This window comes from Rattus norvegicus, chromosome 1 (genome assembly GCF_036323735.1).
Source record: "Rattus norvegicus strain BN/NHsdMcwi chromosome 1, GRCr8, whole genome shotgun sequence".
Lineage (NCBI taxonomy): Eukaryota > Metazoa > Chordata > Mammalia > Rodentia > Muridae > Rattus > Rattus norvegicus.
In genome coordinates this window covers 145,199,318-145,343,496 of record NC_086019.1, presented here as the reverse complement: position 1 = coordinate 145,343,496, position 144,179 = coordinate 145,199,318, and the positions used below count along the sequence as shown (strand labels likewise).

Below are 144,179 nucleotides of genomic sequence, written 5' to 3'. Positions count from 1 at the left end.
GGAACTTTCTGCAGTATGGTATCATCACCGTCCAGTGCTGTAGCTACTAGCCACAAGTGGAGTGCCAAGTCTGATTGGTGTGACCAACGAACTGAATTTAAATGCTATTCTATGTAATTGGATCTCAGTAGCTACATGCAGCTACTGTTCTACACAGTGAAGACTAAATTCCTTGAGCTGTTGAAGTTGCACAGCCAGATGATGGGACCCTGCAAAAATTCAGTGCAACAAACATGGGGATCCCAAAGTTTTCATATTTACCTCTTTAAAACTATGAAAAATATATGATATTAAAATTTATACATATTATGGAGGTGACAATAGCTTTGAATGGTTTTTATTATTGGGGTCAATTCAAATCACAAAACAAGCCTCTATTGTTCAGTACTGGACATCTACATCTACCCCACCAGGGTACACACATTCCCGGCCTCTCCCAAGACAGTGAACGACCAAATGTGTCACATACAAGTTGTCAATGAGCAAACGATGGGTTTGTATCTCATCAGAGTGGCTAATAACAACTCTGGAGATCACGTGATTAGGACAAGAGCACACAATAATCACGTCTTGTTGAGTTTGGATTGCTGGGAACATCTGCCTTCCTTCTGAGGAATGGATGGAAACATGTAAACTCCAGGTTTTCCATTTTGACACACATGAAAACTTCCGCCTTGTAATTAGATTTTTTTTTAGTTGATTTCATTTGAGAAGTTTTAATTTATCTTCAGCTAAAGATGCTATAATTTGACATTGTGGAATTCTAAGCTATGTGGAAAAATCCAATGGTCTTTGCATCAGAACTTTTCTTTGATATTTTAAGTAGGCTCTTCTAGTTCACAAATAATTCTTCTGACATATATTTCTATAGATGCTTAATAAATTTTATTAAACCTTACTCAAATAGCTTCATGTGCGGCCATGTGAATTTTTCTCATAAATGAACACTTGTAAATGGGAATTGTGGATACCATTGTTTTAGGTATGCTCCTCAGATAGAAGCTGCTATACAGGAGTGACCAAATAGGGTCAGTGGTCTCAACGACAGATGACATAGGTCTTAAGGGCATTTACAGATGTCTATAGGAGTTTAATTGACATGTGGGTTAGAGGCCAGGGCCACTGTCACTAATATACAGGACAGCCACAGAGACCTATGCACCTGAAATGTTAGCTGTCCGAGGTTGGGACATACCTGAGAAATGGCAGAAGATGGAGAAGATAGACTTCAGTCCTCAGCTATGGAGTGTGCTTGGGATTGTTCCTGGGGTTTCATTCTGCTGAATGGGAGACAGATTCATAGTAATTCCAGGGACTTTTTCAGGCATGAGTCTCAGTCTTTTGAGCAAAATCTTTAGGGATTAGACCAAGTATGTACTTAAGAACACCTCTTTCTCTTAAGACAGGCTTAGTTTTCCAAATAAACGAAATATAAGTTTACTTGTATATTTCCATAACCGTGTTTGGTTTTGGTTTGGTTTTTGAGACAGGGTCTCCTTATATAAACCTGGCTAGTCTGAACTCACTATGTACACCAGGCTGGCCTGGAACTCACAGCCCTGCCTGCCCTCGCCTACTGTGTTCTGGATTAAAGGCATGTGTCACCATGCCTAGCTATCCATACCTTCTTCTAAAAGAGCAAATGATATCTCAAAAAGCGGAGGTGAAGAATGTTCTTCCCTTCAAAACATTTTCTTTTTCAGCAATGTTTGTTAAATCTGGATTGTGAATTACATCAGTGTTATGTAACGCAGTGTTCTGTTAGCATTTAGCCATCAAAATTCGATTGTTTTGTTTGTATGGCTGTCATTGTCTAATTTCAGGACGATTCATCACCTTAAAACCTGCTCAAAATCTGAAACTTCTATGTTTCAAACAATACTTTTAAGAAAGAGAAAAGGTGGGAGAACATATTTGAAATAATGTATCTGATAACAGACTTGAACCTGGAAAATAAAAGAATGCATATAGCACAGTACCAAAAACACAACCTTATTTTAAAAAAATAGTCAAAGGATCTAACAGATGTGTCTCCAAAGAATACACACAAACATTCCGGTAAACACAGAAAAGATGCTAACCCATCGGTCATCAGGAAAGTACAAACCAAACCACAGTGAGATTTCACTTACATGCACAGGGACCACAAAGGATGCCTATTAAAAACAAAACAAAACACAAGCAGAAACATGTGGGGTGACAGGAATCTGCAGTCCCAGCTCTTAGCAGATGGAGGCAGGAGAGTCAGGAGTTCAAGGTCATCCTGGGCTACATAGTGAATTTGAGACCTGTCTGGGCTGTGTAAAACCCTGTCTTAAAACACTAGCAAGTGTCGATGAATCCCTCACAGGTTACTATGGGGATCTAGAACAACCCAACTGCTCCCCCAAACAACCTGACAGTTTCTCCACAAGTTAATCAAGGTTACCACAGCCATATCTTGATGAGACTGTGCTTAATTCTACAACACACAGCAAATCATACATTTTTTGTAGTTTTCTGTGTATATAAAAGTTTATGCTATAGTCTGTTAAGTGTGAAATACCAGTTAGTGTGCACACCTTTATTGAAATACCAGTTAGTGTGCACACCTTTATTGAAACATAGGGTATTGCTTTAAAAAATATGGATAACACTGTGATGTTGGAAAAACACTGCTAACAGACAATTGCCACAGATTTTTAGCTCGTAAAAAGTATAATATTTACAAGCTCAGGAAAGGATCATAGCACAAAGCAAGATATCCCTTTATGTAACCCAAAGAATACTCTTCTGCTTCCCCCATTCAGTCTCTTCTCACTCCTGCCCTGTCCCCCAGTCACTCCTCTGCTCTCTGTGTCTCTGAATTGGCTCCTCCTGACGTGTATTCATGGCAAAATAGGACCATAGGGCCGAGTGACTTCTTATGCCTGTCTTCTTGATGTATCTGTAGCATATTCCATTCTCTATCCCATGTCGAGAACAACACCAACACTCCATTGTTGGGTGGACTGCATCTTGCTTATTCATCTCTTGGTGGATACTGGAGTTGTTTCCACTCACTGCTGTGGATAGTGCTACGAACAGTCATGTGGAGGATTTGGGGATGGACAGGTGGTTTTTGTTCTTGTGGCTGTATACTGAGGAGCAGAAATTTCCAGGTCATACAGTAACTCTATGCTTGACTTTTGAAGAAGTCACCAGACTGTCCCAGAGTAGCTGTACAGTTCACAGCACCACAGCAGATGACTTTTTATTTGAGGGGAGACAGGTCGCACTAACCCTCAAAGTGAATTTCCCAATTCCTTGACCAGATTCTCCTTCCTTGTCCTCCACACTGTGCCTCACAGTCCCTTCATTGGCAGACTAGAGGTTTAAACCCCAAATCAGAAGCCTTATTGTCCCTTCTCTGAACACACATTCTCCTCAGTTTCAAAGCTCTCTTGAGCCATACAAATTTCACCCAGAAGCATACTTTATAGCTTTAAAAATATATAAACAGTACAGACAACTGAGTGAGTTGGAGCCTCGCTGAGCCCCTGTAGGGGGTCTTGTTTGTCGGTTGGTTTGTTATAATAATAGACTACATCCTTTCGGCCTCTCTCTTGTGAGACACTCTTGACAGGATGGTGAAGTGCATGGCATGCAAGCACGAGGACCTGAGTGCAGAGCCGCAGCACCCATGCAAAATCCCAGCACAGATCTGTAAGCCCAGGAGTGGGGCAGGGTCAGCTAGGGTTGGAAACAGAAGAGTCTGTGGGCTCACTGGTCAGCCAGTCTGTATGACTTGGTGAGCTTTGGCCTTGCTGGGAGTCCCTGACTCAAATAACAAGGTGGAGGTTCACTGAGAAAGACACCTGGGCCTCACATCACCTTCTGGTCCACACGCACTCATATTCAGACCTATACATGAATGCTTACATAAAGGCACAACACCACACACACACACACACACACACACACACACACACACACACACACACACACAGGGAGAGAGAGCACTTTATATATGTGTCTCCTCGATCTTAACACTAGGATTTGTTGGACACATGCATCTTTGTTTTCTATTTCCACTGTACTTTTGGACATTGCATACACCATACACACATACACACATACAAGACATGGCCCATAACATACAACTGAGACATCAGTGCAGGGTTTTCCCAACCTATATCTGTCTTTAACAGATATAGATCATGTAATATGATCAGCCATTATATATTCTCAAGTCCATTTAATATTTTTGGCTTCTACCATATCTTAAGCATCTGAGGGTGACAGATCCATACATGGATCACTCTTGCTCCAAATTTTTCTTTTACTGGTTCCAAACTAGTCTCATTACTGGTTCCAAACTAGTTCAAACAATTCTTTCAGAGTTGCCGCTCTGATCAGCTTGGAAACTTGGTAAAAAAAAAAAATACAATTTTTAGTTTTTCTTCATAAGAGCAAGGTTTCAAACTATAATAATTGCTGAGAAATCCGTATCGTGTCTGCTTATTACCATATGCAAAGTATCTGTGTTGAAGTTCATGGTCTCCCAAGTGTTGGCCTCCCTGCTGCTCTTTCCTAAGGTATAATAGGCACCTTTGGCCTGGCACAAGGCAACCACTGCTGAGGGAATGCCTATGGGAAATTACTTTGTCTAATGAATGCAACATGTCCTGCACGTAGCTCTGACATGGTATACATACATGTGTTCTCTCTTGCAGGCTATCGGCTGTACTCTGAACTGCAGTTGCCAAAGCTTCAAACCTGGGAAGATAAACCACCGCCAGTGTGAACAGTGCAGGCATGGATGGGTGGCTCATGGTAATTTTAGTCCCTCCTTCTCATCCTTTAGTGGCCCTTTTAAATGGCTTACATTTCATAGCAAAGAGTGACAGCTGACTCCTAGTCAGTGGTGATTTCTAGTATGTTCCAAGGAACAGGCTGCATAAATTATCTCTTCACATTTTAACTTACATAATATCTTATTAACTACATTCTAAATATGTCAAAACTAATCCTTCAGGTGCTTCTGTATGACCGTTATAGACATGTCCCATGGTCATAATTAGCCTCTAATGATTTTTTTGGCTGAGATGTGTCCTGATACAAGTGTGCCCCTTATTCATGGTTTAGCTGGAATTTATAACTGGACATCCGGCTTTTGCATTTGCCAGCTCTGACAGTCGTGAGCCACTCGTAACTGCTGAGTGCTGGAACCGTGGCATGGGCTGCTGGAAAGTGGCATTACTACCTTTCTTTAACTTGGATTGATTTAGTGTAAAGAGCCCCCGGGGGCTGGTAACTCCTGGGTTAAACTGACTGGAGTCAGGGGGCTTAATTTCTAAAGCCCCAGCCCCAAGCCACAGATCAGATAGGCCCTGACCTCAGACCTTGGAAGTTCCCAGGCCCATCCTCACATCCAGACTCTGACCCTCAACTCTCAGGTCTGGTTCTGTTCTTGCTGCTTCTGTGCTCCCCTTTTCTTCCCCCTTCCAAGTTTGTGAGGAATTTCCTTCTTGGGCATGTCACGAGAATGGGAGACAAATCTTTAGTCTGCCATTTTTATTTGATTTTTATTTTAGAAGTTTCTGTGAAGAACATGAAGCCCTCTGACTCTTGCAGATACTAGTCCTTCATGGATTTTGGGTTTTCTCCCCCTGTTGGTCCAGATAACTAAGAATAGCCTCAACTATTCTTGTGGTTCTTTCTTATTCTTACATTCTTTCTATAAAGTGGTTCTCCTAAAATTAGAACTTTCCTGAATGTCTCCCACTTGTTTTTTTCAGCTCTAAGTAAGCTGAGGATTCCCCCCGTGTATCCGACAAGCCAAGTGGAAATTGTCCAGTCCAATGTAGTGTTTGATATTAGCAGCCTTATGCTCTATGGAACCCAAGCTATCCCTGTTCGCCTGAAAATCCTACTGGACCGGCTCTTCAGTGTGCTGAAGCAAGATGAGGTTCTACAGATCCTCCATGCCCTGGACTGGACACTTCAGGATTACATCCGTGGATATGTGTTACAGGTACAGTGGCCTTGGCCCTGTTCTCTTCTCCCTGAGTGCCCTGCCAGTCATTGTGGCCTCCCTCCTTCCCTTTGAACTTCTTCCTAATGACTTAAGGCCCTAATTCATGTTCTAGGAGGAATCATCTACTTTCCTAGGGTCTCTGCGAAAGTTTAGGCTAGGGGGGCTACATGACCTTATCATGAGCGTATTTCCACAGAAAACCACTTGCTTTGTGTTGGTACTGCCTCCACCATGTGTGTCACATCTAAACTGTGCACTGACCTGAGATGTTCTGTGTCAGAACCGGGGGATGAGCAAAGGCGCTTGTGTGCCAGAACTACACAGCAAACAGCTCTCAAGCTGACGCTCCTTTGCTGTTCTAGAAAGCCTCTGCCACTTGGCCGCTAAGTTTCTTTCCTCGGCTCCACATGTCATGTGGTTGTGTTCATATGCTAACCCTTCCTCTCTGTCTCCATCCCCTCCTCTCCCTCCTTCCTGCTGGCGGCTCTTCTTCGCCCACTTTCTCCTCGTCTCGCCACCACACCAAATTCTCTTTCAGCTTCCTCACATGTGCTTCAGCTTCTCTCTCTTGTCTCTTTCCAGAGTAACTGAACTTATTTTCCTGTGTCACACCATAGGTGCAATGACTCATGTTTCTTAGTCAGAGACTGTCAAAGTCTTTTCTGAGAAAACAGCACATTTTCTGAGGTGGCAGAGCACCGATTGTTTCTTGCTACTACACTACAAATATCAGCACACTGCGGTTAAAATGTTTTTTCAGTGAAATGGGAGCTGTATGTATTTTCAAGTAATATTAACCTTAGCTTAGGTAGATTATATATAGATTAAAAACTAATATTGACAACACCTATTTATTAGTGCACGTGCTCATCCAGTACTTGGAAGATGATATAATATCCCTGGTTTCTCTCTCTCTCTTTCTCTCTCTCCCCTTCTCCCTCTCCCTCTCTCTCGGTTTTGAACTTCCAGAAATCCACCTATCCCTCCCTCCTGAGTGCTGGGATTAAAAGTATGCAGCACCAAACCCATTTACTCTTGTTTCTAATTGAAAATCCAGAAGGCTGTGAGCTATCCCACCGGTATGGAGCAGACGCGGAAATGAGCACATTTCTTCCTAATCCTAAAGCCTGGAATCTATGTGCACGCCTCTGGTGTACCCCAGCTGACAAGAAACGGCCATAGATAGAGTAGCATTATGGTCTTGCATTATAATATGAATCAATATTTAATGATCCTAATAATCTTGCTTTCTAGTGTTAGGATTAAAAATGTGGAATCAATTACCTTGATCCTCTGGTGCTTGAAATATTTATGTGTTACATTCCTCCTCATCTTCAAAACTCTCACACGCACTGTGAAAAACCTCAGTAGGCCATCGAATGCAAGTTCTGTGATAAAATATTTATTGTAGTTTTGGGGAAAGTTGGGCCTTGCTAGAGTTTGACAGATCTCCAGCACTCCAGCATAAGTATGGCTCTGCTTTATGAACATGGGTAGAAGATCAATGTGTGCTCATCTGTTGTTGATGGTAGGTGCTTATGAGATTATTAAGTCTGCAGCAAATGAATACTCGAGCTGTGTCCAGACTTCACTGCCCCATTTGTACTCTTTAGGTGAAGGTACTACTGTCGTTCAAATGAACGACATTAAACATTTCTATTTAACGAAGAGACCATTGTGCCTCATACGTGAGAGAAATCGATATGACAACAACTAGTTAGACTTGGGTTTGAGTTCGCTCAGCTCTTCTAGAGTAATGGTCTGGCCACTATTTACATTTGTGTAGTTTATGGTCTGCACAGAGTATCTGGCCGAGGGGAGTGGGAGGGCAGGGATTAAACTCTGCAAGCCCTGGGTTGAGCCGCAGTAGCATTCTTCTGATGCGCACAGAAGTGCTCCTTGTGTCTGGTGGAGGCTCCCTGCACGGGGAGCAGAGTAGCAGTCTCGGGGACTGGATTCTCTTACATTCTGGTTTGTATTTAGGATGCCTCAGGGAAGGTGTTGGATCACTGGAGCATCATGACCAGTGAGGAGGAAGTGGCCACCTTGCAGCAGTTCCTTCGTTTTGGAGAGACCAAGTCTATAGTTGAGCTCATGGCAATCCAAGAGAAAGAAGAGCAGTCTATCGTCATTCCACCTGCCACAGCAAACGTAGACATCAGGGCTTTCATCGAGAGCTGCGGCCACAGGAGTGCCAACCTCCCCACTCCGGTGGACAAAGGAAACCCCAGCAGCATGCATCCTTTTGAGAACCTTATAAGCAACATGACGTTCATGTTGCCTTTCCAGTTCTTCAACCCTCTGCCTCCTGCTCTGATAGGGTCGCTGCCTGAACAGTACGTGCTGGAGCAGGGTCAGGACCAAAGCCGGGACCCCAAGCAGGACCTTCATGGGCCCTTTTCTGACAGTGGCTTCTTAACTTCCACCCCGTTTCAGGTTGAAAAGGAACAGTGTCTAAGCTGTCCAGACGCTGTCACCCAGAAGGAAGACAGTGCCCACTTAAGTGACTCCAGCTCCTACAGCATTGCCAGTAAGCTCGAAAGGACACAGCTGTCCCCTGAGGCCAAAATGAAGCCTGAGAGGAACAGCCTGAGTGCTAAGAAGGGCCGGGTGTTCTGCACCGCATGCGAGAAGACATTCTATGACAAAGGCACTCTCAAGATCCACTACAACGCCGTCCACCTGAAGATCAAGCATAAGTGCACTATCGAAGGGTGTAACATGGTGTTCAGCTCCCTGAGGAGCCGGAACCGACACAGCGCCAACCCCAACCCTCGCCTGCACATGCCAATGAACAGAAACAACCGAGACAAAGATCTCAGGAACAGCCTGAACCTGGCAAGCTCCGAGACCTACAAGCGCCCAGGTTTCACAGTGATGTCTCCAGACTGTGGGCCCCTCCCTGGCTACACTGGTTCAGTGGAGGACTCCAAAGGCCAACCAGCTTTCTCAAGCATTGGGCAAAATGGTGTGCTTTTCCCCAACCTAAAGACTGTCCAGCCAGTCCTTCCTTTCTACCGCAGTCCAGCTACTCCCGCGGAACTGGCAAACACACCCGGCATGCTGCCTTCTCTCCCTCTGATCTCCTCCTCAATCCCAGAACAGCTGGTTTCCACAGACGTGCCATTTGATGCTCTTCCCAAGAAGAAGTCCCGGAAGTCCAGTATGCCCATCAAGATAGAGAAAGAAGCTGTGGAAATAGCTGATGAGAAGAGACACAGTCTCAGCTCAGATGATGACGTGCCCCTGCAGGTAGTCAGTGAAGATGAGCCAGAGGACAGCAGTCCTCAGTCAGACAGAGTGCCTGAGGAGCAGCGTACACAGCTAGGCTTAGAGGAGCCTCTTCCACAGGGAGAAAGAGCCTGCCATCTTGAATCTGTGATTGAGCCGCATGGAGCTATCAGCAGAACCCTTGAGCAGACCACGCTCACTGAGAGGGAGTCTGAACAGAAGGTCGCACTGAGTTCAGTGATGCCAAGAGAGGTGGAGCATGATGGTCACGAGCGACATTTCACCCCTGGCCTGGGGCCCCAAATCCCTTTTCCTGACTATATGGAATTGCAGCAGCGCCTGCTGGCTGGGGGACTCTTTGGTGCTTTGTCCAACAGGGGGATGGCTTTTCCTTTTCTGGAAGAGTCTAAAGAACTGGGACACCTGAGTGAACATGCACTAGTGAGGCAGAAGGAAGAAACTCGCTTTCAGTGTGACATTTGCAAGAAGACCTTTAAAAACGCTTGCAGCATGAAGACACACGAGAAGAGTACACATGCCAGAGAGACACATGCGTGCACGGTGGACGGCTGCGGGGCTGCTTTCCTTTCCAGGAGGAGCAGAGACAGGTAAGGTGTCTGTCAGCAACTGTCTCTCCTGAGGCAGCAGCTATGGGTTGATTGCTTGCTTGGTTTTGGTTTTTTGAGACAGTTTCTCTGTGTAGCCCACTCAGCTCTGTAGATGTGGCTGACGTCAAATTCACAGAAATCTGCCTGACTCTACCTCCCAAGTGCTGGGATTAAAGGCATGCACCACCACAGCCCAAAACCAGCAGTTTTTAAACCTTAGCATGTATTGGCCTGAAAGGTCAGGGAAACAGCTTCTGGGCCATAACCCTAAAGTTTACTGTTGTAGGTCAGGGATGAAACATGAGAGTTTGCATTTCTAGCAAGTTTCCAGGTGATGTGGTAGTTATTCAGAGGAAACTCGTGAATTTTCAGCTCCAAAACTCTAAAAGCATTTAGCCACAAAACATTACCTGGAAGGACATGATGCTTTTTGTGGTAAATTCCAGGATTTCCTTTCTAAAGGGTTTATGCAGCGTTGGCATTATTGAATTACTAATGAATGTATTGATATCAATTTATTAATAGATGCTATGATATATTTCATCACATACCATTCTGCCTTTCTTTTTTTTTTTTTTTTTTTTTTTTTGGTTCTTTTTTTCGGAGCTGGGGACCGAACCCAGGGCCTTGCGCTTCCTAGGTAAGCGCTCTACCACTGAGCTAAATCCCCAGCCCCCCATTCTGCCTTTCTAAAGTCTGAGAGATTCCAAACTGAGAAACACATCTGACCCCAGGTGTATGTGCTAATGGCACACTGGTTCTCATGTTAGCGGCTGGTGGGAAGGCGACTGTGGGGAGGACAAAGGAAGGGCTTTTTTAAAGTGTCACACCATTTCTCAAAACTAGCCTGATGTTCATTTCACAAAATGAAGAGTCCATCACATGAAACCTTTTCTCTGGTGTATAGTCTCCCAGCGACATTTGCAGAAAAAAATAGTAGTTTGATTAGAGACTTTTAAAAATGTTAACCTATCAAGGAATGAAGATGATCAGCAGCTCGTTTCAGCAGCCGTGATGTATGTTAGAGACATGCTTTCTTTTTATAAAGCATACAGACTAGTCTCAGAGTGCACACTCACTCACAGGGCCCATCATCCTGGAGCACAGTACTGTGCTTTTCTTTGTGCACTTGGGCTACCAGTCACACTTTAGGTGACCCTCCTCCCAGCCTCTGAAAGGGGGAGAGGCTAGCAAAGGTGACCTAAGAGGTTTAATGAAAGGGTCAGCTGTCTGGTACAACACAGTGTGATAAATGGCTCTGAGGATTTGAAAACTACATTTGTTCAAACAAGCTTGGCTTGAAGCAGCTTCTTAGCATCACCACGAACAGTCCAATTGTAACGCCTAATTTGTTAAGAGGGTGAAAATGTAAAGACTCCCACACACATTCCTTGCTAGGGCTCATAAGAACACTCTCATTGTCTTTACTGAAGACACCGGAGATATTAGTTATAATTCCTGCTTCTGTTGCTAGGATGTTTAAGGCAAACCATTAGGGTACCCTAATTAGTGAACCAGCCCTTCTCCTTCGTCCTCCAAGAAGAGGAGGGTTTGCTCATGAATAAGCTGTTGTTATGAGGAAGAGGTAGTCGTTATCAGTTCGGTTATCTTTGCTGCTTATGAGACTGTTGTAGTCCACAGGGTCTACTAGGATATAACACATACTAGATCAACCGTTCTTTTCCTATGATGCTTCATTTCCATACAGTCAGTGTTTCCTGATGTTCTGAAGTCTTGCCTATAACGGAGTCTCATCCTATATTCTAAATGTTTCAACACTACTTATTCCAAAAGTCAAGATATCCGAACACTTATCTAAAAATCTATAGTTTCAAAAACACCATTTTAAGTAGGACTGTATGGGTAAGCCCAGGTCTATCACCTCAGCTAAGTCAAAGGTTGGGAACTATGATACACTGTGTTAAGGAAACCAACATCCCCTCTTTGAGCCACCTTTCTAGCTAGCAGCACTTCCTAGGGAAAGAGGGAGGGAGAGACAGACAGACAGGGTTGACCAGCCACTCTTCTGTGTTACATGCTTGGGAACAGTCCATGCTCACACAAGCCTTCAGTCTCGTGGAGGAGACAGACAGCACACAGTAATTGCAGGTGGCCACGAGGATTGCTGCCATGAAGTGTAGGCTGTGATGACACATTTGGGTGCTCACCCAGACTCCTCCATGCCTATCAAAGCCCCTGGATGAAGGGGAAGGTCCAAGTCAGCAGGTGTTAAATGTCTTAGTCCGGTAACCTTTTCTTGTTTATGTATCTCAGCTGAGTACCTTCAAGTGCTGTTCTCTGTATAGGTTGTAGCAATCATTATTTACTGTATTAGGAAGTTAACACTGGAAAAAATAAGACGTGTCTCTTTAAAACAAGAATACACATATTATATGTTAATGTAACATTTTAATGGGAAAAGACTCTTTTTTTCCTAAACAAATATAGTGAGGTAAGTAGCTCTATTTTAATTTTTTTTCAGATCTCTAGTATCTGGTTTAGTAGAAAACAGCTTGGTTCTCACATCTGCTTCTGAATTCAGTCTGTTGCAACAGCACATGCTATGCCATTCCGGAAAACTCCCCGGAATTAATAATTATTTATGAACTTTTGTCTTGAGAGCTACTGTGAGGCTGTGGGGGACTAGGCTTGCTCAGACCAGGCTTGAAGAGTCACTGATCTCAACTAAAGAGAACTGAGAGGGGAAACCCGTAGTGCAGTGTGCAGGTGGAAAGGGAGGATGAGGCAGGGGCACAGACTCACAGAGACAACAGCCGGGCACATGGTCCAGACAGTCTTCGCATTCCTAGGATTTCCTGGCCATTCCACCTGAGGAATGGCTAACCCACTAAGGCCTGAGAAGAAGGCGAGAGTTAGCTGTTAGTCGTCACTGGGTACCCAGGAGCTGGACATGAGACCCAAGAGATTTACATTGAAGTAGAACTTTCATGTTCCAGGTTCCTGCGGATGTCTGACTTTTTTTTTTTAAATGCTTGAATGCAGTGGAATTAATATGTCCATCTGCTGTCTGGTTTTCTGCCAGACAAGTACCAGCCCTTCAGTGCGGAACATTTACATAATCACAGGGCAGAGCTACAGCCGAGGAGAGCTGCTTGCAAAGTGGGTGATCTGGAGGTATAATTCTCATTTGTCCACAGAAGTTTATAAAGGGCTGGAGAAACTGAATAATGAAATATATATGTTTTATGAGGCATGATTAAGGCTCCTTCACAATATACCTTGAGAGATTTGGAAGGGAAATCTAATTCTTTATTTATAGAGAGGCTGTTTTCTTGACTCTGGCATAATTCTTATCTGTATTAGAAGAGACACTTGTCTTCTTTGGGATCATTCTCCTGTCACCTGTAAGATTGTCACCTCCTGATGTAGGGATTTTTTCCTTGTCAGAGGTTATCAGGGGATCCCAAGAGGGAGCAGCAGATTTTACAAGTTCCGTCCATGATAACATGGGGTAAACAGCATGTGTCATAATGGATGCTCATCAGCCGCCCGTTAGGAGTAAATCACTGGGTGCAAGATTGCCAGTGTTTACACTGCTGCATTGGCAAAACTCCTGTCTGGTTCCTTTCGAGACAGTGCAAACAGGACCTACACTAGACACACACACACACACACACACACACACACACACACACACACACACTGTAGCTACAGGGCTTCTAGAGTGAAACATGCAGATCTGCTCGGGACCAGTGCTATCCAATAGAAAGACCATAGGAAATTACACTAGGACTCTTTAATGTTTTACCCACCACATCAAAGGGGCAAAAGGAAGCAGGAAACATAAGGTTTAATAACATGTTTAATTCAATATAGCCCAAATACTGTCATTTCTTTCTGTATATGACAGTGGCTGTGTGTCATGTTCGATGGCCGTATGAAATGGTATGTTTTAAAGATGGTAACTTATGTTCATTTCGTTGAAATAAAGCCTTCTGCTTAATTTCTTGTTATTTGTAACTGAGGCTCTCCTTAGCCTCCCCCACCCCGTTCTAGGATCCCCATTAAATTAGCTTAATTGACGTAGTCTCGACACCTACAGTTGAGATAGAGGCAGTTACTTGTAATCTGGTGGTAAAAATTGAAATTTCCAGACTGTTGGCTTTCCTGAGGGAATGCTGGCTTCTGATAGGTAGCCACACAGCAGTCTAGTACCTGCTGACCACATAGCCTGGCTCACAGGATGCTAACCCTGGCTGGTACTCCCACCACACCACAGGATTTCCTACTGTCTGTTGAGTCTCTCTACTCAGAATAATGGCTGTGAAACAACAACCAAAGCAACTCATGTCTGACTGTCTGTTCCCTCTTGTAGACACAGCTCGAACCTAAGCCTCCACCAGAAAGTATTGAATGAAGAAGCGTTGGAGACCAGTGAGGACCATTTTCGTGCAGCTTACCTTCTTCAAGATGTGGCCAAGGAGGCCTATCAGGATGTGGCTTTCACACCACAAGCCTCACAGACATCTGTCATCTTCAAGGGAACAAGCGGCATGGGCAGTCTGGTTTACCCAATATCCCAAGTTCACAGTGCCAGCCTGGAGAGCTACAACTCTGGGCCCCCTAGCGAGGGCACCATCCTGGATTTGAGCACTACCTCAAGTATGAAGTCAGAGAGCAGCAGTCATTCCTCCTGGGACTCTGACGGGGTGAGCGAGGAAGGTACCGCCCTTATGGAGGACAGTGATGGCAACTGTGAAGGACAGAGCCTTGTCTCTGCAGAAGATGAGTACCCCATCTGTGTCCTGATGGAGAAGGCCGACCAGAGCCTTGCTAGTCTGCCCTCTGGTTTGCCAATAACCTGTCATCTCTGCCAAAAGATATACAGTAACAAAGGGACCTTCAGAGCCCATTACAAAACCGTGCACCTCCGCCAGCTCCATAAGTGCAAAGTACCAGGCTGCAACACGATGTTTTCATCTGTCCGCAGTAGAAACAGACACAGTCAGAATCCCAACCTGCACAAGAGCCTGGCTTCATCTCCAGGCCACCTCCAGTAACAAGCCAAAGACTCTTAGAAGTGTTTGACGTATTTCAGGAATAAAGTAATCCAAAGAATAAGGTAGCAGGACTGTTTAGTACCATCCCTCAAAAGCCAAGCAAAAGTGATTCCACTGTACGGCCTTCTACAGCAGGATGAGCGTAAGATACACCTGTGAGAAGCCGGCCCTGGGGTAGCCTTTCCTATTATTTCTCTTTTCTTAGCCCACAAGGTTTTCCACAGACACAAGGAAAACACAGAAAGCCAGTTTCCCCAGATTTGTTTACATTTTTCCTAGGAAACCTCCAGGTCTACAGATTAACAGGAGGGAGTAGGGGGTCAGGAACCAGACCCAGTGAGGCCTGCAGTATCAAGGGTATCAGGGAAGAAGTTCCCTGGAATACAGCACAGTCACCATGGGCATGACACCAGTCCCAAAAATGGCATTTTCAGGTCCTCCCCCGCCCTTTTGGCAGGGTTAATCCAAAACCGAGACTTGCGTCTAGGGAATTGACATTCAGAGAGCATCCCTCCAATGGGAGTTGTTAACCACTCCTCAGTCTCATGGAACTCCAGGGAGTTCTCCAGGAAGCTAGGTCACCTCAAATCCGTTTATTGTCAAATCTTGATCTGTAACGTGCAGTTAAAAAGCCAGAGGGAGAATATTTCCTGTACTTCAGAATAGTGGTCTTCAGTTTAATTTAAAGTTATTTTGATAATATTTAACTTGAGTTTATATTATGTAACTATTTGGTGCGAGTGCAAACGTGTCCCTGTCACCTCTGAATCTCTGTTCGGAATTAGAACAAGTGACAGCTTATGCTTCAGAACCACAGCCTGTCTTCAGGTGGTGAACTGCAGAGTCTGTTGACCCATTGGGGTGAGTGTGAATGTGATTCTGACGAAGTCATTTGTATATATCCGCCAAGCTCTTTAGAGAACATGGTTCTTATAGCTGTTGTGTATTTTCAATATCACTGGATCCCTCAGGCTTCACCTGTTGGCAAACATAAAAGGTTTGGATGAACTTTGAAGTTTATTTGGTAGAAAGTAGAGACCTTACTGCCTTGTTCTATGTCTTAATATTTAACTTATTCCAAGATCTGTTCTCCACCATTAAACATGTTTGCCATGGTAGAAAGGATTTGTAATCAGCCCTGGGAAGTGAGAATGTCTCTTGGAATTGAGCATTTACAGTAGTCAAAGGGCTATCTATGCAGCTTTAAAAGAAGTTGATTTCATATTCAGAGTTCAAGTTAACTGTTTGACTCATGTTGACTTAATTTAAAAATCCTTAAAGGAAATTGACGGTTATAAGAGATATTATCCCCCTGGCTTAAAGATAGAGAGAGCCAACAACCTGTTAGCAATTATTTCAATTTAAAAAATTACTTAAAAGTCATCTCTGCTTAAGGAGAGATGTATCTTTCAAGCTTTTTTGTTACTGAGATGTTTAACATTCTAGTTTCCCCAAAATGGAAAATTTTGTATGCAAATGTTTTCTATGATTTAATAAAAATATATGGCATACCTTTTGTTTAAAAGGCAAATGTTTATAAGAGTGGTTTTGTTTATATGTCTGTATTTTCTCGAGTGGATTTTCTCGAACTTGTGATCCTCCTGCCTCTGCCTCCTTCAGCAAGTCCTACTGCCATGCACCACCACAATCAGTGGATTTTCTGATACATACAAACACAGACACACTGTGGACTTGAGAGAGCTGAAAGTCCACAGATGACAAGACTTCCTATACCAATATAGATTGCAATAAAAAGGTCAAAGAGATGAAGTGATTGATTCATTGGGAGAATGAGCTGGGTATTGGTCTTTAAAGAAAAAACCACATACTATGATGTCTCATATACCCTGTGCTGTCCAAGCTAAGCCTTACCTAATACATAGAACAGGTGTAATGAAACAATAAGCCTCTCTTTCCTTGAATGCAACTTAACTTCTTCACGTTTTGTCCACCTTCATGAATCTAGTGTCCCACTTAAACTGGCATAAAGTATCTGGCAAAGTTGCAAACGACATATTCCCAGTTTGCAGACATTGAGTTTCCTGGTGAACGCCAACTTCTGAAAAGCAGTGAGTGACAGTGAACCCATAGAGAAAGAACTTGAACACATCTGTCCATCCAGCCTCCCTTCCCTATTTGATGCCTTTCATATTTTCTACATAAATGACATCATTAGAGGGAAGCTTTATCTACTAGCATTGATACTAGTCCCACCCTACGCCTAAACTTTTTCATCCCTCCTGGATCCTAAACGGTCTTTTGTTTCTAGTCTTGCATCCAATAGCAGTTATGACGGTCTTGACTAGTTGTAAATTAGATCATGAGCTCAAGTTTAAACCCCCTTCAATGGGTTTCCCAACAGCTAATAGAAAACCCAGAAGCATCCCCAAGGTTCACAAAGACCTGGAGTATCTTTCTTCCTCTATTAACTTATCCATCCTCTTGCCCACTACACCCCCTTCTTTGCATACACCGTTTCTCTTCCTCCTCCTGCAGCAGCTTCATCCACAAGTCACATTGCAGCCACACTTCTTTCTTCAGATAACGAGGTAGGAATCCATTTGTGCACTGCCCTTGTCACAGTGTCTATATTCACATTCATGTGTGATCACAGCTGTCTACACCTCCAGTTTGTGTCTGGCATCAGAGTGACCTGCAAATCTCTGAGAAGTGAGTGGGTTTCCCCGACCACCCATTTTTCTGTCACAACCCAGTCCCATCTCAGTCTTCTAGAATCGCCTGTCACCAAAAGATCCAGTTTTCTGTTGCTCCACCGATCTGGCTTTTTGGTTTTCCCCATTTGGAGCTATGCATATAGGTCTGGAACCTCCATGAACCAGATTTAAAATACAGGGGGACTTTATTGTGAGGAACTTCTTTAAGTCAGAAAGAGAGTAAGGGGAAGCAGGATGGACAGACAGTATTCATGGTACAGTTCTATCCTGAAGGGAAAGATCTACTGAGAGCACCCAAGATCACCACAGTCTAGGCATCTGTGGGCGATTCGTGTAAATGTAGTGGTGAACTTCAGAACACAGTCACCTTAGCCAGATGACCCTATGTCCTGGTCAAAGCGAGTTCACACCTATCCTTTTTCTAGACTCCACAGAAGTGTCCTGTCTGAAGGATGCTACTCTCAACGCACCCTACAGGCTTCTTCCCCGTGTCTGCCATCTCCCCACCCTTTGCGGGACAGAAACCATCAATTCTTCCTGTCTCACTCGGTGTCTAACCCATACCTCCACTACTTCTTTATCTTTTAAAGACAAGAGCACCCCACATGCCCAGGCTGCCTTGAACTAGAGATGCTCCTGCATCAGCCTCCCAACTGCTGGGATTGCAGGTGTGCACCGTCGTGCCCAGCTCACTCAAGCCCTTCCATGTCCAAGCCAGGCCTTCTGGACTCTTGTCCTTTCTTGTGGTATTCTCCTGCAACCAAGTCAGTCATGGTTCTTCCGTGACACTATTAAAGAGCCAACACACACGAAGGTTCCCGGTGCCTTTCTCATGGTCACATTCAAAGAATATGTTTGGTTATTTGGTGTGTCTTGGTCGTGACTTGAACTTTGTCTCCTCTTCCCAGGTTGTTACATCTCCACAGCTGACTCACGCATAGCTAGCGCCTTCTCAGGTAGTAAATAACCCACTAAATGTCACAGAATAGCCAGTTCTCAGCTCTTCTGGTTCACCTCCTTCACTCAGTTCAGTGGCACTTGAGTTTCTCCTCTACCTGACCACTGTCCCCCAGTGTTTCCTCATGTTAGAGAAAGATGTATCGTTACCAATGAACATCTCCAACCTGGAAGAACATCAACTCTAGTCAAGGACATTGATCTTTAACTGTCCAAGGTCAAGTGGCTACTCCACATTCTAGCAGGTGACTTCAAGGAAGGAAGGACTTCTCTGACTCATAGTTCCTCATCAATACCATGAACATAAAAAATGGCCTCTACTTCAGGGATCTTTTTTTTGGGGGGGGTTCTTTTTTTTGGAGCTGGGGACCAAACCCAGGGCCTTGTGCTTGCTAGGCAAGCGCTCTACCACTGAGCTAAATCCCCAACCCCTTACTTCAGGGATCTTAAGAAGACCCTAATGACAGTGGACATGTAGCTCTTCGCTCACAGCCAGGTACATAAGCGCTCAGTACATGTGGTCTGTGGTGCTGCAGACCATCTAGCACTTCTTTTTCCTCAGTCCTAGTAGGCAGCAGTCACAACATCCTGTCGCGCGCCCAATGTCCCGCCAGCAAGAACGACGCGCGGCAACAGGATTCTTCTGCGAGCAAGCCTTTACTGTGTTACAGCTCTTCTTAGTGTTACAGCTCTCTTAGTGTTACAGCTCTCTTAGTGTTACAGCTCTCTTGAACAGGGACTCCGAGCAGCAAAATCACTCGGCTTATATAGACAACAGTATGCTAATTATCTCTCAGGGATTGGTGGGGCTTGGATCACCCCACTACTTGTCCTCCAGGGATTGGCGGAGAATGAATCACCTCATTAGCATATTAACGGTCAACTAACACCTGGTGAATAAACCGCACATGTGCAGTACCGCTGTTCACCACTAGAGGGAGCCCTAGCAAGGGGACAAGCCTGCACATGCGCAGTAAGTCGTTTATATCCAGACAAGGCTGGATGTCGGCGCCATCTTTGTTTCGCCGCGCCGCTCTCTACAACATCCCAACACAACTACCTTCCCCACACACTTCATACCCATAATGAAATTTTGTTTATCAAGATCAGTGGTTCTCAACCCCATGGGTTGTGACCCTTCAGGGATCAAATGAGCCCTTCACAGGGGCCTAAGACCATTGAAAAACACAGATATTTGCATTACGATTCACAGCAGTAGCAAAATTACAGTTATGAAGTAGCAATGAAAACAGTTGTATGGTTGGGGGAGGTGATCACAGGAATGTGAGGAACTGTATTAAAGGGTTGCAGCATTAGGAAGATTGAGAAACACGGATAAAGATAATGCTTTCCTTTTTTGTGTAAGACTATTCCAGTAAACTACTTCTGTTTGCTCTCAGACGCTCAAGTTCAGCCTTCACCGAGCAATCTCAGGAAGTTCCACCACTGCACACATTTGACTGTGTCCCAACCTCTAGCTGCATCCACCACCCTCAAGTAGAATCCAGCAAGACCAAGCCTGTCATTTATGACTACAACCATGCTCCAAAGCCTGACCTCTACAGTTGTCCCTCTGTCTGGGCTCAGCCTCTTATGGCCATGCATATGACACCTGCTCTGCACAGGGTGCCTTTCCAGCTCTGGCCCACTGTCTAGGATTTTTTTGTTTGTTTTTGTTTTGTTTTGTTTTTGAGACTCAACTCAGCAATCATAGTTTGTAGGAAACCTCTTTTGACACCTACTGTTTCCATGGCAGGGTTGAGAACCACATTCTCAGGGTTGGCTCACAGATTTCTTTACCCCATGGCCCTGGGTGATGGTCCTCTATTCACAAATCTCGATGGTAGCCTTTCAGGTTGGTGTTCCTCAACAGAGAGAGAGACTGAAAACTCAAGAACTGCTAATATATAGTATTAAGTCACTAAGCACTTAGTCCCTACCTTTAGGAGATTTGGAGTCCATCAAGAAAGGCATATTCTTGGGGAAGGGACTGGGAGGAGTGGAAGGAGGGGAAACTACAGTCAGTTTGTAAAGTATGAGAGAGGAAGAAAAGAAAGATTCTAAGCCAAAAATTAAAACAAGAAAGTAATAGAAGCTAAATTGTTAGAAGACAATTCTACTGTGTGTTTTATTTGCTATAGTCCCTCTCATAGATACCCATTTGTAAATAACTGGGCTACCGTCAGGACACCTCCCATGGCTTCTCTTCTTTAAGAAAGGTTAAAAGCTCATACTGTTTGTGGTGGTTTGAATGAGAATGACCTTCATAGGCTCATATGTCTGAGTACTTGGTCCCCAAATGCTGAAATGCTTGGGAAGGATCAGGAGGTATGGCCTTGCTGGAGGAGGCAATGGGGGAAGGCTTTGAGGTTGCAAAAGATAACATTTCAAGTTAACTCTGTCCACTTCCTATTTGTGGATCAAGACATGAGAGCTCAGCTGTCCCTGTGGTCCTGTCTTTATTCCACCATCATGGACTCTAAGCCTCTGAAACCGTAAGTCAAATTGAATGCTTTCTTTTGTGTTACCTTGGTCATGGTATTTTGTCACAGCAATAAGAAAGTAACTGAGACACTGTTCTTGCAGAGGACCGAAGTTTCATTCCCAGCACTGGTGTCTGGCAGCTCACAAGTGTGTGCAATTCTAATTCTGGCGGATCTGAGGTCCTGGCTTCCAAGAGCATGTGCACACGCACTTACCTAGAAACAGAGATATTTTTTAAGGCTAGCTACATAAATGGCTGCACACACGCATGTAACTTAAGTGTCAATTGCCTATAGTGGCCTTGACCTTGAATCTTCTAAGGCCATCCTTCCACTTATATTCATATTAAATAACTGAGTCCCCACCACACACGGGAAGAAAAATTTGTCTCAGCAATGATTCTCTCCATTAGCTTCTAAATGTCAGAAAAGCACAAACCTCATTCTTAAGACAAACTTTCAAATATTAAATCACAGCTTCCGGGAGGAAACTTGAATCTTTGCTCTTAAATCACAGGGTCCGATTGTATACACTTCAGTCAAACTCCAAAAGCATCTTACTCCCTATCCTGGTCAAGTGTTCAAAATCACAGGAGTACAGCTTTGTCATGTTGTCTAGGTTAGGGCATTTCCCCAGACTAAGCTAATAAATCTACATTGTCCCTGGTTTCTTAAAACCTCTTTTAGGAAAGCTTACAGAACACTGAGGTTGACTTTCTTGTGTGTTTTGTCCCTTGAGATAAAATGTGTGTAACATAAAACTTACCATTTTAAAGTGTCCTCTCCGATGGCTTTCATAGTGTTGTACCACTCCGTCTAGTTCCAAAACATCTCATCCTCCTCAAATAAAACTATGTGTCCACTAAATACTCAATCTACGGAAATTCCCAGCGCACACCAACCCTAGCAACCACTGATCTACTTTCTGTTTCTATGGATTCACTCATTCTTAATACCTCATGGAAATGGACTCATGCAATTTGAGACCTTTTGAAACTCGTTTCCTTTATGTGTTCAAGGTTCATCCATGTCATGGCATGTCATTTCTTCATATCATTAGACAACATCCCATTGTGTCCATAGAACACATCTATTTTAATGCATTGATCCGTTCATCAGCTGATAGGTATCTCTTGTCCCACTTTACCGCTGCGAACACCTGGGAACAAATTTTTGTGTAGGTTCGTGTTTTCAATTCTCTTGGGTGGTTATCTAGGAGAATTACTGATCATATGGTAAGTATATGTTTAAGAAAATGCTAGTCTGTTTGAAGGTCCCTGATTCCTAAGTGGCTTTATACTGGAATTTCTGTGCAGCTTTTTAAAGGACTGGTGGTTAGGTCCGATCTTCAGAAGTTCTGATGTAGCCTACATCATTCTGTGACCTTGGTAAAAAACTTAGAAACTCCCAGATGATTCTCCCCATCCTGACTCAAAAATGTCGGCTGTAGGCCTGAGAGACCCAGAGATTGTGTCCTTAGTCAATAAGTCCTGCATTTAACCTCCCAACACAGGATTTTCAACCCAGTTTGATCATATGTTCTGATACACTCAGTTTTTAAAAAACGAGTATAAAATAAAATAAAATAAAATGAAAAGAATCAAACCTAGCCATAGGTCCTTCCTTTGGAGATGCCCTCCTTCTTGGGAGTGAGGGAAGCCTGGGACCTAAACACTTTGTGTTTCACACAGGCAAATCTGAGGCAATGTCTTGGGTTTTTCTCAAAATGTGGTCCTAGACAAACACTAACAGCATTGCCTGAAACCTGTAAGAGATGTAAATTCCACTAAATAACTCAGACCCTGTATCTTAGTAGTTCTGTAGTGACACAGATTTGTAGTCTAAAAGCATCAGTTTCTGAAGCTGCTACTTTTAAAGGATTCCTGGAAACTGGCCTGAGTGGATAGCTCTCAGGAGACACTGTGGGTGAGGGGTAGAAGGTGACAGAGATCAAGCAGCTCACTCAGGATGGCATGACTGCTGACCAGAAACTTAGCAACACACTTTCCTCCTCTAAGCAAACTAGCTTAGAAGTACACCATTAAACTGCCAGCCTCGGGTGTTATACTCCCTAGACAGGTCTCTCAGGTTTGAACTTGCTACAGATCATCTGAAAGACACATTGCTACTGCGTGGCCATTGCTCCCAGCTCTGACGTAGCAGGTCTGAGAGGGCACCCAAGACTCCACGGGTGTACCAGCCCTCGGATGATGCCTCCATGCTAAGTCTTGTGACCACACTTTAAGAATCTCAAGTCCCAGGCCTAAACTAGATGTCCCAGTAGTTCCCTACATTATGACTACGAAGCATTCCCTGATGCGGATGGAGACAAAGAGCTCCAAGTTGAGAGCTAATGGTCTACCAGAAGCATCCAACCTTTTGATATCGTGACATGATGTCATTATCTGTAAATATCAGCCCTGTTCATGGCCATCCTGGGTCGTGTGAAGGGGCATCAGGTTAGACAGGCCTGACATGCATGGGTTCTGCTGATCATTCCCTTCACAGGAACAGTATAGTGGGTACCGGGCTCAGGCAGACTCTCTCTGCCTGTCCCCACGACACAGATGATCAAATGGCTACAGAGGAACAGGAAACCCAAGACAGCAACCCTGTAGACACAGGTCTCTCCATGCAGGAAATGAGATCTGGCCCAGCTGCCTGACCATGGCGAGAGCAGGAGGAAAGTGTGTTCCTAAGTTTCTGGTCACCAGCCGTGCCATCCTGAGTGGCTGTTTGATCTCTGTCACCTTCTACCTTTCATCCACAATGTCTTCTGAGAGCTATTCACTCAGGCCAGTTTTTTCAGGACTCTTTTAAAAGAGCTGCTTCAGAAACCTCAGAGGAAGGATTCCTTCTGGCCACCTGATGCTTTTACACTATAAATCTGTTTCATTGATAAGTTTTGATCTTATACTGGTAGATACTGATACCAATTGTACATGGTGGTACATTTCATAAAGACGTTTTTAAATGTATGCCATATACTTTGGCTGAATGTCCTCTCTGTACCTCCCCCTCTCTTCCTTCTTGCTATGGCCATTCCTTCCCCCCAATCTCACTTGTAATTTTTTACATGTATGTATAACATCATTTGATATACCTACTGTCATGTTTATGTGTGTATGTGTGTGTATGCGTGTGTGTGTGTGTGAAGTGTGTATGAATGTGTGTGTGAAGTGTGTATGAGTGTGTGTGAAGTGTTTGTGTGTGTGAGTGTGAGTGTGTGTGAGTGTGTGTGTGTGTGTGTGTGTGTGAAGTGTGTGTGTGTGTGTACCCATGTGTAGGTCTCTGGATGTCTGCATGTATGTGTATGTCTCTATATAAAATCTAGGATTCACAAGTGAGAGAAAACATGCAAAGTCCGCCTTTATGAGTTTAAATGATGTGTTTTCTCTAATTATAATTATGGTACTTAATCTTTAGAGAAATGCAGGAATACTAGGGGTTCAAAGAAAAAAATTATAAAGGAATACTGTGGCTTCCAAAGAAAGCTGCTAGCTGTTCGGATCATTAGGGAAGAGTGCCCTCTGCCGGAATTTGTGGGTTATTGCAATAAGCGCTGTGTGCTACTCTGGAATCCTTCCAGATCTAGGAATGTAATTGGAAAGTTCCCCTGCGGCTACCGTACTTGCCCTCCAGTTTAAGGGCAGCTGAGAAGAGACCTGTTCCCTGCACACTCCCTGTTCCAGGAGGTAAGTGTCTTAGATAGAACTTCAATCCAGGGCTCTAGCCTCCACACCTATGGCATTTCCTTGGTGAAACAAAAGCATGGGGAAGTCAGGAAGCAGTTCCTGACTATAGGAACCTATCCTGCTTCCTGCCCTGGCCCTGGCACCATCTTCCACCAGAGCACACCTGGCTATGAGACCTTAAACATCAACTCTGGAGTCCTCGTCTTCTTATCCGCGACATGGTGGCCCCAGATTGCATGTCGAGGTGTTCTGGGGGACCTTAGAGTGCCTCGTGTGACACTGTTGAAAGACAGAGAAGAGGATGTAGAGAGAAGCTACCGTGAAGGAGCTCCCTCTGCTTCCACGATGGAGATGGAATTCAGTTTCCATCCATTGAGGTTTTACTAGGGGTCAGGTCTTTCCTTGGGGTGGGGCGGGGGTTGTCGAGCTTATTTTGCTGAGGTTTTGGTTTTCAGTTACAGTCCCTGAGGTTGAAACAGGTAGCTCAGATTGTCCTTCAACTCTTGGTGCACTTGCCTCCACCTCCAAGTGCTGGACTTGGAGTGTGTGAGATTATATTCTCCAAGGTTGGTTATTTTAGGGGTCGTTGTTCTTTGCTTGTATCTGTGGTGAGAATTCTTTCTATGGGGAAATATGAACAACGTCTACCCTCCTCGTCAGGTCCCAGCAACAAACAAACTATGAATCCATCAAAGTTCCTGGGGAACTGACGGGCTTACCACAGAGTGTGAGTAAGGAGTGTGGGTTACCCCAAAACAGAGGTACTGGAAATTCTTCAGCAGCATTGGTGATGGCTTCCCAAAGAAAGGGAACCCTCTCACTTCCCCTCCCAGTATTCTCTAGCACCTCCTAAGGCTTGAAGTCTCTGAGGCTGCAGGCGATTAAGGCAAATTGGAATACAAATGGCTGGAATCACTGGTGGGGCACCAGAGGACCTGGCAGGACCTCTGTGCCTTGCCAACAGTCATCCGACTAGATCTTCAGGGCCTCTTGCAAGCAGGAACGACTGGTTTGGTGAAAATGGCAGCTGTCTTGCTCAAAGGAGCACATTCTAGGACACATAACTGCACAAGTATGGTCTATTGTAAACCCAGTCAGTACAGATGTATACCATGCAATGACCCAATCAAGCATTTCCCCTCCTCAGGCATCAATTATGCTTGTTCCGGTGACCTTTGAGCCTCTAGTTATCTTGTAATGCAACATAGATTATTCTAGACAGTAGTTACTGTACTCCTACCTAATCTCCTACCTTCCCATCTCCCTGCCTACCAGGTTTTATTCATAGATGCTTTTCAATGTATGATTCAGCCAGCTTCTAAACCCGCCAGCCTCCTGAACTGCACAGGAGACCTGTCCCAGCTTAGCTCAACACCTGCGTTAGCCTAGCGGTACACAATCGTCTGACACGCCTTCCGGATAGAAAGTGTTGACTGTCTCATTGTATGGGCACACTTCCGCACCATCATAAAAGCCACAGATCACTTAATATTGTGTGGATTGATTCTAAAAAAAGAAAGACTTTTTTCTCCAAAACCATTCAGAAAATGATATCTAAAGTCCATCTTTCTCTGATTCCTGCCCTACACTCCCCCCTTCCCTGGTTTTCAAGCTGTGCTATAGAGAACACAGTGAGAGCAAGGATGACCTAGTTTTCCCAGTGAGCTGCAGCCAGTTTCTCAGTCTGTTGACAACACTGGTTCCCTCCAAAATCCGTTTCCTAACAAGCTCAATAATTGTCTCATACCCAGGGTTGTTCTGCATCTTCTGTGAAGCAACTGGTTCGACCAAATACAACCTCTCTGAGCTTGTCAGGAAGACTTGTGACTATAGCGTGTGCAGGGGAAGCTGACACAATCCTTTGAAAAACCTTTCTAAAGTTTCACATGGAAGATGTGAAACCCCCAGGAATGGGGAGGAAGCTTAATGGATATTCACATTTAAACACCTAAACCCCAGGAATAGCGAGATGATTGAGAGGCTACAGTGCTTGCCCTACAAGCATGAAAGCTAGAGTTCAAATCCCAGTGCCCATGTAAATGCCAGGCAGGTGTGAGGGCACATCTCAATTCCCACAAGACGTCAAGAGAGAACAACTCCCGAGAGTTGTACACGCACATGTACACACGAGCAAACGTGCACATGCACACATATTTAAGCCCTTTTTTGGGTGCTACTCAGTGGTAGAGTATCTGCCCAGCATACACAAGCCACTGAGCTGTTTCCAGCACCAGAAGAAAGTAAGAGGTCCGACTAATGGCCACCCGAATTCTAGACACTGTGAAGCTGGGTTCTACCGGTTTCGTAAAATGGATGAGATTTTTAAATTCTTACTAGGCCCAGTAGAATTCTTTGAATCAACAGTAGCTTCTGGGAAAGCCCCACTTTTTATATACTTGAGAGGTCCCAGGCTCAGAGCTCAGGAATGAACTAAGCTAACATCACTGTTTCATGATTAATTGTAAACTACAGAATAATTCCTTGGGTTTTTGGAAAGCACCAAATAATTTTCAGAGCACTTCACATGAGCCCCTCCAGGCAAGTACCTCAAGAAACCACAAATCCAGGACTGTAAACCCAGTCAAAGGCCCATGGCTAGGGAGGTAGGTCATAGGCCCTAGTTGGGAACTCATTATTGTTGTTTAGATAAGTCGGCATGGTAAAAAGCTGCAGTCTAAATATCAGTGTTTATATCCACAGACACTCCTTGCATTCTTAATCAGAGAAGCTTGTCTTTGCAGTGAATGCAGAGACTCACAGCTGCTCAAGATGCTTAAAATATATGATGGTTGAGTGCTCGGCCCTAAGCAGGACCTTTGTAAACCCCCTCTAATGTTCAGGAAACGCTGCAAGAGAAAGCAGAGAGGGTAAGCGCCAGAAGATAGGGGCCGGGGAGCGTTGCTATTTTCAGGGCACAGCCTAGCCATGGCAGGCAGGAGCTCACAGCAGCTGTGACTGCTTGCACTGGGTCAGCAACAAGACTGGGGTGCCAGCGTCCCTTTGCCCTCAGTTAGCTGTGAACCAAACAGTGACCTGCCCGCTCAGCTCCAAAGGGTAGTTGTAAACCCATGGCCAAAACAGAGGGTGCTGGTTAAAAACAATGTGCTGTAAATCAAATGGTCACGAAGGTGAGGAGACCTGTGGGGTGGAGAGAGTGGAACAGCGTGGGGGAGAGAGTAATGGCGGGGGAAAAAGGGTAAGCAGGATTCGCCAAAGTCATGTATGAAACTGTCAAAGAACAAATTTACTTTTTTAAGGTGACTTTCTCCTAGAAGCTCATCTTGGTTTACTCACTTGTTATGCAAGGCCAAGAGTGTTTCCTGCCTGTACCCCAGTGTAATCTCCAAGCAGCCTCTTTGGCTGTGATCAGTGAGTTTGGGCACAGTGCATACTGTACCAGAGTTGGAAAAACCCTACTGTGGAAACGTCTCCTGGGGGAATGTGAACAAACGTCTACTCACCCAAACAGAATAGGGGCACCAACTACAGGGCACATAAGACTCCACCCAAGTCTAGGTGGATGAGCCAATGAGTTTATCCGGCCTACTTACAAGTGACACTCCCTGCCCCGCACAAACAGCGATATCACTAAAACGTCTTTCCCAGCATGGATGATCACTTCCTCAGAGCTGCAGAAATGCTATCTCTCAGCCCACTCCACTCAACCCTCCACATGCTATATATAATCCAGCCGCTCCGGAAACAGCATCCAGAAGGGGGCAGAATTACATAGAGCTGGCACAGGCATTCACGGCAGTGTGGCCAGGGTGTTGGTGAGAGTTTAATGACCCTCCTCACCTCCTTCTAAGTAGGGACAGCAACAGCCAAACTTGGAGGCCACTTGTGAGTAGTCACAGCTGCCGTGATGATGATGGTGATCGCCGCCATCCTTGGAGGAGAGCATCCTACAATGGGCCTTACACAATGGCAACATAGGCTGGCTCTTTAGGCCGGAGTAGGAAGAGCTGGGGGGAGGGAGGACTATGTGTCTACTCCCTATCGAGGGAGTGATAGAAGTTTCCTTAGGCATGGTCATTATTGGCTCTGTTATAAAAGGGTCACCAGGACTGGTTTATCCAGTAGTAGTAAGGCACCTGAAGCTCTTGCCTTCTGGATACATGCTGGTGGCGGATCCAGGTGCCTCATGCAGAGCTGAGAGCATCCCCTCTGGGACACTCATACTCAGTATTGTCAGTGGTGCCTGGTCAGACAAGGCATGAGGACACCCACTGTAGGGACCCACGTAGATTCACAGATGGTTAAAATAAAAATGATGTTACTCTGCTGCTACCACAAGCGACCTCAGGCCTCCCTGGCACATATGCTTGAAAACAAAGTATTGGCCAGGACCTTTTCTCCCACTTCTTTCCTTGTAGCATCCTCCAGAGATCAGTAGTGAATAGGCTGCAGCTGGCTCCAGGCAAAATTCCTGTCAGCCAAGGAGCTCTCAGAAGAGAGCTCCACCAACACCAGGGCTACTGGACTTTCTTAGGCTGTGCGTTTGGAGCAAGGCTACATCATCTAGGCGGGATGTATTAGTCAGGGATCTCTAGCGGAACAGAGCTGGAGGAGTGGCTCTATAAAATATACAGGAGGGATTCATTAGAATGGCTTACAGGCTGTGGGCTAGCTAAAGATAGCTGTCTACCAACTGAAGGATCAAGAATCTAGTAGTTGGGCTGGGGATTTAGCTCAGTGGTAGAGCGCTTACCTAGGAAGCACAAGGCCCTGGGTTCGGCCCCCAGCTCCGAAAAAAAAGAACCAAAAAAAAAAAAAAAGAATCTAGTAGTTGTTCCAGACATAAAGCTGACGTCTTAGCTGGTCTTCAGTAGGTGCTGGAATCCAGTGTGCTTTAATGTCAGTGAAGGAATGGACTTGCCAGTGAGAATGAGCACAAGCAAGGTCTTGAACATCCAGCAAGCTTCTTTCTTCCACAGCCTTAATAGAGGCTGTCCGCAGAAGGTGTGTCCATGATTAAAAATGGACCTTCCCACCTCACATGATTTAGTCAGTACCTCACAGGTAGGTATATGTAGCTACTTGAGTTTTAGCTAATTCTAGATGTAGTCAAGGTGACAACCAGACAGCCATCATCCTGGACAGCCCCAGCACTCCACTGGGAGTTGGAATTAGTAGAAACTAATAATTCCTCCTGCATCTTGTAATTGATATAAACACCTATACTTGACAGTAGGACAACTGCCAATGCCACCACTCTGGTCCTGACTCCCACAGGAAACTGTCAGTAGACTCAGTGAGTAGGCGCTCATCTCCTACCCCTTGCTTCCTCTAGATGGCAGCCTTCCTTCCTTCTGCTTTGCACAGTCTCCCTCCCTATAGTAGCACTCTCTGGAAGTCTGTGTTAGCATTGAGCCACAAGCCAGGTCTGGTTTCTGAGGATGCCACCTGTAAAGCTGATACAGAGGTATCTGGTGTCCCCAGGATGGGGGCGTGCAGGGCTCCTAAAGTAGCCCAAATTCAGCCATGTAGGGTCCCTCTCAAAAGAGCTCTGAATGAAGTCAATTCCTTTTCAGAAACAAGCAGCTCTGCGGATCTCAGGGGGCGTCATCTGTTCAAGCCTCAAAGCCACAAAACTCCAGAGCTAGGAGTGGCGCTGAGCTTTCGCCTTGCTCATTTAGAAAGGAGACTCTCCCTTCCTGGCTTTGGAGCTGGAAAGGGGATGCTGGGTTATTTTGTTTCTCTTTCTATGCTATTTTCCACCCCAGGCTGTTTGTTTGTTTGTTGTTTTAATTTTACAAAATATCCATATTCTATTTTCGAATGCTAGGGCTGCTCTTAAGATCACTAGGAATTTCTGGTCCCCCATTGCCTCCCAACTATGCTCCTAATCTCCAGAAACAGCCATGCACAACTATTGTTTAAACAAACATTTTCACAGGGGCTGGAGAGATGGCTCAATGGTTAGAGCACTGCACCCTCTTTCAGAGTTCTCAGGCCTGATACCCAGGAACTATGGCTGTCTGTAACTCCAGGCCCAGGGGATCCAGCACCCTCTTCTGGCTTCTGCAGATACCAGGTATACACACACACACATGGTACACATACATACATATGTGCAGGCAAAACACTCATACACAAGAAAAATAAAGTAAATATTTTTCAAAAATTAATAATTTCTTTTCTAAAAAACAACTTTATTTGTTTGAGTTTGTGTGTATGTGTGCTATGTGTGTGCAGGGGCCTGAAAAGACCTGAAGAGACCAAAAGAGGCTTGGGATTCTCCTGGAGCTCGAGTCACAGGTGGCTATGAGTGACCTCTAGGATTCTGGGAACCGAACGCAGGTCCTCTCTAACTAAGGCAAATCCTCTTAATCACTGAGGTATCTCTCCAGCCCTCAATGTTTTCATAATGTTATTGATAAGTCATGCGTATATTCTTAGACACATTCACACATTAAAAAGCAACTTCATATGTAAGGTAAATAGAACATGCCTGTAATTAGAGCATTCAGGAGACTGAGGCAGAAGGATTTCACATTCAAGGCCAACCTGGACTACTCAGTAAGACCCAGGAGAGGCCTAAGCTGGAGACTTAGAGAGATCAAGCTAATTCATATATTCATAACCTCAGATAGCAATTATTTATAGGGACAGCTTTTGAAATGTCCTTCAGCAGTTCTGAAATACACAGTAGATTTTTTTCCTCCCTTCCTTCCTTCCTTCCTTCCTTCCTTCCTTTCTTTCTTTCTTTCTTCTTCCCCTCTTCCTCTTCCTCTTCCTCTTCTTCCTCTTCTTCTTCCTCTTCCTCTTCTTCTTCTTTCTTTCTTTCTTTCTTTCTTTCTTTCTTTCTTTCTTTCTTTCTTTCTTTCTTCCTAAACATGGTTTCTCTGTGTAGCCCTGGCTGTCCTGGAACTTGATCTGTCACCTGCCTCTGCCTCCTGGGCGCTGGGATCAAAGGTGTGCTCAACCACTTCCTGGCTCACAGTGCCATACCCACCAAACTGAAAAATGGTTTGAGAACTTGCCTCAAATCCTGTCTGAGATTCAGTAGCTTTTGGTTAGCACCTCCCCTTTCCCACTCCCTGGGCCCTGCAACTACCCTTCAGTTTCTAGGAGCTTCATTGTTTTAGATCCAACAGGAGAATGAGGTCACTCGATATCTGTCTTAGTTAATTAACTAAGGAGGATATTTTCTATCTCTCTCTGCTGTCGTAAACTGCAAGGTTTCTTTCGTTTGAGAAGCTGAGTAGTATCCCATTGTGTATGTACACCACACTTTTTTTTAAAGAATTATTTATTAATTGATTTATTTTATGTATGTGAGTACACTGTAGCTGTCTTCATGACACCAGAAGAGGGCATCGGATCTCATTACAGATGGTTGGGAGCCACTATGTGGTTGCTGGGATTTGAACTCAGGACCTCTGGAAGAGCAGTCAGTGCTCCTAACCACTGAGCCATCTCTCCAGCCCCCTACACCACACTTTTTATCCACCTATCTGTAATGGATACTCAGACTGGTGCCATAGCTTGGTGATTGCATGTAATGTTGCAGTCACAGGAGGTGTCCATTTCTTTTTCATACCAACTTTAACTCTGAAGTAGAATTGCTGGTTTACATGGTAATTCTTTTTTTAGTGTTTATGAACCTCCACACCTTTTCCATGCCTACTTTATATTCCCACCAACAATGGACAAATGTTTTCTTTTCTCCACATTCTCATCAAAACCTGTTGCCTCTCACCTTAAGATAATATTTGTTCTGGAAGGCGTAAGGTATCTCACCGTGTCCTCTTTGCCGCCAAAACTCCAATGTCACGCATGTGCACACCCCAGGGAAGGGCCTGTCTCAATTGGGCGCTGCACACTGCCCTGTAGCATCCCCACCTGGATGAGGTTGACATCTGATGACGTGAAGGATTAACATACTGGCCAAGAAAGACCTGACTCCCCCTAAATCAGTGTGATCCCGACGGACTCATGGTGTGCCCCGAGTCTGTTGAGGGACTCAAATGGTGTGCCCCGAGTCTGTTGAGGGACTCATATGGTGTGCCCCTAGTCTGTTTTGTGACTGGTAATAAAATCTTGAGAATCCTTAAGGCCGTGCCTCCCCGAGGATGATCTCTACCATTTGCCTAAGAAAGAAGTGGCTGTCTGCAAGCATCTTGAGAGCAACAGAAAGGATAAGGGTGCTAAATCCCATCTGACTCTGATGGAGAGCAGAGCCCACCCATTGGCTCGTTTTAAGACCAAGCGGGTCCTCCCAACAAACTTGATACCTGGGTGGTCCACAGCTTCTGCTCTGTGGCATAAAATCTCTTGGGTACTTGATATATATATATACAGGCATGTGTGGTTGGTAGCAGATGCCTGTAATCCCAGCTTTCGGGAAGCTAAAGCAGGATGAGTATTGTAATTTGAGGACAGCCTAGACTACAAAGAAATACTAAAAAAAAAATTATTACTTAAATTAGATAAAATAAAATTAGGAAGTTATTTGCAAAACATAATATAATTTGCAAGTGGTTTTAAAATGTTAAGGGAGACAACACGCAATAAAGGTATGTCCACCAGGAATCATTGAGCAACAAATGAAGTCGCAAAAAAGACTGCAGAAGTTATTAGCATCCCACAAATACACAGAAGCAGGAGGAGGCGGTGCTTCATTTCTCTCTGCACGTGACAAGCCATCAATCAGAACTTGAGTAGTATGAACAGGTCTGTGCTGGTTCATAATCAGTAATGTTGAATTCAACCTAACCTCCTCAGTGAGCGCTGCCCTTTCCAGTACTGACATATTTATAAAAATCAGCCTTCTGTAAGGCCCAAAACAAAACCTGTATCCATTCCAAAGAAGTATGAGAAAAGCATACCCAGCATGCTGCTGAGACACAGTGAAGGTGGGAATTGGGACCCAGACATGCTCACACACTGCTGATGGGACGCGGAATGGTACCATACTTTGCAGTATCTACTTTGGTAGTTTCTTAATCAGTCACACGACTACTGTGTGTCCAGATCTCTCACTCCCAGGCACCTACTATGGAGAGAAGAAAGCTCTTGTCCATATTACCCAAGTGCACATATATGCAGGTTCGTCTGGAATTGCTAAACACTAGATCTCACCTGCTGTGGCTTAACTAGGGCCTAGCTCCTTGACCTTGTATAGAAATCTCCAGAGCTCATGTTAATAGCATTAAGAGTGTAGAAATTAGTGTTAGAGGATGTGGAAACTGATCAGGTTTGGATAAAGTCATTAGGGTGGAACCCCAAGACTGGTGGCTTTAAAAGAAGAGAACTCAACTTTGCACCAGAGAAGCAGAGACAGGAGGATCAAGCAGGTTCAAGGCCAACCTAGACTAAAGTGTAAGTTCCAGCCTAATCTTGACAACAGGGTGAAACCCCAACAACAGAGAGAGAGAGAGAGAGACAGAGAGAGAGAGAGAGACAGAGAGAGAGACTGAGAGAGAGACAGAGAGAGAGATAGAGAGAGACAGAGAGACAGACAGAGACAGAGAGACAGACAGAGACAGAGAGACAGACAGAGACAGAGAGACAGAGACCAGATGCAGACATGGACATGTACTTTCTCTATGACACATCCTGTCTCAAGGCTCTGCTAACAAGAAGGCCACCATCAAAACTGAGCCAATGCCAGCACTATGACCTTAAGCCTCCAAAACTGCAAACTAAATAAACCTATTTACTTTATAAAGTCAGCCTGTTTTGAGTATTTCATTATAGTAATGAAAGACTGACAAGCAGATGAGTGGATAAGCAAGTGGTTGTGGCTTTGGAGACTGCAGATGGGTCCATATGTCCTCTTGGTTTGTTGATACTCCATGATCATGTCATTTGTCAAAATCTAGTAAACTACACATTTAAACCCACATACTTTATTGAACATCTTTTATGCCTCAGTTGTTTCAACCCAACCCTAGGAATAAAGTTAATGAAAACTACATGAGACCTATACGAAGAAACTCTCAAACACTTATTTTTCTCCTTTTAAAACACATAAAATAAATAGAGTCTAATAGAAAGACAGTTTACCCATTGGTAGGGACACTCTATTTCAAAAATTGGGTGCAATAAAAGTACCACAAAATGGCCAGGCGGCAGTGGTGACACATGCCTTTACTCCTAGAACTTGGGAAGCAGAGGTAGGCAGATCTTTGAGTTTGAAGTCAAACTGGTCTATATCATCTCATCTATATCATATCTATATCTATAATCTATATCTATATATATCATCTATATCTATCATCTATATTATCTATATCATCTCATCTATATCATCTGTATCATCTATATCATATCATCTATATCATATCTATATTTATATCATCTATATCATCTATATCTATATCATCTATATCATCTTATCTATATCATCTATATCATATCATCTATATCATATCTATATCTATAATCTATATCTATATCTATCATCTATATCTATATCTATATCATCTATATCATCTATATCATCTCATCTATATCATCTATATCATATCATCTATATCCTATTTATATTTATATCATCTATATCTATATCATCTATATCATATCATCTATATCCTATTTATATTTATATCATCTATATCATCTATATCTATATCATCTATATCAATCATCTATATCTATATCATATCTATATCTATATATCTATGTCTATATCTATCTTAGTTAGGGTTTTAGTGCTGTGAACAGACATCATGACCAAGGCAACTCTTATAAGAACAACATTTAGTTGCCGCTGACTTACAGGTTCAGAGGTTCAATCCATTAGCGTCAAGGCAGGAACATGGCAGCATCCAGGCAGGCATGGTGCAGGAGGAGCTGAGAGTTCTACATCTTCTTCTGAAGGCTGCTAGCTGAATACTTATTTCCAGGCAGCTAGGATGAGGGTCTTAAGCCCATGTCCACGGTGCCACACCTACTCCAACAGGACCACACCTCCTAATAGCAGCACTCACTGGGCCAAGCATATACAAACCATCACACACACACACACACACACACACACACACACACACACACACAATTAATTTACTTTTTCATTTGAGGTTCAAATTGATTTCAAAATTACTGTAGAACAATTATCAAGTGAAAACACCAAGGATGTCCAGAAACAGAAGAGCAGCATGTGTACAGGAACGGAGCAGCAGCGGAAGGGAGCCAAGCACACAGGCCAACCCAGAAGTAGACAGAGCCTGACATATGAAAAAGATGGTAGACCAGAAGGAAGGGCAAGGGGACCACTAAGACTGTCCACCAGGACGACTATGGCTTACTCAACTTCACCAATAGAATTAGTGAGTTGGACTCACAGGGTCAAGGGCCATTCCAAGTACCAAGTTGGTGCTGCTGGCAAAAGGCTTCAGTCCCTCCCTAACTATTGATAAGTTAGGTTGTTGTCCCTCCCTCCATCATGACAATCCTAGAGTAGTAAAATGCCATTGAAGGAATCAGAGAAAGAACTGGAAGAGCTTGAAGGGGCTCAAGACCCCTTATGAACAACAATGCCAAGCAACCAGAGCTTCCAGGGACTAAGCCACTACCCAAAGACTATACATGGACTGACCCTGGACTCTGACCTCATAGGTAGCAATGAATATCCTAGTAAGAGCACCAGTGGAAGGGGAAGCCCTGGGTCCTGCTAAGACTGAACCCCCAGTGAACTAGACTGTTGGGGGGAGGGCGGCAATGGGGGGAGGGTGGGGAGGGGAACACCCATAAGGAAGGGAAGGGAGAGGGGTTAGGGGGATGTTGGCCTGTAAACCGGGAAAGGGAACAACACTCGAAATGTAAATAAGAAATACTCAAGTTAATAAAAAAAAATAAACCATCAAAGTTCTATGGCAAAGCATGGATGAATACTTTCATATTTATGGAATGAAAAAACAAGTAAATTAAGAATGAAAAATTTAAATGTATAATGGGAAAGACTGGTTGACTTTTAGTTTTAAAACTTTGGCGGAGGCCAGCAAGACAGCTCAGCAAGTATGGGAGCTTTCTGACAAGACTGACGACCTGTGTTCAAACCCTGAAACCCACGTGGTGGAGGAAGAAAAACGACTCCTGAACTGTCCTCCGACCCAACACACACACACACACACACACACACTCTCTCTCTCTCTCTCTCTCTCTCTCTCTCTCTCTCTCTCTCTCTCTCTCTCCCCCCCTCACACACACACACACACACACACTCTCTCTCTCTCTCTCTCTCTCTCTCTCTCCCCCCCCCCACACACACACACACACTCTGCATAAATGAATGTAAAAATGTCAAATATATATAAATTAAAAATATATGTAAAATGTATATAAGCAGCAACAGACTAGTTTCCTCAGTTAAAAGACCATCCCCTGCATATCAGTACAACAAATCTAAATAAATGATCGAATCAAAGAGCAATGCTCGTCAAGCCTGTGAAAAAGCAACCAAATCTTATTAGAATCAGTATGAACTGAAGAATGATTTTAAATGACTGACAACTGTAAGTATTCATTGTCTCTAATAATTTTTACAGATTGAAAATTCATACATGCCTCTACTGGACATTTCTGGGCTGGGGTCCATTGAGAAGCTGCCATCATCAAAAAGCCAAGCGTCTTATACTGTAGGTTAGTTCCCTATATCGGTTGTTCAATTGTATAGGGGGTGGTGTCATAAAATTTTTGCCATCAATAAAATATTACCGAAAGTGCAACAACCAAAACTACCATTCAAACTCAAGTGTGTCCCATGGTATGAGTGGCAGCTCTTCCCATGTGCTACACAGGGCAGGGCTCTGCACTTCACATGTGTGACAGGACACAAAACGCTAATTCATTTAACAACCATGTATAAGCATTCCCTATGTGCCCAGCGGTACAATAGTAACTCATAATGACCCCATGGAATTGGTAACCTCCATTCTGTACAAGTAATTGAGACACAGAGAAGTTAATGAACATTAAAAAAATCACTCAGTAATAAAAAGGAAAAACCCAACCTTTCAATCTGCCTCCAAATTTCATGTTTTTTAAATCATTAAAGTGAAATAGTTTTGTTTATTTATTGTCTCAAGAGATCCTTTTACTACTGGATAGTTTCTCTTCTCAATCAAATTCCCTAAACTTAAGGTCCAGTCCAGTATATTCAATGTGTCTTTTGAAAATGTGATTGAAACCTCCCTCTCTGTTTCACTCCATGGCCAGGGCATAGAGTCACCACAGAAAGCAGCAGAAAGGATCTGCATTATTACTTCCTGGTAATGCCCCTCTCCTGGGCAGGAGGAGAGCTAGGAGAACCCTGCCTTCCATGTTACAAGCCTGCCTTACATCATTGTCTGTTAACATGATGTGGACAGTGGTAACTCCAACCAGTCCTGTTGGTGATGGGCACTGTGCTATTAGGAGAACTAGCCTCATCTTCAGGGTGATTGACAGCTAGTGATGTCATGTTACATTCCTGAGATGTCTTATGTCTTGTCGTTGCTCACTGTGGTGGTCCTAGCAAGACTCACCCTCCCTATGTCATCTGTTCTCATGGCAATCCATGAGCCTTTGGGTATACACAGGTTCTCTCTCCCATTTTTAAGCTGCTGTCAAGTAGGGCAAATTGCCCTCGTCCTTCTGCCCTGGCACATGTTTCTCTCACAGCAGAGGGGTCAACTAACTGAGCAAGCTCATAATCAACAGCCAGAAACGCCAGGGGCCTCTCCCTATAGTCGCTCCCAAATGCTAGAGGAGGTTCTTTTCTTGGGTCTCCTGACTTGCCTTTGATAGATGAGTAGTGGAAAGACCAAGACTACATGGCCCAGACAGTGCCTTCCTTCTTCCCAGACCTCTGTGGGTGAGAAACCCTGTGCCCCAGACTGTCCATGGTTTTCTAACTCTGCTCCCTGGAATGCAAGTTCTTGAGCTGTCTCAACAGTAAAGGATACTGTGAGTGAATCCATTTTGAATGAATGCCATACTCTGTTTCTCTTGACTCCCTTTTCTTGAAGTTTTCCCCCTTTTATTAGATTCTGTAAGCATATTAAAGGCTCCGAGGATTCCCTAAGATGTCTCTGTCTGTGCTTTAATTTGGCATTTCTCAAACTAATTTGACTATGCACTTCATTTTGCTTCACATTTATATGCTGTCCTGGTCACAAGCCCTAGCAGCAGAAGCCTTTGTCCTGGACCCCACATGTAAGGAACATTCCTAGGAACTAGAGAAAGGTGGTCATCTATTGCTTTTCCAGCCTCTGCACCCTCAAACTCCAAGGTGACTGTGGGAAAACATAATGAAAGTGTGTGGGTGACTCTGCTGGAGTGTGGATGCTCCGAGCTGGCTAGGAGTCTGGAGAAGAGCCAAGTGGGCGAAGCACTTAGGTAAGAGAAAAGAAAAATGAATGTGCAAAACCCTTCTCAGATAGCTGGAAACAATCCATCTTTATATAACCAAGCATCTTTCCCTGGTGTAGAGAGACTTCTTTTTCTCTTCTTTCTTTGTATATGAGTCAGGGTGGTTGCAAAACATTCTGTGGACTCAGCCATGAAAACTGTTTTAAAAACCATGTGACAGGTGACAGCAATACCTTGTATTTGTCACTACATGGATATTTTATGCTAGAAAGGCAAATAACTTTTCATAAACATTTTTGTTTAATCCTATAGGTACAGTAGTGGCACACATACCTTGGCAGTAACCAATGGCTCTCTAATTGGACTGAAGACTCTCATAACAAGAGGGATACTATGTGTGATAACAGAAAGCTAGCTAAGAGACAATAAAAGTCATGATACCGAAAATAATACGTAGTGAAATTGAAGTATTTTATAACGTTCTATGATAATGATCATTTATATAAGCTAACCCATTATAATGATATGCATGGCATGTAAACTTGCTGACTTGTTTCTAAATCTTATTTGAAAATATTATTCACAATTAAAGTTGTTACAGCTCAGGCAAAGCAGTGCTTTTTTTTTTACTTTAATTTTTTAAAAAAATTTCATGTCTACGAGTGCTTTATTGTTGTTGTTTGGTTGTTTGGTTGGATTTTTGAGGCAGGGGTTTCTCTCTGTAACAGCCCTAACTGAGTGCTGGGATTAAATGCATGTGCCACCATTCCCAGCTTTCTTTTTTACTGAGTGTTTTGCCTACATGTATTTCTGTGCACTGCAAGCAAACCTGGTGGCCGAAGTGGCCAAAAGAGGGCATTGGATCCCCTGGAACTTGAGTTTCAGTTGGTACACATCATGTGGGTACTGGGAACCAAATCCAGGTACTCTGCAAGAGTAGATTGTACTCTTAATCACTGAGCTCTCTCTCCAGTCTGCCTTTTATTTTTAGGTATGTGTTTGTTTGCTTGTTTGCTTGTTTGTTTTTAAGAACAGGCATTTACCTTGTTGCACATTCTGGCCCTGACCTCCTAGACTTAAGTGATCCTCCTGCCTCAGCCTGCCAAATAGCTGAGAACTCTGGTGTGTGCCACTGTGTTGTACTCTGTTTAAAAACATCTCTTAGGGTCTGTGTTCCCTGACAGCCCATTGTGACTAAAGACCTGGTTCCCAGGAGAAGTGGCCAGGTGATAGGACTTTTTAAAGTGGGGCCTCATGGGAGGTCTTTATGTCACTGAGAAATATACTCGGCAAGGCTGATAGGTACCAGCTCCTTCCCACTCCTCTTCTCTCTCTGTCTCATCCTGGATCAGCTCTGTTGTTTGCTCATGCATACTTCAACCACTGCTCTCTGCCATGATGGGTTGGAGCCAAGAACTGCGCTAATGTCAGCACCATGTACTTGAACTTCCAAAATGTGAGCTAAATGAACTTCTCCTTCTTCAGAAGTAGCTTGTGTCCAGTATTTCATCCCAGTGATAAATAGCTAGTCAACATACTATTGAAGAACTGCAATAAGGTATTATAGACATTAGTCATATCTGTTTTTACATTATTGTCAATAAAATGCATCTTTTAAATCTCGATTTTGCTAAGATAAAGGATAGGAAGTAAATATTGAGGGGAAATAAAAACAGAGTCTCCTGTAGTCCAGACTGACCTCCAACTTGATATGTAGCCAAGACTGACCTTGAGCTCCTGATCCTCCTGCCTCTGTTTTCCAAGGCCTGGAGTTACAGCTGTGTACCACACCTGGTCACATGTGCTTGATAATTCATCATCATTGATTTCTACCATCTTTTGGATGCATAAAGAAGTTTGTCCTTTTGAAGATGTTTGTCAAAGTAGGTAAATAGTACCCATTTTATCTAACGTGTGTTGTCATGATTCACAAGCGGTGCCACTGCAGCCTACACCCTTGACCTGGGTCTTGGAAATGTTCAGAGCAGGCCTATGTTTACTTATGAAGAGCCTACAAGAGTCTTCCTTGGAACAGTTGTTTGGGAGAAGTTGATGTACAGTGTGGTTTCCTATTCTGTTTTCACCTCACCATGATGTACTGTCAACATCTTTCACTATTCTTTCCCCTCAAACGTTATTATCTTCACAGTAATTGTATAGATTGGTTCACTGACGTTTCTGTCATAATATGCAGGATTAGCCCGACGTCTTTTGCTCCAACTGTGAGATTCTTCTCTTTTTTTTTTTTTTCCGGAGCTGGGGACCGAACCCAGGGCCTTGCGCTTCCTAGGCAAGCGCTCTACCACTGAGCTAAATCCCCAACCCCCAACTGTGAGATTCTTGACCAATGAGGTTTATAATTCAGTGTTTCACATCATCTGTCAGCATCTGATGGTTGTGGGATTTAGGGATCAGATGGCTAAAATGGGCCCGTGAATCACTGTTTAGTATTTACATGCATTGCTCAGGGGAGGCAGAGCATGTCCTACTGATCCTATGGCAGATTCAAGATGCATTCTATACTGCTCCAGGGAGCCATTACCAATGGTTTGGAATTGACACAGTGGGTGAAACCTATTTGCCTTTCTCTAGTGCGCCTAACTGAATAAAAGAGCCTCCCCTTTGGGGAAGTTTAAATGTCACTGACAAGTGACCTTTAATGACCTGAGCAAGATTCTGAGTTTCATCTAAGAATTCTCTCTCCCATTCCTGAAGTCATTTCTAAAGTGACAACTCCCTTTCATCCTTCAGGGACTTGTTTAAAGAAGGAAACATTAGGCATACAAGCACATGTGTGGCATTCAGGTCACAATTTTTAAGTCACGGCTCCAAAACTCAATAAATGTTTTTATTTTGAAGTAAACTTTATTCAAGCGTAATAGTTATAGTGAAGAAAATCTTGCATGCAGCTTGATGAATTAGCATAAATGAACATAGCTGTGCAGCCAATCCCCTGTGAGAAATAAACACTTAGCACCCCAAAGTCCCCATGCCTTTTCAAATTCCATCTTTCTTCATAAAAGCAACCACTGTTGCTTCAATGCCATTGACAAGTTCTGGACTTGGTGTCAGGAATGGCGTGGGATTCGCTCTTCCCCATGCCTGGCTTCCCTGTTTGACATTCTCATGTAATCCGTGCTACTGCATGTAGTGTCCATTTGCTCTCTCCATTCTCATGAGCTATAATGTGATTGCCTCACGGTACGTTTACCCACTCCAGTGCTGGCTTATTTCCAGCTCTTGACTACACGAATACTGCTTCTCATCAACCTGCTGTGCCTGACTTGGTCGTTCACATTTACACACATGGAAGACTAAGCCACCTCAACTGTGGTGACAGCTCCAACTTTAGTGAACATGAGCACACGATTTCAAATTGTTCTGGTGGAGTCCTTTCTTAGTCTGTGGTCATCTGTGGTTGGAAAAATTAAATGACAATTTTCAGAAGTAAATAATTCTTGTTGAAACAACCTTGATCACATCACAGTGTTAGAATTATTCTGCTCTTTGATTGTTATTATTAATTGCTCACTATGCCTAATTGATAAATTAAACTTTGTCATAGTGTGTATGGGGACTATGTTCCTTTAGATCCGTCAGGCCCCTCAAATAATTCATATTACATCCTTATTTTTTGCATAATTGAGAAATTATATATTTTCTAACTCCTGTATGTACAGCTCCTTCCCATAGCTTTAAGGGCTGTCCTGAGGTCCTGGCGTTTACCATTTTGCTGAGAAGTAGCAGTACCTCAAACTCATGCTGTTTCTAATTCTCATGGAGTCATTAGCGTTAGCAGGGAGGACATTCCTCAGAGGGATGAGAAATATGTACATTAGTATACAAACAAGCCATCTACCCATGGCAGCCATCAACATCGGGGCCCTGTCCCAGGGTCAGGAACCCTGTCACTCTGTCCTTTCAGGGCCACACCAGGCTTGGCAATACACATGTGGATTAGTAACTGATCTTGCAGTTTTAACTCACAGTCTGTTAGTCTACTTTCATTCTAAAACCTACTGTCTTGATCACTGCATATTGAATTAATATTGGAAAATATTAATACCTAGTAGCATCAGTCCTTCCAGTTTGTTCTTTAATATTTTCAAGTTTCTACTCTGGTTTACTACATTTTATATATGTTTTGGTTCTTTTTTTTTTTTTTTTTTTTCAGAGCTGGGGACAGAACTCAGGGCCTTGCGCTTCCTAGGCAAGCGCTCTACCACTGAGCTAAATCCCCAACCCCTTATATATGTTTTAGAAGCAAGATCCACATTGTTAGGGTCCAGGAATCACTGAAGAATTATAGCCAAGACTCAAATAGTATGCAAAAGCGAAGAGCATTCCCTGCTGAATGAATGCAGGGAATTTCCTCTATTCCGGAATGGAGACCCCTAGTGGGCTGGCAGGCCCAGCTTTGTCAGTTAGAGGAATTTGGGAGGGATCTGTGCCCTTTTACCTTGATTGGTTAGCTCTATCTCTAAGGCCTGACTAATTCTATAATTGGTTGGGGCTCTGGAGACCTCCCTGGGGTGGCTGGGGGAGGGGAGGTTGTCACTTATTCATTCTAGCTACCCATTCTTACCTGAGGCCAGATGACAATTTGCCCTTGGATTGGCTGCCCAAGACTGTGGTTGGCTGACCCACAGGTTTCTGGATCCGGATTCTCATTTCTAGGAAACAGAAACTTAGGCCTGGTCTCCCGAACTGTCAGTTTGCAGTCTGTCATGGAGTCAGACTGGCCCTGAGCTTAGTCCTCTAAACATACCTCAAAAAGCACTGGGATTTTAATTTGGCTTAATTAGAACCCATAGATTAGTTTAAGGTGGAATAATATATTTATAATATTAAGTTCCAGGATATGTGCACAAATCCATTGATATGTTGGTATTATCTTTAATTTGCCTATATAATGCTCTATGTAATGCTCTAAACTCTGTCTATGGTTCTTATAATCTTTCACTGATTTATTCATAAGTAGTTGGTTTCTGGTACTATTACAAATGATGACATAGTTAAAATTTCACTTTATAACTGTTGCTATTATAAAGAAATACATTTATTTTTCTTTTGAATTACGTTAATGTGTATGAGTGTTTGTGTGCATGTGTGTCTGTGCACCATGTGAATGCACTGCCCACAGAAGCCTGAACAGAACAGCAGATCCCCATGCGGGTGCTGGGAACCGAAACTGCTCCTCTAAAAGAGTGGCCGATGCTCTCAGCCTCCACAGTTAATTTTTCTGAAGCAATATTGTCACCAATAACCTTGCTGAATTGACTTCTTGATTCTAATAGCTACCAGTTTTTTAAATTATTACATGCATAATTAAAATTTAAGTTTAAAAAGTGGATTTAATATTTTCCAACCCTGTGTGTTTTGCTTACCATATTTCAGAGGCCAAGAACTCTAGAGTGGTCTTAAATACAAGAAATAGTTTCAGATGCCTTTTTGCTCATAATTCTAGAGAAAGTTTTCAATATTCTACCACTAAATGGAATGTTTTTTCAGGTATTTTATGGATATCTTGTATTTGAGTTAGAAAATCCCTATTTCTAGTTTTCTAGGATATTTTATACCTTTTTTTTTAAACTTAAACACTTTCCCGAAATCCCTTTAAAGAGTCACTTTTTTTCTCCTATAATATATTAATGTGATGACAACAGTTGGTGTTAGAATAATGCCTTATGTTCTGTGCAAAGGTTGTCTTTTTATTATTTAAATACTGATTTCTGTACCAGTAGAGAGTTGAGAACAGGCCAGACGTTGGTATTCTTATTTTTAAAGAAGCATCACCTAGCTCAGTGTTTTGTAAACATCTTCTCCATCATCGTCTGATTGGTTTAATAAAGAGCTGAATGGCCTATAGCAGAACAGGAGAGAGTAGGCAGGACATCCAGCAGAGATTGGAACTCTGGGAAAGAATCAGGCACGAAGAATGGCCAGCCAGAAATGGAGAAAGAAACGGGACAGTACTGAGGAGAGGGAACAAGCCTTGTGGCAGAAGGTAGATTAGTATCAATGGGTTAATTTAAGTTATAGGAGATAGTTGGAAACAAGCCTAACCTAAGCCAAGCTTTCAAAATTAATAAAAGATCTCTTCATTACTTGGGCCGCTGGTAGGTTGAGACAGTTCGGTGATAGTTTGGTTTTCTTTTCTTTTCTTTTTTTTTTTTTTATAGTATAGAATAGTTTATTCAGGGCATAGGGAGGGAGTTAAAGAGGGTAGTAGGGCAGAGCGAGAGCGAGAGAGTGAGATCGCGCGCGAGAAGACGAGAAGAGAAGAGAAGGAGAGGAGTAGAGGCCGGCCATGAGCACATGGAGAGAAGGAGGGAGGCACATGGGGAGAGAAGGGACAGAGGGGGAAGAGGGTAAGAGCGAGAGCGAGAGCGAGAGAGAGAAGAGGGAGAGAGAGAGAGAAGAGGGAGAGAGAGGAGAGAGAGACGATAGTTTGGTTTTCAAATGCCAACTTGCATTCTAGATTTATTTTAATTTGCTGTGCTGGATAATCCTTTTTGCAGAATTTAGTTTGATATTTGGTTTGACAATATTCCAGTTATATTATGAGAAACTGGTGTGAAGTTTTCTTTTCTCATTTTATACTTGTCAAATGCTGATATTAATATTGCACTGTTTCCTTAAAAAATTTGGGGTTGGGGATTTAGCTCAGTGGTAGAGCGCTTGCCTAGCAAGCACAAGGCCCTAGGTTCAGTCCTCAGCTCTGAAAAAAAAATTGGTAAATTCACCCTCTTTGTAGGCTCAGGTTTTGTATGGTCTTGGCATTTATTAAGCCTAAAAATACTTAGTATGACTTGCTAGTAAACCTATATAAGCCTGAGTTTCTTTTTTTTTTTTAATTTAGAGAATACTTTATTAGTTTTTGTAATCAAACCCACGTAGATAAGACCTTACATATTTAATACAGTGTGTTACCCCTGTACAAATGGAAAAAACTTAAGTTCAACATTTCTAGACCAATATGGCTGTTAATTTCTGTACAGTGCCAACTCAACACAGTAAACGGGGATACTTTTTTCCAAAGTTGACAGCACAGCTAAAGTTTCAAAAAATTCAAATTATATATCTGTATATATATATATATTTATATTTATATAAAAAGACCAATAATAGCAGTGTGTTATGCATCAACAGCAGCAACAGCTTTTCCAGGTTCTGCAGTCATCTGAACAAAACTGTAGAGACATCCAGCACACTCCATTAAAAAAAAAAAAGTAAAAAAACAAAACCCGAGAAAACAGCACAGTTCTGTTACTCTTGTGGTACCTGGCACCATTTTTTTTTAAATTAGCTTCTCAATCATCATCTGGAAAGAAAACATTCTGAGCAACATCATTAAAAACAGCTCTGATAAAGCACGGTCACTACTACGTATCATAAAGCAGGTACAAGGTATTTTACATCCACAGAGGTATGATACAGTACTGTCCTACATCTATAATACTAGAGGATACAATTTAAAAGGCATTATTTGAGACTTGATTCTACTTTTCCAGCAGAGGGCCCAAAGGATGGTGTGACACAGCTTTGTAAAGAAACATACTCTAGACAGGATTTCCTTTCACTAGTGGCACAGTTCTAAGGATTCATTCTCTCCATGAATGTCAGCTAAAACCGTTATTAAAAAAATGAAATATCCCTAGAACAAAACTGTATAACCACCGGATTCACATGAAGATGACCTAGTGGAGACAAGCTGGACCTCACCTTACCAACAAGCTATCAAATCTGTTATGTTTAAACAGTGAGACCTCCAAGGAAGGAGATGCCAAGTAGTGCTTCAAAGCTTCAGACCACAATCAAACACAGCATCCTTTTCAACAGAAGCAGAAGCTCATCTGAATATTAAGCCTGAGTTTCTTTGACAGATTTTATATTATAGATGAAATTTATTTCTCTGGAAGATATAGGACTACTCTCACTTCTCTTTCTTCTTGTGTCAACTTTGTAAGCTGTATTTTCCCAAGATGTTTTCTTTTTTTTTTTTTTTCGGAGCTGGGGACCGAACCCAGGGCCTTGCGCTTCCTAGGTAAGCGCTCTACCACTGAGCTAAATCCCCAGCCCCCCAAGATGTTTTCTATCTCAACTAATATTCAGATGTATGGGCATTGACTTGTCCATAAGGTCCTTTATGTTGAATATCCATAGGACTTGACGTTATGTACCATTTTTAACGCTCATATTTGTTCATTACACTTTCTATCTTGATCAAATTCTACAGTGGCATGTGCAATTTATTATCCTTGACTTTGTTGAATCACTATATTTTTTATCATATATTTATTCTCCTTTTTTTTTTTGGTTCTTTTTTTCGGAGCTGGGGACCGAACCCAGGGCCTTGCGCTTCCTAGGTAAGCGCTCTACCACTGAGCTAAATCCCCAGCCCCTATTTATTCTCCTTTTTGAGTCATTTTTGGGTTTTTCCCTGGCTTTTTGAGATCACTGCTTTTCAGCCTTCTTCATATGCTATGAATTTAGCATTCTCTAAACAGCTTTAATTTGAGCTTTCACGTACAGATACATTGTGTTTCCAGTATTATTCACTCCAAATATATTTTAATTTCCATTGTTATCTCTTCCTTGAGTCATGTATTATTTAAAATTGGAAGTAAACAAATTTAATTTCCAGGCTCCTAGGAATTTCCTACTATTTTGGTTATTGATGCATAGTTCTATGATCAGAGACTGTATAGCATGTCTAATTTTTTTCTCCATCTTTATTAACTTGGGTATTTCTTATTTACATTTTGATTGTTATTCCCTTTCGCGGTTTCCAGGCCAACATTCCCCTAATCCCTCCCTCTCCCCTTCTATATGGGTGTTCGCCTCCCCATTACTGCCCTCCCCCCAACAATCAAGTTCACTGGGGGTTCAGTCTTGGCAGGACCAAGGGCTTCCCCTTCCACTGGTGCTCTTACTAGGCTATTCATTGCTACCTATGCAGTTGGAGCCCAGGGACAGTCCATGTATAGCCTTTGGGTAGTGACTTAGTCCCTGGAAGCTCTGGTTGGTTGGCATTGTTGTTCATATGGGGTCTCGAGCCCCTTCAAGCTCTTTCATTCCTTTCTCTGATTCCTTCAACAGGGGTCCTGTTCTCAGTTCAGTGATTTACTGCTGGCATTTGCCTATGTATTTGCCATATTCTGGCTGTGTCTCTCAGGAGAGATCTACATCCGGCTCCTGTCGGTCTGCACTTCTTTGCTTCATCCATCTTGTCTAATTGGGTGGCTGTATATGTATGGGCCACATGTGGGGCAGGCTCTGAATGGGTGTTCTGTGTCCGTTTTAATCTTTGCCTCCCTATTCCCTCCCAAGGGTATTCTTGTTCCCCTTTTAAAGAAGGAGTGAGGCATTCGCATTTTGGTCATCCTTCTTGAGTTTCATGTGTTCTGTGCATCTAGGGTAATTCGAGCATTTGGGCTAATATCCACTTATCAATGAGTGCATACCATGTGTTTTTCTGTGATTGGGTTACCTCACTCAGGATGATATTTCCAGTTCCATCCATTTGCCTATGAATTTCATAAAGTCATTGTTTTTGATAGCTGAGTAATATTCCATTGTGTAGATGTACCACATTTTCTGTATCCATTCCTCTGTTGAAGGGCATCTGGGTTCTTTCCAGCTTCTGGCTATTATAAATAAGGCTGCTATGAACATAGTGGAGCATGTGTCTTTGTTTTATGTTGAGGTATCTTTTGGGTATATGCCCAAGAGAGGTATAGCTGGGTCCTCAGGTAGGTCAATGTCCAATTTTCTGAGGAACCTCCAGACTGATTTCCAGAATGGTTGTACCAGTCTGCAATCCCACCAACAATGGAGGAGTGTTCCTCTTTCTCCACATCCTTGCCATCATCTGCTGTCACCTGAGTTTTTGATCTTAGCCATTCTCACTGGTGTGAGGTGAAATCTCAGGGTTGTTTTGATTTGCATTTCCCTTATGACTAAAGATGTTGAACATTTCTTTAGTTGTTTCTCAGCCATTTGACATTCCTCAGCTGTGAATTCCTTGTTTAGCTCTGAAACCCATTTTTTAATAGGGTTATTTGTCTCCCTGTAGTCTAACTTCTTGAGTTCTTTGTATATTTTGGATATAAGCCCTCTATCAGTTGTAGGATTGGTAAAGATCTTTTCCCAGTCTGTTGGTTGCCATTTTGTCCTAACAACAATGTCCTTTGCCTTACAGAAGCTTTGAAGTTTTATGAGATCCAATTTATCGATTCTTAATCTTAGAGCATAAGCCATTGGTGTTTTGTTCAGTAAATTTTCTCCAGTACCCATGTGTAAACACTAAAATTGTAAGATGTTGGAAATTATCTTACTACCTTGCATATGATCAATTGTGGTAAATATTCCAGATGCATATTTGGCATTGTATCTTAAGTATATTAATAAAGTTATATTGTGTGTGTGTGTGTGTGTGTGTGTGTGTGAGAGAGAGAGAGAGAGAGAGAGAGAGAGAGAGAGAGAGAGAGAGAGAGTTCAGGTAAGCATATGCCACTAGTGGAGATCAGTGGACAATCTCAGGTGTAAATCTTCACTTTCTACTTTGTTTAAGAGAGGGTGTCTCAGTGTTCATCTATGTGTAATGTCACACTAACTAGCTGGCCTTCAAGCTTGCAAGGATTCTTAGATGTCAACCTCCCATCTAATTCTGGGATTACAGGTGCAGGCTACTGCATGTGCTTTTGAGTTCTGAACATCTGAACTCACCTGTTTATTCTTGCACCAGGGCTTTGGCCACTGAGCCACCTGTACAGTTCTACTCATGTTATCTGAGTTAGCTATGGCCTTACTGATGTTTTTGTAGTGCTAGTGATGGAATCTGGATAAGCAAGTGCTCTACCATTGAACTATATAACCTCTCTTACAGATTTGATAAAATCTATGTATTCTACCAGTTCCTAAGGGAATTATATGGAAATCTCCAACTATAATTGTAAATTTCTCTATTTTCCTTGAGGTATCATATTTTCTTTATGTATTTTGAGATATGCTATTAATCTATATAAATTAAGTACTTCATTTATTGGTCCCTTTGTTTTTGTGACTATCTCTTTGTAGCAGCATTTCTCAAATATGCATATTGACATAGGGGCAGAATAATTTTTTGTTGGATGGGATGTTCTATACCATGCACTGTAACACCCTTTTCCTCAGTAAACTATATGGTAGTAGCATCCTCCACCGAAACTGTAAAGATCAAAAATATCTTTAGGTATTGTCAGATGTTCATGGTGGTAGACTGGTAGTAATCACTCTTGGTTATGCACTACCAATTTATAGTAATGTTTTGTGCCTTACAGTCTATTTTGTTTGAAACAAATAGAGTCACTTTCTACATGAATTTGCAAGTGCTTTTGCCTATCCATCATCTTACCCTTCAATGTCTTTATTCAAGCCATCTCTCTGGCTGGGTGTGGTGGCTTATAGCTACGATCCCAACACTAGGAAGGCTGAGACAGGGTGACTGCTATGAGTTCAAGGTCAACCTGGGTGTCAAGTAAAACTTTCTCAAAAAAGAGGAGTGGGAGAAACCTCTTGTGGGTGGTATAAAGTTGCCTTGTAATTAGCTTGGCAATCTTTTAAAATGAAAATTTGTCACTTTATCTTTGGTGTGATCATTGATGCACATGAATTTATAGGTTCTGCGTAATTATTTCATGTTCTAGGATTTTTTTTCTCACTTTTCCCCATTTGGGAGTATGAGTTATTTTTATTAGTATGAGCATTTAATTATTATTACACTGATAATTATCCTAAAAGTCACACGTATCTTTGTTAAAATTTAGTATCTTAGTACCTTTGTTAATTCTTCATATCCTAAAAATGTAGAACTCTTTATTCCGTTCACCACAATCCCATTTTTTAAAAGATTTTTAAATTATGTGTGTATGTGTATGTGTGTGCGCGTGAACGCGCACTTACCTGAGAGCAGATAACCATGAAGGCCAGAGTTTAAGGTACAGGCTCATGTCCTCTTCAAGAGCATTACAACTCTTAACAACTGAGTAAACCCTTCAGCCTCATTTAAATTTTTAATCGCTGCATAAAATTACACATTATTATGGGTTATTGTGATTTTTAAAAATGTTAACCTTTATTTGTATTTTATGTGTATCAGTGTTTTGCCTGCATGTACATTCATACAGCATGTGTGTACAGTGACTGCCGAGACCTGAAGTGGGTGTTGGATTCCCTGGGATTGGAGTTGCGTAAGATTGTGAGCTGTCTTGTGGATTCTGGGAAATGAACCTGATCCCTCTGTAAGAGCAACAAGTTCTCTTAACTGCTGACTCACCTCTCCAGCCCTCCCTACTCCATGTTTTGGATTGAATACATACATTTTTATATCCCTCATGAATTATCCTGTGTGTGTGTGTGTGTGTGTGTGTGTGTGTGTGTTCTGTGTGGGTGTACATGGATGTGTATGTGCACGCATGTGGAGGCCCAAGGCTGACGTGAGAGTAGTCCTCGCTTCTGCAACATCTCATCAAGGCAGGGTCTCGCAGATGAACTTAGAGCTCACCTTGATGACTAATACCTAGTGTACCTGCCAGCCTGCTCAGGGTATCCATCTCTACCTTACAAACATAAGCATTGTAACTACAGACAAGACACCAAATGCACCCAGCCTTTACATGGGTCTAGGGACACAAACTCTGGTCTGCATGCTTGGGCAGCAAGCACATCATTCACCAAGGCACCCTCTCAGTTCTCCTTGGGAATTCTTCAAAAATACTTATAGTTAATTTTATTCATGTGCATGGGTGTTTTGTCTATAAATGTCTGTGTCCACATGCTTTCCTAGTACCCAGAGGCCAGAAGAGGAAGTGGGTGTCAGATCCCCTGGTACTGAAGTTACAGATGGTTGTAAGCTGTCCTGTGAGTGCTGGGAATCAAACCCAGATTCTCTGGAAAGGCAGCTAACACGCTTAACCTCTGAATCATCTCCACTGCCACCTTCTTATGAATTCCTAATTCACCATAGATAGCTCAAATAAGCAACCACTGCCCAATCAAAGCACTTGATTTACTGTGATATTTGTTCTCTCAATTGTCTGTTTCTTCTGTATCTTCCTGCTTCAATTTAGGACCACCTTGGTTTTGCCTGACGATCGCTCATTAGTATTTCATTTAGTGTAAATTTGATGTTGATGAGTTCTCTGGATTTCTATATCTACAGTCTTTATTTCTCCTTTATTTGAAAGCTAAATTGATTTAGAATTTTAGGCTGTTACTTCTTTGTGTTGCTAAATCAGCACTTTGTCTTGTGCTGTATCTCTGGAGATAATGAGGTTTTGCACATCTTTTTCGTGTAGACACATCTTGTCTATGTGTCCCAATGATTTTATGATAAGATTAAGCTGTCGTCATGATTGGCATTCAGAATACTTTTTAATCCTTGTCTTTGTTACTAAGTCGACTTAGGCTGCTGTAACAGAGGACTTTCGAAGGCAGCTGGAAAGCCACTGAAGCTCACCCCTGCTTATATAAGCACTTGCTTTACTTATTTTTTAACCCCACGAAGGTCCTTTGTGAATTTTCTTAGAGGATCCATTATGGCTTACCCATGTGGCTGGTGACTCAAATGTGGAAGACAGTAAGAGCTCGGAGCTGTTCAGTCTTCTCTCTCCTCACTCTCTCACTTTGTCTTTTACCCATCGTGGAGAAATGCTGCTTGCTGACTCGATGGGAGGCTCTTGCTTACTTAGCTTGCTTACATGTCCCAGAACCATCTGCCCCAGAAATGCTACCACCAAAAATGCTCTCACTCCCCACTACGACATCAAGTAACAATCAAGACGACCCCCACAGATACAGACATGCCCACCGACCAGTCTGATCTCACAATCCATCGTCTCAGACTCCTTTTCCAGGTGACTGACTAGGCTGTGTCAAGTTGACAGTTAAAGCTGACACCATCTCTCCCTATATGCCCTTTCCACAGCCTCAACATACTCATACTTCTTGACATGGTGTTGGGACTCTACAATGATAAAAGCGAAAGCACTAAGCCTCTGGATGTCTAACCCTGGAACTTCCAACATACCATTTCCTCTACGGCCCTCACTCCACATCCCCTTGAGAGACCCAGAATCTCAGCTGTCACGGGATCCTGTAGCACTGCTTTCATGGCTTGGCCCCTGGCACCATCGGTCTTTGTTCTCTGTGGTCGTAGGTGTCTAGAATATGACTGGGGCGCTCCAGCATTCCAGGAGTGGACACTAGTCCTGAGCTAGCGCTTCCTTCATAACCATACACATTAACACTGGAATGACACTAGCAAACATGGCAGGCAATTTTGCAGATTCTAGAGTGTTTAATGTATTCTACAACCTGGATCTATTCTCCCCAAGAAGCAACTAATTTATTAAACTTATCCACTTTCTTCCTCAGTGTGGAACAGGACGGTGAAGAAGTAAGAGTGGAACTGACCTCGGTGAAATAGCTGTGTCTCAGAATTCCTGAGACCTACAATGATCTCAGGCAGTCCATGCTGCATCTTCAGAGGCTTTTACTATGTGCTAGATCATTGCGAGAGCATTCTCTGCTTATCTGCTTGCTGGCCTCAGTGTGGTTTCTTATGTTACCCATCCACTCTCTAATGCTCAGACGCTAATACTGTCGGGCCCTAGCTTCTCCCACCCTAACCCGTGTAGGCTTTATGGCGCCTTCTGCCCATTTAACACTGCTTCCAATGCACGCCCGATGAGGGGCTTCTCTCCGGCAGTTTGCTATGACTTTCAAGATGTCAGTGTCAACGAGCCAATTTTCTCTCAAGGAGGGTAAGACCTAGGGATGGGTTGCAGGCATTTAAGAGATGCTTCAAGTAGCAAAATCAGTTGAAATGGCTTGATGCAAGGCCACACGAGCTTTCTTCTAACATAGTTACGGTGCATGTTGGATTAGGCCCACCTTTCCCAGACTCCTTTTTCAGTTACTTTCCCCTTGCCATGTTAACAATTAAAGAGCAGTTGCTGTGTGCTCAGCACTGTCTAAATTATATCTCTCTATATGTGTGTGTGTATATATATATATAATTATATTTATATAAAAATATATAGTAATATATAAAATTGATATATTGCATATAATATACATGTTATATGATTATAAATATGCAACATATAATTACATTTATATATAATTTTATATAATTATCTATATATTCCACTTCACACTTCATAGATTTTTGTCAGTTGAAATGGGTGAATTTAAAGGCAAGATGTGAGGAAAGTACTGGAGCTCTATTGGATGCTAACTTTAAACATGAAGGAGATGGTAAAAGCAGGATCAGCTCAAATACATGGATAGATATGAGTGAAATAAGGGTGTGCAAAAATAAATCTCAGAGCCAGAGGCAGAGAAATTGTTAGCCCTGGGTATTTGAGAATACTGAAATTAAAAGTAATCAAAGAACATGGATAACATTACAATTTTTGAATGTATTGCCCTCCAAGTTTTGGAAATAAAACTAATTTTTTTGTTGTTTTTAGATATGGTCTCATACAACCCAGATTGTATGTACACTCATTTTGTATCTAAGGCCGGCTTTAAATTTTTGATTCTCCTGCCTCTGCCTCTCAAATGCTAATGTAACAAACAGACCAACTTCTGGGACCACACAGACTAAATAAATACATCAGGTTCTTTTTGGATGGTCCTAACCGTACCTAACCTTTAAAGGGTTTCATATTATCTGCTAAATATTGAATAGAGCATTGTTCTGGAATTTCCACAGCATCAGTCCTTTGGAGAACACAGTCGGAGCTTGAGTGGATACTGCAAGACAGTGTTTCACCCCAGCAGGTCTGCATCCAACCTGGCTCTGAGCCAGGCATGAGGCAGTCCTGATGAGCATCCAAAGACAACCCAGAGGGGTTCCCTGTTTTTGTGTTATTAAGTCCAGCTTGGTTAGGGCACAAGAGTTGGGCCAATAATATGGCGGGAGCGGTAAGGCCAAGCTCAACTGAAAACGAGACTAAGACTGGGAGAAACATCCATCTTCTCAAAATAACCCAAGTCCTGTCAATTATCCCCGTCAGCCTCCCTGACCGCTTGGCCAGCTGCTTCCCCTTTCTACAGACACTAACACTGAAACAGTCTCTCCCTGCCTCCTTGCTGACTTTTCTCCACTGCTGAGAATGAGCTGTCTGAACTTCCTGCTTCCACAGTTGTGCCTCGGACGCACCTCAAGCCTCCCGCTCTGCTTTCTTTCCACAGCTCTTCAGTTCCCAACAAGCTCGCCAGCAACTTCCCAGTTAGCATAAGAAATGGAACATCTCCTTCAGAAACTCACATATCCTCTCTGTGCCATCTACCAAGACACTTCCTGTCTTCTAGAGATGCTTTAACTCTCTGGCCTCCCAGGACCAACATCTTCCACTTCTTCCTAAACTTCTGGTGACCTGTCTCCAAACGGTCCATCGCTTCTCGAGTTTTACAGACTCTTCGATCACCACTCATAATTGATATCACTCAAATCTCTACAGTCCATCTCAACCAACAGCCTGCTAAATATGACCCACAGAAACCTCAATCCATCAAAAACACTCATGGCCCTATCTTGCAAACCTGCCTGTTCCTCACAGCCTTTCCAGAAGCTGAAAACCAAAGACTCATATTTTAGTCACCATTCTTCCTACTACTTGTCACTCATGAGTTGGCAAGATGCCTGAGACCATGTCTTCTCTCTCCTGGTGAAAGTCCCACTCCAGCCCCCTCCCCTGCCCCCAGAGCCACCTCTATACAGGCCACCCGAGTCCTCTATCTAAACCCAACTATGATCTCGTTATTTCCCAGCTTCCTTCCATGGCTTCCACACTGATTCCTTCTTTCAATTCTCTCCCCTACTCATGACCACTCTGAGGCCACTGGGAGCCTTGGGCATTCCAGCTTTGGACAATTAGGGTTTTGGTGACCTGTCAGGAGATGAGGCTTTGACATAAGGATCTAGGAAACACTACGATGTGTGTGTTATGTCTACAAGTGAAAAGCACATTCTCAGGCTGTCACAGTCAGGGCAAAAAATCTAGACTAACTTTGCCCGAAAGGAGAGAAGGTGAGCCTACAGGAAAGGTGAGGAGGTGGGTGCAGGTGAAATTTGGGATGCAAAAAGAAACCGCCAAGTACCGTGAACAAAGTAAATGCCTCTCAGGAAGAGGACTCTATACCCGGTCACTGGACGGAACGGCTATGTTAAAAAGCAGTTCTCCAGCACGAGTGAGGCAGATACTTGGAAAATCCACTTTCTGTAGAGGGGAGAAATGGCAGAGGGTAATTTACAAAAGAGAGCTGTCTTCTAAACTAGGTGCAGTACCAGCGGACATTTTAAAGGCAAGTTCACAGGGATGGAAGAGGCAGCATTCACTTGTTCACGGGCAGATTCAGAAAAGAGCAAGTTATTTTATTTACCTCTCACAAAGGAGAATGCTATAAAGATTCTCACTCCCAAAATGTCTTTTTCAAAGCAGCCAGTTGAAATCCAAATAAAACAACTGTGAATGCACACGTTGGTTCTAGACCTACTGACCTGTATAAAGAAATCTCCAGAAGCTGCTGTCCAGCATGTTAGCAGAATCGCAAACAACTGACTTGACTTGTCAGGGCAAGTCCTTTGCCCCAAAATTATTGGCCCATGAAGCCCCCACACAGAGAAGCATGACTTAGGCTATGGGCACTGAACCATATAGGTCCATCCATGTTCGAAACCCAACTGTGCCATCCTGTCTGTGAGAACCGGTCTTGACTCCAATGAAGTAGCTCGCCTTAGGTGGGTCACGTTGCATTGTTAAGGCAGACCTGGGGCAAGAACCTAAGGAGGTCGCTTGTTCTTTCCATCTGCCTACTGACCAGGCAGCGAGTCCCCAGTTCAGCTATCCCCCATGCCGGGGGCGCCTTTGTCCCTCCCACTCACCAGAGAGCATCCGCGGAAGTGACCCGCGGGTGGGGGGCAGCCAGAAGGGGGGTGCAGTCCGTGGGGGGTGGGCGCGAGCAGGAGGGGAAAGAGGGGCGGCCGGGTGGTGATTGGCTGGGCTAGCCAGGCAGCTCCCGGCCAAGAACAAAAGAGAGCAGGCGGCGGGCGTCCTCGGAGTAGGCGCTCCCACCCGCCGGGCACCGGCTTCGCTGCTGCGGGAGGACGCGCCCACTAGCAGCCGGCGGAGCAAGGCAGGCGGCGCGCGTGGTTTCTCCGAGAAAGCCGGCCGTGCACCTAGGAATTAACCGGCCGGCGCGCGAGGGGAGGGAAGCGGGGCGGGCGAGGGGTGGAGGGGGGAATGCTGAGCGCGCGCGAGAACAATAATAAGATCGTGTTTGCGGTCGCTGCCCGAGGAGGAATTCGGAGGAGGCGCGAGGCCCGGAGCTCGCACGGAACCCAGAAGCTCGGCGGGGAGGCGGCGGCTGCATGAGGCTGGCGACGCGGCTCCTGTGAGCAGCGCGCGGTGGTAGCGGCGGCGGCGGGACTCGGCGCGGCCGGACACGGGCTCCCCTCCCCCGCAGCCGGGCGGGGATCTGCCAGGCCTGCGGTGCCCCCCGCCCACCGCTTGCCTCGGCCTCTGCCTCGCTGCTCTCCCTCGTCGGAGCGGCCGCTCGAGCGCCCGGCTCGAGGCCCGCGGGAAGCGCGGCGCGGTCCGTCGTCCCGCGGAGGGGCGGCCTCCCGGCATCTTCGCGGCGACCAAGGACCAGCGGGCAGGGGAACCAACGGGATGGCGCGTCCGCGGCCCCGCGAGTACAAAGCGGGAGACCTGGTCTTCGCCAAAATGAAGGGCTACCCGCACTGGCCCGCCCGGGTGAGTACGGCGGCCGCGCGCGCGGGCCCGCCCGCCCACCATTTTCCCTTCATGATGGCGCGCCCGCCCCCTTTCCCCATCACCTCGGCTCGAGCCCGCCTCGCGGCTGGGCTGCGCACCGGGCTCCGAGCCGAGGTGAAGGTCCCGGGCTGCGCCCTCACCGGCTCGGCGGCCATCCTGACGCCCACGTTCGAAGGCGGGTCCGGCCGGACAGGCCCGACGTCGCCGACTTCCAAGAAGGTGACTGGGAAGCGGGCCCGGGGTGGAGGCGCCGGCTCCCAGCACTGTCCTGGGTAGACGCCCTAGTCCGGGGCGAACGTCGAGGCAAGTAGGAAAGCGAAAGGCTGCTCCCCAGCCGGCTAGAGCCGGTGACGGTCAGTCCTAGAAAGGGGTTAGTCGTGCCGAGGCCAGCGGCAGCCTCGTGGCAGCTATCTTCGATCTCAGAGCATCCTTCATCTTCCAGACTTGTTGAGTGTTCCCTGGGATCGATTGCCTGTGCCCCACCTGCCCTCTCATTGTCCATTGCCTCCCTGGTGCCCTGGTTCTTAGAAACTGACAGCAAATAGCCTGTCACCGACTGGTGAGTTCAAGGAGCTCCTTGTGCCTTTTCACCTCCATATTTGTTTTAGGTCGGTTTCCGAACCTTATTCTTGGCCTCCAACCAAACCCACGACAGCTCTCTTCTTCCTAAATAGCGAGGCTGTCCCTAGGTTTTCTCTAGAAAGCATCTGCATTTAATACACAGCATTCAGTATTTTTATTATGCTCCCTGACTGAGGAAGAAGCATTACCATGTGTGCGCACTTTATGTTGGAAAAAAAAATCAATCACTTTTACCTTTAATTTGTTTAAATTTAATAGTTGGCAGTTGACTGACTGAAATAAATATAGTTAAAAGATAGTTAAGGCAGTTTGGAGACAATGTTGGTATTCTTGAGGAACAAAAATGGTCAAGGGAAAAGCTGACAGAAAGCGGGAACTCATGTGTTGTGTGGTAATGAAGTGAAGATAACATGACCAAGGGGAAAATACACCCATTCGCACAAGGAAGTGACATCAAGAGGGGCAGGCTGAAACTCGGTGAAGTTGAGGTAATGGGTAGACATAATCATTTTGAAATCGTTTGTTTTGGCATGATTTAAAAATGGAAAGGACATAGGGCCAGGAATTTAGGGGATCTGGAGAGTGGTTCAGGCACTGTTAGGAACTAATCATTTTAACTGCCTGCACATCCATTTCTGTAACTTTAAAATAATCATCTCTAGGATTCCTTCCAACACTAACAACCTCAGGCATCGGGAGGAAAAAACAGTCTTACTCAGACTCCACTTGGCTGTGATAAGTTCTTCATGTATAAACTTCAAGTTCTTAAATAAGGCAAGGTTTCAGAGTAGAAGTACGGGTTGTTACGGTTTTGTTTGTTCTAATCTTACAAAATTGTATATAATACTTAAAGGGCAAGATTTGCAACTTTAGGGGTCTTTAGGGAGTCCCTGTGTCAAGTAAATAAATGGCTCTGTGAGGTTGTGTGTATATACTCAAAAGTGAAAGGTCACAGTCAGGCCATAGAATCTTGCCATTCTGAGAGTCAGAAGGGAAATACAATCTCATTAACATATTGCTCTCACAGGTTGACCACCTGTGGTCATTAGTGAAACAAAACTGCTACCGAAGTATTGCTAGTTGAACAAAAAAAATTCCTAGAAGGTTTAATTCAAACCAATATAAAAAGGGAAACAAGAAAGCAAAAGCCATTGGCTTCTCAGATTTAAAATGATACACGGAAGAAAAGCCCATGTGCTCACGATTACCTTCTTAAGGAACGTTCTGAGGCTCACAAAGACTACAGCAACATTTTGCATTTTCAAGGAAAGGTAAAGGTTAGAAGAAGAGGGTACTTTGAGGCCTTCTCTTGATTACATGTGCCTGATTGCACAAGTTCTCATTTTCATCTCAATTTAGCAGCAGTACCCCTCCCTTTATACCTGCTTCTAACTTGAAGGTTGATATTTAAAATACTAAGTGGAAAATGAATGGTATTTGCATTTCCAATACTTTCACTATATATAAAAGATATAGTATGACATATGTATATGTCAAACCTAAGGTGGGAAGATAGGTTTTATTTCATACTGCAGGAAGGAGCTTTGAAAAGCCAGAGCTGGTCCATACAACAATGGAAGAATAATTTCCTTGCTTCTGAGGAAGATGTTTGGTTCAGGGAAGCACCTTGTGAGGAATGTGGGTCAAGAGGATGCAAGAGGAAAGCTTGGATTGCACTCCTGGCAGGCCTTGATGCTGAGTGGTCTGGCTATGCTTCTGCAGTCTCCTCTGCATTTCAGACTAGTAAATGCTCACCACGGAGAGCCTGATAGTCTCCTCCATCTGTGCTTTCATTTCCTAGAGTCCAAAAGGCCAGTGCAGTGCCACGCAATATTTTGAGAAATAGGAAAAGACAACATTTAAGTGATTTTTATTGCAGTAAATTGTTTTTAATTATTCTGCTTTATTGTTTCCCTTTACCGAATCTCTAAGTTGAACTTTTTCATAGTTATGTGCATTTCAAGAAAAAAAACCAATTTTATAGAATTTTGTACTGCTTCATTTTACCCACTGTGAATCTAGAAGCATATGAAGATAAGGAACTACCAAAGCAATGTGCTTGAGCAAATGTCCCTACTTTTTCCTTTATAAATTTATAACTTACATTGTACCATCATACAATTTAAATTCATATATGGCAGTGTTCAGCTCTTTCATAGATGTGATGATTTTCTCAGTATTTTATCATGAGAAATGATAAGAGAAGTTCAATTATACAGTGAACATCCATGTATCTTTTACCTAAATTTGTATTAATTACACTGTATTAATTTGTATTAATTACCTTATCACATATCTATTCACATATCAATCCTTTTATACATATAGCAGTCTACCTTAATTTCATACATTTCAATGCAATTTGTAGACATCATTATAATTTACTCTTAGACAGTTAAACATGCTTGTCATTAATTAGAGGTCAATATATTTAATGGATTTTTCCCCTTATGGGTAAAATTTACACAGAGGAAATTTAAATGTGTATTCACTTAAATTTGACCAACATATACACTAGATTATATGTGATACAATAAAAATACCTACCAAGATATAAATTAGTTCCAGTAACTAGGAAATTTTTCTTGTGTCTCTTCCATCATTTTCTGTGTTATTTTTAACAACTATTTCTTTGACCGTTGCATATGGTTTTAAAAACCAGTTCCTTTGTGCATAAGGATTTGCTAGCTTAATACTAAAAAAAAAAAAAAAGTACACTAAACAAGAATCTGAACCCTTGATTGAGTGTCCTGTTGGTAAACTGAAGCACACATCCCTAATATGTGTAACGCTATCTTAAAATATAATATATTCTTTATTTTATACTACTACTGTGTACATTGTAAAATAAACACCCAGGTGATCCAAAGGAGATGAGTTAAGGATATTTTATGGTTTAAATGTGTTAGTGTCAGAATAGTAACAGTAATGTATTAGAGCCATAGTTTTAAACCTTAGAATATTTCTGGCCTGCACTTTGTGGAACCCAATTGATGATGGCCTTGTAGTTTTTAATCTTCTAAAGTGTTTTAGCGTTTTTTTGTTTTGTTGGATTTTGAGGGATTTTTTTGTTTTGTTTTGTTGGATTTTGGGTTTTTTGTTTTGTTTTAGATTACACTTGCCAATTGAGCCATTTTTAAAAGTTGTTTGCTTGTATTCATTAGCATTACCTGTGTAGACCTTTTTTAGTCATCTGTTTGGTGAAAGGTACTTGAATTAAATATTCAATAATTCTCTTAAGCTTTCCCAGCTATAAATTGCAGTGAGCCTGAGGTAAATAAACACAACCGTCCTGAGTAAGGACATGAATGTTTATATATTCAATGACAGTGAAACTTACTTTTTAGATAAAAGAAATGAAAACAAAGTGTTTCCTTCCTCACACCCACCCCATTCGCTCAGAGTGTGAGGTATGAGCACTCTATGTTACCGAGTACAGAGAATAGTCTCAAAGCTTTCGTGCTTCAACTGAGGAGCTTTTTTAGGTTGGAAAATATGATATGATGGACTTCAGTGGTAAATCATGTGCTTTGCATGCATGAGGTCCTGAGTTTAATCTCTGGCTCCTCCCCTCTGCCCCAAGTTATTTTCAGGCATGTTAGCCCATGCCTTTAGTCCTACTACTTAGGAGGCTACCACTAGAGGATGGCTTGAGTCCAGAAAGTTCAAGTTCAAGGACAGTCTGGGTAACAGTGAGACACAGTCCTCCTCCCCATCTCAAAGTTTCAGTGAATATATTTTTATATGAACTCTTTTTTTTTTTTTTTTTTGGTTCTGTTTTTCGGAGCTGGGGACCGAACCCAGGGCCTTGCGCTTCCTAGGCAAGCGCTCTACCACTGAGCTAAATCCCCAACCCCTTATATGAACTCTTAAATGCTGTTTGTAAGTAATTGCTATTTCACTTTTAAAATCTGGCCTTTCTTATCTGCTGAAATTGAACACAAACCTACTTTGTGGCCTAGCAGTTTGTTGTCGCAGAATCAAGAAAAGCTAAATGTTTACGTCCAGCACGAAGTCTAGAAGTGTCTGCATACAGCAGCATATTCATAATAGACTAGTAGAAACAACCAAATGCCCCTCAGAGGAGAGAGACTCTGTTCCGTGTTATGCATTACTGATACTGATACCACAGAAAATATGAAGGTGAGGCAGAGCACGCAGGCATGACAGTATAGTGAGTAAAAACCTGTTTACATAATGTTCAGGAACACACAAAGCTTCATGGTGACCGTGAGCCGCACTGCAGCTGTCCTGTGCCTTCCTCTCCTGGTGCTGGTTGAGCCTGAGCTCACAGAAAGCTTGTCCAATTGTACTGTAATGGAATTCGGTCTTAATTTTTAGAAACACATTTTGGGATAGTATGTGGTATAGCAACCTCTCACATTTTATATGAGGTGAGGAGACAGAAACTAGTTGTATAAACTACATAGATTAGATTTCGCCATTTTTAGTGTTCAGTGTTTTGTTTTCCTTTTACTGCTGGAGATTTGGCTCAATGGTAGTGCTCACTTAGCAATGTGAAGCCTAAGTTCCATCCCAAGGCCCTGGAAGACAGAAAAAGGTTTCATTTGCCACTTTACAACTTTCTCTCAGGTCTCCTTTCAGTTCTGGTTTCAGCTTCGTTTCTTTCCTTGCATTTGTCTTTTTGTTCTTTCTTACTAATCACTTTGGATCATGTTTTGGATCTGTTTCAACCTCTGTCACTTGATAGAACTTTACAGAAAAAGCATTTGCCTTACCCTTCTGTATTGCTTGAACTTTTACGACAATTTTGTTGGGTATTCTGTGTAGGGCATAATACTTGGTGCAGTTTAAAATTTAGATTAAATTTGAGGCAAGATAAAACCATAAATATAAAGTATTTTTATAAACTTTACAAATGTAAACATTTGGAGCATTTTGGTTGCTTATCATAAGCATTGTCCAGGTGGTGGTGGTCATGCATTTGTTTGTTTGCCTTTGGCAGTAAAGCATTGGTATATAAGACTTCATTTCTAGAAAGCAGGCCACACATTTCCAAGAATTTAAGTTTGAGTAAATCTCAGCATAAAGAAAGATGTCTATAATGTTCACTATTTACACATGAGCCCAGAGAAGTTATCTTAAGGTAGAAAACAGCACAGGCCTCTTCCCCAAAGGGCTGCATTGACCTTGCCAAGAAATAGGTGGGCTGTCTCATACTTTTACATAAACTGAGAGCAAATAGGCAACTTAACCTTAATATCAATCTGTGCATTAGTTCTTTGATGTAAAATCTCCAAGATACTGTTTATGATTCTTTTAGAAGGTGACTGATGGTTTAGAACTGTAGACCACTTTATTAGAAGTGCCCATCAGTCTCAAAGCAGTATAGGCTAGTCATCAGGGGATCCTTTTCTAGTGTAAGAGTATCCAAAGGTTAGACCAGACTCTGGTCTGCTTGATGTGGTTACTGGTTTAGGCCTTTCTGATCACTTCAAGCCTGTTATTGGGAGCATGAGCTCCAGATTGTCAGCTGTCATTGATAAAGAAAGTATAATAATGTGAAAATGTAGCGCACATGCCTTAAATTCTAGCACTCAGAAGGCAGAGGCCAGCCTGGTCTACAGAGAAAGTTTCCAGAACAGCCAAGGCTTTGGAAAAGAAACAAAAATATATGCGAAAATCATTTGAGGTAGTTTAGTTTGTGAATATAATTATCTTAAACCAAGGCTTAATTTTGTATGCCTTTTAATTATTACTTTTTAAATTATTCATCTTTATTGTATTTTATAAACAACAGTAGACTTTTTAAAAAATACCACTGTCCTTCACAGTAAGTAGAAATGCTATTTATAAAAGACTATTTTAAAGGCAAATTACTAGTGTCCTTCTCTTCTAAAATATTTGACTTAATACTATAAACTACTTGTACTAGTGTCAACTTTTTAAAAAGAAAATAGATTGAATTTTATATTGTAGGTACTAGCTTCTCCTAGTAAAATGTTGTATTATGCAAATTATATTCATTGTAGAACGATTAATACCACTGTACCTAGTTATAACCAACCTGAATATATATGCGCTGAGAATGGTTATCAATTATAATAGCTCCTGTTATGCAATAAGTTATTTCAATTTATAACTGTATTACACAACTCAGGAACATTCTTTTTACTAACTTGTTATTTTATTTGATGAGCCTCTAGAAATTCTCTTTTTAGGTCAAGGGATGTGTATGCATTTTAGAGCTCTGGATTTACATTTCTAAAATTGCTTTAGCAGAAATTTTGACTCCCACATGTTTATTAGCAAAGAAAATGAATACCTGTTTTCCTTCTAATTAATTAAAAATAAATAAGTTGACTTTTTAAAGTGTCTAGCATACATAGGGCTCTAGATTCTACCTTCAGCACCAATAAATAAATAAATCTGTCAATTTAATAAATGCCCACATGTACCTGAATCAAGTTATTTAATTATGGCTAATTATCTGAGAGTATATATATATATATATATATATATATATATATTATATTACATATTTTTTATAATAGGATAGGGTAAATATGATAATACTTTTTACTCCCAAGACTTATCTTAACTGCACTAACAATTACCCAATTAAAGACGATCTTATTTTTGTTTTTTTTTTTTTTTTTTTTTGGTTCTTTTTTTCGGAGTTGGGGACTGAACCCAGGGCCTTGTGCTTCCTAGGCAAGCGCTCTACCACTGAGCTAAATCCCCAACCCCATTTTTGTTATTGTTTTAAAATAGAGTCTCCTACTTTCCAGGCTGACATCAAATCCATTAATGAAGTAACAAATGACTTTAAACTTCTGCCCTTTCCGTTGTAAACCCTCTGAGTACTAGGACTATGCGTGTGCATTACTATGTTCAATCATAGAGTGCTGGGAGTCAAACTGGAGCTCTAAGCAAGCACTCTGCCATCTGTCTTCATCCCTGACTGGTAAAGAATAACTCAAGAGGCTAACAAGTGTGGATTCAGATTAAATGAAAGGACTGAAGAAACATTTAAAAATATGTAAGAAGATCAGAGAGAGAGAGAGAGAGAGAGAGAGAGAGAGAGAGAGAGAGAGAGAGAAAGAGAGAGAGAGAGAGAGATTGATTCTCAGTATATATGAAGCTGGCAATCTTAAATCATAGACCATTCATTTATGGTGGTTTGTATTATATTTCTCTAGTTCATCTCTTTAAAAAGCCCTTTTATTTAAGAGAATATAAAAACAAATAAGGTAGTAGTTATGTGTTTAGACAAATTAGAGAACTATTAAAATCAATTCTGAGTTAATTGCACAGTATTATTTACCTAGGCGAAGGCTTCAAAACCTGCATGTGTAAGAGAATAGGTACTCTCTGAACATCAGGTAGGCTAATTAAGAATATTTAGTTTGCAGGAGCCTATAAGTTAAGTTGAAAGACTATTAGCCAATGTAATTTCTACCAATTTACTGCAAACCTGATCCTGAGAACATTTTCCTGAATTTCTCTGCCATCTATATGGTAACCTTTCAGCCTAAGTAAAATATAGTGAGTTAAATGATTTTCTTTTCTATCTCTTCCCTGCCCAAATACAAATTGATTACAGTTAGACTGGTAAATATGTGATTACAGAGAACCACATAGAAGGAAAGGAAGGAAGGAGAAAGGAAAAGGAAGATAAATTTAAACCTGCAGGAACATCTTCCAGACACTGAGGAAGCCAAGCATCTGTTCCACCACTGTTTAGGTGCCTTTTACAACAAGAAGGATGATAACGTCTCAAACCTTGCTCCTAGGGATTCACTATTAAACTACTAAGTGACTATTCAGTTACCTCCTAAAAGCACCCAACTCTCTACTTAGTAATGCAATAAGAGGGGCTAGTGAAAATCTCAGTAAATATTTTGTATGGCTTGGTGGGTATGTTTTTCAACAATTTCCTTGTGATTTTATAACAATAATTTTGACACTAGGTTCTGGGAATTATGGGACCTTCCTATTGTAAGATTTTCAAGTGCAATGAACCATTTCTAGAGATTCCACATAGCTTCAGAATTTGGGGGGCAAGACATATGGCCATTTTGGTGCAAAATGGGTCAGTGAATGAACAAATCAGCCTTTCTGTTTGGTCACTGGCACTCAAGCTTCATAAAAATGCTGACAGTAGTTTAAGGCTACCCAGAGGTGATGTCCACTTTCCACAGAATGGTATAGTCAGTGATAGCAATAATGTTTCTTGTGTGGGCACTAGAAAAATTTTGATATTACAGTAGTCATTTCTAATGCAAAATATGCTTAAGATTAAAGGTATTAAAAATTTGGTTCAGTAGTGCTTAGCACATATGAAAATAAGCTTCACAGAAGATTGAGAAAATTATGTAGGCAGGAATGTCAGAAACTAACTCGGCTTTAGACTCTCCTTTTAGATTCTGAGGTAGAAACTTTGTACTAATGACATCTCTAATTTTAAAGGAAATATATATCTAGAGGGAAACAGTATTAGAAATTCTCAGTGAATTTTCGAATTCACATGTTGAATTGATTGAAAATGAATTTTTCTCTACCTGTCTTTGATTTTCAATGAGACCAACTGTTGTCAAACAAAGTAAAACGTTCTACCTCACTGGACTGCTATGTAACTGACTCACTGCTTTTGAAGATGCAGACTCTAAAAAATGAGTAATTGCTGCTTCACTTAGCATGGTTTCTTGTTTTGTTTTGCTTTGTTGTTTTTGCTATATTCCATAGGAAGAATAAATGCTAGTTCCCAGCACACACACACTAGAATTTTTTTCTGATCCATACTTTCTACATGTGATGCAGCCTGATAGTTTTATATTTGATTTGATTTAAAGTTAGGTTAAATACCAGTGAATCAGTTTTTACTAATTTAAAAGTACATTTTTGTTTTTTTGTTTTTTTGTTTTTTCTGTTGGGCCAAGTTGGAGTTGTGTGTTATATGTGTTATATGGAATAATTGTTAGGTTTTAAGAATAATAATGGCTTACTAACATTCCTGAATTGTATATTTTAATGCAACTACAGCCTTATATTAAAGTCATAAATAGAAGAAATGAAAATGATACTGTGTTAGATATTTTAATCATCCAGGCCTATAATATTCTGTGTTCTCAAAAGACTTTAAAATACAAGCTCAAACTTTCCTACTTTCCTCTTCTTTCTAATTTTTTAACTGTAATTTATCTATAACTTCCTCAAAGCTGTTATAATTTTATGTATATCACTTATTAAGGGTAAAAAGTACTATGTGTTTACTAATTGCTATTTATGCAGAGTCTGACTATATAATGTTCCCTGGCTAATATTGAGGCTCTGGAATTTGCTTGAGTTTACAGTGCTAAACTATTAAAGTGTGAGACCATCTGTGACTAAGGATGAAGACTTCTGTTTTGTTCACAAAAGGCGAGTTTGTGGAATACAGATGGTGGGAGGAGAGAACCAGTTCCCAGCAGTTACTCTCTTACCTCAGTAAGCACAAGAGCACTCACACACCAAAGAAGTAAATGTGTGGAGAGAAAATGTTTAAAGGAGAAAATTTGAAGCATTTATATAGTATTTGTGCACCACTAGTCAGCACAGAAGACCAATATAAAAAGTATTATTACCCCTTCTTTTACAATGGGAGAAAACTAAAGTCTAGGGAGATTCTAAGTGTCTCCCCTAAGTTGCCTAATTATAATAATTGATATACCGAAAGCTGTCTCTAGTACTTACTAGTAAAACTAGTCAGTGAATTCTGTGTTTACGTCTAGCAATCCCAGTTTATTCATCTTTTCATTCAAAAGCTATTGAATGCCTGTACACCAAGCACTGGCCTAGAGGCAGGGTTTATATGTTTGGACTCTGACAAAGACCCTGTCTTCAGGCATTGCTTAAATAGCTGAGGAGATGGTGTGTGCTACCAAGTATGCAGAGTACAGAGTAGATGTTTCTGTGTTACATAGAATATCTGAGAAAGTCCTTTAATACAATGGCATTTAAATAGAGACCCTTAGAGAAAGATCACTAAATCCTGAACAAACCTACTTTTACGTTTTGTTCTATTGCTTCTTCCCTGCATGCAGGCAGTTTTGAAACCTTTACTAAAAAGTTAAATGGTGGTACTTTCTGAAATATAAGGTTTAAGCTTTGTTGTTTTAGAGAAGATGAGAAAATTTAAATGTATTAATCTAGGCAATTAACTAAGTTGCTTAGATTACACTCAATTAATAGAAAGTGTTTTGCTAAAATTGATTTCTCTTATTTACCTGTGCAACATAAGGGAGGAAGTGCAGGTAAATGAAGTCACTCTGGCTTTGACAATTAGAAATCATGGCATAATACACTACTATAAACCATCGTAACCATATCTTATTTGTTCCAGGATTTTGCTATTATTAGAGCAGTGTGGAAATTTGCAAAGAAAACGACCACCATTCCAATTGAGTCTCAACAAGGCAAAGCTTTACTCTTAATCAGGAGGGTATGCCACTCACAAAAGCGGAAGAGCAAGGGGGTCAGGAAGTACAGGTGGTGGCTGTGTCGTTCCCCTGTTGGCTGGAGTCCAATCTCACAGTCTTCTCACAGTTGGCTAGGTTTAAAAGAATCCACGCAAGAGATGGAGGAAAGGTGGTTGAGCTGTGCTACTTATACTTAGTCCAGTAAGTTCTGAGAATACAGTGTGACCTTTGTGTAAACAAAGGTTTTGCCCAGTGGGAGTGTTTTTAAAATTTGCACTAAAGTCTTACCAGGTAGAGGAGATAAAAAAAAGACTAGAATTCCTTGTTGGAAACACAAATTTTACAGTGTTTGATAGAAAAATTAATATTTAATTTTTTATACTATATGGCTCAGGCCTAGAACTTTTAGTCTTTCTACATCAGTTCCTTGTTAATGGAGCATGTACCAGCTTAATAACCACACAGAAGTGGACAGGTTAGTAATGTGATATCACTTTATCTATCCTTAGATCTAGAACTTATTTCCTCCTATAAAAATAAAGCTCTGTGTCCTTTTAACAGTAACTCTCCATTTCCTATCTGCTAACTCCTGCAGTCTGCATGTGTGTGATGTGTCTCACATGAGAAGAATCATACATTATACATGCTTTGTGACTGGCCTATTTCACTTAGCATAATGTTTTCAAGATTCATTCATGTCATGTTAGAATTCTCTTCTCTTTTTTTTTTTTTTTTTTTTTTTTTGGTTCTTTTTTTTTCGGAGCTGGGGACCGAACCCAGGGCCTTGCGCTTCCTAGGTAAGCGCTCTACCACTGAGCTAAATCCCCAGCCCCAGAATTCTCTTCTCTTAAAGACCAAATAATGTGGGGCTGGGGATTTAGCTCAGTGGTTAGAGCGCTTACCTAGGAAGCGCAAGGCCCTGGGTTCGGTCCCCAGCTCCGAAAAAAAGAACCAAAAAAAAAAAAAAAAGACCAAATAATGTTTCTTTGTGTGAATGAAGAATTGGAGTCCTAGGACAGAGGCCATATTCTAGTGAAGGCTAGTAGGTATGGCCACTTGCCCTCCAAAAACCAAATAGCAAAGGTTATGGTTAAGTATTTCTTAATCGGGATTACGTACCATTGCTGTGATAAAACACCCTGATGGAAAGCAGGTCGGAGAGAAAGGGTTTATTTGCTTACCTCATTGCACTCCCCACACATACCTTATTTATTAGCATTATATGACCTCATCCGTAATGACGTTAACTTTCTAATCACAGTACTCACAACCATGTGGTTTAAAACTAACTTACATTGATAATTCCTTCCTGCTGCTTACTTATTCTGTCAAAAGCATATGTCCATCAAAATATTTTTTTTTCCCAGAGCTGAGGACCAAACCTAGGACCTTGAGCTTGCTAGGCAAGCGGTCTACTACCGAGCTAAATCCCCAACCCCTATTTTTTTTATTTTTGTGTTAAAGCTTTTGAAATATAACAAAAGCTTTATATTTTATCCTCAAAAAGAGATACTTTATAGAGGGATGCATTAAATCCTTTGAATGGTATTATTACTACTATTGGTTGAATTTTTGAGATATTTGATAGACTATGAAATGTGTGCATTGATTCAGTGATTTTTGCCATTATCTAGTACATATATTCCTGTTTTCAGAGGGAAATAAGATAATTGTTCAATCCTAAATCTGAAATTATATAAAGTATCTCTCTCACCAGTCTTTGCATTATTTCTTTCTTGCCCAGTTTTGTGTCCTTTTGTGTTAATATCGTCTTCATCCAAAGCCATTCTTTTTGGGGTCTTACCCACATCTCTGATTCTTAAAATGTTTTTAATCAGTGAAGAAAATTAGAATGTTAACAACAATGGCATAAAATAAGAAAGTCCAGAATGGACTCTATAAAATTCTGACACCTAGTAGAATCAGTGCTGCAGAAAATAAGCTAGTCAACAGAGCTAGACTTTGAGGGATATGGACAAAACAAAAGATAAATTATTAGCAATAAAAGTGATAATGAAATATACTGTGGGAAAGTCAACTTTCTGAAACAATAATGCCAACAGACAGAGCAAAGCATTTAAGATTACCAGGAAAAAGCTCTAGAGCTACTTTAAAAGAAAGGTCTAAATTTAGAATCAGGTAGCATTCAACATGTTTTACAAAACACACTGTTAAAGTCTTAGACTTGTAATTCTGAATATTTCCAGTCAATGAACTGTCTTGGGATTTTGGATTTTGATTGGATTTAAATCCCATCATGATAAGATGGGAAGAATTGACATACCCATGAAGGTAGTTTATTTACTTCTCTGTTCATTTAGGCCTTTAAATGCCTGTGTAATTTTCTGCACATGTGTTTTAAATGCATGTTAGTCTTGTTATAATGCTTGCTCATGTTATGTGTGTTTCATTTATTTTTTTGTTTCTTCTCTTTGAAATATACATAAAAATAAGAGATGGCCAAGACAAAACATTTCTACACTATTAAAATGATGGGACTTTATAAGATAGCAAAACATAGAAATTTTCAAAGAGTAATTAAAGATAGGGTAAGGTAGTTTAGACTCAGAAAAAGTGAATTCAGGAACTGGTCCACAGAAGATGCGATTCACAGTAGGTGACGGTGGGGTTACAAATGGGGGTGGGGTAAAGTGACGCTGACATGCTTGGTTAGTCATATGCACTGTGGCAGAGTTTTATTTTATTTTTTACAAATAACTGAGACAGTTAGACAGCGCTTGTTTTGTTCACAGCTTTAGATGTTTCAGTCCATAGTCATCTGGTTCTTTTCCCTTGTGCCTGAAAGAAGTAGAACATCATAGTACAAGGCATGAGAGAACAGAACTCTGCTTACTCACTGTAGGCAAGAAGCAAGTGGGGAGGAACGGTGTGGGGCCAGGACAAGTTAACCCTTCAAAGGCATGCCTCCAGTTACCCACTTCCTCTCGCTGACCTACACTTCCGCTAGCTCCCATAGTTAATGTGTTGATTAGGGCAGAGCCTCATAATCTAATCATCTCTGAAATGCCCTCACAAGCATACCCAGAGAAGTTCTTCACTAATTTTGTAGACATATTTAACCTTAACCAAGTGGAAAAGACTAATATCACATCAGATATTCAGATGAGTTAGCTGTCATAACATCTGTGTAAAACCAAATGTCTATTTTTCACCATATACAAATGTTGGATGAAAGTGAGGAGTTTTTAGGATGTATGAGAGCACCCTAAGAGCCTGTGTCCTAGGAGAGGGAAGAACTGTGTGACAAGAAAGCAGAGGGGATGCACTGTGAGAGGAGAGACTGGTGAATTAGAACTCATTAAAGTCACTTTTAGACAATCCCATAGTGTAATTGCAAAGGTAAACGAGATTGAAAAGGATGCTCACTGCACATGGCACCTGTAAGGCCTGAGTGTGTTTAATGAGTCAAGAAGACAAAGACAGACACTCAACAGAACAATGAGCAAAGCTGCACGAACATCCATTTCACTGAAGAAATACATAATGTCTACAAGTTTATGAAAGTGCTCATAGAAATGCAAATTAGTATCACTATGGGGATGCCAGAAATTTTGAAATTTGTAAGTATCATAAATTATTGATGATGTAACTCAAAAGAGATTCTTTAACACAACTGATATTGGGTAAGGGTCCACCACTTTGGAAAACAATTTATATTGTGAATTAAAATGTTGCATGCTTTCTGACTCGGCATCTATAATTTCCATGGCACATAAATTCCCACTTCTAGAGGACCAGGAATGTAGTTTAGTTGGTAGAATGAAGTACATACATACACACACACACACACACACACACACACACACACACACACACACACACACACAGAGTATTTATTAGAGTGGCTCATAGGCTGTCATCCAAATAGTCAATAATGGGTTTTCCCAGTAGACCAAGGATACAGCAGTTGTTCAGTCTGTAAGACAGGACGTCTCAGCAGTCTCAGACTGGTGCTAGACTCTCCAAGAGTCAGAGAGTTGCAGTCTATGTTAGAATCCTGAAGAAACAGCTGCTAATACTAGTGAAGCAATGCCTCACCAGCATGATAGATGAATTTGCCTGTGAGAGTGTGGACAACTGGTCAAAGAGCAAAACTTCCTTCTTCTATGTCCTTATATCTGGGCTCCCACCAGAAGATGTGGTCCAGATTTAGTATAGGCCTTCGTACCTCAGATAATTCATTCAAACCACAGGTGTCCACCTTCTTGACTGATACCAGATCAGATGTAGTCAGGTTGCAACCAAGATTAGCCATCACACTACACACTACACACTACACACTACATGTCCTGGGTGTTACAGATCAAATGCTGAACAGTATGAAAATGTTTCTGTCCTTGAGAGATGTTTTAGTTTAGAAGGGACTAATGAATAAGCCAGCAAGCAGAGTCACATGTAATTTAATGTGACTCTGAGAAGTTAGTGATGACCAAGGTGTAATGCCTTTGAAGATTACATCAACAAGTATCTTCCCAGTGTCTAGGAGAGGAATCAAGTTAAAGAGGGTGCTTATGATGTGATGCTGAGATGAGGACAGGGAGAGAGAGCCTGTGTGTCTGTATGATAAAGGGAAGAACTTTCTGCAAATGCCAATGTTCCGGCAGTTCTTATTATTGAGTGGTAGAAATCCATACAGCACCCTGAAGGAAAGGTGGCAGTGAGGACCAGGAATGTAGCTTAGTTGGTAGAATGATGGTAGATGGAATAGTCAAGAAGGAGTAAGTAGGCGAGCGAGGTTCGTACAAATTCTCCTTAGGTAAAAAGACACAGACGATGAGTTCTGCAAGGTAGGCAAAAAAGCCTTACTATGTAGGCTTTTAGATTTTATAGCCTATTTAGAATTTCGTAACTGGTAAAGAGTCACTGGGGAATTTTGAGCAGGCAGTGGCTATCTGATTTATATTTAGGTACTGAAGAATTGACTGCTAGGTGCACAGTTGGGAAGGGTAAGGACTGGAGATGTTGAATGAAAGGCATTCTTAGGAGGCTTGTAGAGTGTGGGCTTTAGATAATTGACAAGGACGAGATCAGTGGGCTTGGGAAGAAGTGGCTAGTTGGTGATGTTTCTTAGCAACATAATTGGAAGAAGTTAGTGATGACCAAGGTGTAATGTCTTTGAAGATTACATCAACACGTATCTTCCCAGTATCTGGTAGGAAACAGCAGAGTAGACAGTGATGCCATTTACTTATGTGGTGACCAGCAGGTTAGGGCACAAGCTCACATTTTTTTAGGACAACCTCAGTATGTGATCAGAGTCTTACAAAACTCTGGCATTTGGGTATTTACAAAATGAGACTCATCAACTTATAGATGACATTTAAAGCCATGAGGATCACTAATAGAGTAAGTGAAAAATAGAGATGACTCATGAGAAGAGGAAGTTTGTGTGGGAACAGAGGGGGGGGGGAGAATGGATGGATAGATAGATAGATAGATAGATAGATAGATAGATAAGATAAATGATGATAGTGATGATCAATCAGTCCTGGAACTCAGAAAAAGAAAATGTCTCCAAAGACACTGACTGTCTTGGGAATGCTTTGTACTAAGGAAATAACAAATGTAGGGTTAAGACATGGCAGAGAATGATAAAATAAAGAAAATTCTGTAGGGAAATGAAAAAAATTATATGAGTAGGCAATTTGCTGAAGGGCAAATTATAATGGCCAATAAAGCTATGAAAAGATGTTTAACCTCCCCCATCATTCAAAAATGTAAATTTAAAACAAAAGTAACACCCAGATACTATCAACAATGGAAAAGGAGGCCATTTTTATACTTCGGTAGAAATGTGAGTTACTATAGCCCTATGAAAACAATTTTATCTATGAGTCAACAAAATCCTAGCAATCCTCTATTTCATTGACATTGAAACAGTGTTACATAAATGTAAGAAAAAAAGGCCCTGAAAAGCAAGGTACATGTCCATCTCTTAGGGGAAGGTTAATATATAGGTTCTATAATCATTTTATTATTAGTCATTAAAAAAGTTAATTGGTCTTTGCCAGTTTTAAGAATTTTCATAGTGAAGAAAATTTTATAAAATAAAATTCCGTTTCTTTTTGTGTGAGAAGTATCAGAGGCACCACACTTCCCCCTCCCCTCCCCCTAAACCAGCCCAACACTGTCTACAACATTTGCTTTTGCTTTTGACTATGTGTATAGAAATGGAGAAAAGCGCACGTGCATGCGCGCGCACGGAACACACACACACACACACACACACACACACACACACACACACACACACACACACACACACCACCGAATACAGATCTACCTGCCTCTGCTTCCTGGTGCTGGGATTAAAGGTGTGCCGCCGCCACCACCACCAAGCTAAGAGTTACAAATAGCATTACCTGGGAATGGGCAAGTCTAGGAGAAGAGAGGAAAGTAAGCCTGTCTCTTAAGAAAAGAAACTCCATGATCAAACATGTCCCATTTATGTACCATGGATGCACACATGTAGATGATGCAAACAAACACAATCTCAGGGATAATTAATTTTAAAGATAAAGAGCTCCTTGGTAAGTACTAACTCTTTATTAACCTTTCGATGTTGGTTTCGATGGAAAAAAATCTTTACATTGGTCAAGGTTCAATTCATATTAATTTACTTGTGAGAAATATACAGAAATGTTATTATTTTGTGCTTTACACTAATTTTTATTTCCATGTTCATTTCGTTAATATAACTTTACATTTTTAACCATCACCTTCATTTTGGGTATAAACTAAATAATAACAAACATTGGAACAGTCTAACAGTTGAAGTCACAAATAGCTCGCAGTGATTAGTTGAGTGTAAATTGTGAATACAATTATCTGATATCCTCTACTGTTAAACATATTTGCTCAATAGACATAGTAACCTACTGTTAGGTTTTGGAGAAGAAATATGTAAATTATTATTTACTTTTAATTTTAAATGGAAGTGAACTAAAATCTGTCAGTGTGTTGGGTACCTGTGTGTTTACCATTTATAAACTATTATATCTAACCTTGTTAGTTTTCTGTTGTGTCCTTAATTTGGTGTGGGGCTATAATTCAACTGATAAGACTTGTTTGTTTGCTTACTTTGCTCTGTTGAAGCTATGTTTTGTCTCTAATTATGTGATGCTGGCCTTTTCTCTGCCACCTTGAGTAAGGTCTGCTAATGAAAAGTCCTGAAGTCAGTTCTAGTTAAACACACACATCAATAATTAATATAGTCGATTCTATGTAATGATTGAAGACTTCGAGTTTTCTGTTCAGCCAGTTCTCCTGTCTAAAGAAGTTTGTGCATGCCTCCTGAATGGTGACCTATTACAATAGGAAAGGAATCAACTAGTATTTCTGACCTTTCCTATCTCACAGACCCCTTTTCCCCACAGCCTTACTTGCCATTTTCTTCAGCCTTCAGTCACCTCAGTGGAAGTGAGGTAGAAATGGCAGGGAAGGTTTGGTTTTGTTTGGGTACAGAGTGTTGCGCTCCAGGCTTTCTATAATGCTAAGCTCCTCTGCTGTTGAAAGTTCTTGCCCACACTTGACTAACAACTGGTGAACTAGTGTTTCTGCTGCCTGGACTTGGCAACTCTTTAAAGCTAATTCCTTGCTTGTGAATTCTATGCAGTTTCTTCTTAATTACTCCCTAATTGCCTTTATATTACTTACTAATCTGTTATAATATGTTACCATTCCAAACTAAACACCTTCGTAATAACAGCTTACTCTAAGTTTAGTTTGAAACAGCGCACATTGTTTAACAGTTTCTGTAGATGTGGGTCCTTCGGCTCTGAATCTTCAGAAGAGCACAGTTATCTTGAGGCTCAATATAGGATGAATCCACTTGTCAGACATATGACTAGTTAGTTGGAAGGATTCAGGTCTTCATGATTTGTTGACCCAAGGAATTCTTTTATTCCCCTCGTTAGTTAGTTAGTTAGTTAGTTAGTTAGTTAGTTAGTTAGTTAGTTTTTCAAGACAGCGTTTCTCTGTGTAGTCCTGGCAGTCCTAGAACTTGGTCTGTAGTCCAGGCTGCTCTCAAACTCAGATCCACCTGCCTCTGCCTCCCTAGTGCTGGGATTAAAGGTGTGTGCCACCACCACCACCACCACCTTTGCAGGCTTAAAATATCAGTTCATAGTAAAACAAAAGTCATTGTCTGATTAACCTTAGACATGTCATCCAATCATGTTTGTCATGTTTTACTCATTACTAGTATATAGCTAGATCTAGCCTGTACTGTAGGAAGGAGATTCTACACAAAACAATGACTATCAGGCATGGCTATCAGTAGGCACCATTTTTTTAATATTTAATTTTATTTTCCTACTTATTCACTTTACATCCCACTCATTACCTCCCTCTCAATCACCCCTCCCACAGACCTTCCCCACATCCCTTCCCCTTCTCCTCTGAGCAGGTTGGGGGTGCTCTGGGTATCCCTGCCCCACCCCCTGCCCAACCCTGGCACTTCAAGTCTCTGTGAGGCTCTCCCACTGAGGCCAGACATGGCAGTCTAGCTAAAAGAACATATCCCATGTACAGGCAACAGCTTTTGGGATAGCTCCCATTCCAGTTGTTCAGGACCCACGTGAAGACCAAGCTGCAAATCTGTGCGGGGAGGCCTGTGTCCAACCTGTGTACATTCTTTTTTTGGTGGTTCAGACTAAGAGCTCCAAGGATTCAGGTTAGTTGACTATTGGTTTCCTGTGGAGTTCATATCCCCTTTGGGGCCCAAAAATCCTTCCTCCTATTCTTCCTTAAGAGTCCCCAAGCTCCATTCACTGTTTGGCTGTGGGTGTCTGTATCTGTCTGAGTCAGCTGCTAGGTGGAGCCTCTCAGAGGAAAGCCATTAGACTCCTGTCTGTAAGCATAACAGAGTATCATTAATAGTATCATGGATTGGTGCTTGCCCATGGGATGGGGTCTCAAGTTAGGCCAGTTATTGGTTGGCCATTTCCCCAGTCTCTGTTCCTTACTCTGTGCCTGCATTTCTTGGAGACAGGATACATTTTGAGTTGAAAGTTTTGTGGATGGGTGTGTCTATTGCTCCACTGGGGTTCCTGCCTGGCTACAGGAGGTAGCCTTTTCAGGTTCCATATTGTGAGTCACAGCTAAGGTCACCCCCATTGATTCTTGGGCACCTCTCTTATCCCAGGTCTCTGTCTTGTACTAGGCACCATTTTTAAAGCAACTGACAATTCTCATACCAACAACATTCCTGGGATTAGTTTTTATTTCCTTAATACAAATAAATGTACATCCTCTTGGTGAGCTTTTCCCTGGTCATCTGGTGTTATCAGCCTCCCTGCAGTCACCACCTTATTCCCAGGCGGCCTTTTAAACAGGAGTTCAGAGAATCTCATACTGCTTCTTGTAGGTGAACCATGGAGTTTGACTTTCACAGGAATTCCTGGCATTCTCCCTTGATTTCATTCTGCCGTCAGAATAACCAAATGATTCTGTCTGTAGCCTCTCTCGAAGATTTCACAGATTTAAGTCATCTAAAAATTTAGCTCTCAAGGGACCTGTCTGTAGGTTGAAGTCCTTGGGAAAAGAGAGAGTCCCAGCATACCAGAATCTTCTCCAGCTCTTTCCCTCTAACCCTTCTGTTTGTTATGTAGAGTAAAATAGACATGGATTTGACTGCATTCTCGTCCAGTGGGTGATTATTCACCTCTTTTTGGAATACACTATTTCTTTGTGGAATACACTCTTTGTGGAATACACTATTTTTTATTTTGGATCTTCAGCTACAACTGGCACTTGGGTAGCTCTGTGTTGACACCCCGGCCTGTGTATTTATCTTCCTGCAGCTTTTATATTTGGCACTGTTTACCCTCAGGGTCACTGACAAGAAAAGCGGTGGCTAACTAATTTATTAAACCTCGCCCTGAAACCTGACGAAGAGGAGGGGCAGGTTAATAAAGACCTGGGAAGGGAGAGCAGGGTAAGAAGAAGGCACTAAATATCTTATTTTAGGTGAGATAAATACTGTGTTTTTGAGATAATTTAACTGCTGATAAGAGTTTTAAATGAGGTGTTTAAGTTATAATTTACGGGAAAAGAGATACATATAAAAAAAGTTTGGTGTTTAAAAGATAGATAATTATTATTTTATTTGGACTAGTAAAATCCAACAGTATAACCCTTATAAAAGACTGAGTTAACAGAGAATAGAAAGCAAAATACAGTCCCGAATTGGAAAGGTATATTTAGATGAGACAAAAAGACGACAGTACTTGTGTGACATCAAAGGGGGTGTTGCAGATTGTCACATTATCTTGTAACCCGGGTTTACAAGTGTTTCAAACAATTAACTTCATGTGTTCATCTTTATTTAAAGTTTTTACTGAGAGGGCACTGGAAAACCAGGTTTAGGTTCTTTCCCCTATTAAAATGTACTATAGAAAATCTTGACTATGGTTAGGAAATTTTTGCTGAATAAGAACCTGCTAAGAATCCTGCCTGGGGACCTGGAAAAAGAGGTTAAAGTTTCTAGAAATAAAAATTCTTTAAACATTTTATACTAAAATATAATAAAATAAACCCTAGCACACAGGGATTGTGTTAGCAAGCAAAAAGCAAAGAGCCTGAGAGAAAGCACAAGAGACAGAGACCCACTCATTCACACTCACAGAGTCCATGAAAACTAAACCAGAAACCGTAATTTATATATACTCAAGGCCTGCTGCAAACCCTCGCATGCTGTGGGTGCTGCCTCAGGCTCCGTGAGTTCACATGAGCTTTACCATTTTTATTTAGAGGGCCTTGTTCTCCCTGTGTCCTCTATCCCCTCTAGCTCTTACACTCTTTCTGCCTCCTCTTCCACAGGGTTCTCTGAACCCCAAGAGGAGGGATTTGATGGAGACATCCTGTTTAAGGCTGAAGTGTTCCAAAGTCTCTCACTCTCTATAATGCCTGCCTGTGGGTCTCTGTATTTGTTCCTGTCTGTTGCAGGAGGAAGCTTCTCCTCCAATGGCTGACAAGACACTGATGTACGAGTCTAGTAGAATATCATTAGGTGTTAGGTTTTTAAGCCTAGGACAGATGGCGGAAGTGCCTATCTAACATATATTGGACTTGGCCACCAGGTTCTCCCTGCAATCCCCAACTCCATACATGTTATAGAGCCCTTCTGGCTGGCATGCCCTGCCCTCTACCCTGAACTCTCTAGCCCAGAGAGCTGGACTAGACTTCCCTGTGTAATCCAACCATTTAGGTTACCTGCCTGCTCTCTTTGTACCTTTGGGCTGCCTGGCTGCTGCACCATTCTTCCTTCCAATCCTCTCCCTACATGGCACAGCTCATTCTAGTCATGTCTACTCTCAACTGTCCCAGTTATGTCTGCCTCTGACTATGCTCTCCCTTTTATGTACAGTAAACCTCCTTTACTATCTAGGACTGACCATATCAATCATGTCCTTTCTTCTCCTTTTTTTTTTTCATTTAGTTAGTCATTTTGTTGCATATATAAGTTGGTTTCACCCTAGGTCCCTGGACTATCTAGTCTCAGGCCTAGTCACTCAAGCAGTGAATATGGGTTCCACCTCATAGAGTGGGCCTTAAATCAAATCAGATACTGGTTAGTTGCTTCTACAATCTTTGTGCCACCATTGCCCTAGCATATTTTACAGGCAGGACATCGTTGTAAGGTTTCATGGCTGGGTCGGAGTTTACATATCTTATAGTAGCATGCAGAGTTCCTTCATGTGCCAAAGACACTGGAACACTGAACTTCTCCACGTTCAATGAGTTGTAGCTGTCTTCAGCAATGAGGCCTTCCCATCAGTTTGTGGAGAGCAACCTGTAATCTTGCCAATGGCCTGGGCCTTTTGGGGATTCCCACAGGATGCCTTTGGCCAAGAACTTAGATGTAACCCAATCCTAGTACTGGAAGCTTCATGTCCAGTTAGGGCTCTGTCTCCCCATTATTTGGCAATTTATATCACCTTCTTATATGTAAATATTCCAGGAAGCTTCTACTCTATAAGGTTTCATGCACTACCCCTCAAATGGCCCTTAAGATTAGCTCTCTCCCCCATTCCCTCCCTCATTCCCCTTCTGTCTCCCCATTTGATCAACCCTGTTTTCGCTCCCTTCCCCCATCCTAACCATGTATTATTTTCCCTTTTTCTAATGAGATCTATTCGTCTCCTGTTTATAACTTTATAACTATACCTCAGTTACAGTGTTTTTTTTCCTTAGTTCTATTTATTTGCCTAGAATCTTACAATGCCATTTTTTAACAGCTGAGTAATACTCCAATGTGTACTCCTTAGTACCCACAAAAGAACAAGTGTACCAAATGATACCTGTAACCCCAGCATGGGGGTGGGTCAGAGAAATCACTGTATCCTAACCCTCCCCCCAAATAAGAGACCCTACCTCAAAGGAGTAAAACAGAACCATAGAGGAAGACACCCAGTGGCCTCTTGCCTCTACAGAGATGTGCATAATTATATACACAGGAAATAGTTGTGAAAAGCTAAGTGTGATAGAGCATGCCTGTAATCTCAGCACTCAGAAAGCTGAGTCAAGAATCTGAAGCCAGTATGGGCTACATAATGAGACCTACAAAGAAAAAACAAAAAACTCAGAATTGTGATTTGTTTATATCCTCTTTAATTTTAAACGTTATGTGGAAATTTTTAGCTTCACAGTAGTGTAAGAAATTTTTAAAGTTCAGAATTAATGTCACCACAGGAAAACAAATTCATCTTATTTTAAATAGCAAAATATTTGCTTATCTTACACACCATAGTCAGATAGCTGTTTTTATATCAAACTAGTCTGATCTGTTCCATTATTTACTTTGACTCTTTGAATTTTATTAGTCTTTTAAATACTTGCAAGTTTCCAGTTACTGTAAAAAAAAAAGTCTAAAAGGCTACATATTTAACAGTACTTTCTTAACGAACTAGGAAAACAGGCTTGCATTGATACATTTTTGCAAACTTGAATTTTTGTATCTTGAATACAGAAAGCCTTCAGAGGACTTCCATGTAAATACAAACACTACAGCCCATCTACAAGAGCCCAAGCTAACAAGTCTTATAGTGTGTCAAAATGGCCTGGCACCTTCTTAACACACTGATTTCTCGGGACTGTGGTCCTGTGCTCTCTGTTGTCCAGCACCTAAAATATGCGTTGACAAGCTCCAAGATTGTTTACAGTCAGCAGACTAATTTTGGAACATGTTATAATTAGAAAATCTTGTCATAAAATTTTTTGATTTTCAGAAATAAACTTGATGCAATTTTTTTGCACACTGAAATAGCTTGTTTTGATCTTTAGGGTGTGATTAAAACCACAGCAGTAAAGAAATACAAGAGATTCTCTATGTAATGACAATTATAGTCTTCTGATAGATTTATTTTTACAAATTATAGCAAGGAAATTGAAGAGGGCGAATTTTTCCCCTTTAATACCACACTGAACTCACACTTAAATGTTTGTATTTTCCTATTCCTTCTTAGTTCCTGTCTTTCAAAATACATACTTAAAATTATGAACATGAAGTATTTGTTTTTATTTTTTTCTTAACGAAGTGATGAGGTTTTTTTTTTTCCATTATGACATGTTAGATTTTTTTTAACCATTATGACAACAACGATTGATAACCACTATTCGCCATACCTAGATAAATGAATTAGTCATTTTGTGGGTGGGTGTTGAAAGTCAAGACAGCATGTCACTAGTTCTAGTGAGGGCCCCTTCCTTCATCACATCAGACGAATGATAGCATAGTGGTAGAAATGTATCAAGAGGGAAATGCTACAGAGAGACAGGAAATGACAGTCATTTAGGAGTCAGGCTTCAGCTTAAATAAAGCTCACTGTTACAAGAACTAGTTGAGGGAGCCTATAAGAGCTACTGCAGTAGGATAGCCTGCCAAGCTCCAAAAAGGACCACCACTTCTTCTGTCAGTCACTACACTACAGTCTTCCAGATAGGAACCATCGAGGGATATTCTCAAACCATATTCAAACAGTATATTAGGGATGATATTTTAAATACGATTAGCTCTTACAGTGGCTAGGAAATGATTACTGAATCACGAGAACCTGAGTTTAGATCCTAGTGGAGTAAAAACAGGCAGCTAGGGCCCTGAAGCTCACTAGCTGTCCAGCCACGGAGAATTAATAAGCATCATGTTCAGAAGAGACCATGTCTCAAAAAATGAGATGGAAAGCATTGAAGAGAGGCACCTGATGTTCTCCTCGGGACTGTTATATGTGCGTACGTGCAAGCGCAAAACCAAGATATGGCTCTAGAAACTTTTACAGGTTGATGGTGATAGTAATTATCTATACTTTTATTTATTGAGCACCCGGTGTTAGGGATTTTAAACTACCTTTCACTTTATAGTCACGGCAACAATATGTGTCATGTGAAGAGATGCAGAAACTGCAACTGAGTAACTAGCCAGTAAGTGAGGGAGTCATGACTTGTACTCATATCTGGCTTCCAGAGAAAAGCATGGCCAACAGTAGATTTACCATGCTACTAAATCTTAAACTTCAGAATTCCTCATTCATGATTGCAGGGGCTAAAACTGTTCCAATTAGAATTGGAAGGCTGTATTATAACTAGAAACAATTCCATATAAACATGTTGAGAAATTGCTGATGATGTATGTCTTGTAGATTATTTTGTTATTATAAACAAATACTCATTTTTGTAATTTGAACAACATGTGTCTCTGAAAGATGGGAAGTTCAGCCATCAGAGAAGGCTGAGAGAAAATGATATGCTGGTGCTAATCTGTAATCTCAGGGTGCAGGAGGCAGAGGCTAGAGGATTGCAAGTTGCGGGATGGCCAAAGCTACATAGTAAGTTCCAGGCTAGCCTCAGCTACAATGTGAAGCCTGTCTCAACAGCAACAAAAAAATTAAAAATAGCATGTTATAAATAATTCCATGTAGTTTCATGTTGTTTTGTTATGATATGAGGAAAATAATGACCTAATGACCATTTTTAAAATAATCTAATAAATGAAGACCTTATCCTATCTGAAGTTTTCAACCTCAGTGTACACAAGATCTGGTAGGTCTTGAGAAGAGCTGACTTGTTTTTATTTTTAAAAACCCCAGAAATGGTTCCAATATATAACTAGGAATGATCTATGCAGCAAAAGGCTGTAGAATCTGGAACACATAAGTGAAAAAGTAAGTGTGCATCTTTAAGGCTTCCATGGATGGAGAGAGAAACTCACCATGGTTTAGACCAATGTTTACATAATAATGCAGTTACTTCTCATAACTCTCCTGTGTTGAAACATGTTCTATGGATATGTGTTTGTCATTGCTTTAAAATATACAGCTTTGGCAGGGGTGAGGGTATGTGTGCTGGAGAGATGGCTCAGTGGTTAAGAGCACTGACTGCTCTTCCAGAGGTCCTGAGTTCAAATCTCAGCAACTACATGGTGGCTCACAACCATCTGTAGTCTGATGCCCTCTTCTGGTATGCAGGTGTACATACAGATAGAACACTGATGAACATAAAATAAATAAACAAACAAATAAACAGCAAGTAAATAGTACAGATTTTTCAGGGGCAGCACCAATGGCGTGGGCTGGTTCCTCCTCCTAACTGACTGACTCCCAGGCTGACTAACTCAGCTACCACCCAGGCCCAAATCCAAGGCTTTGAGTTGGCCACCCCAACATTTATTCCATCTAGAGTGCATGAAGAGACTGGTCCCATGGAACCATAGCCACAGGATATCCATGACTCTGAGCGATAGCAGAATATCCAAGAGGTTCCAGAATTAATGGTGTAGCAGAAGCCAGAGGCTTTGAATCGGACCAACAGCTCATTGCAGCAAACATTTGCATGTAAAGATGTTTGGGCAAAAGAGTATTCTATGTGACGTACTACAGCTTCCAGTACCACTATGGTTAGCCAATATGTGATAGAGAGGTAGGGAAGATGGAGGTTATGAACCGTGGGTGCACAGTAGAACTGGAGACTTGTCAGCATGCTTGATAGAGGAGCAGGTTGTCACCCAGTAGGGTTGAAGGATGGTGTGCAACAGCTTGGAGCTTGTGCAGATTCAGCCCCTAAACAGGTTGCCCAGCCACAGGATCATACAAGTGAAGAATGGTCTATTTACTGGATTGGGCCTCCTCAAAAGACCTCCACAGTCCATGTTTCTCCCAGGGCCATGCTGGCCAGTTGCCTGTGTGGCAGAGGACCATATTAATGTTCTCAGTCCATACTGCAACCAGAGACCATGGGGATGTTCAGGGACTGTACTGTTGCTAGAAAGCATGCGGAAGCCTAGGATCCCTGCTCCACTGACCGGGGCACAAGGAATCTGCTCTTGCAGTGTTAACAATGACTGCACATACATAGTTGAAAAAGAGGACATAAAAGACTTCTGTGACAACCCCTACCTCGACTCCAAACCTTCCCCCAAAAAGTGACAGCCTAGAAAGGAAGCCATCAAATAGAACTTTAAAACAAAATATGTGTGTGGACACTGAGATGTAGCTCTCCACAGTTGATGGCTTCTGACAGGGGGTGCAAGTGGAAGACTCATTTTCTCTGGGGGCAGCCATTAGGCATTTGACCACATACTCCTTAGACATGGACTTGGATTTTGTTTCTTTCTTTTTCCTTTTTTGAGGGGGAGATGTGAGGGATGGAGGAATTGGAGGTAAGTCCAATTGGGATGCATAATATGAGATTCAAAAGTAATCAATAAAATACTATGTTAATAAAAAAGATCATAGATGGAACTTGAGAGGTTTTAATAAAAAGTGCAGCTTTTGTTTCTCTTTTATTTCACTAGAACAAATTTCCAGGAGTAACTCTTGAGTCAAAAAAATGAATAGTTTGGCTCAATAAATTATTATAATGGATATAACCATTTACAGTTTTAAATAGGCCAACTAGAATGGTTAGGATAATTTTGCTAGGTTTGAGGAAAAAAACTATTAGAATTTTTATTATACTATTTTTATTTTGAAATTAGCAGTAAGTTATCAGGACGGTGTTTACATTGTATTCATGTCATTATTTCATAACTGAATTTATCTTTACTAGATTGATGAACTCCCAGAGGGCGCCGTGAAGCCTCCAGCAAACAAGTACCCTATCTTCTTTTTCGGAACCCATGAAACGTAAGTCACAATACAGCTTACACTTCCGAGAGCTCTGATGTGACCCCACTAGATTATATACTTAAGTGTGGTGTATACTAGTTTATATGTTGCTATATTCATTTATAAAGTAGCCAAACATGGTGAACTAGGACATGTAGAAAAGGCAAAACAGGAACAGACATAGGCATAGCTTAAAAGATTGGTTTCTAATGGCCTGTCATTCAGGCCTCACCTCATAAGACTTCACAACTTCCCAAATTAGCATCACCATCTGGGGACTGCATTCCAAACACAGAAGTAGGGGAAGCAATTCAAATTCAAGCCATAAAATAAGTTTTCATTCATAGAAGTCTTGATCACTGAAAGTGCATCATTGCTTCTGTTTCTTTTTTAAGTGTTGGCTATCAACCCACAGTCTCTTTTCAGGACACTTAAAGTCCTGGAGCGGTAGACCAACCATCCTGGTATCCCCTTTTGGAACTCTGCATATTTTCTCTTTACAGAAGCTTTTTCAACTCATTATGTACAGGACAAAGTTATGTTCTCTTAAACTCTTCTGTCTCTCGGCCTATAACAAACGCACTTCCTTTAAAGGTTTTCTAACTATGTCTGTTAATATATAGATTAAAGTAACATATACATGTCTTTCCTTCTTCCACAATATTACAGAAGTGAGCACAGGTAGGGTGGACAGTCAAATTTGCTAAGAACTCAGTATTCTCTGTCAGACCCCGCCAGTTCTTGGTGTTAATCTTGTGAGAGTCTCACTCTGTAGCAGACTGGGCCTTGATCTCACGGAGATCCCCTGCTTCTCCCTCATGCGTGCTGGAGTTAAAGTCACTTGTTTGCTTATTTCTAACACGCTTCAGTTATTTGTGCACCACCCGGGGAGAGGGAAGGGAGGAGAGTGAAAAACAAGGAATACCTCATAAGGAAGTGGCAAGAAAGGCTCGTGGGTCACCTCTGCTTACGTTCACCTCACTGTCAGCAACTTGGTCACACAGCCACACTCGGCTGTGGGAAGCTGGGAAACAGCCTCCAGCTGAGCAGTTCTTAAATATGGGAGAAGTAATCTGCTAATAAAAAAAATAAGAGGATGCCTAGGGGGACAGTTGGCAGTCTTGCCACACTTCCGACTACACCATTTGTTTGCATTTGAATGTTGGCAGACTACGGCATGACTCTTAGCTTGCTCTTTCTTCCATGCCACCTTCACTTCATTCTGGTCTTGAAAGCACTGGGATAAAGTCCTAAAGACAGATTTTTTTTCTTATGTGAGAAATAATTGTGTATTTTTCAGAAAATAAACATTTTGTAAGAGTTTTTTCTATATTGTTTTGAGTTTGGCTTAGTTATACTTTTGTATTAGGTTTTTTGTTTGTTTTCTTCGAGTGTGTGTGTGTGTGTGTGTGTGTGTGTGTGTGTGTGTGTGTGTGTGTGTGACATTTTGCTAGACTAGTGCAAGTTCTCAGGCAGGCAGGAATTTTACAACTAAGCTATACTCAAGCCCTATATCTTCATCTGATAAAAATTGTATGTGCCTTTTCTTCATTAGGTCCTTAACCCACAGTTACTTTGTATGCATAGTCAATGCTTGCAGAAAGTCACAAGCCAGAGTACTAATTCCTTTTATGTTTCTTTGAAAATGAACTGGCCTTACACAGTGTCCTTTTGTCTCTCATGCTCATATTGTTTGTCAGATAAGACTTCAACCTACACAACCCTCAATCCATTTTATTAGTTCTTGATCAAACACATTTGCCCTCTCCCAAATCTTCCTGGACCCACACCTTCTCTATCTGCTCCACTTTGTGTTGTCTCTTTTTAAACCATCAATAGCAATTTGTACTGCCCAAATATTCTTGGATGTGTGGCCTTCCTAGAATATGATTGGCTACTAGGGCTACATTCTTAGATAAAACTGTCTTTCCTTCTTTACAGACAGGGTCTCACATAGCCCAGAACAGGTTCAAACTCCCCTTCCTAAAGGCATTAGGAGTGTGTATCAGCATGCTTAGTGTAGATAGATTTGTTAGTTGTATTTTTTAATCAACTGGACAGTGTGAGAGATCATTGCTATACCCTGTCAGAAAATGGAATTTATGAATTGCTCGTAACGTGTTGACTGGAAGGTTTCGATGTCATCTTTTGCTGATTTCTAAATTCCTGTCTCTAGCTCACAGTCTTTTTTAATTTCCATAATCATCTTCTAACTCCCTACTTGATATCATCTCTTATATTTCTTAACTGGGACTTTAGATTCTACACCTAACAATGAGCTTCTCCCCAAATATTTTCCTCCAGAAGAAAAATCATATTTCAGTAAATAACAACTCTAGCTTTTTTATTTCTTATTCTGGAAACTTAGAGATAGCCAAATATTTAGTTTTTCTATCAAAACTCCTTTCCTAAGGATGAATTCTGGAGTTGACTATTTCTTCCCCAGTTACGTTATCCATCCTGGCCACTTGCCCATATTACTTTACTTCAGTAGCTCTCTGTCACTCCTTGCTTACATCCTCCTGCCTAATCTTTACTTGGGTCCCAACACAACAGCCAAAATGATGCTGTTGACAAATCTCAGAACCTTCATGGCTTCCCATATCACTTGATACCTTTGCAGTGACCCTAAATAATCTGTGTTGCTAACCTCTTACTTCTCCATCCTTATCCCACACTGGTCTACTGTTACTAATTTCACCCTAGGCCTGCAGCCTCTTTTTTGTTTCTCAGATACATTATTCTTTCTCACTACAGCACAGATGGTCCTTCTCCTCCCCCCCCCGCCCCACCCCTGTTGAGGTTTGATCTGTTTCTATGTATCGTAATGTTAAGTGTGGGGTCGGGTAAGGCTTGTTCCAGAGACCAGAGAATCTGCCCTTATATTTTAGTGAAGTTCTGACCTTGCCTCCAGGTTATTTTTGATTGGTGAGTAAAGATGCCTACAGAATTGAGATAGGTGGGGCTTGATGTTCCCTGACCATGAGTAGGGAGAGAAGTAGGTGAAGAGAGGAAAAAGACTCTGAGGATTAGGAGTCAAGAAAGTATGGCCATGAGGGCTGGCCATTTGGAGTTAAGAGCAGCCTAGATAAAACATAGTAAGGAATAGCTCAGGGTTATCTATAGAAAATAGATTTTAGTAGCATAAAGGGTAATTATCTGTCCAGTTCTCGTACTGATTGAGGCTTATTGGAAATAATAAAAGCTGTGTATCTTAATCAAAAACTGAATGGTTAAAGGTGGAGTAAAAATCCCAGATTGGAATTAAGATTTTTCTACAATTCCTCCTTTTCTTAGGTGTTCCCTTTCTGGTGATGCCTTCTCCAATTTTTACAGCTAAAATTGCAAAAGTGATCCCTGGTGTATCCATCTGTGATGGCTGGCTTTAATTGTCAGTTTGATTCAATCTAAAATCACCACAGAAAGTTTCACTGAGACATTATCTAGACCAAGTTGGTTTATGAGTATGTCTGTGCAGGCATTTCTTAATTCAGTTGAGATAGAAAGACCCACTCACAATGACAGCAACTTTCCCTAAAATGGATTCTAAGTGTATGAATGGAGTTAGTTGAGCATTAATTCGTTGTTCTCTGCTCTTGACTGTGGATTTAATGTGTCTAGCTGCTTCAAATCCCTACCACTCTGACTCCCCCACAATGATAGATAATAACCTAAATTGTAGACTAAGTAGATCTTTCCTTCTCTAATTTGCTTTTTTTTTCAGGTGTTTTTGTCATTTTTGTTTTGTTTATTCACTTTTCATCCCACTCATTGCCCCTGTCCCAGTCACCCTCTCCACAATCCTTCCTTTCACCCCTCCCCTTCTCCTCCGAAAGGGTGGGAAGCTCCATGGGTCCCCCTGACACACACACACTTCAGGGTGTTTTATCACAACGATAGAAAAAGAAACTAAGATACTATCCTTCCTCTCTGAATAAACAAAATGCATGCTTTGTTTGCCATTTTAATCTATTAGCACCTGCACTTTATGATGGTATCAATGGTTGCCGTATCCTCTGTGCAATTCCAGTACAACTGCACTGATACCTCTCACATTATAGGTGTTTGATTGGTACTTGTTTAATTAATAGATACATAAACCTTAGTTTGAAATCAGGTCTCCAGGGTGTCAGCCAAGCTGAGTCTCAGTAGCTTCACTCACTAGATTTAGATCACAGATAATGATGCTAACAGACTGTTAAGACTGAAGCAGTGTGTTAGCTACAGAATTTAACTACTTTTTAATGGTTACAATTAATTTAGAGTAAGATTTAAATTAGATACAATTCTGTATACCCTTCTGGTTTGTTCTCCCCGACCCACATTGATGCCCAATTTACAGAAATAATACTGGCTAACTATTCTAAAGTAATATACGTTATGAATTAAATAATTGTTATCCCAGTATTTGATTTCTTATTATAAATCTCACAAATCCTTACTCACAGTAAGATTAATATAAATACTAGTTTAAGCAATGAGAGAAGCAATCAAAGTAAATAGCTCTAGTTCTACTTGTAAAACTAGGAGTCAGTGTCAAACAAAGCACATTGTGTAATATTAATGTCAAAGTAGGACAATCCAGAGTTGATGGTTACACACTCAGTTACCCATTTGTATTGCCTTGAAGTATGTTTCTAAAGCATCTTGTGATATGTGCTTACCCACAGGGTTTGTGTATACTTAAATATGTTTGTTGACATCACATTTGATCCTGATATTTAGAATACCTTGTATTTGAAGATCAGCATGTCAGTTCTATTTCTATCTATCCCTGCAGTGCATTTCTAGGTCCTAAAGACCTTTTCCCATATAAGGAATACAAAGACAAGTTTGGAAAGTCAAACAAACGGAAAGGATTTAATGAAGGATTATGGGAAATTGAAAATAATCCAGGAGTGAAATTTACTGGGTACCAGGTAATAGTTTGCATCACGGTCTCTTGTTCTGTCTCGTTGCTTTTAACTCTTATGCACCTTTGTGAAGTGTCCTTCCTGTTAGTACTAACCTTCCATTCATTTGAGGTCAGAGTTCTTCTTTGATTAAGTACCAGCTCTTGCCCAGAAGAGCTTGAGTTAAGTGGACATTGAAAAATTGACTTTGGCAGCCACTTGAGTCATTAATTGAATCGGGTTTACACATGCTGCTAAGGTTAGCTTCAGTATCTTGGTTTCAAACAACCCTCCTACCTCAGCCTCCCTGGTAGCTGGAATTAGATATATGTGCCATTGTGCCTGGCTCTCGTAGTCCTTTATTTTGAAAATGTTAAAGTGGGCCAGTGTCTTTGAAATTAAAACATAGTGTTTTTTCCAGTTTGTGTTCCTACTACTCTTTTTTTAAAATGTAATTGGCTAATTTTTTTTTCCTTAGACAATTCAGCAACAGAGCTCTTCAGAAACTGAGGGAGAAGGAGGGAACACTGCAGATGCAAGCAGTGAGGAAGAAGGTGACAGAGTAGAAGATGGAAAAGGCAAGAGAAAGAATGAAAAAGGAGGCTCAAAACGGAAAAAGTCCTACACTTCAAAGGTCACTGAAAACCTCCTCCTCCTGTTACTGTTTCCTGCATACTCACTGAAGCTTTCAGATTGGGTGGGAGGTATTGCTCTTTGGCAAAGTACCTGCCTAGAACATACTGTTCAGGCCCACTTCCCACCCCCCACCCCAGCACACACTACAAACTTTAGGGGCAGTAGTAAATTGAGAGAGAACACCAAAACCCCCAGGTAGTAAGGGAGTCATTTCTGACTTCTCCTCAAGGCTGACTTGCCCTGAAAGTACCACAAGCTTAGTTGAAGGAGGAAAGTTAAGCATATAGGCTGAGCCAGACACTGAATTGAACGGGTTGTGCAGGAGTGAGCAGTAAAATCGACTCCATAAAAAAGGAGAGGGAACATACTAACAAGTTAATAAATAAATGTAAATTGTGAAAGGGGTTCTGAAGGAAATGAATGAGACCAAGAAAACACATACTAGGAAAGTGGCCAGGCCTTTCTGTAAAGGCACAGCTTATGCTAAAGACTTGAAAGAAGGGTGAAAGGAGAGCCTTGTGCGGCAGAGGAAAAGGAACAGAGCAGGAAACCTGAGAAGGCAAAGTCTGACACACACCTAAACACAGTGCAGGCGTGCCCAGGCCCTCAGTAAAGAGAGACAGGTAAATGCTGCCTAGGGCAGACTGTAAGCTGCTCCAGTGAGTCTGGATTTTATTCCAAGTGTAGCAGCAGTGACATGGTGATTTACAAAAGAAAAAACTAGGTGTGTTATACAGTATTGCAGATATGCAATCAAAAAACACCCGTGACATTTTTGAAAACTATTCTGTAGGCACTGAAAGCAAGAAAAATGGATCCTGGAAGACCTAAGGTTCAAGATTCAGTAGAGTCTAACTCATAATTGAATACTTGACGAAATTACTTCTACTTAGATTCTTGTATTTAGTGGCTGAATATATTTAGAAATCATCTGAGAAAACAAGTACCAAGCGTTTCTCCAACTATTAAAATATGATTTTGGCAATCTTTAAAATCCACCTTACTGACATGCAGGTAAAATTGTATGCATGCATTATTTCCTATGTACCTGATTGTGTTATTCTCTATGGACCTTATTGACTACACACGTGGTCGCTGGAGCTGGGGAGATTGCTGAAGTGGGTAAGGTGTTGCGTGGCTGTGAACTCATTAGCTGGGCAGGTAGGTGAAGCAAGATGATCCCTGGAGAGGGCTTGCTGGTCAGCCCGATCAGAGAACTCCAGGTTCATTCAGAGACCCCATCTAAAACTAGAAGGTAGATTCAGGCCCTTTGAGGATATCTGTGTTCTGGTAGATAACCCTATACCTGTGAACATACAGGCTAAGTGGACACAGTGGGCATTAAGTTAAATTTAAAAAACGAACAAAACAAAACAGCACAAGCACATGCATTTGGGAAGGAAAGCAGTGGGAGGGGCAGAGAAGGAGTTGAACATACATGTGCATGCACACACAAACCACAATAAGCAAGCAAACAAGAATGATTACTTTTGATGGGGATAGAGTTTATAAATGGTTAAAAAAAAGTCCCTCTCAATGTTTCTTCCATTGCATTTATTTTTAGACTGAATTTCTATTAGCATTTTGGGTTTCACTTAAACATCCATTTGAGTTATTTTTATTTAATTGATTGCCTGCTGAGCTTCTATGGAATGTGTTTGCAACCCTAATTTATGTAAAAGCTACATAAGGTTTGTAGACTTTCAACAGTGAACATGGGACCTTTAAATGTCATTATGTCACTGCGTGTTTTAAAGATCAACAGTATGAAGGCTTGTAGTTAGGATGGAGTTAACACTTCACAGCAGTGAAGGCGAGGGCTAAAGTTTAAATGTTTAGATGACTATTTAATTTTATTTAAATTACATTTAATTTCTGCTTTCACTGTCTCTTAAGAACTGTTTGATATTTTTTTTTTTTTTTTTTTTTTTGCTGTTGATGTTTTGCACAATGCTAGGCAAACGCTCTACCCCCTGAGCTACAGCCCAGCCCAGAAATTTAACTTTATAACGTTTGTGTGTTAGAGTGGAGGAAGGGTTACTTTGTTGTTGTTTTGGGTTTTAGTTTTTGTCTTTTTTTTTTATTCCCTTGTAGAGGAACAGTCTCTGGCCACACAGATATAAACACAATTTATATCCCAGGCTAGCCTTGAACTCATGGTGTTCTTCTTGCCTCAGACTTCAAAACGATGTGATTGCAGTATGTGCCCAGAAGCTAGTCAGAACTCAGCTTTTTACTGCTTTTTACTGCCAGTGTGACATAGGGAGTCTCATGTGTATCATAATCCTGTGGAAAACTGTTGACATGACTTTCAGGCCCCAGCACTGCTAATTCAGAACTTTGAGCAAAGGACGGGGAATGTAGTTCCTATGTCTGCGGTGTGGGAATAGTACTGGAGAGACTGCTTCCTGCTGTAACCCCGGTACTTTTTCTGGATTCCCACTGTTTTCTTTTTGTTGAATGTGCTGAATTTCTCTTTTGAGTAGTCTCCTTTGCACTTAAAAACTAGTAGTCAGTAAACTTTCTACAACACCCCAGTTAGGTAAAGGGTTATCTCACAACTTCTCTATTTACCTAATTTCTTTTACCTGTGAGGGAAAACAATTTCAATAATCAAAAAGCCAAAGTACAACAAATCCGAAGAAAATTATATATCTTTTAAATAAAGATATGGCTGATTCATATTAAGCACTAGCAGATAATGAAAATGTAGATATTTGTATGCAAATGATTTACACTTAAGGTTACAGTTAATCAAATTCTTAAATTAGTAAAGATGCTAAAAGAACAAGAATTTTAGTTAACAGAGTAACAATTAGATATAAAACCAACTCAAAACCACACTAATAAAATAAATGATAAACACCAATTTCAAACAAACATATAGGGATTATGATCTGAAGAGATTTGCAAAGTTAGTTTGGCAGCTAGACTTCCTGCTAAGATACTAAATATGGTTGCCCATTAACGGAAGTACAGTGATGCCCAGTTCCCATTAGTACTGAGACTCGGTGTTTGTCATGCCCAGGGCTGAGGGGCACGTGCTCAGTGTCACTCACAGACACCCTGCACAGGAGATGGATACTGTGGTGTGCGTTAGGCTGAGTGGCAGGTCAGCACTGTTACTTGAGGGTTGCTGGATAATGCACTTAACACATTCATCTGTTACATGATATTACTAAATGAAAAGTTACCTATATATTGTCATATGGAATCTTTAACTGACCCTGCTCCAATCTTTTTTAATAAATCTTTTTTTTAATCTAAAAGTTAAAAGTGATAGCATTTTAAACTAATATTTTGAGTGCTGTTTATAGTTTTAGTAAAGTAAAATAGAAGCGGTGTAATGTTTTCTGTCCTGTAACTGGATGATCTCTCTTTGTATTTTACATTTATTTATTTAAATGTGTGCGTGTGCCGCCTGCATGTGCGTATGTACAATACATGTGTGTATTGCCTGTAGAGACCAGAGTGGGGCTATGGATCCTCTGGAACCGGAGTCACAGATAGTTGTAAGCCATCATGTCAGTGCTGGGAACTGAACCCAGGTTCTCTACAAGTAAATTCACTGACCCATCTCTTCAGTCAACAGAACAGAAACCCAAAACCTGATGATGTAGGTAAGGGGCTGGAGACGTGGCTCAGAGACTGCAAGCACATGCTGTCTTGCAGAGAACCAGAGCTGGGTTCTCAGTACTCACATCAGGTTGCTCACAAGTGCTTATACCTGCACCTGCATGTGCACACACGCACTTACGCACACACACACACACACACACACACACACACACACACACACACACACACACAAGCAAAAATGATATAATTTTTAAAATCTGATTGTATGAGGGGCTCAAGTTTAGTAATTCATTTCTGGAAGGCCAAAAAATGATTTGGCTGAGTCCATTTACCTTAGTTTTTGTTTGCAAAGTATTTGAAGATTAATTTCCTTTAAATTTTCCTCTCCCCTTTTGACTTCTTTCCCTAGAGAAATGGTCGCATGTAACCCAAGTTGGTCTCAAACTCATCGTGTAGTCCAAGGTTGCCCGAGAACTTGTGATCCTCCTTTCTCTCTCTCCTGAGGGCTGGGGTTACAGACCTGCACCCTCATAACCAGAATATATACTGCCAGAGAATTAAACCCAGAGTTTGCTGCATGCTAGGCGGGCACTACTAACTGAGCTATAATTTCAGCCCTCAAAATTTAAGAGGAAAATGGATCTGACAGATGAAAAGGCAAAAAAAAAAAATGTTAAAGGGACTGCATTAGAACAAACTGTCTGACTTCTCTACCTAGTGGTCTTTCACACAAGCCATTAGTCATTGTTTATATGCTTAAAATTGAATGCATTTTTTACTTAGAAAAACAAACAAAAAACAACAAACCACTTAAGAGCAGTCATCAAGGTGAGTGAATTCACTTGCTACCAAGCCTGATGACCTCAGTTAGACTCAGGAATCATTTGATTGGAGGACAAAGTTAGCTCCCACAGGTTAGTCTCTGGCTTCCACACATGCCATTGTCGGTATATACACCAACACAAAAACATACACAGTAAATACATTAATTATAGAAAGTCAGGGCTGGAGAGGTGGCTCAGCGGTTAAGAGCACTGACTGCTCTTCCAGAGGTCCTGAGTTCAATTCCCAGCAACCACATGGTGGCTCACAGCCATCTGAGATCTGATGCCCTCTCTGGTGTGTCTGAAGACAGCTAAACTGTTCTTATATAAATAAATTAAATAAATAAATAAATCCTTAAAATTTTCAAAAAAACTTTTAAAAGAAAATGTTAGAAAGTCCTACATTTCATCATTTAGAATAAGACATAAAATTGGAGACATCTTTTTCTAACTTTAGTACTGTTCTGCAAGGAGACTTTAGTGCAAGCTATAATTTGATTTCAAATGCAAGATGACAAAGAAAATAGACTGTTTTACAAGCACAGCTTTAGTGTTTAAGTAATTGCTCATAGTTTAAAGATTAAATTGTGTTGTGCTGTGACAGAAAGCTTTATCTAGGTTCTTTCTGTATCTATCCTTAGCCACACTGCTGCAGGAAGTATTCTTCCGTGAATATCATTCTCGGAGCGCTCACCTCACTTCTCTGGACCTTGGTTTCTATTACCATATGTGACAGAGAAGGACATGATGATTTTTGAGCATGCCTTCCAGTTCTAATGTCTCCTGAGGTAGTAGGTACTCGCCCAGTTGTATTTAGTCCTGTTGTGGGTATCTGTGTAGTCTGGTTTTTATTATCACACTTCTTATAAGAATATGATAGTTGTCTAGCCCACATCTGCTTCCTTTCTAGCTAGTTATTAGAGGCCCAGAGAAGTAAAATGACTTGTCCATCACCACCCAGCCCAGCCTTGGCACACTGCATGTGTTCTCTATCCGTGCTGTGTCAAGCCACACACACTACACGCCAACAGCTCCTGTGCACCTCTTTACTTACACTTGTGCATTTGGAGCCCCACTTTTGACTCTAATTCTTGACTTGTCTAAATGTTTAGAAGTCTTCTAAACAGTCCCGGAAATCTCCAGGAGACGAAGATGACAAAGACTGCAAAGAAGAGGAGAACAAAAGCAGCTCTGAGGGCGGAGATGCTGGCAATGACACAAGAAACACGACTTCAGACTTGCAGAAAGCCGGTGAAGGGGTGAGGATGTGCTGACAATTCCCTTTTCTCCTGTTGATCTCTTAGAAGACGTTTCCTCTGGGATCCGTGTCTGTGGCTAGTGTCACTAACCATTAGCTTGTTATGTCTGTTCACAAAGCCTGAATGGGTGGCCAGGAGTTTAGAGTCGGAGGACAAAAGAGGGCCATGTGGAAAGTATGCCTTCCTGGAAAATTCAAGCTCTCAATATTACTTTTTCAAACTACATTAGTAACTGTAGAGTATTTTAAAATAGGTTGCAAATTATTGATCATTCTTTTATCACAAAGTCAGTGGCATGTCCAAAATAGAATATGTAAATGAAGTACCCTTAATATAAATATAAAGGATGAATTAATAAGGCAGCTATTTCTTTACCTTATGCTATTCCCCAGTAAGCACACAGAAGAGGAATATTTATTTAAACCTGCATTTCAATAGCTGAGCAATTAAATGATTACCTTTACCTCCTATGCCTATCTGGCTCCCTCCCAACCCTACCCCATGATGCTTGCATATTCTTACTGATCCAGCTCTTCAGACCCCCTCTTCAGGGCTCCAATTCCTCCATCCTGCTGCTGATCTCCTTTCCCCATATCTAGCTATCTACCCCGCCCACTCTGCTGGCAGATGCCCTACCCACCCTATTCTCTATTCTGCCCAGATATTGGGTGATCAGCATTTATTGACAAGACAAAATAAATGGTAAGAACGGTTTACAGAAACTTGACAGGAGACTCTTGGTATAAACATTACAGTGCCATGTCCAGGTTGAAACAAGATATGAGGGCAGAAAAACCAGCGCTTGCATAACAAGGGTAAAACATTACATCTACAAGAATAAAAGTGTTCAAGCTGTATTTGAGTACTGCTATTTAAAATACCTGTAGGAACAGATTTACTTACCTGACTCTTGTTAGCTTCTGCTGACTTTGGCATTACAGGCCGGTCCGCATTCATAAACTATAGTAAAGGTCATTTGTGCACATAGCATTCCGTCTGTGTACACTACTCAGCTTCAGATGACCAGGAAGGCTGAGCACTTGAGGGGTAGAGCAGTGGCTAAGGATGGACGCTTGCACTGAGTGATGGAATGAGTGGATGAGTGGTAATGCCCATCAGGTACATTGTTACTCTGTGTTCAACTCTGACTGTGTCTGTTCTTACCTGTTCTCATCAGTCCCGGTGCCTCTCAGCTTTTCCTTCCTTCGTCTTGGTTACCCAGCATCACTCTTGAAGTGTGGGTTTAGTTGTTGTCTTACTCCTGTCACTCAGGTTAGCCTTCCTCAACTCCCTCCTCCTCCCTCCTCTCAGTTTTTGAGACAGAGTCTTGCTGTATAACTCTGTCTGCCTCACTATGTAACTCAGGCTGGCTCCCAGGCTTCACCTTCCTGAGTGCTGGGTCTGCAGGGTGCATCGCCACACTTGGCCTGTCTTCTCTAGCAGCATTTGGTATCATTAGACAGTTTGTTCTGACTTTTCTTACAGCCACCATCCTCTTCTGCTTCCCCTCAGTCTCCTCGAGTGCTCCTTCCATCTATCTCGGTATACTTCCTTAAAATCCTTATATCTGTCTTATCAACATTGTACAATTTAATGAGTATTTTTAATGATGACATTTACTTACCACTGTGCTTCTAAGATTTATTCATTTGGCTAATTTTAAAAAAGTTATTTCTTGTGAAGCCTGTCACAGCTTGCAGTGGTCCATGTATGGAGGTCCCAGGACACCTTTTGAGAATCCATACTCTTCACATCAGGCCTGGGGACACAGTTCAGGCCATGGACTTAGCAGAAGGTGCCATCTTGCCAGGCCTTATTCAGTTTTCAGTGTTTCCGTTTGTATGGCGTATGTGACGCTATGCGAATCTGCCTGTTTATTCAGTCTACTGTTAATAGGTATCTGGCCTTTCCAGCTTTGGACGGTATTGTTATGAGCATTTTGTCTCCTAGCGTACATGCTCAAGTTCTTTAGGTTTGTAACTAGAACTGACAATGCTGATGTACAGATTTATGGCTTCCAGCCTTATCAAGTTGCTTTATGGAGGAGTTGGCCAGGCCAACAACATATGAAAGCCCTTGTAGTTAAGTTGGTGCTATCTGACTTTTATCTCTGACAGTGTAGTGGTGTAAAATGCTATTACAGTATGAATTTGCAGTATGAACAGTGATGAGGTGAGGTTTGTTGTTGTTCTGTTTCGTTTCTATCAGCCAGCCATGTTTCTTCTTAACACGCATTTCCAGGGTTGTCACCTGTTTTCCCATTAGACTATTTTTGTACTGGTTTATAGGACATCACTTATTCTGTAGGATACTCTTTAATTTTTGTGTCTTATCTGTTCACTGTCTTTGGCTTTTTTTAAAAAAAAATACTTTCTTAACTTTATTATACTCAACCGTTCTCTTTCCTTTTTGTGGCTAGCATTTTCTGTCTTTGAGCATAACCATTTCAGCCATCTTACTGAGGTGGTCTGTTTCACAGCATGAGTTTCTGCCTGGGTTCTCCTGGGCTCCCTTGATCAGTAACCCACCCACCCTAATTATACTAGCTTTCTAAAGAGTCATGATATTTCATAAAGCTAATGGCATGATGTTAAACTTATTTTAAATATTTAGAAGTCATGAGCTGGGTAGAATGTCAAAGAGCCTGTTTTCTTTCTTGATGCACAGCTCTCTAAAATGGTTCAATATATGACTTATCAAGACGAAAAGTCAATGGCATCATGGCCTTTAGAGAGCAGAGAAGCACAAGACGAGTACACATCGTGAGGGTGCAGTAGGGCAGAGACACAGGTACTGATGCTTGGGGTCCCAGCTTATAAAAGCTTCTGGTGTGATTGCTTGTTTTCTAAAGGGATAAGGTCATGGCTTGAGGGAGTGCGGGGCCAAGTGATGAAGTTTCACAAGAAAGAATGAGGTTTGAATTAGTTTCTTAGAAGAGTAGGAGAGTGGATGGACTTGGGAAATGAGGGTGATTGTTGAGGCTCTTGGGTGTGCATCTGAAGTAAGCAGTGGAAATGGTCGAGGTTCGCTCCAGGTAGAATGAGTTGTGCAGGCACAGAGAGGGCAGAAATTCAATTCATCTTGAGTACAGTCAAGGAGGTTGAGGCCAAGGAGCAGTGGGTGGGAGTGGGATGGGGGTGGGTGACTAGCTGTAGAATCCAAATTTCGTTTATTAAATTTCTTGGTGTTCAGTGTTTGCAGTTTCTCATACATTCTGTGCCCTAATCCCCTGGGAAGTGTAGAGTTGGCGAAGGTTGCCCCCACACACAACAGGTTGTCTCTCTACCTTCTTCAGCTTTTCTCTCACCTTAGCCCATTTATCACTCCTTGGGATTATTTCTTATGCTGCTGAAGCCTTTAGAAAGCCCTTGCTATGCTTATGTCTTAAAATACTTTGCCTATGTTTTTCTTCAGTTCTTTTAGGTAAAAATAAATTATTGAGAATTTTGTACATACATCTAAGGCGGTTTTGATCAAATATTGATCCTTCCAGTCCATAAGCACAGGAACCCTTCCATCGCCTGCTCTCCAGTTTCCTCAGCCTCTTCAGCTTTCCTCTTGAAGGGCTTCCACCTCCTTGGTTAGAGTTATTCCTGGTCGTTTTGCTTCCTTTTACAGATGAGATGGTTCTCTGGTTCTCAACAAACTCATTCCCAGTGTAGAGCAAGTGTTCTGATGTCGGTATGTGGTCTTTGTATCTTGCTTGTTTGTGTGGTCTGTGGATTCTCTGGTGGAACTTTCAGGACTGTCAGCTGTATGTGAGGATGACTTCTTTATCCCCATCTCTAGTCCTTCTAGTTCTTGTATATAGTAGTGTCTTAAAGGCCATTGCATGTCTGGTTTCCTTATGTTGCTGTGATAAACCACTGACCAGAACACTGTAAGGAGGAGAGGGTTGATTTGACTCACATTGCAGTCAGTCTGTTACTGAGGGATGTTAGGGCAGGAACTCAAGCAAAGCAGGACTTGAAGAGGGAGCCACAGTGGAATGTTGATGGTTGGCTCACACATTGCTCTCCCACTGGTTTGTAGTCAGCTAGCTTCCTTATATGGCCCAGGACCACCTGCCTGGCACCGGCCACAGTGCACTGGGCTCTACCACATCAATCATCAAACATAGCCATAGATAGCCTAATCTGGGTAGTCTCTCAGTTGAGACCCTCAGATAATTCTAGGCTGTGTCAGGTTGACAGCTGATGTTAACAAGGACAGAATCTGAACTTTTTATGTTTTGGTTCAGTAAACTCTCTTAGACTACTTGATCCTTCAGATAACTTATGTGACTTACTGACTTACTACTTCTTCACGCTGCTATTCTTGTGGTTACTACTTCTCGTATTAATATCATGTTTCTAAATATCGCTGTCTTTTCATAAGTCTTTAAATGTCCAGAAGCTGTTACATGGAGGATTTAAAATTATAAGTTTCACTTAATTAAATTTTACCACTGGCAACAAATACTGTATTTTTCCCTATGAATTAGTAAGTCACTTTATTTTTTACCAAGCGCCCAATAGTAAAGTTTTTATCAGTGTATATAACTACACAGACTCATGAGGAAGTTTCATATATATGTGATATATATGTCTGTATATCACATATATCTATACATCATATAGATAGATAGATAGATAGATAGATAGATAGATAGATAGATAGATAGATAGATAGATAGATAGATAGAGGGATGGCATTATTATATTTACCCAAACCTGGTCCTTGTCCACTCCTACCTCCTGCTTATCTCTTTCCTGTTTCCAATATGTATATGAGAGAAAACAAGCCTTATTTGTCTTTCTAAGTCTTGTTTATATGTTTTAACACAATAATCTCTAGTATTAATAATTTTTCTTAAACACCACAGTTTCTTTTGATTGAGTAAAGTGAGTGTGCGTGTCTGTGTGTGTGTCTGTCTGTCTGTGCCACATTTTCTTTATCATTTCTTAGGTGCCCAGCCCGATTCCATACCTGGGCTATTGTTGTAAGTGGCCCAATAAACATGGGTGTGCATGTTCCTCTACTGTATGCTGCCTTTGGTTCTTTGTATATACATATTCAGGGTTGGTAAACATGGTCTGTAATAATCCTCTTACTGATCCTTTTATTTGTATGGATGTCTCTCTCTCTGTCTCTCTCTGTCTCTCTCTCTCTCTCTTTGTGTGTGTGTGTGTGTGTGTGTGTGTGTGTGTGTGTGTGTGTGTGTGAGGGAAATATTGAAAATCCTTTATCATTCTCCACTTAAGAAGAAGACAGTTTCTCAGTAAACCTGATGCTCACAGATTTTGCTAGGCTGACTGGCTAGTGCATCCCCCATGTCTGCTTTCCCCTTACAAGCACTGGCATTACCAATATATATACTGCCGTGCCCAACTGTACATAGTATACTGCCATACCCAGCTGTACATAGTACATACTGCCGTGTCCAGCTGTACATAGTATACTGCTGTACCCAGGGATTTGATTCAGGTCTTCATGCTTGAGCAGCAAACACTTCACTCGCAGAGCTATGTTCCCAGGCCTTAATTTTAGTCTTGGGGACCTCCATACAGATACTAATAGCTATGCTGATTTGTTCCCCAGCAGTGCCTTAGGCTTCCATTTGCCACCTGTATCCTCCCCAGCATTTGATGTTTGTTTTCTTGATGGCGATAGCTATTCCTGCTGGATGAGATGGAATCTTAACTGTAGTTTTGATTGCCATCTCACTGCTCAACTCACCAAATATCTAAGTCATAATACCAACTTTTTTCATATAAAAATGGTATATATATATGAAAAGAATCTTTTGGCTTCTGCCTGCCATATTTTGGGTGTCCATTAGCTTTGCTGTTCCTAAAGCCTCTTTCACTGTGTCTCTTATTAAAATACCTCAAGGTACAAAAGATGACCACAGAACATGACCACCACATTGGACTTTTAAGTCGAGGAAGCACCAGGCCTGGCAGATACCTAGAGTTCTATGTCCAGTCTATAGAGATCATTATGAATTAAAAATTAATACATGTGAGCACAGTAGTTATAGTAGACATTTAAAATTCATAAACTCTACAATTGCTCCACAAGCACCCATTTGACAGTGCCTTATTTCAAACAAGGAGGTGAGCTCTTAAAGTGCTCAGATTGGTGCTACTGTCTCTTCAGTGCATGGACAGTACTCTGAGCCGACTGTTGGGTCTGCTTTAAATAGTCTTTAATATGAATTGAGCTGTTAAGTGAATTTTTTGCTGCATTAAACAAAGAATTTATTGCCTTCACATAATATTAATAAAATATTTTAAAGGTTTCTTTGATTAACAAATTTTGATTATTTGGGTATCTTCCTCTTCCCAAGGGAAGAGTCCTCCAAAGTATCTGTGAGTAGAATCGTGTTTAGTGTTTCGTTTACTGACCAATCAGTTACCAGGCATTATATTTTTCAAGTTCAAAGGTTGTAAATGCCTTTAAAAGTGTAAAGATCTACTAGCCTCCTTGTTTGGGGTAGGGACAGAGAAATTTAAATTTCCTGTTGTGTGGGGATGGTAAGCTTGATGCCTTTTCTCCTTGGGAAGGTCCTCTGTGATTTGATAGGGAAGTGTAACAGACTTAGTTAAGAGGGACATCTACCCACACATGTGTTGACTGAGTTAGTGATGAGATAAGCTGATTTAGGGGAAATATTGGGGGCCTGAGTTCTCTTTTTTGTTCATCTCACGAGAACTAGAAGTGGTTAATATATTTAGGTTAATGACACAGAAAACAAAAATAACATCTCTCTAGGGAAATAGAACCTGACACAATTTAAAGTGAAATCTAAATTTAAGTGTAATTCTTGGGTCTATAAGATGGCTCAGTGGGTAGAGACTTGCCACCAAGCTTGATGACCTGCGTCTTGATTCCCAGAGTCCACATGGTAAGAGAGAATCTACTCCAGTAAGTTGTGATCTGACCTTCATATGTGCACTGTACCATGTCCATGTGTACTCGTGCACACATGTACATGCACACAAATAAACACACATATTTAAAAAGGATAAAATATAAAAATTAAGATTTTAATTATTTTACAAAGCAGGGATATTTTATCTTTGTCACATGTATGCCATATAAGTTTTAAAGAAAATCTGGGCTTTTTTTGTTTCATCTATTTTTTTTTCTTCAAAAGCACAAAGTCAGAGATGAAACATACTGACATTGACTTTTGTTCTTTGTTATGCCATGTGTGCCACAAGTAACTAAAGTTGCAAATATTATGAAGGACAGTCTGAGTGCACCCAAATGGTTTCAGCTTTATGCTGCTTACATCTGTTCAGTCGTACAGCACAGGTCACCTCTGTCTTAGCCTGGTGTCACCAGAAGTGCACATCCTTGAGTGGTACAGCATGTGCCCCAGCCATCCCTTCCTTCACTGAGCGTACAGAGGCAGGATGTGTTTTGGTTTTTAGCAGAATACTAACAATAGGTGTGTAAGTTTTTAGTTGATAAAAAGCAAAGCTTCTGACACTGTTTTCCAACCATGGCTGCTGCCAGGAGGCTGCTTCAGATCCAGAGAACTGTAGTCCGTCCGGTGCCCACAGGATGACTAGCTTCCTGCTTAGTGTCCTAGCTCATCTAAGGCTTGTTCTGTTTGCTTTCTTTACAGACCTAACTACCGTAATGAATGCTGCATATTGAGAGAAACCACAAGAAGGTTAACTGTTTGATTGTCTGATTCTTGGATTTGATATGAACCAACAGTCTTTGTTGTCACTGACAAAGCCCCAGTGTGTGTGTGCATTACATTCCTCTCTGTTCTGCTGAAGGGAAAAAAGAGACATTTTAACCTTTTTAAGGTTATTGACTTAATTTTATGTTATTTGGTTGCATGAAGTTGCCCTTAACCACTAAGAATGATCAAGATTTTGCAGACTTCTCCGTGTCTAGGCTCCTTTTCCAAGGCAGTCCAAGTCATCAGCTTTCTGCCTCTATCCCACCATCATCAAACACTCAGCGAAATAGTAATTCGTATTTTTAGATAATTACTCAACATAATACTTCAGGATGGGATTTTCTTTATAGCAGAACTCAAGAACCAACTCCTAGATACATACTGTTGGTATATGGAGATGAAATTACAGTCATCTTTCAGTTTTAAGGCCATGTGTAAAGTTTAACCACATTGTACAATACCTATTCTGTATTAGAAATAGCTAGTTGAAACTTATACTTCTCAAAACTCATGTTCCTGTGTACACAAGCTGAGTTTACATGTGAACTTAGTGAGTCTTTTTATGTCATACCAAAATAAAGCAAGGATTTATTTTTTTCCCAAAGCCAATACGATTTGAGCTAATCACTCAAGATGGTCACTTTACACTTGAAAGCTGAAATCAGCAGGAGCACTATGGGAAAACAAAGCATTGACTCTTGAAGATAGACTTTTAAACTAAACTTTTCTTTTAGAACTAGAATTAGAGTAGTTACCATTCATCCACCAAGCATTATTATGTGTACATTATCGTCGCTGCTGTGCTAATAGAGTCTTATTTATTTTTATGCCAGCTTATACTGTGAGAACACATTAGTCAGTTTGGGTTTCCCTAGCCCTGCTATGCTTGTCCTTGGAAGATCTTTTGTGTATGTCTGAGGTTTGTAGCCGAAAAGTTTACTGTAAAAAAAAAAAATCAAAAACAACAAAAAAATGTATTGTTTTTACAGAATAAATTTATTGGAATGTGTCCTGGGAGTAAGGTTTGAGGTTGTAAACACCTGAGTCAGTGTCATTTGGCTCCATATGTGTAATGTGAAGTATTGATGTAATTCTTGTGTTATAGCGAAGGTGGACAGCAAACTGACATTAGAATAAGTGCAGGTGAGAATCTTATTTTTTCTATCATTTTTCTTTTAAATACTCTGGATGTTAGGTTAATCGAAAACACTGGGAGGGACAGGAGGGAGAAACCGTAGCATCTGTCTGCATGTCTAAGAAAACACCAGCTCAGTGGACACTGTGTTTACACACAGCCTTACGTGCATCCTGTTTGCTTTGGGTGTTCTTACCGTGTTGAAGAACTAATGAACATGAAGAGAAAACAGAAGAAGACTTAAATCCCAGCGTGGTCGTGATGATGAAGGTGATGCAGGGCTCTGAGGCTTAGATGCACCAGTCAGTCTACTGCCCCTGCGACATCACCGTCCTTCAGGCTTATTCCTGTCATTTAGCTATCAATGGCTCCCCAACGTACTCACACATTTCCAAGTATGGAAAATTCGTTAAAGACAGGCTGTCAAGTCAGCTATTTTCTTTAAAAGGTACTTTTTCATTTTAAGTATTTTATTTTAAAATGAAATTTGTCAAAAGATATCTTCATTGTAATGCAAAACATATGGAGAACTTAGATAACAATTTAAATTGGAAGATATAACAAAGGTTTTTTGTTTGTTTGTTTGAGACAGGGTTTCTCTGTGTAGCCCTGGTTTCCTGGAACTCACTCTGTAGACCAGGCCGGCCTTGAACTCAGATATCAGCCTGTCTCTGAATCCTGAGTGCTGGGATTAAAGGTGTGTGCCACCATTACCTGGCACAGATTTCTTAAATAAAAAGTTCAAAATTTGTCATGAAAATGTATATATAAAATGCTTCAAAATTAATAAAGTTTATCTTCATAAGCACCAAAAAATAATTTTATTGAAGATATACACAGAAACACAAGAGAAATAATCAGCCAGCCACCTATGAAACAAGTGTTCATTAAGGCAACTAATGAAGTTGATGTGTGTCATCCTAGCTGTTTACATTCAATAGAAGTTTTGACAGCAATTTTTAAAACAGCAATAAATAATACACTTTCCATATGAAAACACTTGAATCAATTTAAAAATATTGTGATGATCTGGCATTTATATTAGGATTGTCAACTCATACATTTCATATGAAGCTATTTCTCCAACCTGTAACTGCTACTTTGAATTCTTTCCTATGCATAGTGAATATGGTTAGTCACTTCTGAATAGCTTCATTTTTATGGTTTTTGTAGGCACTAGAGTTGTACTTTTCACACGTACTGTGTGCAAACAATGTTAAGATCAATGGTCACATTCACAGACAAATGTTGATATATTTCCTTAAACAAGCTCTTTCTCAGCTTTAATTTTCTTTCAAAACCGAAAATATACCCATTCAATACGAGTAGTTTCACTCACACGTATGCTGCAAAGCAAGTGTGTATCCTTGTGAGTATTCGTGTCTGGGAGGGGATAAAGGAGAGCTAGCGCCAGTTCCATAACAGGTCAGAGACAACGTGAGGTATGTTCATTCCAGCTTTTCATCTGCCTTGGTTCTTATGAAGAACTCGGGACTGTAGGTACAACGGTAAGCCAAGAGCTGAGGAAGAACTCCATATGCTACGTTTAATGCTAGAAAAAAGATTTTCGCTTCTTCAGGGACTCTGTAGACATAAGCAGTTCTGGCATGAAGGGACGCACCGATGTGAGAAAACTGAGCCTGTTTACGTTAAAACAAAACAAAACCAGTAAGGACAAGATCTCTTCGCTTGCATTAATGATGAATTCTGTCTCCTCCAGCCCATATGCCCTCAAAACCTATCTTAAAGGCATAATACCTTTAGGTAATCCAGTCTTAATATATAGTCTTTCACTAAATTTAGGGTTGTTCTTGATCTAACTATTCAAATAATGTATCTGCTTTAAAGTATGTTTTTAACCTGTCCAGTGCCAAATACCAAACAGTACTGGCTCAATTCAACAACAAAAATTTGAAACACCCCCCCCCTTTTTCTAATTTGAATTTTAGGAAGACTATGAAGACACTCAGCAGGGTCTCATAAATTGGGTTTGAGTTACAAATGAAGTTGTTTTTAACATTTAAGCTGTAGTTAGTATAACAAGCTACTTAAAAGAGAAACATTGAAGGTCTCAGACCGCCCACTGGAAGCCAGAGCTCAGAGCCCATCAGCATATACTGTTTATTCATTTGCGTGCTTGGTTTTATGTAACTCAATAGCTCTATGGTTGTTTGTAAGATAAGCTTGCTAATAGCTTGGCTGTGGATAGCAATATGATTATAAAATGACAAATATATACACAGGCAGCCTTTCCAAAGCAGACTGAAGTCTACTTAGGGCAGTGACTGCTCAGCGTAATTGAAGTTTGAGAACAGAACAGCAAGGGCTCCGTCTGTTTATATGGAATAGTTTATAAACTACTCAGAATGTGACGGTTGAATTTTGCTTGGCTCATTTGGTTTTTGTACTTTTCATAAGCACAGAGAAAAACTATTAGAAAAGTAATACAGGACATAGCAGGATTAAAAACCAAGAGAGTATTTTCTCAGAAAATTTGTTATTATAATAATATAAATTCCAAGTCTGCACTTCTATGTTTGCCTGAAAATCAAGATACACAGAAATAAAGATTAAGGATTTATGTAGTTAAATAGTAAATTATCCGTTTACTATGCTTAAAGAGAAAAGAGTAAGGATCCTGCAATCTAAGGAGACAGAAGTAACAATGGATCACTAGGGAATTTGTTTTCAATGTATTGTTACTTTATATGTCTTTCCTTATGGAGTCAATTGAGAGTGCTAAGTGCTAACAGATAAAATGCTACTTAGCATTTCATGTGACCTTGACAAGAAAAGAGCATGTTCAGGATTTGTATCAATGGCAGATATTTTAATGGGCTACAATTTATAAATTACTGATATATTCCAGATACCTCTAATCTGTTTTTACTTCACTGAAAATTAAATTCCCGTGGCGTGCTGACAAGGACCCACAAGTGGATTACCTGTACTGTGGTCCTTGGGCACTGAGAAGGTTCTGCCCTTGAACACACCTCCCTGGGGCAGAGAGCAAAAGGCCCATCCAAGGTTTGCCTCTCAGGGCTATGCAGACAAAGACCTGAGATAAAGGGCACTTTGAAAGCTGCCTTGAGGAGAGAGACTGTTTGGACAGTCGGGGGACTCTGAACGAAAATGGCTCCTGACACTTTCTCTAGGTCCTACTTTAGCTGATTTTCTGAACATACAACAATTTTATTTTGGACTAGAGGCCAGTTTTGAACCCTGGTTTTGTCAGATTTGTGGGTTTAGTGATTCTGTCCTTATAGATTGTTGTGCTCATCATAAAATGACCGAAAAACACTATCCATAATTCCCAAGAATAAGAAACATGAGCAGTTGGTTGTACTTATGTAGGCAAACCGTCCTGAAAGGTCAGTGATTGTGTGGGTCCTTTCCTGCACTGAACGGTGCGCTTAATACCTCATTCTCATGAACAGAAAGCTCATGGCAACATTCAAAAAATGATCTGTGTCCTTAGATTAGATTGTACGCCCACCGGGCAGATACTGTGTCTAATGTTTTGTGTGGCACCTATCACATTGTTAGAGTTCAATAAACGTTCAACAACAATGGTCTTGTTACTGTCAGAATACAAAAGAATCTTTCAGCATACTTCTATACCTATGGTAGTAGGCCATTATACTCAGAATTAGTAGTAAGGGTGAGGGTCATAGCACTCATCACCAAAAGGTGTGTAGCCCTGAGAACAGAGGGAAGAGACTAGTTGTGTGCAGCTCTGGTATGCACAGGGTGTGTTTGTGGCAGCTGAGTGAGCCCACACCTGCCGCTTCCTCTGATGGTGGCTGCTCAGGGTTCCACGTTTCAGGAACTGTGGTTTCACCTGTAGAGGATTCCTTTCCCAGATGCATGTTGGTCACCAGTACTCACCACACTTGCTTCCCTGCAGGACCTGGGACTCTGCCTGGAACCCTGCTGGAGTTGAGGGAGTAGGGATGTGTGCTGCTAAACTCCACATCTCAATTAGAGCTGTAAAGCTCAGTAGTGTGGCTGCCACATCTAGTCACTTCCCTTTGACTTAATTCTAAGCTTTCTACTTGCAGAAATAGGAGATACTTGGGTTGTTTTGTTTTTTGGTTCAATGGAATGTTTAGAATGTAGTAATGAAAGTAAGAAAAAGCTAAACTGTAATAGCTCCCTCTCCTGTATTTATAGAGAAAATTAGGAAAGGATGACTCCCCTATCCTAATCCCTCTCCTCACTAATCACAAACCTAGCTCCACGTGAATGTTAAGGGAACAAAACTGGGCATTAGGACAGAACCCTCTGTTGGGCCCCATGTAACACAAACGTGATCCACAGTGTAAGCTGGTAATTCTGACTGGATTGAATCATAGCTCCACCACAAGCCAGGTAACAGCCACCTCTGGCGGGGGAGGGGTAGGCATACAAAGCTCAGTTAAGTACCTGTTTGTGATCTGCCATTCCTTGACAACCTGGGCTTACAGTTTTTTAGGTCCCTTTGTTGACCTTTTAACTCCTTTATCAAGGGATAAGCTTGTAAGAAAGTGAAACAAGGTCAAAGTTTAACACTAAAGGTGCTTGGTAATGAAGCATCAGAAGCAGATGGGAAATCGGTAGCCTAGTTACCTAAGAGCTTCCTGAAAGGTTAAGATACTCCTTAAAGGTTTCCCTGAAGAAAAATGTTACAAGACACTCTTTTCAACTAAACTGTCCACAGATGTGGCTGCAGATTCCGGCATAGACAAGAGTGGGGGCGGGATTGGGGAGTGCATGGGGAGAGGTGTAACCAGACTCAGCTGGCCCAGTCGGTGTAGTCTAACCGGTGCCCACTAGGAACCTGCCCTTAAGCTTTTACCCAGATTTTTTTTTTTTTAGGTCATGATATGTGGATATACTTTGTTTAAATTGTAGAAGAATCTCAGTGAGAAGGCATTTTTCTCTCAATTCTTCCTGGGAATCTCTATTTAATAATTATAAATCGGAGTCTCATAGTTTTTACATGTCAGGCTCTGGTACTCATAACCTCTTTAATCCTTAGCAGCTTTACAGAAGACAAAGTCGGTGATCAAGAGAGCTAAAGTGACAGAGGCTGCTTTAACTGAAATTACAGATTTAACTAGTGACAACAAGGACAGTGAATCCGCTCCTGCTGTTAATTATATTAACTTAGACGTTGGTTTCATTTTCAGTGATTCTAACTGTGCAGTCAGCCATTGGGATCCAAGGAGGATTGGATCCAGGACGTTGGGAAATCCCATATATGTCAAAATTCTTGGAGCCTCCAGTCCCTTGTATAAAGCGTGTGTGTTATGTATGTTTCTGCATGTGTCATATTAAATGACTTACAGAGCTAAAGTGTACCTGTAGTGCATACTAGCAGTATGAGCAGTTGTACTGTGTCTTGTAGGAAATAAGAAAAGTCTACCTTTTGTTGAGTACTGAGGTCCATCATAGGCCTCAACCTACATCTCTTAAGTTGGTTAAATGTGCACATAACTAGAAACTGACTACTTCAGGCGATGGGGAACAATAATAAGTGAATTGATACACGCTGCCATGTTAGGCTTACAGCTTTAGTCCTATAGCAAGCTGTGTGTGAAAAGAGATTATAGGTCCCCCAACGAAACTTGGCCTGGTTTTTATTTTAAAATCTTGACTGAGCTTTCATTTTCTGAAGAAAACAAACTTGGGAGGTTCCTAACAGTCTGAAATCCAAGACCCAATCACTACCCAGTGTGTCTTCCAGTGATCTAAATAAAATATTACAATTTTTTATTAAGTTGCAGTGCCTTAAGAGTTTATTGTTCAATATTAATATTTTACACGAATAAGACATGGCGGTGTGTGTTTGTTTTTCCGGCACTTGGGAGGCTGGAGCAGGAAGGTCACAAGACCAGCCTGGACACTGGTGGTGCTAGGGAGCCAACAAAAAGGTTTGACATTGTCAGTGGGAGCACAAGTGTGCAAAGTGTCTAAACTAGACAACAGCTTTAGAAACTAGGGGATGCTGGTCGAAGATACAGCGATCCCTTGGGCCGCAAGTGTGCCCTCTTTACTGGCGGGGCCCTTTCCTAAGTACCATAAGTGCAGAACAAAGCACATTCTGGTTATGCGCGTCATTTCTAACTTTACTTAAGCTGAACACTGAGTAAGTAGACATTAAAGCCAAAATGAGAGCTAGGAGAATGTTGAACATAAACTCTTTGGGCCATGCCACGTGGGCTGACCTGTTGAGAGAAAACTGACATTATAGGACCTGACCCTCACGCCCTGGACTGCACTCAGCAGCAAGACTGACTTCAGTCTGTTTTGTCAAACTGGACTGTGATAAGCTTTAAGGCTGCTGCAAAGCTTAAAGTCTGGCCGCGCTCCCTCTGCCAGGCCTACAGCCCACACTGCCCTTCCCAGGGCCACCTGTCTGGAGTCCCAGGTGCCCACTTGAAACTGAACCTCATCCACAGAGCAGTTGGTCTTACTGTAGGCTCTAAACCCGTTTGCCTCCAGGGTAGGCCTTCCTGACCCTCCTGTCTTAGCCATGATTATTCCATGTAACTGGATGTGTGTGTTTGGGTTCTCCTGTCTAGTGCTCAGGTTATCCTCTGAGACTGACCTGGCCGCATCCCTGTCCTTTGCTGCCCTTCTAGCTAAGGACACTCAGAATCTTATCTTGGGGTGGTGGCAGCAGGCAAACCGGTGCACATGCATGTAGAGGATGCCATGTGAATAAAGGCATAGTTAGCTGTTGGGCTGGCTGGTGAGTGAAGTAAGTTTGTCCTGGACCGGACAAGTGAAGAAGAGGGGAACCAAGCCAAGGCTAATTCTGCCCTGACCGCCTGCTTCCATCTGTTGTCCCCTGAAGCAGGTCAGCCTAGTGAAGTTCCATCAGCCGTCAAAAACTGGCTGCAGGCACCACTATGCCTGCCCCACAGTGGTTCAGCTCCCTAGTGCACACACCAGGCCTACTTTGTGCTATCAGGCACTGCCTCAGCTGATTGCTTGCAGGGGGCAGGAGGAGATGATACTGTGGATAGGAACCTTTAGAGCTGAGCAGAAGAATTTAGTCCTATATTTCATTTGGTGATGCTGTACCTCATCTTTGAAGGGATAGTTAAATAAAAACACAAAGATGTTCCATCCATTCGTCACACCATTGCTTCGGAGAACTGAGGTCACATTTGCCAGCCTCCCCTGCAGCTAAATTGCGAGATCTGGCCCATGAAATCTTGCTTGTGATCTTTGCGTAAACTGACTCAGCTGGCCCCAGTAAACACGTTTACTTCATTAAGCCACTGAGAACTTGTTCACTACTACAGAGCATGTAACCTACCCTCACACAAGGCAAGTAAAACAAAACATGGTTACACACTCAGACTAGCATAGTGGCAACAGGCTCACTCTGGAAACAACTGACTTGACCTGACCCTAGGGATGGGTGCATATGTAGTGGGGGAAGGGGAGGGGTGTATAAAGAATTATCTCAGGGTCTGGGAAGATGGCTCAGTGGTTAAGAGAACTGGCTGTTCTTTAGAGGACTGGAATTCAGTTCCCAGCACCAGCACAACCATGTGTAACTCCAGGTCCAGGTGAGATGGTCCCTGCTCTTGTCTCCACAGGTCTACAAATGGTGCAGAGACACACATGCAGGCAAAACACCCATATACATTAAAGGAATTTAGATTCCAGGTTTGGGGCTTGAGTTGGTCAATGCAAGCCCAGGCTGTTTACAGAGATAATGGGAAGAGGAAAAATGGGGAGATCAAGTCCAATTTTAATCTACATTTGACATCTACCTGGACATGGTGAGAGACTGAGAATCATGAGTCAGGGCTAGTCTGGGCTGCAAAGCAAGACTGTACCAAACAGGAAAATATGTTTTCTTGTATAGACTTATACTTGCTTTGCAGCTGTGCTTAAAAATTCATGTGTACCGGGGTTGGGGATTTAGCTCAGTGGTAGAGCGCTTGCCTAGGAAGCGCAAGGCCCTGGGTTCGGTCCCCAGCTCCAAAAAAAAGAACCAAAAAAAAAAAAAAATTCATGTGTACCTGCTTCCGTTACAGAGGCATCAGAAGTTTCTCAAAATGCCTCAAAAAAAAAAAAAATCTGGTGAGCTAGTGAGACATCCAGATGAGATGACTAAGTTGGGAGTTAAATTTAGGAGTTAGTGGTCAGGGCTGAAGAGACCGATCACCAGCTTACCGCTGTTATGAAAAGATGGTGAAATTAAAGCCCAAGCCAAGGCCTTGAGGATCGGATGTTCAGAGGTTGACCAAGGAGAGCAAGTGGTGTTTCTTCTGCAAGCATTATCTATTTTTCTATGAATTTTCTAATTAAGTGCCCCAGGAAGGATTTAACCCACTGACCCCCATAAGTACTCTCTGTTTTTTCAACCCTATGAATTCTGGGGTCTTTCTGCCATCGTGGTTACTGTACCATGAGTGTGTAATTAACTGTGCTTTGCTTCTGGGTGGACCCCACTCTCATTTCCAGGTCAGTGTTGCTTTAATTAAAAACCTGCTGTCAGGGACTTGGCAAGGTGCCAGGGTCAGCCTTCCAGAGACAGAACTTTGTTAAATTAAACCAGCCTTCTTGGTTCTGTTGATCATGTGTAGCAGAGCTCTGGACTCTCCATTGAGATAGAGTAGGCAGCTTAAGAGGTACAGCCTCAGCCCATCAGTAATCAATGCCCATGGACTGGGACCTCTGCTCATCAGTAATCAATCAATGCCCATGGACTGGGACCTCAGCCCATCAGGAATCAATGTCCATGGACTGGAAAGCAGTTCTACTACATAGCCGTGCCACTTGCTGCTTTTGTGACCCCAGAAATACCTTAATTTCACCAAATAACTATGTCTAAAAAGTGATATCATTAGATTTAAAGAAGTGTGTGTGTGTGTGTGTGTGTGTGTGTGTGTGTGTGCGTGTGTGTGTTGTGTAGTGTAGGTGTAGGTGTAGCAGAAATGCCTTCCAGCAAACTAGAATGCAATTTCCTATTCGGACATGAAGCAGAAACATAAATCCAATAAAAAGCTAGAGAACTAATGAACTTTCTCCATTGGGAATATTCTCAGTACCTGAGCTAGACCTCCAGCATGGACCAGGGTTATATCGGGCATCCATGAACATCCAGGGACCACTAAGCCATAGAGTGCAATCACAAAGTAAGGGACAGAATAGAACATGTATGCCAGCATCTGTGTGAAAAGGAAAAGAAAGAAAAGACAAATTAACAGCCTGACCTTAACAAAAATCAAAAACATGAAATATTTTAAGATATTTAAAGATAAAATGCTAATTCCTATTCCAGTTTAAAATAAGAGAAAGTTAACTTTAGCCAAACTGTAGGCTTTGTAACTACTTGACCTGGATTTTCGGGTAAGCAGCAGGGTCCTTTAGGTAGGGCTCCTGAAACTGTGTGTAGAGTCGGCAGAGCTCAGCTGGGCAGTCCAAAGCGATCTAAGGACAAGGTGAGTTCATTATAAATAGTCTTGTCTGCTTCTTCAGTTTGCTGATAAGGCTGTGTGCCAGCTTTAGTCATAAACTGCTTCAGATCTCAACATAAATTATGTGTCTTCGTAGGCTCAGCAGTAACAGAAAAGAGAGAAATATTCAAGAAATAATCCGACTTCTCTAAATGACTAAGCCTAGGTTAATGGCGGAGTAGGGCTTTTGAGACTGACAGTCACAGCTTCAGCACCTTGGTTTAGTGAGCCAAAGCTCGGCTGCTGGTATAGCTAGCCAGTTCTGCTTTTCTTGGGAATAACTAGTCAACAAGTCTCTACAGGAAGAAAAAGGACACTTCTGTACAAAATTAATTTTACTACGCTTTGCAAGATTCAAAAATAGCAACCACCTCTCCCGTGCTTCAAAGAGCATATGGCTGGAGGTAGTGAGGGATGCTTTGAAAGCAGGGTCCTCCTGTGAAGCCCCTTCTGCCCGCTTTGAAAAAGAGCAGAGAGCCAATTTAGTCCTGGCAGTGAACACTGGGCCACAGAATAGACTTTGGCACATCCCTGAGACACTTCTCCCTCAGGCACCATTCCTCACATCCTTGGCCGTACATGAAATTTTCCACCTAGATGACAACGTAGATTACAGGCTAGCGGTAGAGTTGGGCCTTTGCCCAAATTCTCATCTGCAAAAGCCCCACCCAGTATACATGCACACATCTTTCTCAGGGGCAAGAGAAAAGGATATGGAAAGATTCCACTGGATCTCTTATGTTTGAACTGGGCAAGCAGAGCGAACCAACTGGAAACTCAGGTTCTATGGCTCGTTCTCAACTTGTGCCCACCAGGGAGTTTAGAATAGTTGGTAACTGTTGAAACTGAATATGGTTAGCAAATAATTCTGACATAGTAAATATTTCTTCAAAGAATAAATTATAAAGCTGGGTCATTGTGAAGGATCACTGATGAATTAAGACCGTAACAATTGTTTACTGAGCATGTGCTATGTACAAAGGTGATACAGAGCAAAAACAAAACAAAACAAAACAAAAAGGCTCATGAGGCCTTTATGTTATCAGACTCCAAACCTGGGCCTCACTCAGCATTACCCTCAGCAGTGGGAAACTCACGTGGCCCTGCATAGGTGAGGATCAGGGACCCCTTCCTTGATCCCATCACCCGTACTCTTGAGAGCTTGTGGATGCCCTGGACCACAGGTGTATTGAGTCTTAGGGGATCACCCTGACCAAGGATGGTTTCCTCTAAATCAGAAAAGAATAAAGGAAATGAAAGAATAAGATTCTAATACTAATTTGTCAGGTGCCTAAAATACTTCTAGACAGAGCTTGATCTGAGGACCCAAAAGAAGACAGATGAGATAGCCCAGGATGAGCCATTTCTCTTAAGTGGGGGGCTGAGGGCACTAGGATAAGAGGAAGGTAGTCCAGAGCTCCAGATTATGTCAGTTTGATTACACACACACACACACACACACACACACACACACACACACACACACACCAGTTTTCCTGTTTGGAACAGTATATTGTTATTTTGACATCATGCTTACCAAGCCTCTGAACAGGCAAAATCCAGTTGCCAAGAAAAGACACATGACCAACACTAAGTCAAATGGTCTTCTCAGCAGGGTCTTTGCTTGGGCTTCTTGAAGAACCTGAAATAGAATTTGTTGCCAGAGAACAAACTTGTCCCAAAGCCAGAGCCAAGTCTGAAACACTGAGTTCCATGATATGAATAAGTCTAGAAGATGCATAATCGACATCATAGCCCACAGCTGACATCATAGCCCACAACTGACATCATAACCTACTGGCACCGACCGTCATGAGAGAGTCTTCTCCAGTGCACTCCTTCCTCTGTGAAATGGAGCCACTCAGCCAGGTGATGTGGGGCCCTCCCAGCTCTACTCCATATTCTTTCTTGAAATTACATTTTTATGATTATAAAGGTTAGCTATGTTAACTTGAAAAATGAAAACTTGGAAAGTAAGTATAAGCTGCCACACTGCACACAGTCCCTGTCATACAGGGTTCTCTTCGGTTGGCTGGTTGGCTGGCTGGCTGGTTGGTTGGTTGGTTGGATTTTTTGAGATAGGCTCCCTGGGTAGCTCAGGTTAGCCTCAAGTTCTTGATCATCCTGTCTCCACCTCAGGATTAGATTCCATGCATGCCACCATGCCTGACTCATACGCTTCTCTCTCTCTCTCTCTCTCTCTCTCTCTCTCTCTCTCTCTCTCTCTCTGTGTGTGTGTGTGTGTGTGTGTGTGTGTATGTATATGTATGTATATATACATATACTCACATGTAACCATTTTGAAAAACAGAATTTAGAATGTAAACAGTTTTGCAGTCTTCACTGAATAACTGCCTATGGGCACATGCCCACATGAGTAAAAATTGAAAACACCGTAAGGAAGCCACACTTGTTCCTCCCGCCGCAAGACACTGGGCGTTTTCACTGTAAGCTTCCCCGAGATGGGGGGCGGCTGGCAAAGATGTCTCTGCCGTGTCTGCGCCGACTGCCTCAGGACAGGCCCTGACGTGGAGATGGGTTGGAAGTAGGGCTACACTCTTTGCAGAGTGCTTCGGAGGTTGTTGGTTTAGTTCTGAGTTTAATTCTTACCAGCACTGTGTATCAAAGCGCTCAGCTGTGCTCTAGCACTGAAACACCAACACAGTGGTTCTGTGTCTTGTTATGCATGCAGAGTTCACACCCTGGCAACCACACCTTTCAAGGCTGTGGAGCTGGGGCCACGGGGCTCCTGTTTACCTTTCCCTTTAATACCGGCTCACTCCTCAGATGTGTGAGTGTAGCTGCTGTGGCCTGAGTTTACACAGCAGTATGTAAATACTGACAGACGAACTGTGTAAGTTATAGTGTACACAGAGTGAGACGTGAACCTCAGTGGTGGAGTGGCCAGGAGTTTATCCCCAACACTCCCCTTAAATGGCATTTTAATGACTTTTATTTGTAAAAATAACTTTGGCCAGGTGTGGTGGTGCACACTTTTAATCCCAGCACTCTGTCTCTTGATATCTAAAGGACCTTACCCAAGGATCAGTGTAGAAACTGAAGAGAAAGTTAGAAAGAAATCACTAGCTTAGGAATAGAGACCTAAGCAACCCTGCAGGGCTACCTTTACTCCACCCTGACCACCTCAGCAGGGAACGGAAGGCAGGGGCCTCGGGTGTGCTCCTGCAACCCCTGTCCAGAGACCTGCATCCCCAGGGGTCACCCGACGGCTGTGCGGATCACCTTGAACACCTCAGCAGTAAACGGTATTATTGAAAGACGCGTCAGGTGCTCACACACAGGCCATTAACAAGCCAGGCAAACCGCATGCTCTGAATGTCACCTGTCGCACTAGCACAGAAGGGCGACAGGAACAGAGGTGATCCCTGCAAAGGAAGTCTCCAGAAGTGTAGCCTGGATGGGCTCAGGCGAGGCAGACTGCCGGGCCATGTTACAGAAGATACCGGCAAATGCCAAGCCATCAATCCAGCACCAAATGCTCCTCTCCTCACAGGAGAAGTGAGGGAGCTGTGAGTCTGAGAACATGGGAGAGTTACCAGCAGCTGGAGTGTTAGCCTGAATTCATACTCCAGCATATTCGCATTGGACATATCTAAAAGTAATGAAATCACCTTTGAGGGATAATTATAGTTTTCTGATGGTTGATTATAGATTCTGAAGCCAGCCCAGACCGGAAGACACGTATATGGTATGCTTAAGAAAAATGCAGGGCAAATCCGTGTCCCATATTTTCCTATTCGAAAGAAAGAGGAAAAGACAGTCAAATGTGTGTTCACCGCACTACGTGCTGCATGCATAAACACAGTAACATTTAAGCTACCTTCCACCCCAAATTATACAATTTCCTATGAACCAGGCAATATTTGTAGATTAGACAAGTCAATTTAAAGCCAGGAGATGTTTGTAACAGTGTTGCCCTAGATACATTAAAAAGCATGGGTAACACCTATGTCCTAAGGTCTCACACATCATAGGATTTCTCTTGGTTCAGCCTGGAAGACTCTTAATGTCCCCTTAGCATAAGCTCTCATAGCGTGTGAGGAGTAAATAATGCTAAGAGCTACGAGCGGTGCACTAAATGCCAGCTGCTCAGCTAAATGTTCAGGGCACGCGTCTGAAAACGGCTGTGAAGCACCCCTTAACAGGCGAGGGTGCCGAGGGGAATAGGAACAACTTTGCAAAGTTGTCTTCATAATCTTGAAATTACTCTATTAGTGTTTTTAAAACAACTTCTCTTTAAAAAAAAATATCACCAAACAGACAAACAAGGACAACAAAGTGATTGTTAAAATCAGGTCCTTACCTACGATGTTTCCAGGCACAAAAACCACAATGCTCATTATAATGGATCCCACCCAGTATAGGCCAATGGTTCTGTAACTTTCCCTGCAACAAAACATTTTTGATTCAGTGCATTTGTCTTGGGATACAAAAGACCATCCTAGAATGATCTTTCATTCTAGTGATGGAAGCACATGACTAGAAACTCTCTGAACCTAATGATAAGCACAGGAAACCCCTAACAGTCGAGCCTCACAGCCACAAGTGTCTTGTGTAGGTTTGAGCACTCATTCACAAAAACATGGAGTATATGTGTGTGCACATGTATGTATGGGCCTACCCACGTGCGTGCCTGTAGAGACCAGAAGGCTGTCAGTCTCCTTTCTCAGGCACCTCTGCTGTAGTTTTTGAGAGAGGGTTTCTCACTGAGTCTGGAGCTCTGGACAATCCAGCTAGGCAGGCTGGACAGCATGTCCCCCGGATGCTCTCTCCTCCTCACTGCACCCAGCCTGGGACTCCAGGTGTGGGCCCTCACACCCACTGTGGAGATGTAGAATGGTCTTTTTGTGGCTAAAACCCCAGAGGGGAGGATAGGGACATGTCCCTGTGTTCTAAAGGGGCTGCTGTAATCTCAGTGATGGCCAGATGTCCCTTCATCTCACAACACCACTCTAGAGACTGAGAAGAATCCAAAAGGAGGGGACAGAGTGGTGAGCACTCTGCATTTTCTGCTCTGCTGCTGCCCCATAATGGAGCCAGTCCCACCTGGCCAATGATTAGTCTCCAAATGCCACAGGAAGACAAGACCAAGCTAGAACATGGCGCAGGAAGTGGGGGTCGGCTCATGGGCACATGGCAGCTTCCTAGAGGCAGAACTCAAAGACCTTCTGTAACCTCAGGCCACACCAAGACTGGGGAAGCTCAGGCTGTCTGGAAAGGGGCCATAGTAAAAGACTGCCTCCTGGGCCCAGGAGAAGCCATGGACGCCACAGTGGCCAGAGAGTGAGAATTCAGCCAAAGTCACTGGGTACTTTTGCAGTTGGTGTGGCCCAAAGATCTCTGCTGCTGGAGTCCCCAAAGAGCCCGAGTACTGCGAGCTTGTCACAGCAAAGGGTACTGATACCCAAAACCCAGCAACTGTTAGAAAATCTTACCTAATTTCTTTAATGGCATAGTTATACTCCCAGAGGGGCCAGCCACAAAGATTTGGAGGGTAAGCCCAAGTCTGTGTACAATTTCCCAAGCCCTAGGGCCACACCTGAACTTGAGGAGAAAGTGGAATCAGAAGGAACCTTTGGATTACAACGTGCTCCACTTTGATTCCTTGTGGACCTACGTTCAGATCTCTAGCACCCAAAGGAAAAGCTGAACCTGGTGATGTGCACCAAGATGAGGGCAGAGACAAGGAAGACCCCAGGTGCTTCCCAGCCAGCCAAGCTCTTCAAAACAGTGAGAGACCTTACCTCTGAAGATAAGATGGTGGGCATGCCAACAAGGAGTCTCAGTGGGTAAAGGTGCCTGCTGCCAAGCCTGTCAACCTAACACGGTTCAAGGAGACACCCAGCCCTGTAAATTAACTTCCACATGCCATACCTATCACAGCCACACACACACACACACACACACACACACACACACACATACACACACACTCACACTCAACACACACACACTCACACACACTCACACACACTCACACTCACACACACTCACACACACCACACACACACCACACACACTCACACTCACACACACTCACTCACACACACTCACACACACTCACACACACTCACACATACCACACGCACTCACTCACACACACACACACACCACACACACACACTCACACACATACACTCACACACACACACCACACACACACCACACACACTCACACACACACTCACACACACACCACACACACTCACACACATACACTCACACACACACCACACACACTCACACACACACTCACACACACACCACACACACACTCACACACACACTCACACACATACACTCACACACACACAAAGAGGTTTATTGTTGTCATGTGTTTGTGTATTTGTTGAAATAGGATCTCACTGTGTGCCCTAGCCTGGAAGTCACTCTATAGACCAGGCTGGCCTTGAACTCACAGTGCCACCTGCCTCTGCCTCCTGAGTGCTGGGATAAAGGTTTGAGCCACTACACCAAGAGAGATTAAACCTAAGGGGCCATTTTGCTTAAGCTGCCACCAAAGGGAAAAAAAGGAGAGAGAGAGAGAGAGAGAGAGAGAGAGAGAGAAACAGTGATACACATAAATAAAGCTTTGTTCAACTTGAGAACATTCCCGTCCCCGAGTGCCTGCTCGCATTTGCCTCTGTGCATGCATTTTCCTTACATACCCCTTGTGGAGTTGCAAAGGGTAACAGCCACCAGGAGAGCTAACTTACTCCCATGCTATGGCAGCCACCATCACCAGGTACATCAGGTAATGAACAGAGCCATCCCAGTAGCAGATCATGTGCCCATAGGCCGTGTTCAGATATGGTTCACCCTAAGGAAAGCATTAAAAAGACATTTTAAGGAGGACTCAAGTCTTTACATTGCAACCAGAACAACAGGGCTAGATGCCATTTGCTCACTGAGATGAAACAGCTTCCGTGCAGTTGGTAGGACTGTGAAAATATGACTTTACCCTGGGGCTGCCAAAACCAGGGTCTGCCATGGCATCAGAAGGAGAATCCCTGACAGATTGGCATTTGATTGCTCAGCAAAGGTTTGTACAACAACACAAAGGCATCAGATGGCTGTGTGGGCAAAACCAGCCAAGTGGAGCAAGGCCAAACCTGGGCCTGCAGGTGGTTGGCCCTGGCCCTTGGGGCAGCCCAGGAAGGCTCTGTTCACTGGTGCCACCTGCTGGCCTTACCAGTCTGCTCTTGTAGTGGTCTGGGCAGTATATGGGGGCACCCAATTCTGCTCTGGAGCACGTGCACACGCGTGCGTGCACACACCGAGACAGGCAGCACTGAGCTCAGTTTCCTACCTACTCTTTATTTAGCCTTCCTGTCAGGCTTGTGGCTGGTCAGGACTGACTGTCCAGGGAGGAGAAAATGCATTTCAAGAGCTTCGAGACTTGCCTGAGGGCGCGTAGCTAACGCGAAGTCGCTCGCGTATCACCGAGAACCATATTTCTGAGGTAGTTTTTAGTTTCGTGAACACAAGATTGTATGATGAACTATGCCTGCTTCCCTTCCTCAGGTAGTCATGTTTCCCGGTCCCATCATGTCGTAGGATATGGCTTCTTCACTGGTAGTTTCTCTCTTCCTTTCCCCAGGTCAGTACCCTCCCAGATTGCTTCTTAATGTGTCTCCTATACACCTGTAGTCACTTCTCTAACTAGGAAAGGGCCGAGCAGACAAACTGTATCAAACATCCAATAAGGCATTCCCTGAAATCCCATGGTCCCCCTGGGGCAAGGACAGCAGTCAGATGCCCAAAGTCAAATCAAATTCAAATCACAGTGGGGGAGGAAGCCACACCCAAACTCTAGCCCTAAGCCTGGCCACTGCCCTTTTCTCTCACCACAGCTCTCTGACTGCATAATTCTAACTGCTGTCATGGCTCCAGTTGTGCCTGCCTACACACTCAGCTCTGAGAGCCAGCACTGGTCTCCTCTGAGAGCTTGACGACCCCAGTGGGCCCTTCAAACTCACCTGAACTCCTTCCACCAAGCTTCAACTGCTTCTCCCTTCAGCTAAGCCCTTCCTGGCCTCTCCACAGAGGGCTCGGGCTGCTCCGAGCTCTGCTATGCAGACTTTGGACAAATCTCTCCAATGTTATGTCTGTGCTGTCATCTCAGATGTAGGCCTTCAGAGTCACATATAGAACACTGCTCCATTTCCAAATGGCCATCCCACCTCTCCTGGCTTCCCATCTAAGGCACACCCGCTGCAATGCCTCCCTCTGCCTGAAAGCCTGTGGGTAAAGCCCCATCTCTTCTACTAGGTCCCCAGGTCTTACCGCAGTTGCACCCCAGCTCCCTTTCTTGTACCTATTTGCCCCCATTGTTGTCAACCTCACCAGATGGATATCTTGCCCCTGACCATCAGCCTCCCTCCTGAAGACCTCTCCTCTGGGCTCATTGACCCCTCTCCAGGCTTCCCTTCTGCCTCTGTCTGCCCACCATGGTCTGTTTCCAAAGCTCCTCCCCTTCTGACCAGTCTCCAGAGTTTGAGCATCTCTCCATCACTGCCTGTGCGAGCAACTCTCTTCTTGGACGCCTAAGTCTCAACTATATTTGGGTAGCTCCTGAATTTCTCTAACAGAACCATTACTCATAGGCCCAGACCTGCCCAGACCTGCCATCTTGGGCATTAGTAGATGTCCTTCAAGCACCCAAAACTCCAAACAGTCCCAGATGAACTCTGGGTCACCCTGCAAACATTCCTAGGCTTCTAGGAAGGCCCTAGGCACTGGGCCTCCTCTCTAGACCTTTGCCTTCCTTGCACCGTAGAAATACGTGTGGTCCTCTCCCATGGTTATTCTGAAATTCTATGGAAACAACACTCCAAAGAGGCTTTTCCTGTCAGTCCCAGAGCCCATTCATCTGTGCAGAGAGCGTGCCTCTGTCATAGAGAGTCTCTGTCATAGTGTGACTCTGTCATAGAGTGCCTCTGTCATAGAGAGTGCCTCTGTCATAGACCGTGCCTCTGTCATAGAGAGTGTCTCTGTCATAGAGTGCCTCTGTCATAGAGTGCCTCTGTCATAGAGAGTGCCTCTGTCATAGACCGTGCCTCTGTCATAGAGAGTGTCTCTGTCATAGAGAGTGTCTCTGTCATAGAGTGCCTCTGTCATAGAGTGCCTCTGTCATAGAGAGTGCCTCTGTCATAGAGTGTCTCTGTCATAGAGAGTGCCTCTACCATAGAGTGTCCCTGTCATAGAGAGTGCCTCTACCATAGAGTGCCTCTGTCATAGAGTGCCTCTGTCATAGAGAGTGCCTCTGTCATAGAGCGTGCCTCTGTCATAGAGAGTGTCTCTGTCATAGAGTGCCTCTGTCATAGAGAGTGTCTCTGTCATAGAGAGTGCCTCTGTCATAGAGCGTGCCTCTGTCATAGAGAGTGTCTCTGTCATAGAGTGTCTCTGTCATAGAGTGCCTCTGTCATAGAGAGTGCCTCTGTCATAGACTGTCTCTGTCATAGAGTGCCTCTGTCATAGAGTATCTCTGTCATAGAGTGTCTCTGTCATAGAGAGTGTCTCTGTCATAGTGTCCCTCTGTCATAGAAAGTGTCTCTGTCATAGAGAGTGCCTCTGTCATAGAGTGCCTCTGTCATAGAGAGTGCCTCTGTCATAGAGAGTGCCTCTGTCATAGAGTGCCTCTGTCATAGAGAGTGCCTCTGTCATAGAGAGTGCCTCTGTCATAGAGTGCCTCTGTCATAGAGCGTGCCTCTGTCATAGAGAGTGCCTCTGTCATAGAGCGTGCCTCTGTCATAGAGAGTGTCTCTGTCATAGAGAGTCTCTGTCATAGAGTGCCTGTGTCATAGAGAGTGCCTCTGTCATAGAGAGTGCCTCTGTCATAGAGTGCCTCTGTCATAGAGAGTGTCTCTGTCATAGAGAGTGCCTCTGTCATAGAGTGCCTCTGTCATAGAGAGTGCCTCTGTCATAGAGTGCCTCTGTCATAGAGTGCATCTGTCATAGTGTCTCTGTCATAGAGAGTGTCTCTGTCATAGAGAGTGTCTCTGTCATAGAGAGTGTCTCTGTCATAGAGAGTGTCTCTGTCATAGAGAGTGTCTCTGTCATAGTGTCCCTCTGTCATAGAGCATGCCTCTGTCATAGAGAGCCTCTGTCATAGAGTGTCTCTGTCATAGTGCCTCTGTCATAGAGTGTCTCTGTCATAGAGAGTGCCTCTGTCATAGAGTGTCTCTGTCATAGAGTGTCTCTGTCATAGAGAGTGCCTCTACCATAGAGTGCCTCTGTCATAGAGAGTGTCTCTGTCATAGAGTGCCTCTGTCATAGAGAGTGCCTCTGTCATAGAGTGTCTCTGTCATAGAGTGTCTCTGTCATAGAGAGTGCCTCTACCATAGAGTGCCTCTGTCATAGAGCGTGCCTCTGTCATAGAGATCCTCTGTCATAGAGTGTCTCTGTCATAGTGCCTCTGTCATAGAGTGTCTCTGTCATAGAGAGTGCCTCTGTCATAGAGTGTCTCTGTCATAGAGTGTCTCTGTCATAGAGAGTGCCTCTACCATAGAGTGCCTCTGTCATGGAGAGTGTCTCTGTCATAGAGTGCCTCTGTCATAGAGCGTGCCTCTGTCATAGAGAGTGCCTCTGTCATAGAGCGTGCCTCTGTCATAGAGAGTGTCTCTGTCATAGAGAGTGCCTCTGTCATAGAGAGTGTCTCTGTCATAGAGTGTCTCTGTCATAGAGTGCCTCTGTCATAGAGAGTGTCTGTCATAGAGAGTGTCTCTGTCATAGAGAGTGTCTCTGTCATAGAGAGTGTCTCTGTCATAGTGTCCCTCTGTCATAGAAAGTGTCTCTGTCATAGAGAGTGCCTCTGTCATAGAGAGTGCCTCTGTCATAGTGTCCCTCTGTCATAGAAAGTGCCTCTATCATCATCACATCCTGAGCCATGTCATCATCCCTTCACATTGCAGAGTGAACTCTTTTTTTTTTTAAGAATTCTTTATTTATATATATATGAATACACTGTTACTATCTTCAGACACACCAGAAGAGGGCATCGGATCCCATTACTGATGGTTGTGAGCCACCATGTGGTTGCTGGGAATTGAACTCAGGACCTCTGGAAAAGGTCAGTGATCTCTACCATTGAACCATCTCTCCAGCCCTGGACAGTGACCTTGTGAAGGCAGGAGACAAGGTTAGATTCAACAACTTTCCACAGAACTTTGCTCCTCAAGTCTCCAATTTAGTAACACCCGCATTCTAACAAACCTCAAAGCGGGGATCAGGACCTCATCCAGGCCCTTCCTCTCTATCACCCCCCAAATCCACCCCAAATCCACTCAAAATCCCTGAAACTCAATCCTCAATCTCTCTGTTTGCCCTGCACTGCCTCTGGCTGCCTCAGTGCTCTGGCTGGCCTTGCAGAAGCCACCTTAGGGATGTCCTGCCTCATGACATGGCTCAATGCCCACAAGCTTGCCTTCTTCCCTGGTTTTAACCCTCCTCTCACGTTCTCCTGGGGAGACATATAAAGCTCCCCATTATTTGAAGCACAGAAAGACAATGGACAATACTGTTTCCATCTCTGTGCCTTATTCTCTACGTGACCTTGAGCAAGTCACTTGGCCACTCTGGGACTGGCTTCAGCCCACTCTTGATCAGAAAACAAGACGTGTCTCCTCCTGTGATTTGGTTGGTAGGGACTCAGAGCGCCTAAGTAAGTACCTTAATATCATTGTTTATTATTGTTATTGTTGTTATCATTATTATTTTGATATAGGGTCTCACACTGTAATCCATGCCGGCCTAGAACTCTCCCTGTTGTCAGACAGCCCTCAGACTTGCAGCAATCCCCCTGCCTCAGTCTCCCAAATGCTGAGATTACAGGTAGGTAGGTTAGGGATCTCCAAGATTACAATCCAGTAACAGAAACCCAAATACTAAATCCACGTGAAGCTCTTCACTGAAAGGGAAACTCGAGATCACACAGTGCCTCTGGGGTGAAGGGGCTGTGAAGAGAGAGCCGTCTCCCAGCCCTCTGTTTGCCGTGGCTGGCTTGCCATCTGCCAGTTTGGGCATGGATGAGGTGACTGGAGAAACACTCCAACAGCAGCCTGCATTTAAGCCACCCGGACACAGAGCGACCCCTGAGCAACCCCGTACCTCTCTCAGGTAGTGTGTCATAAACCCATCGATGATGCCATCTTGCTCCAAGCCTATGATGAGGTTCACCACGCTGGTAAATCCAAACACCGCATACACTAGAACAAAGGAAGTAACAGTTGGAAATGCAAGCCGTAGGACATGGATATCCACCAAGTATCATGGAATGTCGCTCATGGTTTTTCCAGAAGATGCTGTGGGTATCGTCTACACAAAAAAGCAGACTGCACCTATTTCACATCAGCTGAACATTTACCTGTCGACATGGACCTCTCCATACCTATCCAAGGCTCTCACTGAGGGAACTCATGTCAGGGAGACAATCACAGTGTCCCAGAAGACTCTGACAGGCAACCCCACCATCCTCACTAGTTTCAAGTGAAACCCACTTCCTACTTGGGCAGCAGGGGCTCTGCCTGTGACCAAGCAGCCAAAGAGGCCCTCAGGTGTGTCTAGAAAAAGTGAGTCATCTCAGTGTGGCTTGCAGGACAATGAAGAGTGTGTCCAACATTTTAGCCTAGTCTGTAAGTGACAGCCGACCGCTTTCAGAAAAGAGGGAGAGCACAGGAGGCGGCACAGCTGAAGACGCAAGGGGGTGAGCTGCCGTGCCTGAGGAGTCCAGCCAGTCGGACAAGCTCCCTAGCTGAGTTTTAAACACTGCGAGTGCCCACCAGCTAAGGACCAGAGCTTACCAACAACTGGCGATCCTTCTCAGGCATCCAAGTCTATAAAGAAAACGGCATTTCCAAGTTATAATGAACTGGTGTCTGAGCCTGTGGAAGGGGGCGTAGAAAACCCAGTTTGTGATTTCAAAAGCTATGGGAAGACAAAGGGAGCATGGGAAAGCTGTATCTGTGGGAAGCCATCAGGAATGAGGGGCCTGTGAGAGGACCAGGCTCCACTGAGGCAGGCCATGTCTACTTCCTGCGGGCATTACCCTTTTGACTCCCAGGTGAGCAATGTCCTGGAAAACCCATTAGCAGCTGCTGAACCATGGAGGGTCAGATACTGTCTTAGAAGTGACAAGGACATAGCTTCTGCCTCCTAGTTGATAAGGAACCTGGTCTAAGGCTTGACCCCAAGGTGGAAGTGTCCCCCGAGCTCTAACAGAACTGAGGACACAACAGTGGTTGTCCTGCCTCAAGGACTGGGGACTGTATCAGTAGGTTAAGAGTGCGTTCCCTGGTGGGGGAGGAGGGAGGAAGAGGAAGGATAGACAGCAGCAGGAGACTGGTCTGGGACTAGATCAAAGCCTACAGGGTTTTGGGCTGGAGAGATGGCTCAGTGGTTAAGAGCACCGACTGCTCTTCCCAAGGTCCTGAGTTCAAATCCCAGCAACCACATGGTGGCTCACAACCATCTGAAACGAGTCTGATGCCCTCTTCTGGTGTGTCTGAAGATAGCGACAGTGTAATCATAATATATAATAAATAAATAAAATATTCAAAGCCTACAGGGTTTTGAGGTAGGACAGGGATTAAAACCCAATGCTGATGTCAGAGAGGTGCAGCTAGACATGAGAGGTGTATGGTTTCTCTAAGGGTCAGTTTTGCGTGTGTGTGTGTGTGTGCAAACAGGGAGAAACCTATGGGTTGCAACCCTTTGTGGGTCACCTTACACCATTGGAAAACACAGATATTTACAGTATGATTTCTAACAGTAGCAAAATAACAGGAAGTAGCAACAAATAATTTGGGGGTCACCCACAACAGAAGTGTTTAAGGGTCCAGCATTAGGAAGGGTGAGAGCAGCTGGTGTGGACTGAGACACTATATGCTAAATCCAGTCCCACATGCCAGCCGCCAGCTGAAGGCAGAAAGCTCAGCCAGGAGGCTGAGGTAAGAGCTTCCTGGGGGCTCAACAGGGTGCAGGGAAGAGGCCGCCTGGCCCTGCCAGTCACTCTCGAGCAGAACTCTATTTAAAAAGTAGACACCACAGCCTAGAAGGGGAGCTTAGAGGGAAGGACCTCCTTCTGAACAGCCTTACACTTCTGCTTTCTGTGGGCTCAGAGCAGTCATAACGCAGACGGGATTCATACCCAATGCCCAGCTTCCTGTCGCAGAGTGGACTCAAACCCTTCCCCTTTGAGGAAGCCTACCTACCGTAGAACAGAGGGTCCCTCGGTGGTTTTCTTCTGACAAGGACCCGAGCCAAAAGGGCCACCAGGAGCAGGATGAGGGCAGCAACCCCAACAATGGTCCAGGAACTGTGAGGACCAGAGAGCAGGGAGGTGGTCAGGAATCACAATAAACAATGGTGTCTGGAATTTCCTGGCTGTTGAAGGCCCAAGCTCCCAGTGCCTCAGAAGGCTCCTGGAATCCAGCCTCAACTTCATTGAAAAGTTAGTGGAGTTTATCTACAGACAGCACGCTGACCTGGGTCACAACCCCATGACTCGCAGGACCAGAAACCCGGCTCATTTGCTTCTCCTTCCCCTATCCCCAATATGGCGGCGGCCTAGCTGCCTCTACTCTCCTGCTTCTCTAACCCATTACCCTGGAAGCTGACAAGCCTAAGCACCGAGCCTGCCACCTCCCCTGGGCCAACAATAAACACTCATTACGATTGCGCATGCGCTCCAGGGAGAGCCGGGCTTCCCTGTGGCAGACACCATTGCTGGCCTCCAAGAGACTCCAGATGAACAGGAGAGGCCTTGCCTACGTGGAGAGATTCGTCTTGTGGATTCCGAGCTCCACCTGCCATAAGGTCACCCTGGCCTGACAGAGACAGAGACTGCCAGTCCTGGCAGGACTTCCTACTCTGGACAAATACCTGCGGGGCTCTCTCTGTCATCCTGGTATATACCATCTGCTCTCCCTCCACTGCCACTCAGAGATGCTACAAGCACTGGTCCTCAGCCAGTACACCTCCACCACGGCCTGCACTCTGGGATCTCCAGATAACCTTCATCACATGCATCTGGGAGCGAGGAAGACAATGGTGGGGGAAGAAAGGAGGGATGAATGAATAGAAGGAGAGATGGTGGGCAGGTGAATGGGTAAGAAACATGGATAGTGGGTGGAGGGCTGGTAAACGAAAAACATGTATGGGGGCTGGGGATTTAGCTCAGCGGTAGGCAAGCGCAAGGCCCTGGGTTCGGTCCCCAGCTCCGGAAAAACAACAACAACAACAACAACAAAAACATATGGATGAATTCTACATCCATACATGTGAGAGAGGCTGGTCTGTGTGAGAGATAAAATTGGAGGCTTCTGATGCCTCACACCAGTGCCTTCTCCAGACTTCTCACAAGGGTCCAAAGCAGAGGAAGGAGAAGCTGTCATGGGTCACAAGCATGATGCTGCTCTAAGATATCCAGGGAGGGGAGAGGCAGTTGGGAGAGCCATATGACAAGGTGTGAATGATGAGCCCAGAGGCAGGTACTGGTCAGGAGACAGCCCTCTCCCTGGACACCAAAGGCTGAGCTCACAGCCAGCCTGCTCACAGGGTTGGGAGCTGATGGACTATGGCAGGCAGCATGATTTAGTCCAGGCTGTCCTGGCATGCTCCCTACCTCTGAGGGAGGAAGACAAATGAAGAGAAACTGGGGCAGTAGGTCATTTCTTCCTCCCAGGTCTGTCCTTGGAGACCCTCTAGGGAAAGCAACACATGCCCAAGACAGACGGACAGAGGTCTAAGTGGGACTCCAGGGAAGGGGTGCTTTAAATAAGCCCTGGTTCTTAGCCTTGATTGGTAGGAAAAGTTACTGAGCTCTTTCATGAATCCTTTGGGCTGCTAAACAGCCCTTCCTAGGCTGCTGTCCCAACAAACACCAGGCTAGCCCTCTCCTTCCTTACCTAGCTCACACATACCCCAGAACACCTGCAAGGGTCTGTCCCCAGATCTCACCATAACTGAACATAAGTGGGTGCACTGGGAGACCCCCCCCCACGCCTCCCTGACCCTTCAACCTATCTGATCATGCTGTTTCTCAGAGTTTCATAAAAGATCTGGGGAAACAGAAGCTTAAGTTATGAAAGTCAAGTGCAACTGAATGCCGGCTACACACAGGGACCTAGGCTGGGCAGGGTAGTCCCAAGACAGGTTGCAGCCTGGAAAGATGGGCTCTGACCACAGGAAGGGACTCTGTGGGAAAGGTGAGTCATGAGGCTGAGGGGACTCAAAGCAGAAGTCCCTGATTCAGAGAGAGGATCCACAAATGAGGAAGTGATTGTTTCATTTACTCAGGGCTGTCAAGTTAAGGGTGTCTTCGGCAATCAGCAATGGGGAAAAAGGAAGAATCAACAGCCACCGAGGCAAGGAGGTGGAGCAGGTATTAAAGATCAACGACAATCAATGCTGGGGCGGGGGTGGGGGCTGGGGCTCAGAGATATTCGTGGAGGGGGGCGCTCAGGCAGGAGGAAGCCTTTGCCACTGTCTGTGCCAGAGGAAGTCAGTACCAAAGAGAAATCAGAGGGGGACAGGGACACTAGAGTAGCACCCTGAGACTTACCAGGAAAGAAGATAGTAGGAAGGAGAAAGTGAGGAGCTATAAGGGAGGAGTTATGGACTGTTGGTATTTCATCCTGTAGGTCCAACAGTACAGGAGGATGACGGATGGCTGGGACTAATCCATTCCAGGGCTCAGCACTGACCAGTAACACACAGCGATATGTCATCAAATTCTCACCCCCACCAGCAGCCCTTCCTAACTTGCTCTTCCAGCAAATACCTGCCCATCACATCCACTTCCTTCCCCTACCATGCTCACCTCCATCCCTAAGCCTTGTTCTGTTGTCTTCATAGCATGCTACTCTATATATCTGTGATGTCTGATTTAATGCATGGCTCCTTAGCCATCCCTGGCCTGTCATAGCTGGTCCCCAACTTCAGCAAGTGATTCAAGCACAGAGGTGTTCGATGAATATTCACTGAGCTGCTTGTTCACAGTAGGAGCCTAGGTCCCTGTGCTTTACTAACAGGCACAAAGCATCTGACCACTCGGAGTTGCTGCTTCAGGAGATGCACCCAGGGCCTGGATGGTCCAAGGGCAGAGCGTCTAAGGGAGCGTCTCAGTGTTCACGCTGTCTGGATGAGGTGACCGCAGCAGTGAGAGATAATCCACTGACTGTGTGCATACTCTGCTAGCAGTCTGGAGGTCTGGTGGGGCTTGCAGTGTATAGATTGATGCAATTTCCTTAGCACCAACTGCTGTGGAAAACAGCCGGTTACTTCCTCCTCCAGCAGCCCACAATCAACTTCAGCAGGGCCACGGCAGGCCCCTTTCTACTGACCACACAGGCTTTCAGCTACCCATAGGGGCTGGTTAGTCTGTGATCCCTTTAGAGAAGTGGGAGGCAAAACTGGGACCCAGAGTCCTTACAGAATTCTTAGGTTCCACCCGTTTCCTTAGCATTAAACCAATCACTGTGCCTTTGCTCCAAGCCAGCATTGAACCTCTATTCCTTTCACACCACCCTTGCACAAAGTTCCCACAAGATCCTTGAGGTGCAAATACTGCTCGTTTGACAGACCAGAACGCCTTTTGGGGCAAAGTCAAAGCCCCGAAAGCCATGGTTATTTCTGCTAGCCGCTCACAACAGTTTCTAAAATTTAAAAAATGGTAACTATGTGAAAGTCCATACATGGAAAGCGTTCCCGTCAAATAGGGCAGTTCGTGCCTTCCGCGTTGCTCTGCACCCCTCTGATATCTGAGAGCCTCGGTGGCAGGGGCATTTCGGTAATACCAGCTACCCACCCAGTACTGGCAAAGAACAAGAGCCCAGCTCTCAGACCTTGAACTGCCCTAGCCCAGCCGAGGACCTAGGGCCGGGTGACCCTGGTGCCTCCCTCATGCTGCGGGCGTGGCGTTTCTGGACGCTACCCAGTCCCAAAGCCGCAGTCCCAAGCCCGCGGAAAAGTTACGGGCGCTCGCCGACCCCGCGCGCTCACTCACTCGTGCTGGGCCGCCAGGTGGTTGAAGATGTAGGTGACTGGAATGGCTGAGAGGGAGAGCACAAAAACCCCCGTGGCCGCAGAGGCACTCATCGCCACCTTCGGGTCGCTCTTTCACCGCATCGCGCCCAGGGGCCCCTGTCCCAGCTTCCGGCGGCGCCGCGCCCCTCACCACTGCCCTTCCAGGCGGCCCCCGGCCGCGTCTCCTCTGCGCGTCCCCGTCGCCTGCAGCTGCTCCGCGCGCGCAGAGGCACCACCCCGTGCGCTAGGGCCGCGGTACTATCCCCAGAGGCGTCCCCACCGGGCTCCTGCTAACGAACGCAGGGACTCCGCAGCCACCGCGACAAGACAAGCGGCCCAGGACCCTTGCTTTAGTGAGAGAAGGAGGGGCCGGGCGAAGGACGCGGGTCACAGAACGGAGCTGGGCATCCTCGAGCTGGAACCGAGCTGGGCTGAGCCAAGGGCCAGCAGAGGGTGGAGCCAGATCCGAGGGTGTCAGAGCCCGCAGGCCCGCGAGATCCGCTCAGAGACCTGCGGGGACAGATGCTCCTGGAACCTTGGGAACAACCCTACACCCCCCCCCCCCCGGCCCACGCCCCACCGCTACACACAGCAGCCATCAACAGCCGCAACCAATGTCCCAGTGCCAAGTGGAAATATTTGTTTTCCACCCTGGTGGCTCGCTCACCGGTCCCTGACCTTGATCAAGTTACTGAATCATTCTGTATCTTTTCTCTCTGTGAAATGGGGATAGCCTGCTCCATCCATCGTAGGATTGTGGAAATTAACCGAGTTAGCAAGTATGAAGTGCACTGCTCAGCACACTAGTCTGTCTCCTGCTCCCATTCTTTTTTGTAGCAGAACTGACCTTCGGATGGATGCCTGATGTAAGACACTGAGGCAGCATTCATTCCTTCCCCGGGGTGTTCTTGAAGGCCTAGCAGGTCCCCAGGGCTAAAGCGACTAGAAGACTAGGGCTCTCCGTGGAATAGTGCCAGATGTCTGGGTGTAGAGCATGACTGTGCCCAATGTGTTGCTTGACCAAGATCTCCTGTGGGTGTGCTCCGGAAGCCCCCAGGGCCTGCGCCCTGATGGTACGGCCCTGGGGAAGGGAAAAATGGGCTCCTGAGAAACAGCAGGAGCAGCAGAGTGCATGTCTTCCTGTCTTTAGGACAGAGGCTTACAGATCAGCTGGCTCATTTTAAACGTGAGGAAAATGAACCATAGATGGGCAATAACCTGTCCCAGGCCATTCGGTTGTTCCAAAGCCAGTTCTCCTACTGCCTGTCCTACCTTTTCTTGAAAACTTAGCTAACAATGAGCACAAAGGGGAAAAGCCTCTCTGTCAATACTGTCTCCAAAGCTTCTCCCAGAAGTCTCAGCGGGAACCTGGACAGCACTGTCTTCCATGCTTGCTCCTTACCTTTACCACCTATGTCCTTCCCCAAAGCACCTTCTCTCCTCCAGGCCATCAGCTAGGCCAGCTCCCCAGGTCAGTCCAACCTCCTCCACATCCCATGCCTAGCTGCTTTAGCCTTCTGGATGTGTCCCGAGCCTCTCTGGCTGCCCTAAATCTTTCTTGTCTGTCTAGACACTTGCTGGATATCACTTCTACTTATTTCTCATCCATGCCTTGTTTATTTTAAATTCAAAATTATAGTTATGAAAATAATTTAATACAGTCTGGGGATGTAGTTGATAGTGCTTGCTTAGCGTGCACAGATCTTAATTTGCCCTTGTGCACTTTGTAGACTGAATTTGATGGGGGCTCATCTTAAATCCCAGCGCTAGGAGACAGAGCCAAAGGGATTTGGTGGTTCAAGGTCATTCTCAGCTACCTAACAAGTCTGAGGCCAGCCTGGGATATATGAGATTATCTCAACTAACAAAAAGGTACCCGGAAATGCCAGAGTATGCCACATCCTGAGCCCTGCGTCATCTGTTTTGGTTGGAAATGCTGAAGTGTTCTGGGACAGAGAGGAGAGGAGGGTGAAGATGCGAGGTGGCCAGGCTCCTCTCAGCAAACCTCAAGTGCAGGAAGCCACTGGTAAGGTCAGACCTGATGACTGGGGGCATCTTAAAAACCTGTGGTGTGGGGCTGGGGATTTAGCTCAGTGGTAGAGCGCTTACCTAGGAAGCACAAGGCCCTGGGTTCGGTCCCTAGCTCCGGAAAAAAAACAAAAAAAAAAACAAAAAAACAAAACAAACAAACAAAAAACAAAAAAAACAAAAAAACCTGTGGTGTGCAGGGCTGCTTTCTGGAGAAAGAGGAGGCAACAAGACCAATCAGGAAGCTTCTGCAATTTATCCTGGCAAGGGATGATAAGAACCAACCCAATGGCAACGAGAGGGAAGAGGAAACAGATGTGAAAGACGCCAGAAAGAACCGGACGAAGTGGGAGGAGTCTAGGAAGAACCTGTTCTGGGTGTGTTGGGTTTTCAGTACCCACAGTGTCCCAACCACCCCAAAGGCAACTGGGAGTCTTGCTCTCTTCCAGCCAAAGAGACACAAGTTTGGATGTCATCAGCCTAGAGGTGGGACTTGAAACCGAGACAGTGAATTCAACATAGAGGAAGAGTCAGCAAACAGGAGTTCTCTGAGAGGGGTCGGTGAGCACTGCCACCAGCAGAGCAGCACACCCACACCTACCCTGACAGCACCATCAACTAACGTGCCAGGGCTGAGGGCTGACACAGCTTTCCGACAGGCTGATTGGACTTGTGTTTCCAGAGCTTTATCTTGAAGATGAAAACATGATCAGAAAGTGGTGGGACAGTGTCATGGGAACTTCCCCTGGGCTTGTGAGTTGTCACAGCCTAGCAAATATAAACTCATTTATAACAGTACCCTGTGGATGCAAAAGCAATCCCCGTCTTTTGCCACTCTGTGTCTGCTTCTCCATCTCGGGGTAGCCGGGCTCCGTTGGGCACCAGGTTTGGCTGGAGGGAGGGAAGCTTAGCTGCGGCAGGTGGGTGCAGGCAGAATTTTTCTTTTTTTTTTTTTTTGGTTCTTTTTTTCGGAGCTGGGGACCGAACCCAGGGCCTTGCGCTCAGAATTTTTACTCAGCAGTGAGTACTTGGGCAAAGAAAATACACCAGGAAACGGCTTTGAAGAAAGGTTTTGGTTTTATTGGAGGGAACAAAAGCTATTCAAACCTTTAGGGGTGGTGAGTAGGGGCTATGGGACTGAGTGCACATCATTGGCTGGGAGGGTGCGATGCCTCATTTGCATAAAGAGGAATTCCAGGTATTGCCGACTTGACTTTGGAAGGGGAGAGGACCTTTAACCTGGCTACCAGGTTTCATGACCTCCTCTGGCGAGACAAGGGTTGAGGGCACAAGACTACATGCATCAGGACATTCAGACTCAAGGCAGGGGGCGAGCAATCCTACTCCTGCTGATCTCAGGGCGAGATTTCCAGGGTTTGGAAACACCGTGACCCCACTCTTGCTCCAGGCCTGTTGCTCCAGGTCCCACGGCCCCACAACTGCATAATCTCTATCTCCTGTCGACAAATCCTAAAGAATGTAGAGCCATTTGTGGATGAAGAAGCAGAGAACTCAAAGAAGCTGGCTGACTTGCTAAAAGCCAAAGGGCAAAGACAAAGGAATGACGAGTTCAGGTCTCCTTTCAGTTGCTCAGGATGCCACAGCCGGCCAGCAACAGAACACTGGAAATGGCACCTCAGGAAACTGTGTGCGCCCACCTCAGCTTTCCTGGGTGATCCAGAGCCTCACTCAGTACAGCTTAGTAATTTAAGTTTGAGAGAGGGACAAACTGCTTTTAAAAGGACATTCGGGGGTCTGAGAGATGGCTCGGGAGTAAAGAAAGCTGGCGGCTCTTCTTCCACAGGACCCAGGTCCAATTTCTAGCACTCATGTGGCCACTCACAACCACCTGTAACTCCAGTTCCAGGGGATCTGATGCCTTCTTCTGTCGTGCAAGAGTTTTGAGATATGCAGGTGAGGAAATTGCTTTTTGTCTTACAGGTATTTTTTAATTTGCCTGTAAAGGAATATTGATCCTATAAACTGTGACTGCTAAAACTATAGCAAAAACCAAACAGTAGACTGACTCCAAGTGTCCTGAAGGTAAAACAGAAATAGAAACCTGTCACCATTTTTGTAGTATCAATTCAACAACTGGCTAATGAGAAATTAAGCTGAAGTTTTCCATCAGTGAGGAGAAACGAAAGCAAGACTCTGAGGAGCTCGGTCACATGGGAACTAAGAACTCACATTTATCAGTTAGCGTTGAGGTCTTCTGAAATACATAGAAATCAGCCAACCTTTCACTTTTTACCCTCCCCCCACCAGCCCCAGGGCCTTCCCTCTCTGTCTCTTCTGCTTCATTTTGACTTGGGTTTGTATGGCTGGGAATGTAACTCAGTGATAGATCACATACCTAGCACATACCAGGCCCTGGGTTTGAGCTCCAATATCACAAAAAGGAAAACAAAACAACAACAACAAAAAAAAAAAGCTGGGGGGGGGCTGGGGATTTAGCTCAGTGGTAGAGCGCTTGCCTAGGAAGCGCAAGGCCCTGGGTTCGGTCCCCAGCTCCGAAAAAAAGAACAAAACAAAAAAAAACAAAAAAAAAAAGCTGGGTATGTGTCCTTACAGAAGCTTACGTGCTCTAGTGTGTGTGAGGCACTCACAGTGTTCTGTGGGATATACTGTGACAAAACAAATGTGAAAGTGATCAAAGTAAGGACTGTGTGACTCATGGGGTACATTCTGAGGACGCTGTCTGATGACAGAAACCAGGAAGGAATAACCCACCTCTTCCCTCCCTAAACCTCACCACCGGAAGAGTCTCTCAGTGCCTATGATTGCTTGACTCTACAGTGACTATGAGTGGACTCAAATTATAAACAACAATCTTGAGGGGGGTGAAGTTGCTGTGCTCCAGCCCCTAACAGCGCCAAGCATAGAACATGCTCGATACTGACTGTGGAGGGGAGAGCGAGTGGGTGGCCAGATATAGAAGTGACGTGGACAAGAGCAGAAGGAGACGATGAAAGCAGTGTTAAAGGTTTGCAGAGGTTCTAAGCAGCTGCCGGTGGAGGGCTGCAGTTTTGCCCTGGGTTTCCTAGCAACCAGACCAAAAAAGGAAACACAATCATTTGTAGCATTTACCGTGCCCATAAGATTAAGACCAGAGCAGTTGCTCAGAAGAAGCCTTCCCTCAGTCTTCTTGGGAACATTCCTACAGTAAATAGGGACTCATGGTCTAGACAGCTGGTGTTCAGTACAGCCTCAGGCAGGTGATTGGCATCTTGCCAAGTGTCACTCAGTAAACTTGAGTGGACAAAGCAGTTTCATGGAGATAAGAACTCTCTGAACACTTAGACTGGGTTCAGAGGGAAATTTTCTAAAACCTGGGGACAATGATGTATGGAAGATACTTTGCCAGCAGCCATACCATCACTTCCAGTTCAGCACAGGATAGACAGCACCACCTACCTGACTACAGCACTCTCCTGCTTTAGGTGTCACCTTCCCAACAGAGCATCCCGGTACGTTTCTCTTTGCAAAGCATGTGTCACGCAAGCTTGGAGAAGTGAATTTAATCCCCATGGTGGGCGGAAGCCTAGCACAGTGATGTGCACTTGTAATTTCAACGCAGAGAAACAGGCAGAGTCCTGGGGCTCACTGCCCATCTGTCTTAGTCACTATTCTAGTGCTGTGTGAGGAGACACCATGACCATGGCACCTCTTATAAAAGAAAGCATCTAATTGGTGCTTGTTTACCGTTTCAGAGCTTTAGTCCGCTAACATCATGGTGGGAAACATGAGGCACGCAGGCAGACATGGTGCTGGAGAAGTAGCTGAGAGAAGAACTACAGGAAAAGAGAGACTCTGGATCTGGCTGGGGCTTTTAAGATCTCAGAGCCCACCCCAAGGGACACACTCCCTGCAGTAAGGTTATACACTCTCCCTCTTAAATACTGCCACTCCCTGATGACCAAGCTTTCAAATATATGAGCCTATGGGGCCATTCCTGTCCAAACCACCATATTAATCTAGCCTAATCAGCAGTCCAGACCAATAAGAGACCCTATCTCAAAATAACAAGGTGGGGGAGGGGTTTCCTGAGAAATGGTACCTAAGGTGACTTCTGGTCTCAATAAGAAAACACACACACAGCAATGAATATCCTAGTAAGAGCACCAGTGGAAGGGGAAGCCCTGGGTCCTGCTAAGACTGAACCCCCAGTGAACTAGACTGGTGGGGGAGGGCGGCAATGGGGGGAGGGTTGGGAGGGGAACACCCATAAGGAAGGGGAGGGGGGAGGGGGATGTTTGCCCGGATACCGGGAAAGGGAATAACACTCGAAATGTATATAAGAAATACTCAAGTTAATAAAAAATAAAAAATAAAATGTAAAAAAAAAAAAAAGAAAACACACACACACACACACATACACACACACAAAGTTTTAAGGTCAAGCATGAAGATATATTTCTGTAATCCCAGAACTTAGAAAATAAAAACAGAGGATGAGAATTCACAGATAGACTCAGTTACATAGTGAATTAGAGACCAACCTCAGAGACGAGATCCTGTCTCCAAGCATGAAAGGGAGAGGGGGAGGAAGAGAAGGGAGAGGGGGAGGAGGAAGAGGGAGAGGGGGAGGAAGAAGAGGGAGAGGGGGAGGAAGAAGAGGGAGAGGAGGAGGAAGGGTATTTTACTATACAAGAGTTAATAGGGAGATTGAAGTTGTGGCAGCTGGCAAGCAAGAAGGAAATTGTTCCATGCTTTTAGGTAAGCATGGGAAACAGATACTTTGACACTGAATGAAAAGGGTGGGCTGGGATTAAACCCTATATCAGCCCCCGAAGTTTCAGTAGTGTTCAGACTGTTCATGAGGCATGACAAGAAGACTTCACCAAGCTTTGCATTAGGAAGAACTGACTGGACCAGAGCTTAGAAACTAAGCTACTTAAAAAGAAAAATGATATGATTGACAGGCCATGAAATCTGAAAGATAGGCAGAGGGCTATGGACTGTCACAGGAGTGGAGATGGGGCGTGGGGACAGTGAGCCATGCCACTGGACTTCAGGCTTGGCAGCATAGCCTATTCCCTGCTGAGACACTAGCACAGGTAAGCTGAGGTCTGAAGGTGGAGTCCACTCTCTTAGAGCCTAGTTATGGTGTGGTGAGGAAAGTCCTAGTAGCCATGTGAAGAAGCCAACACAGAGGACCAAGGCCCTGTCTGACCGCCATAGACAGTCCCCGCAAGTTAGCAGCATTTTTAACCTTCCAGCCATCCCAACACTAATACCACCTGAAAACAACTTTCTTGACCCTTACAGATTACAAAGCTTTGGTGTCCTAAAGCAAGGAATTGTGGGTGCTTTGTTATGCCACAGTGGGCAGTTATGAGGAGACACCAGAGGAACCTAAACCTGACCTATCCGATGCTCCCTGTGGGAGAGGACGAGGAGGCCCAGGGTCAGAGTCCACAGACACAGAGTAGGAGGTGGGTCTGGACGGTCCTTCAGGAGCAGGGCTGGGCATGCCTGTCTCTTCCCTACAAGACTAGGAAATGGCCTGAAGTAATGGCTTCCTGTTTCTAATCAGGATCTGTACTCCCTGGAGGAAATTGGTGATCTGGCAAGAGAGGAGGGTATATGGACCCAGCCTGAAGTGCTAAAGTGTCCTATCCCTTAGAACAAGGTCCGCTGAACGGCCTACCCATCGGCAAAGGCACGAAAGTGTGCTCATTGATCACCACAGTCCTTCACTCATAAATACAAGCAAAACCCAAGGATTCGTAAATACCTCGGGAAAACAGGTAACTTAAAGAAGAGTGTACTCCCGAACTGGTTACCATCTGGAAGCATCTGAGGTGTCTTAAAAACAAGGAGAGGTACTTTGGGAAAGGAGCAAAGAGCAACTCAGCAGTTGGTCCAGGACTCTCCGGATGTAGAGTAAGAAAAACAAAGGACCAGAGAGGTATTAAAGAGGGGAGAGAACTAGAGATCCATCAACTGTGTGGTTAGGAAAAGATCAGACGGGCTGGAGAGATGGCTAGCTGTTAAAGGCTAGGCTCACAACCAAAAATATAAGGAAAAGATCAGACATCACCTCCCTCATCACCTTCCCAGTCTGATTATAGATGTGTACCACCATGCCTAATTAAACACTTAAGTTCATGAGTCCTTAAGACTGGAAAATCTCACCCAATAGGATTAGGAGAAAAACAAACCCCGCTCCTAGCATGACCCTCATCCTGGCCTGCTCGCTTCTGTTCTCCACAGGCGTGTCCGTCACCAGCATGCTGCACACTCTTATGTATTCTACACATCAGCTATGACCTAGCTCCCCCTCCCAGCTCCCCCACCGCTCCAGGAAAGCAAAGCTGTTGCCCGATTTACTCACTAATAAACAGCGCCTAGACTCGAAGGATGCCAGCGAAGATTTATTGAATTAAGTTAAGCCTGGATACAAAGAGCAATGTCTTATAACTCCGGTTATAAGAAGGAAATCATGAAAAATTGGGTATTTCCTTAACGAGAACAGAAAGCAGAGCTGTCGTCACTTAACACAGAGAGCTTCAGGTCCTTGGAAACGGAGTTAGCAACTAAGACAACATTGGACCTAGGACAACAAGCTGTGCCAAACAGTAATTTGTACTGTGCTAAAGAGTAGATGCATTTTCAAGCATCTATAGCCTGGGGTATTTATTCCCCATGCCCCCTGGGTAGGAAAATTAATCAGCAATACTGTTCAGTACAGATCAGAGGAGGTCTAAGGAAGAAGACCACACAGAAACAAAAACTGAAATCCCTAAAGATGGAAAGAAGCTGCCTAGGACTTCGGGGATCCACGGAATCTGCTTAGAGCAACACAAGGCAATGGTGTGACTTTTCACATCTACACATGTCCTCTATGCGTCCTAATCCCAGAGTCCGTTCCCCACACTCCCCCAAGGAGGCAGTGGCCTGCCCCTCACTGCCCCCTCACTGCCCCCTCACTGACCCTCACTGCCCCCTCACTGCCCCCTCACTGTCCCCTCACTGCCCTCTCACTGTCCCCTCACTGCCCCTCACTGCCCCCTCACTGTCCCCTCACTGCCCCCTCACTGCCCCCCGCACTGTCCCCTCACTGTCCCCTCACTGCCCCCTCACTGTCCCTCACTGCCCCTCACTGCCCCCTCACTGCCCCCTCACTGTCCCCTCACTGCCCCCTCACTGTCCCTCACTGCCCCTCACTGCCCCCTCACTGACCCTCACTGCCCCCTCACTGCCCCCTCACTGCCCCTCACTGCTCCCTCACTGCCCCCTCACGGTCAGGCTTCCTGGATTCCTGAACTACAGAACTTCATGAAGTTGGTTAAAGTGGTGGTCGACAATGGCTTACTTACAGAAATATGACTTTAACCGTGAAATTAATTAGCAGGCAGCCAAGTAACAAAGATAAGGACTCCAAATAGGTAGCGTGAATATCAAAGGATCAGTGGTAGAGGCAGGCTGTGGAAGAGCGCAGTGGACACCGTCCCTACCACTGACCAGCTTGTTAGCAAGTACTTTGAAGAGTCGATAGCTTTTGCTACTTTTTACACGCTGTATGTAAATATTTAAGTGCCGTGTCACATACATCCTGCCTCCCTCTGGAGGCTCATGTGTTCACAGCTGGGTCCCCAACTGCAGGCACTGTTGGAAGGTGACTGGTCAGAGGGCCACTTAACCAGTGAGCTAATACACAGATGATGTCACACTGAAAGGACCGTTGTGGGTGAAGCCCGGCTGGAGAAAGCAGTTACCTAAGTGCATCTTTAAGGGCATATTTTGCCCGGACCCTCTGGGCCTCTAGTTTACCACCTCTAGTTTACTCCTGATGTTCTGCCTCAGACCCAGAAGCAACGGAGCTCAGTGGTCCTTGACAGAAACCCGTGAAACTTTAACTACGTTTTTGGGCATCATGTCTGTGATGAAAGCTGTTTCACACACTCTACAGCAGGATTTTGAATAACAGATAACCAGAGAATGTGAATTCTGGGTGTTGGGGGTATTAGCTGCCTGTCGTATACCCTCTTCCTTCAGTAGTTCACCATTTCCTTGATCCTAGTGTTTGCCAATAGTCAGGAAGTAGAAAGGAGAAGTGAGAAAGAAGACACAGCTCAGAGATGAACAAATCACGCTCCTCAGTCCTGGAGAGCTAAGCGAACCTCTACCCTAGTTGTCAGATTTAACGCCAATGTCCCCAAAGGACTTTCCTGCTTTGACTGGATACTTCCTGTACTAGGCATTGTGGGTAAGTTACCAACTCGTTCACTGTCTACAAGGGAGTTAGACATATCGTTCATCACAATCACAGTTGGGTGGGGAAAACACAATAACGAGGGTGAGGGCCCCACAGCAAGGGAAGTGCTACTTGATGAAAATGTATATCATGGGAAAATAAAACGAACAAAGGGGCTTGGGGATTTAGCTCAGTGGTAGAGTGCTTGCCTAGCAAATGCAAGGCCCTGGGTTCGTTCCCAGCTCCAAAAAAAGAAAAAAAAAAAAAAAAAAACTGAACAAAGGCGGCCATCACAGGTTGGGATGGCGCCAGAGCAGTTTGTTTAAGTCTGCTTGGCATCTCTAGGTCTTCAGGGGTTAGGAGATGCTTTTCCTTAAGGGCATTTCTAGAATGAAAGCTTTGTGACCTGCTTCACGGGAAAAGAACGAGGGGAAAAACAATTTTCTGTTTCTGTTGTTTTTCTCAGATGTCAAGATGCTGCATTCAGAGGTATCTTAGGCACTGCTCT

General features: G+C 43.1%; 3 protein-coding genes and 1 long non-coding RNA gene across 15 annotated transcripts in view; 3 read left to right on the top strand and 1 right to left on the bottom strand.

Annotated features, from left to right (window-relative positions):
• The window catches only part of Bnc1 (basonuclin zinc finger protein 1), a 25,654-nt gene extending 9,038 nt beyond the window's left edge, over positions 1-16,616 (top strand). The window contains exons 2-5 of one of the 2 annotated variants that reach the window (NM_001108916.2): positions 4,695-4,794; positions 5,760-5,995; positions 7,982-9,837; positions 14,174-16,616. In NM_001108916.2, the coding sequence (NP_001102386.1) occupies positions 4,695-4,794; positions 5,760-5,995; positions 7,982-9,837; positions 14,174-14,858 (2,877 nt within the window). In that variant the 3' untranslated portion in view covers positions 14,859-16,616. The remainder of the gene's footprint in view (positions 1-4,694; positions 4,795-5,759; positions 5,996-7,981; positions 9,838-14,173) is intronic. The other variant, XM_017590514.3, reaches the window with a different exon arrangement.
• A 7,941-nt stretch (positions 16,617-24,557) lies between these two features.
• LOC102556513 (uncharacterized) lies at positions 24,558-39,580 on the top strand. Its single transcript, XR_005499282.2, has 4 exons — positions 24,558-24,668; positions 37,166-37,259; positions 38,867-38,996; positions 39,282-39,580. It is a non-coding gene; the product is annotated as an uncharacterized LOC102556513 (long non-coding RNA).
• A 16,801-nt stretch (positions 39,581-56,381) lies between these two features.
• Hdgfl3 (HDGF like 3) lies at positions 56,382-109,501 on the top strand. Of its 5 annotated transcripts, none has more exons than NM_145785.2 (6): positions 57,572-57,778; positions 85,864-85,940; positions 90,703-90,841; positions 91,293-91,448; positions 96,966-97,112; positions 104,731-106,739. In NM_145785.2, the coding sequence occupies exons 1-6, from the start codon at positions 57,695-57,697 to the stop codon at positions 104,734-104,736; spliced, it is 609 nt and encodes a 202-aa protein (NP_665728.1). In that variant the 5' UTR covers positions 57,572-57,694; the 3' UTR covers positions 104,737-106,739. The 5 variants fall into 5 exon arrangements, with proteins under 5 accessions (XP_063137724.1, XP_063137715.1, NP_665728.1 ...); XM_039101536.2 differs by lacking the exon at positions 57,572-57,778 and adding an exon at positions 57,817-58,018 and having other exon boundaries at positions 104,731-109,501; XM_063281654.1 differs by lacking the exon at positions 104,731-106,739 and having other exon boundaries at positions 56,382-57,778; positions 96,966-97,969.
• On the bottom strand, positions 105,772-134,445 carry Tm6sf1 (transmembrane 6 superfamily member 1). Of its 7 annotated transcripts, none has more exons than NM_001395119.1 (10): positions 133,421-133,912; positions 129,627-129,730; positions 127,525-127,622; positions 122,133-122,236; positions 119,720-119,802; positions 119,028-119,149; positions 116,933-117,037; positions 115,277-115,369; positions 114,988-115,107; positions 105,772-107,571 (listed from the first exon to the last, which is right to left on the bottom strand). In NM_001395119.1, exons 1-10 carry the CDS (start codon positions 133,510-133,512, stop codon positions 107,380-107,382), a joined length of 1,113 nt encoding a protein of 370 aa, NP_001382048.1. In that variant the 5' UTR covers positions 133,513-133,912; the 3' UTR covers positions 105,772-107,379. The 7 variants fall into 7 exon arrangements, with proteins under 7 accessions (NP_001382048.1, XP_063123030.1, XP_063123021.1 ...); XM_063266960.1 differs by lacking the exon at positions 133,421-133,912 and adding an exon at positions 134,288-134,445 and having other exon boundaries at positions 106,724-111,827; XM_063266951.1 differs by having other exon boundaries at positions 106,724-111,827; positions 133,421-133,948.
• Positions 134,446-144,179: the final 9,734 nt, after the last annotated feature.

Coding starts and splice junctions, on each gene's coding strand:
- Tm6sf1 (XM_063266951.1), bottom strand. CDS start 133,512: ATGAGTGCCTCTGCGGCCACGGGGGTTTTTGTGCTCTCCCTCTCAGCC. Junction 122,237..127,524: donor TGACACACTACCTGAGAGAG/GTACGGGGTTGC, acceptor TGCTTTCCTTAG/GGTGAACCATATCTGAACAC. Junction 115,370..116,932: donor TTTGCCTGTTCAGAGGCTTG/GTAAGCATGATG, acceptor CCTTGTCCTTAG/ATCGCTTTGGACTGCCCAGC.
- Hdgfl3 (XM_063281638.1), top strand. CDS start 57,830: ATGATGGCGCGCCCGCCCCCTTTCCCCATCACCTCGGCTCGAGCCCGC. Junction 58,019..85,863: donor CGTCGCCGACTTCCAAGAAG/GTGACTGGGAAG, acceptor TATCTTTACTAG/ATTGATGAACTCCCAGAGGG. Junction 91,449..96,965: donor AAAAGTCCTACACTTCAAAG/GTCACTGAAAAC, acceptor CTAAATGTTTAG/AAGTCTTCTAAACAGTCCCG.